Source organism: Pezoporus occidentalis, unplaced genomic scaffold (assembly GCF_034315485.1).
Source record: "Pezoporus occidentalis ecotype Australia unplaced genomic scaffold, CSIRO_AGI_Poc_V1 ctg305, whole genome shotgun sequence".
Taxonomy (NCBI): domain Eukaryota; kingdom Metazoa; phylum Chordata; class Aves; order Psittaciformes; family Psittacidae; genus Pezoporus; species Pezoporus occidentalis.
The window spans coordinates 8,565-137,943 of record NW_026914997.1 but is presented as its reverse complement, the minus strand read 5'-3'; the positions used below and the strand labels follow the sequence as shown (position 1 = coordinate 137,943).

At 42.6% G+C, this 129,379-nt stretch overlaps 4 protein-coding genes across 18 annotated transcripts; all 4 read left to right on the top strand.

Moving 5' to 3' along the window:
• Window positions 1-12,218: 12,218 nt before the first annotated feature.
• Window positions 12,219-23,267, top strand: LOC134168253 (C-terminal-binding protein 2). 2 transcript variants are annotated; one of them, XM_062627724.1, is made up of 9 exons: window positions 12,220-12,471; window positions 13,130-13,284; window positions 13,375-13,519; window positions 15,842-16,048; window positions 16,659-16,873; window positions 17,684-17,814; window positions 17,962-18,089; window positions 18,616-18,736; window positions 19,792-23,267. In XM_062627724.1, the coding sequence occupies exons 1-9, from the start codon at window positions 12,423-12,425 to the stop codon at window positions 19,961-19,963; spliced, it is 1,323 nt and encodes a 440-aa protein (XP_062483708.1). In that variant the 5' UTR covers window positions 12,220-12,422; the 3' UTR covers window positions 19,964-23,267. The 2 variants fall into 2 exon arrangements, with proteins under 2 accessions (XP_062483709.1, XP_062483708.1); XM_062627725.1 differs by lacking the exons at window positions 13,130-13,284; window positions 13,375-13,519 and having other exon boundaries at window positions 12,219-12,471.
• Window positions 23,268-24,312: 1,045 nt separating this feature from the next.
• KDM3B (lysine demethylase 3B) lies at window positions 24,313-80,936 on the top strand. 6 transcript variants are annotated; one of them, XM_062627733.1, is made up of 25 exons: window positions 24,438-24,585; window positions 34,076-34,210; window positions 38,845-39,012; window positions 42,187-42,300; window positions 42,669-42,774; window positions 43,965-44,089; window positions 45,497-45,565; window positions 46,461-47,039; window positions 49,532-50,864; window positions 51,136-51,337; window positions 52,683-52,897; window positions 53,969-54,121; window positions 56,323-56,430; window positions 57,879-58,006; window positions 58,659-58,938; window positions 59,898-60,154; window positions 63,569-63,835; window positions 69,823-69,994; window positions 73,068-73,158; window positions 73,246-73,376; window positions 76,395-76,514; window positions 77,007-77,146; window positions 77,493-77,669; window positions 78,271-78,405; window positions 79,589-80,936. In XM_062627733.1, the coding sequence occupies exons 3-25, from the start codon at window positions 38,968-38,970 to the stop codon at window positions 79,667-79,669; spliced, it is 5,028 nt and encodes a 1,675-aa protein (XP_062483717.1). In that variant the 5' UTR covers window positions 24,438-24,585; window positions 34,076-34,210; window positions 38,845-38,967; the 3' UTR covers window positions 79,670-80,936. The 6 variants fall into 6 exon arrangements, 5 of the variants coding, with proteins under 5 accessions (XP_062483719.1, XP_062483714.1, XP_062483715.1 ...); XM_062627730.1 differs by lacking the exon at window positions 34,076-34,210 and having other exon boundaries at window positions 24,318-24,585; XM_062627731.1 differs by lacking the exon at window positions 34,076-34,210 and having other exon boundaries at window positions 24,319-24,585; window positions 49,532-50,774.
• A 4,289-nt stretch (window positions 80,937-85,225) lies between these two features.
• Window positions 85,226-120,671, top strand: REEP2 (receptor accessory protein 2). Of its 9 annotated transcripts, none has more exons than XR_009966468.1 (10): window positions 85,239-85,387; window positions 85,650-85,722; window positions 91,488-91,564; window positions 92,743-92,811; window positions 93,016-93,136; window positions 93,693-93,806; window positions 94,175-94,322; window positions 95,065-95,222; window positions 98,799-101,965; window positions 102,715-108,370. XR_009966468.1 is itself a non-coding variant. In XM_062627741.1 (9 exons), the coding sequence occupies exons 1-9, from the start codon at window positions 85,356-85,358 to the stop codon at window positions 97,171-97,173; spliced, it is 849 nt and encodes a 282-aa protein (XP_062483725.1). In that variant the 5' UTR covers window positions 85,238-85,355; the 3' UTR covers window positions 97,174-98,055. The 9 variants fall into 9 exon arrangements, 7 of the variants coding, with proteins under 7 accessions (XP_062483729.1, XP_062483730.1, XP_062483725.1 ...); XR_009966469.1 differs by lacking the exon at window positions 102,715-108,370 and having other exon boundaries at window positions 98,799-99,466; window positions 99,502-102,567; XM_062627741.1 differs by lacking the exons at window positions 98,799-101,965; window positions 102,715-108,370 and adding an exon at window positions 97,117-98,055 and having other exon boundaries at window positions 85,238-85,387.
• A 3,006-nt stretch (window positions 120,672-123,677) lies between these two features.
• On the top strand, window positions 123,678-126,704 carry EGR1 (early growth response 1). Its single transcript, XM_062627722.1, has 2 exons — window positions 123,678-124,125; window positions 124,429-126,704. The coding sequence occupies exons 1-2, from the start codon at window positions 123,891-123,893 to the stop codon at window positions 125,718-125,720; spliced, it is 1,527 nt and encodes a 508-aa protein (XP_062483706.1). The 5' UTR covers window positions 123,678-123,890; the 3' UTR covers window positions 125,721-126,704.
• The last annotated feature ends 2,675 nt before the right edge of the window (window positions 126,705-129,379 follow it).

Sequence of the window (129,379 nt, the reverse complement as noted above, 5' to 3'; positions counted from 1 at the left end):
AGTGCTGCTTTGGTCCGCAGGAGGGATGAGCGAGCTTTGTTCGGCTTCTTCCTCCGAGCTTTGTTGTGGAGGGTCTTATTTCGGCACCTTACCTGTGCTGGCTCTGTCTTGGCTGAGGATGGCATTTCTAAGAGCCTGCCCGGCATTCAGGCAACCGTGCTTTTTGAACAGATCCTTCTCTTTAGTTTATATCCTACAGTCAAATTGGCCAGCACAAGAATTAAGTAGAAGTCCAACATGCGCACATCAAACATTAGTATATGAAAACGAGAGAAACCTTTTGTAGGTCGACTGTTTGCACACATAGAGAGACCTACCCCATCTGCTTGAAAAGCCCAAGAGAAAGGGTAATAACTGTGCAAACACAGTAAGCATTCACAGTCCAGTTCAGGGATGCCCTCCTCATCTTGGGGTTTGAACAAGATTAGTCCTGCTTCCTTCAGGGAGCTGCTGAGAGAATTCTTCTGAAAGTGGTCAAGTTGTCCCCAAACAGTGGGAGCTCTTACTTCATGCTTGAGGAGTGAAAAAGTGTTCTCACCATACCTTGAAGTTTAACCAAAGTCTGGTATTTGGAGGAGCTTAAAGAAAATGGTGGATGGGATGGAGCGTTTTTGACTTTGTAGTTATCTGCTTGCAGTTATCATTTAGGAGGAGGAAACAGGGTAGTTAGGCTGAAGAAAGAGTAGAGGTTTTCTTGTAATGCCCACATGTAAAAACAAGAAGTGGCTTGTTCCTGTGAACTTCTCTATGTTTTTATCAGAAATTACAAGATTAAATGAGTAGATCAGAAAAGTTTTTAATCCTGATCCAAGTTATAAATGTGGTACAGTCAAGATCTGTTTGGATTATTACTATGGCTAGAGTGTTAATTACAGTAGTGTGCAAGTTGTGAGGAATAAGAGGCAGAAGAAGAGATGCTGCCTCCAGTGTCATGGATTTGTAGACTTGCTTTGAGACTGTAGGAGGATCTTCTCTATGCAGTTTGAGTGACTGTTAGAAGGGAAGGAGACTGGCCACTGCCATTTATACTCCAGGCTGCCCGGCAGTAAACCCAAGCAGAATGATCCAGTGCACAGCAGTGGGAGATGAGAGCTGCCCAGGCATGCCGATGACACCAAGATGTGTGGTTCGGTTGATAGCCTGGAGGGAAGGAATGCCATCCAGAGGGACCTCGACCTCGACACGCTTGTGAGGTGGGCTGATGCCAACCTCATGAAGTTTAACCATGCCAAGTGCAAGGTCCTACAGCTGGGTCGGAGCAATCCCAGGCACAGCTACACGTTGGGCAGAGAAGAGATTCAGAGCAGCCCTGCGGAGAAGGACTTGGGGGTGTTGTCTGATGAGAAAATGAACATGAGCTGGCAGTGTGCGCTCGCAGCCCAGAAAGCAACCGTATCCTGGGCTGAATCAAAAGGAGCGTGACCAGCAGGGCGAAGGAGGTGATCCTGCCCCTCTACTCTGCTCTTGTGAGACCTCACCTGGAGCATTGTGTGCAGTTCTGGTGTCCTCAACATAAAAAGGACATGGAACTGTTGGAACAAGTCCAGAGGAGGCCACGAGGATGATCAGGGGACTGGAGCACCTCCTGTATGAAGACAGGCTGAGGAAGTTGGGGCTGTTCAGCCTGGAGAAGAGAAGGCTGCGTGGAGACCTCATGGCAGCCTTCCAGTATCTGAAGGGGGCCTATAGGGATGCTGGGGAGGGACTCTTCATTAGGGACTGTAGTGATAGGACAAGGGGTAACGGGTTAAAACTGAAACAGGGGAAGTTTAGGTTGGATATAAGGAGGAAATTCTTTCCTGTTAGGGTGGTGAGGCATTGGAATAGGTTGCCCAGGGAGGTTGTGAATGCTCCATCCCTGGCAGTGTTCGAGACCAGGTTGGACGAGGCCTTGGGTGATATGATTTAGAGTAAGGTGTCCCTACCCATGGCAGGGGGGTTGGAACTAGATGATCTTAAGGTCCTTTCCAACCCTAACTATTCTATGATTCTATGATTACCACATTACTGGTAGTACACAAAGCTTATGGGATGTGGTACTGACTTTCTTGGTACAGGAGATGATAGCCAGAGAAGGGGAAGCTCTGCTAGAGCTGACTGTAGCTGACATGTGTAGCTTCTTGAGAATGTTAACATAAAGGGCTGTCTGTCAGGTCATGACTGTCAGCCTGTAATCTTTCAGTCCCTTCTATTTTGCTGGTTTTATACTTCTAAGCAAAGGCAAATTTCAGTAAACTCAGTGAACTTACAGCCAACATCTCACAGGAGAAGAGCTTGAAGAAGGGAAGGTGGTGTGTTTGCCTTGAGAAAGAGAAGAATATAAACAACTGATTTAAACATCAAGCTCTAGGAAAATTCTGGGATGCATAACCAATCTGTTAGCATGTGGAAAATAATAGGCTTGCTGTTTGTCTCCCAGGTGGATTTGTCAAGGACCAATACAATTTCTTCTACAATAGGGTAACAACTTTTGTGGGGGAGGAAAGAAAAAGAAGAGATCGTGTGTACTGGGGATCTTTAAGAACAGCTTTAGACAAGTTGGTCCAGCTTGGTACAAGAGAATAGTTTGAGGGATCTTTCAAATTCATTTCCAGATTCGTTTTCTGATTCTGTGATTATAAATCTTCACCCAAAGCCCACTGAAATGGTTCATTAGCTCAGCTTTGGATTATGCTCTGCAGCAAACATAAAAGGAAAGGGAAGATTCTTCCTTCCATGTTAAAGCTGAATGCTGTAGCAGTGCTTTCAGGGTGCCTTGCCAAGTGGCCAAGTAGTGGAACCCTGATGTAGTGTCTGGTGAAGGGTTGGCCAGGTCCCTACTCTTTACTAGTCAGCAGAGCCTGTGAGGGCAGTGCAATGGTTCCTTTTTTGATTTTTGCATGCTTATATATGTGTCTTTCCTGGGACCCATGACATACAAGGTTATTTGGTTGTTTCTCCCTCCCCACACACATGCAGAGCAGCACTGTAACCTCATTATAGGTCTCAGAGAATTGGGTAATTACCAGTCTCTCACGACCAGAGCTTTCATCACTCTATTTGAAATTGTATAGGCCAGCTCTGACCTATGGGGGTCATCTACCAGTGTAATGTGTAATATCTCAGGAATCAGTTTCTCTAATTCTGTGCAAGGTCCAGGCCTTTGACCTTCTTAAACAGCTGCAGAAACAGTGATCAACTCTGATCTGATTTCCTCAGCTTTTAGCACCCGTTCCATGGTTTATGTTATCTTTGCTGCTCTTTGCTGGTTCATGTAGGTCCTGGTTGATTTGGGGTTAGTGATGTCAGCAGGTTCTGTGATGACAGACAACACCAAGTAGGGCAGGAGTGCTGATCTGCTGGGGGGTAGGAAGCTCTGCAGAGGGATCTGGCCAGGTTGGATCCATGGGCCAAGGCAAATTTTCTAAGGTTCAACCAGGCTCAGTGCCGGGTCCTGCACTTGGGCCCAACAACCCCCTGCAATGCTCCAGCCCTGGGGAAAGGCAACTGGAAAGCTGCTCATGGAAAAGGAGCTGGGGGTGCTGATTGATGGAGCTGAACATGAGCAGTTTGTGCCCAGGCAGCCAGGAAGGCCACCAGCATCCTGGCCTGGATCAGCACCAGTGTGACAGCAGGGACACGTCAGTGAATGTCCCACTGTACTGAGCACTGCTGAGGCCGCACCTTGAATCCTGTGTTCTGGGTCCCTCACTACAAGAGAGACATTGAGGTGCTGGAGCAGGGCCAGAGAAGGGCAGCAGAGCTGGTGCAGGGCCTGGAGCACAAGTGTGATGGGGAATGGCTGAGGGACCTGGGGGGTTCAAGTCTGGAGAAGAGAAGGCTCAGGGGACCTTATCATTCTCTACAACTTAGATCAGCCAAAGACAGCAACTGCTTTTGCAGCAGTCATGGGAACTCTTCCTACCAGTATGTTACAGACAATATGACCACTGTGGTTTCCTCACCACGCCACCTCCTCCCCTGGAATACTGCTGTACTTTACTTTCCATTTTTGTTTTACCATCTATGAGTCTGGTTTCTCTGGTCCTTGCAGTGCAGACTACAATCCCATCTGCCTCTACTGGGAAATACTAGCACCAAACCTCATGTTCTTGAAATTCATTGGAGCCATTACAGTTCATCTTCATATTGCTGTCAGGCTATAAAGGACTTAATTCAGTGCTTGAAAGTTTTTCCTCTAACATTAAGAACTCATTCAGCAGGCTTGGACACACGGCAGGCCATGTCTGTGTTATATCTTATCATAGGCTCTGTGTGAGGTGCACAGTCCAAACAAGAAATCTAGCCTGGAGAAGAGAAGGCTGCATGGAGACCTCATAGCAGCCTTCCAGTATCTGAAGGGGGGCTATAGGGATGCTGGGGAGGGACTCTTCATTAGGGACTGTAGTGATAGGACAAGGGGTAACGGGTTAAAACTTAAACAGGGGAAGTTTAGGTTGGATATAAGGAAGAAATTCTTTACTGTGAGGGTGGTGAGGCACTGGAATGGGTTGCCCAGGGAGGTTGTGAATGCTCCATCCCTGGCGGTGTTCAAGGCCAGGTTGGACAGAGCCTTGGGTGAGATGGTTTAGTGTGAGGTGTCCCTGCCCATTGCAGGGGGGTTGGAACTGGATGATCTTAAGGTCCTTTCCAACCCTAACTATTCTATGATTCTATGATTCAGTTACGCTGGTGCTGTTTCTTTATTAGTTGTTCCTCTCTTTGGTGGCAGGAAAATCCTTATGTGTTCTGCAGGAGGATAGTTTGTGTTTCCTCTTCTGTTCAATAGCAATGGACAGGCCTTTCCATTACGGGGGAGCCCTTTTCAACAAACTTTTAGTTTACCTTTACAGCACAAATTTTTAGTTTACCTCTGAAATGACTGTATATCACTGTATCAAATCAGGTAGCAGTTCCAGTGATGTGCTAGGCATTTCTTCTCTGCATCTGCCACAGCCATAGCTAGTAAAGAGTGGGTTTGACCAAGCAAGTATCTTGTTTGCAGTATTTGCTGAGTTGTACCTTATTTTGTGTAATACTAAACTTATGAGGATTATAGCACACTGCTGCTTTTTATCAGGATTTGGTCCCTACAACCCTTCTTGAGTCAAAACCAGAGCACTCTACTCTGCAGTGCAGGAGATACTGAGGCTCTGATAGCTGAGCCCTGGTCATTTGTAAGGGGTACTATCAAAGTACTACTGCAGGAGGCAGCACAGAGTGTGCAAACACTTCTCTACCTGGGCTAATATTTGTAGCGCCACACTCTGCTCTTTACAGGCCTAGAGACAGACAGCAGACACTCACAGCTCATATTAACACCTGTACATTACAGAAATATTAACCTAATGAAAACAGCCCAGCAGAAGTTAATGTCTATATTCATAGAAAACCAAATAAAAACTGCTTTCATTTCCTAGTGTGAGTGCTAGTGCCCTAAACTGCTCTGGCTGCTCATTGCCAGAGAAGGTTCAGGGATTTGACATCCACAGCAGTACCCATAGTTTTCTGCTTCATTACCTGTGGTATCTGGCCACTTCTGGCTCAGACAGTTTTATTCTTTTGTTCCTATGAATAAAGCATTCAAAACTGCTCTTGGATTTTAGCCTCAGTGTGGTTCACAGCAGGAAGATGAGACACACTTAGGTGTCTGTCTGGATACATACAAAGTCATACAGCCTAATGGATAGACTATATCTTTGCTGAGAATAACTGTCTGTACGTCATCCTACAGGAAAAAGGAACTAGGAAATTTACAGTGATAATAATTTAGGGTGGGCAGTTGACATGCTGGACACAGAGGGACTTTGAGAAATGAAAGAGCTGGTTTAACAGGCACCTTGTGAAGTTTGGGAAGGAGAGTGGAGTGTGTCTGTTTTGGCTGGGGAGTGAGTGGCTGAGGAGCAGCCTTACTGAAAGGACCTGGAAGTTGCATCGATACCACTATGCTCCGATCCTCAATAAGCCAACCCACACACCACACTGCATTGGGAAGAACACAACCAGAGACTGATGGACATTACTCCTGTCTACTTTGCAGGAGTGTGGCCACACCCGGACTGCTGTGCACAGTTCACTACCTCTGATATTCAAGAGGGATGTGGAGGGACTAGAGAGGGTCCAAGTGGAAGGTTACGACGCATGTGACCAACAAAGAGGTTGACAGAGCTGGGCGTGTTTGCTTGGCAAAGAGGAATTTCAGAGGCGGTCTGTTACCAGCCTATAGATAGTTGAAGGTGAGTTGCAAGGTGACAAACCCAAACTCATGTTGGCAATGGCAGGTGATATAAGAAGTGATGACAGCCACGGTTTCTAGGTTGGGTTGGTCAGGCTGGATACTTGTCGTGGTTTAAACCCAGTCAGGTAACTTGTTCACTCACTCCCCCCCCTTCTTTCCCTCCCCCTACTCCCAGAGGGACGGAGAGGAGAATTGAAAAGAATGCAACTCCCACGGGTTGAGATAAGAACAGTTTAGTAACTAAGGTATAACACAAATCGCTACTGCTACCACCAATAATAATAATGATAAAGGGAATAACAAGGGAAGAGAATACAACACCTCAGCACCAGCCAACCGATAACTCGTCCCCCAGGCCCAACCAAGCACCGACCCATACCTCCTCCAACCCTGCAGTCTCCCAGCCCTTCTGGCTAACTCCCAGTTACATCCTGGCCATGACGTGCTGTGGTATGGAATACCTCTTTGGTCAGTTTGGGTCAGGTGTCCTGTCTGCTTCCTCCCAACTTCCCCTCCTCCCTGGCAGAGCATGAGGCTCACAAAGTCCTTGGCCAAACCAAAACATTACTATCAGCTCTGTTCCCAGGCCGAAAATCAAAACACTGCACTGCACCAGCTACCAAGAAGGGGAAAAATGACTGCTACTGCTGAACCCAGGACAATACTATGAAAAACTTTTTTGCTAAAAAGTTGGTGCAGAGCTAGAATATCCAGAGATGTGCTGGTGTCTGTATCCAAACTTGCAGAAAAAAACCCAGCTGACTTGCTCTGGTGTTAGTAGTACCACCTAGCACACAGGTTTTGGATTACAGCCTCCTTTATGGTCCCTTCCTGCCAGCTAGTCGAGGCAATAATCAGCGTGCATGTGCTTGGATGACAGATTCGGAAGCAATCTGAGTCATGAGCAGCTTAGAAAAAAATTTATGTGTAACAGGAAAGCCAAAATACTTCTTCAAGGGAAGAGAGGAGGGGCCCCTTGGAGCAGCACTGATCTACTACCTTAAGTCTAAATCTTTTCAGAGACAGGAACATAGAAAAAGTAGGTAGTGTTAATAATACATTACACTAGACGTTGATTCAAAGACATTTAAGCAATGCACTATGAGTCCATTGTTCTCATCCTAGTATATCCATGATGCATATTGTCAGAGCAGCTACTTGTTCTCTACTTAGCTCAAGTGAGCTAAATCAGCACACAGGCCAGTGGATTGGGCAGTGCAGAATAGCCCAGGTCTTCAGATAGTAGCTGTTCACAAGACAGGTACTATATTGAACATGGTAACAAACAGAAAATTAGTGGAAACAAGAATAAGATTTTACTGTTCCTGGCAAGGAACTCAAATAGGTATGAGAGCAATCAAGTTACAGAATTATTTCCACTTGATTCAGCAGCAGCTGTACAGCTGCGTTCCACTGTGAGATCACTGGCTTTCCGTTAATGCAATCCATGAGATGGGACTCCAAGGCACATCAGGCATCAAAGATCAGAGGTCCCATCATGCTGCCACCTTCACTACCTTTCAGTGCTGCGGAGGGCAGAGTGAGAGGCAGGAGGCTCCAGCTGCTTTTAGTTGGTTTTTATTTTAATCACTCCTGTACATTTTCTCCTCTTTGCTTGTAAAAGAGATGGACACATGGAGGGCAGCAGCTCAGGGGCTGTTTACTTTACATCTTATCAGCAGCATTAGGTACTCTAGAGACTACCAGGAAAGACCCAGGTATGAGCCACTCCCACTTGGCAGGACTTTGGACCACAGCATAGAGCTGCTGTGCCCAGACAGATGAGGCTTTCTCTACCAGCTCTGCCCCTAGCAACAAGGTTTTCAAGATCTCCAATTTCTTTGTCTGTCCTCAGGAAAATGCTCTCTTTCCTCCTACCCCTCCTGTTCTTTTTTAAATGTCCAATACAGTACTTGCCCAAAGAGCTATGAGCAAGATGCAGTTGACAGTCCAGGAGCACACCTCGCTGCTCTCAAGAGACCTGTTAACTGGGAGTTTTATACAGAGGTATAAAACGTCAGTCAGCGTAAATGCAAAGGGAGACTCCATGTGCTCCAGAGCACAAAGGCTGTTGGTTAATGCGTGGAGGGTAGGGCTTGCCTCTCAGATTGTGCATGCAGGCCAAGCAGGTAAAGCTGCCCAATTATTTTTAGTAGTAGTATATAGAAACTGTTGTGGTGAGGGGTTTATTGTTTATTTTAACTAACTCATGCTGAAGGGAAGCTGCCAATAGCTGAGGCACCATCACAAGTTTGCATATGCACCTCTTTTACCCCAGTGATCTAGATAATTTGTAATAAAATGGAAGATGTTCCAGCTTGGCCCCAGGGCCCTGCTCAGTTGGTCATGGTTGGGGAGGCAGAACAGCTGGGAGCAAGACAGAGTACAGCATCATCTCTTCTTGATGCAGACACATGCACAGGGGCTACCACACCAGAGTCTGACACCATCCAGTGCCCTGGGGTTAAAAACAATCCCCTCATGCAGGCCTGGATGGGCTCAAAAGCTCAAGATACTCTGTGTGCCCCTGCAGTTCCCGTTCGTGCCGTCTCCCCAGGGAGAACTGTCCTAATGCCTTCTCCTAGGAGTGATGAGCTGGAAAAGCAGCTGCGGCCCCTGGCTGTGGCTGTGTTTCCTGTGGTGCTGCAGGAATGCTTCAGGAGTGAGTACTGCAAGAGTCAGCGCTGCAGAAACACAAGAATGCTTCGGGAACCCTGCAGGAACACTGTCAGAGTGCAGGAATGCTGCAGGAGCACTGCAGGAACACTGCCAGAGCACTGCAAGAGTGCTGCCGGAACGCTGCCGGAGCGCTGCAGGAACGCCGCAAGAGTGCTGGCACTGTGCACGAGCACTGCGGGAGTGCTGCACGAACGCCGCAAGAACGCTGCAGGAGCGCTGGCAGTGCGCGCGAGCGCTGCAGAGGCGCTGCAGGAGCGCCACCTGGCGGGTCCCGCCCTCGGGCCGTGCCAAGCCCCCCCGGGGGCACTCACAGCCGGGCATACCTCGAGCAGTGTCCGGCAAACGCTGCTGGGGCAACTCTTGTGTGTTTCGATCATCTCCAGAGGACGTGTAGGAAAGGTGACAGGCTTTTCCAAGCGACCATGATCATAAGGCTTTTTCGGCCTCAGGTGGGCTTTGTTAGGTAAGAGCTGATAAATTAGCATGGAGCCATCTTCTGAGAATCACAACCTTCAGGCATATGATTTCATAGGGCAGGAGAAAGCTAAAGCATATGTGGCTGGTAGAGTGCAACTCATTTTACTCCAGCACCTAACAATTCTAAGAGAAAAGCAAGACCTTCTTGTTTAACTCTACTATCATCACCCCCATTTCATGCCTTTTATAATTGCCAGGATCTCTGTTGTTGAATGTAAAGCAGAACATACAAGCTCATTGTGCATGGCGACTAACTCTGTTAGCATCACTATTTCCTTCCTTGATAATCTGCTTATTACATGAGACCTCAGAAACCATGACAAAGCATTGGAGTGGCAGAAAGCAGCAGAACAGAGTCCATCCTAGCCCTGGTCTCTCTCTGAAAACACCCATCCTCAGCTGCTTCATAGGCGGCCTTAAAAACATCCCAAAAGGAGAAGCTGAGCAACCTTCCCCTATAGAAAGCTCCCCTTGTCTGCTAGCTAGTGCTATATAAATGCATGTAAACCTATCAGATCTTCAGCCTTGCCATCCCCACCTAGAGTCTATATAGAGATAAGAGCAATACAATTACATTGAGCTACTACTCAAGAAAAAATTGTAACTGTAGTTTCAGGGCTGCAGCTTGGGAAGACCGTGGCTGACATGTCAATAAGCACTTAACAGCCATGCAAGAAAAGTTACTGTCCCCAGTTCTCACTGTTAAATCTTTATGGAAGCATAAAGACTTAACTTACTGGAGACTTATTTGCTGGGATACCTGATCCCTGGTGATGAGCTGAGAAATCATCATTTTAGGTATCCACCAGTTACCTGCATGCTTTGCTTTCTTACCACTGAATTAAAACAGGGAAGAAGGACCAGTGCTCAAACACTTTGGTCTGCTCTAGCTCTTTATTTTACCACTCAGAAGTGGCAACTAAGAACATTTACAATGTGTGGTACTGAAGAGAAAAATGGAGACTCCTGTCTTAAGTAGCAGGGGTGAGAACATCATACTACTAATGACATATACTGCCTTGCAGTCTTTAGGCAAAACAGCCCAAGAGCTGGCTTAGTCTTTAGTGAACAAAGATGACTCTTACCCTAAGCAGCTGTGGTAGTCTTATTTGTGGCTTTATTCTCAGCCAGTGTCTCACAGAGGCAGTGTCAAGATTTTTTAAACAGACCTCCTTTTAAACAGACAGAAGCCTCAGCAGAGCAAGGCAGGTTCCCTTTCTCCCTCTTTCACCATCACAGCCTAGCTGTCTTCAGGGAGCTGAACTTTGATCTGGAAGACATGACTCTTCCAAGCAGCTTCTGTTCTAGATACTGCTTTGGTGCTCACAGTTTTATGAGGTGAGTGACCTGGTCCTGCTTCCATCACTCCATAGTCCATGACTTGCTCTTGGTGCTCAATTTCAGCAGCTCTACTTTGAAGTCCCAATAGTGCATTGGACAGTAGCTCTGAGTTCACAAAGTTCCTGGTAACTGGAGGGAAAACACATAGTGTTGAGTGTCTACTATTGGAAGATGCTGGGCAGACAAAAGTAGATAGTTTATCCCAGGAGACAGTATGTTGGTGTTCTCAGTGTGGATGTAACTACCGTTTATCCATGCAGGCACCTACAGGTGGTAGACAGAAGCACAAACCTATGGGTTGAACAAATTAGGAGTCAGGCAGTCCATGAGTATCTTTAGCTAGATCAGCTCCCATGGAGAGCAAACAATCCCAGCTTTAGGTGAAAAAAATACCAGCTCTGCACAGATTATGTGGGAGGAAGGTTTGGGGAGTTTCACAGAACTAAAACTAAAAACTTAGTAAAATATGAAGAATAAACAGAGAAAAGCATTATGCAATTGTATAAAGTCCTTTTAAGCCCTCAATCTCAAAGAATACAACAGAGATTGCACAGATACAGAGAACAGCAGCAAGGCTGATCGAAGTATGAAATGGAAAAGCTGAATACACTGAAATTCTTCAGTCAAGACTGACTGAGGATCTGGCAGAGGTCTATAAACCCCGGAGTTCCTTGGAGAGCATGAAATGGAAAACTGTAGAGTCACTCAATACAACACTGCAGGCACTAAAAGAAAACAGGTGTCAGGTTCAGACCACATGAAATGCAATGAAGCTTGAGAAGTCCGTAACGAGGGAGTATGAATGCTGTAAATTTACAGAGATTTGCAAAGTAAAAAAAAAAACAACCCCAAAAAACAACAGATGGAAAACATTTCTAGAAGGCCCTGCCAAGGGCTATTACACACACGGATACCACAAGTTGCTAAATAATAATGAATTCTCTGGGGCAATACAAGTCCATGTTTGTCACCTTTTTATACGCTTCTTGTCTCTAAAGGCACAAAACACGCAGAGAAAAAGATGCCTCAAAACAAGCAGGCGAGGTGCCACGTATCCAGCACCCTCCAGTGGGGTCACTGCTGCAGCCCCGTTCTGCAGGGAGCCGCAAGGAGCCGTTACTTTCTCCCGTTCCCGTACGCGTTCTGGCGGTCCGTAACGATCCTCGGGGTCCCAGGCCACCGTGGTAGCCGGGGCTCTCTGCGCGCCCCGCACCCGCGCACCCCGAAGGCCTTGGTCGGGCTGCCCGAGAGCCGCACCGGCTGGGTGGGCCCCGGCGGGAAGGAGCGCGGGGCGGCCCAGGCCGCGCAGCCCCTCCCCGCGGGCGGTGGCACGGGCTCCGCGCAGGTCCCGCCCGGCGCTAGGACAGGGGGAGCGCGGGCGGCGGGGCCGTGCCCAGCGCAGCTCCGGGTTTCTTCGCGGCCCGGCACCGCCGTGACCGAGGCGTATGAGGGCGCGCCTGGACGCCCCTTCGCCGCAAGGGCCTGTGGGGCGGGCTGCCGCGGCGGACCGGAAGCGGAAGCGAGCGGCGCCCCAACCCGCGGTACCTCTGTGGCGGCTGGGCCGCGCGGCACGGGGCCGCGGCCCGGCTCTTCCGCTTCCTCCCGGGAGCCGGGGTAGGTCCGTCCGCGCTGGTGGCGGGGGCCGGCGGAGGCGAGCGGCGGGGTGTCCCTCCGCGGCGCTGAGCGGTGGCGCGGCCCGGCGCGGCCCATGGACCGGCACAAAGTGAAGCGGCAGCGGCTGGACAGGATTTGTGAAGGTGAGGCGGGGCGGGCGGCCTCCGGCTGCGGAGCGCCGCGTGGGGCCGCGCCCGGCGGCGGGGAGCAGCAACAGCCAGGGCAGAGCGCCCTTGTGCGGCTGGGCCGCGGGCCCGCAGCTGCTCTCCCCGCCGAGCGGCGCTGCGCGGCGGCCGCCTGTCCGGTCCTGCCGCCTGCGGGCACGCTTCCACCCGGCGCTTCCGCAGCACGCTGCCCGCGGCGGGGAACGCCGCGGCTGTCAGGGCCCGTGAGCGTATGGGTTCTTGTGCGCTGTTAAGCAGGAAACAGACTTTGTGTCTTGGCACGCTGGGGAGGGAAGGGGCTAGTTAACGGGCAGTAGGCCTGAAGCGGCTTTGTAACTACTTTTGAGAAGCTAGGATAGGGAGGCGTGTTTCTGAGCAGGCCAATTATCTCATGATTGATAAAACGCGGCTTATTTTTCTTTTTATAGTGGTGGCAGGGGTTTGGGTTTGTTTGGATTTGTTTGGGTTTTTTTCTTCTCTGGCTTAATGTCCCTGTTTGTTTACTGTTTCTTTTGCGTTGACTAATCCGTTCCGAAGTACTACAGAACTCGAACAGAACTAATGACTTGTTGGACTAGCAAATGAGACTCAGAATTCTTGTCTTTCATGTAATCACTCCTGCTGACTTTTTTAATAGGCATACGGCCTCCTATTGTGAATGGCCCAATGCCAACACGGCCACTGGTTGCACTCCTGGATGGACGAGATTGCACTGTGGAGATGCCCATCTTGAAGGATGTTGCTACAGTGGCATTTTGTGATGCTCAGTCAACTCAGGAAATCCATGAAAAGGTGGGCACAAAAATGTGCGAGCATTCAGACATAGAGCTCTGCCTCTTGGGCTAACTGAAGCAGACTGATTTGCCCTGGTTTTTGTTGTAGGTGCTGAATGAGGCAGTAGGAGCTCTGATGTATCACACCATTACCCTTTCTCGTCAGGATCTGGAGAAATTCAAAGCCCTCAGGGTCATTGTGCGCATTGGCAGTGGCTATGACAATGTTGACATCAAATCCGCTGCAGAATTAGGTATGATGACACCGTTAGAGCTCTGTTGTGATCAGAACTGAATGGGAACTGGAACACTGCACATGTTTTTCTGTTTTATAGCAGAGTACATTTTAGATTTTCTATGTAAAAAGATCTGAAGCTGCTTAATATCGGACATTTTTAGGAAGCTGACGATATCGAAGTTAGTAGGTGGCTTGAACAAAAGATTCTTAGTTCAGATTGCTCTGCTATAGGTGTCAGTGTCTCTCCTGTTGTTTGGGATTCAGAAACCTGAGTACAGCGTCCAGGTAACTTTTGGTGAGGCAGCTTTAGGTTGTTTGTGAGAAAAGAATTTGGCAAACTGACATCCAAAAGCAGCCTGCAAATACTGGTACAGGATAAACTCACTGTAAATACTTGATAAGTGAGTTTTCCTGTTACTTTTTTATATGCATGTAGGTTCTGATTCAGCGCTATTACTGATTCCTTTAGAGCCCTATGTATGTGAAGAGTCTGGATCAAGTGACCAAAGCTGCCAGACAGTGAGACTTTCAGACCTTGTAGTCCCCCAGGTGATGTAGGTCATCTAAGTACCCTGTTCCTTCTTATTTTGGGCTTGTGTAAGTGATTTGAAATCTTTCTTAATGTAATGAAGATTAGATTACGCTTAAATGCATGTAAAATTGATGTAGGTGTGACAAATTCTGGACTGTAAGAGCAGCTGAATTGCAAGTAAAAGAGGAGTGCTTATTTGTCTAGTGCTTGAATTAGGTCTTCTGGTCTGAATGATTCAACTGAAGGCTCAGGAGTTCCTGGCAAGGTCTCTGGTTCTCATCCAGCCATTACGTTTTTGGGCTGAGTTTGGAAACTGATCTACTCTTGGGCTTTTCCACTTTCCATATCTTTGATTCAAAGCCTTCCCCCACTCTACACTAATTAACTCAAAGAGAAACGAATGGGTAAAATTCTTTCACCGTCAAGACTGCTGCTTGCCAGTTTCGCTTTGGAGAGGTACTATGATGACCTTCAGGCATGGCCAGATTTCCTTTATCATGGACAACTAATGGTTATTTTCCTAGTTACCCAGGCCCTTTAATTCATTCTGAGGTAAGATACTGTTCCTTATGTGTTCTGAGTCTTCAAATCAGAACGAAGGGCTATTGTGTGTGCTTGCATTTCTTACATTTAGGCATAACATTGCATGTAAACACAAATTGGTGTCTAGTTGTGTAAGAGATGAATGCATGTGGCTTGTCTGAAGTTGACTGAGGTGGTAACCAGTGAGATTAAAAGAAGTTAGGTTTCCCTGTCTTCTCCTGTCTCTGAGTAGTCTATGTGGTATTACAGCGCAATTGCAAAGGGTTTTGTAGAGATTTCCCTAGTTCTCTTGGGAGAACATAGTCTGAATTTAGTCAAATGTCTCCTCTGTAAGGGGCTTACAAAAGAGTGATGCATTGCTGAATTTTTTGTGCCTTCAACCATTGCCTAGATGTTGTGCCTAGTTTTAGGATAGGTGGTAGACTTTTGAGGGGGAGAGTTTCCTTGGTTTGGCAAGTGGTGATGGCTGCATTTTGGAAGAGACCATTTTTAATCTAATTATTTTTATTTCCCAGCTGGATTGTTGACTGAAGGACAGCCACAACAGGGAAAGACCAGATTTTGCTACAGTGTTCCATCTTTCCCTTTTCTGACAGTATTTTGTGCTTCCAGGACTTTAACTCAGTTTGCATTTGTAATTTACCCAATAGTTCTAGCCATGGGTTTTATGGCCCCTTGTGGTTGTATGCTATTCTAGAGTGGGAGTGTTACATGTTGCCATTTTTGAGTATAATTTCAAATGGATTTAGAGAGGCTCCTGTGGCTTTTTTCTATGTTTAATGAATTAGTTACTTATTGTTGCTCCTGGGGAAGCTGATGCTTGCAGTGAGCATCTGGACTGTGAGGCACGGAAGAGCTCAACCATCTGTCTTAATTCTTCTTCAGTCTGCTGGTTAATCTGTTAGGACTCTCTCTGGAATGAGTGCATCTTTTTGGATGCAGATCTTATAAAAGTCAGTTTCTTGCATCACTAGTATGAACCAGTTTTCTTATTTCAGTCTGTTTTGTTTTTTGTTTTTTTTCTTCTTTTTGTGGTGAGTGTGTCAATGAAATGGACATTTATAAGGAAGGAATGCTATTTCCTTGGGGTTAAAAAGCTGGTGGTCATTTCTGTGTTCTGTGAATGAGTTTCTGAGATGAATCCTGTCTCTTTGCAGTGGTTCTGGAGCACTGAATTATCTTTCAGCACTTATGTCTGAAGAGCTCTATGCTGGTTTAGCATTGTGATGCTAAAAATCTTATATGACCTCTATGGCTTTGTAGGCATTGCAGTTTGCAACATCCCTTCCTCTTCAGTAGAGGAGACTGCTGACTCTACACTCTGCCACATCTTGAACCTCTATCGCCGTGTTACTTGGCTACATCAGGCTATGAGGGAAGGGAATCGAGCCTCAAGTGTAGAACAGATTCGAGAGGTGGCTGGTGGCGCTGTGCGTATCCGTGGGGAGACTTTGGGCATCATTGGACTAGGTAAGTGATGGGAATTGTTAGACTGAAAAGTGAACTGTGAAAGTTTCTGGGAATGTGAGAGTCACAGGCTGAAAACAAGTGACAATGTTACAGTATTGTGAAATGCACTGACTTGTAAGGAATACCAGTGCCCTGTTCTGTGGTATTGGCTATCTTCAAGAGTTAGGTATATGCCATGGGATTGGGGATTTCTTTTCTATTTTCAAATGGCTAGAAGAATTGGAATATTTAGACAGTTCTTCTTGGTGACTGTTTCCCTGAGTGCTAGGCCCTGTGACAAAGCCACCTGAAAGCTACCAGTTCTTTCCCCAGGTTCGTGTAATCAGATTATTATTGCTTCTGGCTAAGGGTCCAGATTTGTCTGGAAAAACAGAGCTCCTTCTAGGCTAAGCTCTGGCTATGTTGCATGGGGAAGGACTAGAATTAGCCATATGGGATCAGCACTGAATAACCTCCTCTGGATCCCTGTGGCAATCTGAGGGGTTTCCAGGGCTGCGTTACCTTTGGCCCTGACAGTAAAGTCCAGTGTAGGCTCCCAGTCTACCCCAGTATCTTGTCTATAAAGTTTGTTTTACCTTTCCTTGATGATTGTGGGTTTTCTTTTGTGAAGGCCGAGTTGGACAGGCAGTGGCTCTGCGAGCCAAGTCCTTTGGCTTCAACGTGATTTTCTATGATCCCTATCTGCCGGATGGAGTGGAGCGATCCTTGGGTTTACAGCGAGTAGGAACCCTGCAGGATCTACTAATGCACAGCGATTGCATCACATTGCACTGCAGCCTGAATGAACATAACCATCACCTCATCAATGACTTCACTATTAAACAGGTGCAGCAGGAGCTTGATTTCCCCCACAGAACACTGTGGAAATGAATGCAAACAGAAACTGCTGCTTTCACAGAGGCTGAGAGCATGTGAATCCTGCTGCCTCTGTCATGTGCCTCCTGCTGCTGCCTCTCGGAGGCTGGGAGTGTGTGGATCCGGGTGCTTGTGCTTTGTGCTGTATAGAATTTCACGTTAGGAGAAGAATAGGATTGGCTCTTCTTGCCCAGCAACTTCACCTATAAAAAATGCTTTAGGTGATTCAATAATTTCAGATTACCTTTAAATTGCATAATTGACTGGCTTTTAGAGCCAGATGTGCTGTGGCTGGGACTGTGTAAGTTTCTTTACACGGCTCTGCCAAAGCCTCTCTGCCCAAGCCCACTGCAAAATCAGTCTCGGGCTCTGCTCCACTAGTCTATGAATGTTTATCAGTGCTTTCATGTGAGACATCTGGATGCTGTAGTCCAGTTTTGTATGGTTCTGAGTTACCGGCTGGGCTTAAACCGTGACAAGCTGGATACTTGATTCATGTCCTCTTTCTTTTTTAATTTAGTAGGATGAATATGGAGTGCAGAATTTGAGAGTTCCACTTTTGCCCTTGTGATATTGTTTCTACATTTTTAAAGCAAATTTCTCAAGCATTGCTTGCAGGCATTTCCCTTGTGGTTAACTTTGCAGTGAGAGCACCCCTAGTTCATTCAGGCCTCATCTAATCACTGCAGGCTCCTGTTCATTTCCAGTAGACTTCAAAGATTCACCTAGCTTTCATGAAAAGCCTCATTCTCAAACTACTTAATATTTTTGTTCTTCCAGATGCGCCAGGGTTGCTTCTTAGTGAACACAGCCCGGGGAGGGCTGGTAGATGAGAAAGCCTTAGCACAAGCCTTGAAAGAGGGGAGAATCAGAGGAACAGCATTGGATGTGCACGAGTCTGAGCCTTTCAGGTAATGTTGCACCTGCATGCCTACTGCTAGCATGCGACTCACCTACACTGGATGACTCTTGCTTTTTGATATTCGAGTTACAGTGATACCCAAGAGTACAGATGGGTTATCTGTTTTTTTGTTTCCCTCCTCCCCTCTCCCATGCAGCTTTGCTCAGGGTCCCTTAAAAGATGCGCCTAATGTGATCTGCACCCCTCACACTGCCTGGTACAGTGAGCAGGCGTCCATTGAATCCAGAGAAGATGCAGCTAAAGAGATCCGCAGAGCTATTACAGGTAATGAGGAAGACTGTGTGCTCTGCAGCTGCTACTGCAGAGTGTTCTTTTGTTAGTTCACTGCAAGGCTTACACTCCTTGATCTGAAAACTTAGGCTCAGTAACTGGTATCTAAAACTGGCGTGTAAGTTGGTAATTGTCTTGTAACTAATGCTGGAGTGGCATTTTCCCTCCCTGGGAAAACCTTATACCTAGTACATCCTTTGCAATAATTCCTTTGACAGTTATACTGTACACCATTTTTCTGGAGCAGTACATACTGTCTCTTGGGGAAGGTGAGGCTTGGCAATTGCAGTTTGTGGCAGATAATTTCTGTAAGATCACAGAAGTGGGAAGGAAGGATCAATTCCTTGTATTCTCCAGAGACTAGCTGTTCAGAAGAATCTCTCCTGCCCAGTGTTACCCTGTGGAGATAGATGGAAAAAAACTTTGTGTTTCCTTTTTACTTTCCTTTCTAAATGCTTCAGGGGACTAGCCCTTTCCAATTGAGTCCTGGGTTTTTTTGTAATTCTTGGTACTCTTGCAGGTCACATACCTGATGCTTTGAGGAACTGTGTTAATAAGGAGTACTTGCTGCTAGCAGCTCAGTGGTCCAGTATTGATCCTGCAGCTGTCCACCCAGAACTCAATGGAGCTGCAGCTTACAGGTGAGATGTGTATTTAGGTTGTACAAGTTACCGCTTTCAAGCCTATCTCCTACTGAAATAGGCCAGAATCCCTCTTTTGGTTTGAGAACCCAAACTTGTAGCTGCAAGCTGTTTCTGTTTCTATATGCTCTGTATATGAACTCTTTCCAGAAACTTAACAGCAGCGCTTCTGAAGCTGTACTAGGATCTAACATTTACTTGGTCATATTTAGTTCCAGCTGCATACTGGTTTGTTTTTCCAAATCCTTGCAAGACCTGCCCAAGAGATCTCCTTATATAAGAAAGCCTGTTTGGTACCAGAAAAAGAGGTCTGGATCTTGAAGATTAGAAGTTGTGTGTATCATTAGAGTTGTATAAACAAAGCACACTTCTCAATTCTAGCTCATATATGGAGTATTAAAGAGTCATTGTCTGGTGGATTTGGGCAGTGGCCTAAATAAGAGTATATTTCAGTTTATTTGTCTTACAGACCTGCCAGGTGATTCTGGGCAGGTTGCTTCCCTTCTGTTTTTCTTCCACCTGCAAAGTAAGACATACATTCTCTTCCCTTCTCTGAGACATACAGAGGTTCAAATATATTTCTGGAGAAAGCATAGGGAGGCAGAATGGGAAGTAATGGAAGAATGGTTCATTAGCAATTAATGACTATTACTGTCCTATTTCTCATCTCACCTGTAGCTGTTTTTATTAGTTCGGTTCCTTACTTTTTCTGTCTTGGAGTCCAGTGAAGGATAACTGGCAGCTTGTGCTCCTCCAGCTGATGGAGAGGGAATTTCTAGCCCTTCAGAGTACCTTCACACAACACCTTATGCTGTTTTCCACTGGAGATAAACTTTGTACCAGTTTTTAAATGCTGAATACATGACCCATCTATGAACGGGTGTCATTAGGATACAACTGCTACTCTTCAGCTCTGGAGACTTCTCCTGTGTTCTGTCACAGAGCATTTCTGTTAGAAAGATGGGTTTGTATCCAGCAGGCGCCTGAGGGCATAGCTCCCTGCCCCTTGAATAACTGTTGGGCAAGCTTGTAATTTCTGTTTCTGTTGGTTTTAGGTTTCCTCCAGGAGTAGTGGGAGTAGCCACCCCTGCACTGCCAGAACCGCCAGCAGTGGAAGGGATTGTAGCTCACGGGATCCCTCCTGTTTCCCACCCTGCACCGCGTACCCCTTCCCCAGGAGAGACAAGCAAACTGGATGCAGACAGAGAGATTCCTGCTGACCAATAGCAGCATCTTTCCTTTCATCTCACAGCAGATAAAAGTAGGAAAGCATCTCTTCCTAGGACCTTCTTTAACACCCTACAGAGACTGTTTCCTGTTCATGCAGGACAGGAGAATGCATTTCATTACTGGCAAACTTTAGCTCTTGCCTTTATTTTTAACCCGTTAGTTTTAAACCCTCAATCTTTCCCCTTCCCTGGGGCAGGACAGCAGTGACCTTGCCTCCTGTTGGAAACACTTAGTTTAACAAATGAATTTTCCCATGTATCTACCCCGGTTGTCTGTGACAGGGAACTGTCCTTGTGGGGTCAAACACTGAAGTGGAGCTGTCTGATCAGGAGTGGCCCTCAAGGTTCCCAACACCAGACTTCAGTGCACACCTTTCAGTTGTGACTTGTAGCTTACATTTAATTTGGTTGAACCTCTCAAGTGTAGCCATGGGGAGTACAAAGAAAATACTAGTGAATTGGAGAAGTTGTGACTACTGTCTTTATTATGCCCTTGGTAGAATGCAGCCTAGGCTCAGCTGTATGTGTTACTTTGCTTGTTTTAATTAAGGTTTCCTGTGAGAACAGGCATTGCTCATTGTTGACCATACAAAGTTCAGTCTATGCAGTACTACGCCTGAGGTTAAAAGTAACAGTCTCAAAGCCAGCCCTGTAAATAATTTGGAAGGGCTCAAACTGTCATCAGATATATTGTGGTGACCACTGTGTTTGTGAGGCTTCAGAGTAGTTCACCCTGGAGTCTGTCTCACTCAGAGAAGAGTTAGAGAATCCAGAAGTGGGAAAAACTTGCCCTGGGAGACAGCAGGTAGCAGTAACTTGCAACTGCAGTTGCTTGTTCCTCGCACACAGGTACCTCACAGTCTGACGGTGGTGGTTAGCCACAAGGTATCAAGGTATCTCTTATGTTAGAATTCTAAGCTTTGTGCTACAGTTTGGTTGTGGGTTGTTTTGGTTTTTTTTTCCATAACTGCATCAACTAGAAGTAACATAGCACCGGTTCCTGTGCTGATGGAGAAGGCAGCTTTCACTGGTTGAGCAAATTACGCCAGCTCTCCCACAATACACTGCATCTCCAACAGTGGGCAGGGCAGGACAGTGGTGTTTTGGTTGGGGTTTTTGTTTTTTTTTTTCTTTCTTTTTTACACGAGTAAGCTTTGGGATACTAAAGGAGAAAGAACCCTCTTAGCTTGTCACTGGAAGCCAAGGCAGGATTGTTGCTCTCAAGAATTTTCCCATTTTCCAAATAATCAAGTATGAATCACTTCTTTGAGGGGGATGGAGCAAAATGGGTTCCACAGGAGAAGATTATCCTTAATTCCACATCTTCCTTTAATTTTACCTTGTTACACTTTAGCTACAGCCTTTCCATGCACAACATGTAACAACTCACAATTGATTTGTTCATGTTGTGTGGGCCTACTGAAGTCGGTGCTATGTGGGAGGCATCCCCCCTGTGTGGGTTGGTCTGCCTCCCTGTTGTGTGTCTGTGACTGGAAGCTGAGCAGCTGGGAATAGACTGGAAATAGAGTTTGAGGTGTGGACACGATCCTCTCGTTGGGCTGTTTGGGAAGCTGAGGGAAGCTTTCACAGTCACTAAGTTTTCAGGGTTTTGATTTTTTTTTTTTCCTGGTTTTAAATTTTTCTCCAACTGCCTTCATATAATGTCTTGCTACTGATGCAGTGAAGTGATTAATTCCTTTCCCCTCCAACCGTTCACACCTCACAATTCAAGAAAGGAAAACGAAGAAGTAAACTTCAGGTGTTTTCTTACAGATTTTACACTTTAACTGTTTAGCATTAGTGAGATGGTATTAGTTCTCTAGTGCTGAGTGTCTTTTTTGATAAGGTGTTTGTCTTGGTGAAGGTTCTTCACTTCTGTGTTTTCATGGATGATGCTGATTCTACTTAAAATTCATATACCTCCTTGGCAGCTCAGGTTTAGCAGATGAGACTGGGACTGGTGGAAAATAACCAGCAGCACCTTCTTGAGTTCTCTAACCTCTAAGAAATCTAAGTTTTACATGCTAGTAGCTCAGAAAGCTGTTCTGCCAGGCAGATGGGGAATAGTTTTCAGGGCCTGAGAGCTCATCCTCTGTGTATTACCACAATCTGTCAGCAACTGCTCTTTCATTAATCGCTGCTGAAAATTCCTGCCCTGCTTAGAGGTTCAGGTCTGAGATTATTCTGTGGTAAGGGGCTTCTAGTTACGAGCTTTGTGACTACAGAGAATCGGAGTACATTGACCGTGTCTCTTCTAGAGCACAGTGCAAGATAGATTTATTTTTTTTTTTTAAGAGGCAGCAATTTATTTCTTTTTTTCTCTTCTTCTCTTAACTTCAAATTTCTCTATAGACCAATCAACTGAGCAGAGGAAGAGTGGAAAGATCTCATCTAAGGGACATCTGAGTTTCTCAGTTCTCACTTTTGGTGCCTAGACATACTGGTGGCTAGTAATTCCCTAGTGGGAATTGATTGATGTAATATTTCCAGCTATGGGTACTATGGAATTGAAGGTGGCAGCACTGATAGTGGCTCTGCTCTAGCCAACACTCTGTAAGCTTGTGCTTGTATATGAAGGCAATTTCCCCCCTGATTAAAGCTGCAGCAGAAAATACTGAGGTAAAAACAAACAGAACCCTTATCATGACCTCAAAGAAGGACAAGGGCTCTCTTTGTGTGTCTAGGATTACTTTGCTTATACAGCATTTGTCCCTCTACCTATAGACTGAATCTGTTATTACCAGACAAAGGTTATTCTGAACAGATAGCACACACAAAGAAAGGATTTCCAGTACTTAGGTACTCTGTGGTCTTCTCCATCCCCCGAGTGCCCGGTCCAGTGTCCACGCTCTCATGTGTGACACTTGGATTTGCAGCTTCCTTCCCAAGCTGTTGCAGGTTAGAGAAGTGGAAGGACTGATGTTTAATTTGTTTGTTTTAATGCCTTCCTTCAGAACTAGTGCAGAGCTTTAATCCCAAAGAACAGAAGTCTGCCACGGTGAGGCAGGAGTGTCCTAGCTGCACTAATCTGCTTACAGGAGGTGCTCACACTGTCCTAAGGTACTTTCTGTTTTGTCAAGGTCACTGCTGCTGACCTGCTTTTTTATAGAGGATTCAGAGTTTCAGAAATATATTTTTGTAGACAATGACTAAACTGTGAAATATTGAAATAAAGCATGTAAACTAAACCTTCCGGCACTGTCCTCTGTACAGCTGTTTTTCTCACTTCAGTTCTCTCCTGCCTTGTTAGAAAATGTTTGATTACTTCTTGGATATATTTTAATAAAGTTCTCTAAAGAACATGACTGCTGTCTATGGAAGGGGTGGCCTTACCTACAGAAAGTCTTTTGAGCTGCCCTTGATGCAGGTCTTAGTATCTTATCTGTGTGACACATCAGGACTAAAATCACACTGTAAAGAGTAGAGATGATGAGATGAAATCATGAGATGCACTGTGAGGACAGGCGCATGGTACAAATCGGTATTTGGTGCTACCTTGCCCATTTCCCAGTGAATTTTGCATCCCCCTAACCAGGAATTAACACAGATAAAATGTTGTCATCTACTTAAAACTGCCTGGTACAATCTCTTTGAATAAACGAAAGTGAAAGAAAGCAACTTGCCTTTGCTGCTGTTAATTCAGTGTCACGTGTGGCACTTCCAGAGCATACCTTGTCCTGGTATGGAAGATAGCATCTGCTCCCGATTCCAGTGTCTGTCAGTGCTATTGTGTCTTCACAGTGCAAGTAGAGAGATGTAAAGTTGTGTGTCATTTCTCTAAGTGTTGGATCCTGAAGGATTCTGTGGTTGCCCAAGTACGCCAAAAAGGGTTGGCTTTAGGGCATTGTGCTGTTCTACATGAGAACTGTTCACATGTATCAGCTCACCACGACAGCCACATACCATTAGCAAAACAATTCTGTATCTTAATCGCCTCCTAAATAAACGCCTTTTCAAACTCTGCCTCACCGACAAGCGAAGCCCCGGACCTGTGAGGCACTGCTGTCACTCTGGGCCGGCAGCAGCTCCTCCTGCCAGCCCGCACCTGGAGCTGCCGAGCGGGGTTTTGTCTGCGTTCACCTCCGTAACAACTCCTGGGGTAATTCCGGAGCCTGAGCTCGCCGTTACGAGCGTTCCTGCGCCTGCGGCGGCTCCTCGGGGCCCGGCCCGCCCGGCTCCCTCAGCTGCGCCACTCTTCCGGTTCCCCTGCGCTGCCGCCGCGCCCGGCACCGCCTTCGGAGAGCAGGACCTCAGCGCGCTCCGGGCGGGGTGGCGCGGGGCATTGTGGGGCAGAGGAGGGGAGGGGGGAGAAGTGCGGCGCGGTGCATGCCGGGAACGGGGCGGGCGGCGCTCGGAGGCCAAGTGCGGGGCAGGCGCTTCCTCGGTGTCTCGGTGCGGCGGCGACTCAACGGCGGAGGAGGTTCCAGCCCGTTGGGGATGGCGGACGCGGCGGCCTCCCCCGTGGGGAAGCGGCTCCTGCTGCTGCTGGCGGCGGGGCCCGGCGAGGGCGAGGCGGTGGGGCCGGAGCCGGGCCCGGGGCCGGGGCCTGCGCTGCCCTCCCGGGCCTGGCGGAGCGGCACGGTGCGGGCCATGAGCGGAGCCGTGCCCCAGGACCTGGCGGTGAGACCCCGGCGGTGGGGGCGGGGGGTGTTGGGACTGGGACGACGGGCAGCAGCAGGCGGGGCGCTGCGGGTCGGGCCGCCCGCGTGGGCCGCGGCCTCCCGCCGCCGTGCAGGGCTGCGGGCGAGGCGCCGGGGCCGCGGGGCGCCGCCTCTTGTGTGCGGGTCGTGGCAGCGCCGTGCTGGCTCTCCGCGGTCGCCCCGGACTCCCCGCTGGGCCTGCCGCGACGCGCTGCGGGCTGAGGGGCGGCGGGGCCGGTCTGCGGCGGGCGCGGTGGCGGATCGGTCCTGAAGCTGCCGGGACACGGGTCTGCTTGGGGCGGAGCGGACCCAGTGGCTTCGGGTGCGGTGGTTGGAGGTAATCGACGTGTGAAACTCGTGCCTGGGAGGTTTCTGCGTTTTGGTGCTGATCCATCTGTATGTAACTTTTGAGCGTTGGAGTTTATTTTTCCTCAGTAAGATGCTGAGTTTTCTCGAGCAGCCCAAGTGATGCTCTTGTTTGAAGGTGTACTTTTGAGTGGGGATCATCAGTTTCATTCTGTCTCAGATTTTGTTTTCAGCTGTAAGAATTCGTGCTTCATATAATGTGTTTAAACAGTCTTTAGCACTTACTTGTTTTGCTTCTAGTTGTCCTGAGTTCAGGACAAGATAACAGCACAAGTATAGCTCAGTGAGATGCATGTGTGGAGATCTTAAAAAGAGCTCTTCAAAAATGCCTGAGCTATGTATCTCTTTGTGTATGCCAATTCTGCAGATATTTGCTGTGAGCAATGGTATGCTTCAGAGACCTGGTGGTATGCTGCTGAGAACTGTGATTGTTAAATAGACCCACGGGGGGGAAGGCATGAAGTTCTGTGTTTGTGAAGAGTCTTGTTAGTTCTCTTTTTGATGACCTTTATTAAACATTTGTTGTTACTACTGTAAGTTCTTTGGGTTTCTTTGCAGAGTTCCAATTTTGAGAAGTTGCCTTGACTTCTGCAGTGATGCTGATTTCTTTGGCCTTGTCTTAGTACTTCAACTGTGCCATCAGTGGGAAGGGGTGTGCTGGATTTAGTTTGGTGAAGCCAGGTGCCCTGGCACCCCGTGTCTGCAGTTGGGAGCTGTGGTGATGCACTCTAGCTGCTCCATTTTTTGTTTAAGGAGGGGAAAGAAAACCTTAACATGCAGAAAGGGGGTCTTCAAAGGAAAATGGGGCAAGTGTTTGAGACGAGAAACGTCAAAATGTGTTGTCTCTGTTCTGGAGAGCTACTTTTGTAGCAGACTGCATTTGACAAGTGTATTGTCAGCACTCTTGCATTCTGGAGTAATCCATCCCAAATCTGAGTATGATGTAGGGAATTTTTGGTGTGTTGGTTTTATGCTCTTTTGCTGGAAGAATTGGTGGGGTGTTTTCCTTTTTTTTTTTTTTTTTTCTCCAGTGAATCTGTTCAATTAAAGGTAAGAGTTTGTTTCCTTGTCAGTCATTGTTGACCAACCTTTTAGACTACCCTAGGAAGGTAAAAATCAACTAAATAATGTCTCCTACTGCTGCTGTTAAAGGCAGAAAACTAGGGTGGGTGGATGTTGTTAAGACCAGTAGGCATATCTTTAATGCCTTTTGCTGTAAAAGAGATGTTTATGAACAAGCAGCATGTTGAACATACTTTATTTGCAAAGCAAGTAGAAAAGTATATTAAAAATATATAAAAATATATATAAAATACAGGGTTTTGGAAAAGCAAGTAAAATGCAGCTCTTCAAGGGAAAAAAGTTCATCGAATGAGAGCTGACTGCAAAAGTAGTTGATGTACATTCCCTCTGCTTTGCAATACTTTGTAGAGTAAGCACAAAGTGTTTTATACTTAAGTACAAAACACTATAAATTCTTGTTGTGCCAGAAGGTTTTTTCTGATAGCCTTCCTGTGTGTGATAGACATCCACACTGAAAAATTTTCATTCATATGGTGAGCAATGTCTTCTGTGACTCCACTTACACTCTTCTTGGGTTGGGGCTCAACAGGGTCATGAGGGATTCTGTAACTGTTTATACTACTGAAATGCAAGGAGTGGGGATGATGTGTGAGTGGATGGAATACCTCTTTGGTTTTAGCTTATGTAAGTATAAGTTTACATGATTTATTAAAAACGCAGTTTTGGCATTTTTTGCAGTGTCATTGCAGTTAGAGGTAACTCAGTGTGACTTGTAAAATTCTCTGAAAGGGTCTTGGCAGATCTGAAATGGTTATGAAGTTATAGATGAGGACTGGAGTGGAGACTCAAGCTGAGGAACATTCCCAGTCTTATGCCATCACTGGTGTCCATGTGTCATGCCCGCTGAATAGCGAGGGGCAGGGCAGATGGTGGCTGTGGAGGGAATGGTAGGACTGATCTCAGTAGTGGCTTTATCAGGGCTGACAATGGGATTGGGACTGTTCCCCCAAAATACAGGTAATGGAGAAGGAACAGTAACAACTTTGCAGAGCTGTTCTTATGCAACACAGATTCTGTTTGTACTGGGTACCTTCTCAACTGTGCTGTCTCCTGTCTTTCTGTTAACCAAGACACTCAAAGTCCCTGTCACTTCATTTTTTTTCCCCCCTTTTCCTTATTTGAGGGTACTTGTTGTAATTTCTTGACACATGATAGCAATTACAGTACATGGTCAAGAGGTTTAGTTGAACTGCCTTACTCCTGAGGGTTATGGAAGTGCCCACTTTGGATGTTCGCTGTGCATATGTAGTGTTTATGTGGCGCTTCTGATATTCCAGAAGCGTCACACTATTGAACACATGCTGTGCTAATCTGCACATGTGCAGTAATTTTAATACATATTAAACCTATTGGACTTGTTTGGGGAAGTCTGGGTAGAAATATGGAAGCTCTAGATTGAGAAGGTAAGCTTCTAGGAGAGCTGCTGCCTCTAATACAGCAAGTATTAGTAAATGAGTATTTTACTTTCGTGTCAGTGAAAGAGTATCTGTACTGGACAAGGTCAAAGGCCCACCCAGTCCACCCCTTTGCCTTGCCCAGTCTTGCACTGGTGAGATGTGGAGATCCCTGTGCATCTGTTGAGGGAATCAAAGTTGTTGAGTGCTGCCAGGTGAGTTTTTTGAAATGATGTTTAGCTGTAAAGTCATGCACAGCATGACTGCTCTATATTTGCCAGCAAAGGGATATAAAATAAGTTTTTGCTCATCTGATAGTGGATGCTCTGTAGAGCTCACTGACCTTGGATTGACTTTGGAGGGTTGGCCTCTTCCTCCTTTGCGGTGTTTGTTGCAGCAGAATCAAAGATTTCAGATTCACTGGTTCAGTCTTGGTGAACCAGGGTTATTTGGCTTTGAAAATTGCTGCTAAAATAGACTTACTGTTTAAAATCGATATTCAAGGAATCTCTTTCTAGAGTTAACCCATCTTTATATTTAATTGTAATTGCATCTACAAGTTTTATTTATACTGATATAAGTGATAGGAAAAATTGTAGTGTTAAATTCTTAGCAATATTCAGATCCAGCTTTTGCAAGTGAAAGCTGGGAAGTTACTGTGCACTGGCAAAGTCTGCAGGGAGCTCCTTGTGTTTGCATTTGTGGATCAACCTTTCTGCCTTTGAAGAAGTACCAATTACAGGCAGAAGAGATTCAGACATTTCATCAAAATTACTTGTTTTGACCTTTGTGAGTATTGTTTTGTAGTGTTGAAATGTAACAGCCAAAACAAGGAGAAAAGGCTAGGAAACTATGCTTTGGCAAGACCTTAGTTTTTTTCTCCCATCATTGTCAAAACACAGCAGTTTGGCAGTCTGTTTTCATGGGTGGACAATGTTGACATGGTATGACCAGGGCTTGCATTTTACCAAATGAAATGCCATAAGCTGGGGAAGCAGAAACCATGTTTTATGATCTGATCAGTGAATATATGGTCACCTCATTTAGCTGTAATTTTAGTGATGGATACAGAAAGCAGTAGACTCTGTAAGAGCTGCGCAAATAGAGTAAAATTCAGCAATTGAAAACTAGTACATATAATCATAATGTAGGTGCCTGCCAACACATTTGTTGGTATGTTTTTCTCTAAGGTGTTGTATGTGTTACACTTCAGATAAACCCAAAAGGCTGAATGGTACATTTGTATGGGGTAGTTCAGTATGGTGACAAGGGGTTTGAGCTACAGGTGGGCCCCTGGGAGTCCATTTCATCATTCAAATGGCTGCAGACAGTCAGGTTTCTGTAATATCCATACTAAGATGATTTCTCGGTTTTCAGTGGCAGTATCAGTGGAGCTACTTAGAAGTTTGAAATGCATCGTTTATTGATGCCTCTTGGTGTGACTGCAGGGCACTGCCTGATGCAGGAATTCTGTCGGATATGTGCTAGCAGTTGCATACTCTTTTCTGTCAGGTTTCAAGTGTACTGATTATTTCATAGCAGGTAAAAACACATGGACTTGTTGTATATGGAGAAACTTCTACTTGAAATGCAGATGATTATGGGAAAGTGGGAGTTTTGTCTTGAGTTATTACTGTGTTAATCTCTGATGGCATTCCATTTCCTAAACACTTTGGATGAAAAGGGGAGGCCAGTGTTCTAATCAAGCAACTGCTTCAAGAAGTCTGTTCTGTAGTTTCAACTTCATAAGACACAAGGCTTGCTTTTTCTTCCCCCCCCGTAGGAAAACAACTTTTTACATATTCCTTAGACAAGCTCTGTGGGTCTCTGGCCTGCATAAGGGACTGTTAGATTTGAGGCAGGAATGTGTGTAAAGAAATCTGATACATTTTATGCCAGTTTTATCAGTGACATTATTAATATCTTGAAATAATAATTCTACTGCTCCAATACTTGCCATTTTAAAACTAATAATTTTCCATCCTGCTTTTATCATTGCTCTTAGATGCTTGTAAATTCCGGACGCCTTCATTTTCAGTGCAGTGCCATTTGGATACTCAAGTTCAGGTTAGATGCAGTACGGAAAAGTCCTTCATATCATACGTAAGCTATGTAGTTAAAACTTTCTTTCACTTTTAACTCCTTCCATTTATTGACATTCTTGTTTTCTGCAGCTCCCTACCTCATTCCTCACCTGAAATTTATTCTGATATTTGGCAAACCACTGGTGTTGTTTGAATAGACTAATAGTTACCAGTTTTTTTCCTTCCTTAGTTTCAAATTCAGGTGTTGTATTTGCCAATTATGCAAGCACCAATTTTAAATCATTTGAAAGTCTGGCTATCAAACCTGCAGTTCAAGATGTTGCTTTTTCTTCCTCATCTTTTTCTTGCTGATAATTGGGTTGTAGAATCCTTGGAATTAGGAATAGCTTTCTTTGTTTTCTAGTTGGTTTGTTTTGTGAAACAGCAGATACCATCATCTCTGCAGGTGCAGAAAGAAACAGTATTCAAAAAATTGTCTTGCTATTATTTCACTGAAGTCGGTTTTTATGATACTTTGATTGGGATGCAGGCAGACATTAGGTAAAGAGGTATTTTAGATGGATTGAGGCCAAACTAGATTGCTGTCACATTCGTACCTGTGGTAATTAAGGTTGTGGGCTGGCTTTGTGTTGCAGAGGCATTGACAGGGCTGCTCATAGATGGTTCTGAGCATTGCTCATTTTTGTTACAACAGGAGAGTGGCAGTTGCAGTGTGCTCTAAAATGACTCAAGTGACACTTGTGCAAAACGGGGTAGGCCCTTCCCAAAGATGATGCTTCTTCCCTTGCATGTTGTAGCTTGTGTGTAGATTCCAGCACTGATTTTTAGCTGTGGTACTCACATTTGTGATACTCCTTGACATCTTCCTCCATGTGTGTGACCAGTGTGAGGGTCAGTAATGATGCTCAAGCTGGGACTGCTCTAATGTTGAAAGAAATGAGATACTGACAGAGTGCTGTGCAAGATTCTCTTGTTTTGGCACTTTGTCGTTCTTTTCCTACCTACTTAACCTGACTCATCTAAATACATGTCTTTTTGAGCCACATAAAGAGGTATTGAAGACCAGTATTTTCAGGAATGGTTTTCTCTACTATTTTTTGCTGAAATATAGTGTGGTGTTTGTTTTGTTTTGGTTTTGTTTTTTTTTTTTGGTGGAGTTTTGTTTTGTTTTACGTTAATAAACTGGGTCCTGCTTGGAACTGCCTGGGGTTTTAGGATGATTACAGAATTTAGCTACGCTGGTGTTTTGTGTTTGCTCCTGATACCCGCTATAATTCTGTTACTTATTAATCTTGAAATGTTTCTTTTTTGCCCTTTGTTAAACAAAAGTAAAAATACCCAAAGAAAACAGAAAACCCCACAACCCAACAATAAAAAAACAACGTGAAACTTTATCATCTTTGTTGTGTCAAATGAGCAATGTAAATAAACTCATATTTTTTAGATATGCTGTATTTCTGTACTTTAAATTTTACTGTAGGGCTTGCTGTATGTTACTGTGGTGTCAGAGCATTGTTCAGGCTTCAGATGTAATAATCATAATGCCAGGCAAGATATTTAAAATTCTAGGAAGCTCATTGTTTCAGTAGTTGTTTGAAATGGCTGTACAAATAGTTACTAATGCACTGGCCCCAACAACTTAATTCGGTTTGCCATGTCATACTGTCTTCTGTCACTTTTTGCTCATAGAAGTAGCCACCTTTGAATAACAGTAACAACACATGTCGTCCCCCCCCCCCTTCTCTCTGTGTTATCATTCCATTCTCTTATATGAAACCATCATCAAGTCTACCAGTGCCATTCCTGACAAGTTTCTGGATCCTCTCTTTTCCTTCTCTGCTAATAGAGGTTTTTACAGTGTTGCTGCATAGTCTCCTCATTGCTTCTGGTTTTGCAATTCTCATCCAAGCAAATTTTCTTACCCAGATATTTCTAGTTGAATTGTAATCCCAATATTGTCTTATCTCTGTAGTAGACAGATCAAATGGGATTCACTGTCTTTTCTGGCAGGCCTTTCATGAAGAATATATTATTAATTTCCCCTTTCAGTCTCATGTTTTCTTGATAAAGCAACCTAATTTGACCACTCCAAAGTTTCAGCTTCTTAGACCTTTAGTCATTCTTGTGTGCTTTCTTCTGCTGCCTCCTGTTGTTCTGACCCAAACTGCTCATAAGTATCTTAGCAGCGAAGCTAAGTAGAGAGACAGTTGCTTCAGGTGTACATAGACATTTATGTACATGTCTGTCCTCTTTTTTAAGCAGGTAGCTGAATGTATACCACCTCATGACCCATTGTACCTGCTTGCTTTTATTTTTCTATAAAACTGATGCTTGTCCTGTCACTGGTGGTTTCTGCCTTTGTTTAGCACCTTGTGCTTATTTGCATGATTGTATTGTGCTCTGATCTGAGGCAATTTCTCAAAGTTGTCAAGGTAATTTGAGTTCTGCCTTCAAGCGTGCTTGCAGAGCTTCCCAGCATATGATCTTTCTGGGGAACTTGGCAGTCCCGGTGTTGGTTACAATGTTTAATGACTGTTCTCAATCAGTTTATTTTCTGGAACATATTCCTATGAAGGCCCTCAGTCAAATGAATGTTTTATCAGAGAATTGTTGATTTTTTGCGCTCAGTGTGTAGGCTGTCTTTTCCTGGTGTGAAATGTTATACAGAAGTGTTCCAAGGTATAAATTAAAGGTGTGAGACCTGTATTTCTCTATTTGGAAGAGATGGTAATCTTTTTTTCAAGCAGAGAATGACAGGGCCTTAAAGTATCTAATCCATATCTACCCATGGATGTTTGTAGGTAACTTTTAAACGGGAAGGTTACTGCTCTTTCTTTGTAGCAGTGGATTAGCAAAGCTTTGTCATATTTTTTGTGGAAAGCTTCAGTAGTAGTATTGTAGCAGCTGAAGAATATAAAACCTGTAATAAAAAAACCCCCACAACCCAAAACTGTTCTTCACTGGCAAAGGCTCTGACCACACCACTCAATTCTTGGAAGGAAGACGCAGGCACTGTGAGAATGAAGACCCTAGGCCCACTGTAGGAGAGGATCTGGTTCAAGACTGTCGTAAAGACCTGAACGTATACAAGTCCATGGGACCTGATGAAATCCATCCACAGGTCCTGAAGGAGCTGGTGAATGAAGTTGCTAAGCGACTGGCCATCATATTTGAAAAATCATGGCAGTCAGGTGAAGTTCCTGACGACTGGAAAAAGGGAAATATAACCCCCATTTCCAAGAAGGGGAAAATGGATGACCCGGGGAATTACTGACCAGTCAGTCTCACCTCTGTGCCTGGCAAAATCTTGGAGCAGATTCTCCTGGAAGGCATGCTAAGGCACATGAAAAACAACAAGGTGCTTGGTGACAGCCAGCAGGGCTTCACTAAGGGGAAATCCTGCCTGACCAATTTGGTGGCCTTCTATGATGGGGCTACAGAACTGATGGACAGGGGTAGAGCAGTTGATGTCATCTACCTGGACTTGTGCAAAGCGTTTGACACTGTCCCACACGACATCCTTGTCTCTAAATTGGAGAGACATCAATTTGATGGATGGACCACTCGGTGGATAAAGAACGAGTGGTGTCCCTCAGGGGTTGGTGTTGGGACCGGTCTTGTTCTCCATCTTTGTCGGTGACATGGACAGTGGGATTGATGCACCCTCAGCAAGTTTGCCAGTGACACCAAGCTGTGTGGCTCGGTTGATATGCTGGAGGGAAGGAATGCAATATTCGTAGCCATTTATTAGTGGTCACTACCCTTAATGTAATGACTTTAGCAGAGTTACCATTTCTGTAGCTGCTGATGGTTTAATACTATTTATGCCCTCTAGGATTTTTCCTGTCAAAGGTGGTTTAGATTGTTTTGCTTAATAATCAGTATGTGCTATGAGCATAGGAAAGTGCCAAGGAAATATAAAAACAGGGTATATGTTCTAATTTTAATAATATATTTAATGTCTTCACTAAATATATAGTGACTTAATCAGTATCAGCCTTTAAGCATAATTGTTCTAATAACTGTGGTTTCTTGGTTATGTGATGAAATCTACTTTTTATCTGCCTTGATACAAATTATTTTGGAGGAGGACTTTTCTCCTTAGTTTCTTTTTCTAATTTTCTTGGTTTGGGAATCAGCTGCAATGAAGCACCTAGTGTGTTTGTGTGTCTGTATATACTTCAGATTGGATTTTTTTGCCTTTGCTTGTAGGAAATAGTTTGAAGCATGATTACTGGATTGGAAGGTAAAAGTTTTCTAAGCACTGATGTATCTTTGTTTCATGTAATGAATTCCAAAGTAATACCTTGACTGCATTAGAAAACTACAGTAGGTTTAGTTTTCTTTTTTAATCCCATTTAATGATGGTTCTAGCTGAATGAGACCTCAGATGTCTCCCAAGGTCAGTCTCAGTGTCTACCCTTCCGTTCCTTCCTCTTTCACATGTTGATAATGTAGTTGTTTTTGCGTCATGAGTAAGAAGTCATGAACCACCTTGTTACCTAGTTTTACTTGATAGTCTGCAACAGACTCCTACTAGTGCCTCCTTTCTGGGCATAAGTACTATTATTCCAATTTACAGATGGGGAAACTCAGCCAGTGAGACTAAATGGCTTGACCAAGGTCATGCAGGAAGCCTCTGATGCAGCAGGGAATTGAACCTGGGTCTTTGGCTACTCTCTAGCAACTGATGGACCATCCTTCCTTTCAAAACTAGGTAAAATTTAAGACCATTTTAAGGGATATTTTTGAACTTGGATTTTTTGCCATCTTCTGCTTTTTGTAATGTATAAAAAAAATGTAAAGATTTTGTTTTTCATAGATGGCATCTACATTAGACCTTTGTACAAATTCTAATGCGATAAGCTGCAATACTTTTTCCTATTATAAAGCATGTTTAGAACCTGTGTATCACATGATGAAAAAGACCAATATGTCTATTTTACCTACATTATGGTCTTCCTGTTGTTGCTGCTTTTACAGTGGAACTGATGTTGGAAAACTCTAGAGGATATTCCATTTGAACCAGACCATAGTTCTCAATAGTGTGTTAAGGCCTGAATTTTAGCATAGTGGCTAAATAAGAATGTGTTTTCTGGAAAAAGCACTTTAGACTTTGTAGATCAGGTAAAGCAGCTCTGCTTTGTAGTATTGCTTTTTATTGGGAGAATTACAGGGCTGTTCTGTGTTGGGGAAAAAAAAAAGTGTTGTAGATTTAAACAAACCTAAAAGCCAAACATAAAAATCTTTTCTTGTTCATAAACAGATGTTGCTTAGAGAAAGTGTTTTTTCCCTGTAGGAGAACTTGGGAAATCTTTCAGGTACATTTTTGTCTAAGCAGCATCTTTTTCTTTTTTTTTTTTTTAATATGATACAGTCATATCTGCACTAATTCAATGTCTAGTTACTATCACCAGTACCACTGTTTAGAACCATTAGTATTAACAAAGCACCATTGCTGTTCTTATCAATGACTCATCTAAACTGATTGTGAGCAGAGTTAGGAGAGTCAGCAGAAGATACTGTTTGTAGATGTGACCATATGAATTGTGGGGCCATTGGTACATTTGAGAGGTAATATATTCTGCTGTAGCCAGGGTTTTAGCACATAGACGTTGCCCTTTTGACTCAGAACTGCGCAATTTCCAAATTAAGATGAAACACCCTCCACCCCCTGGAAATTCTCAGTCATAATGCAGCCACTTTCCTTAAGGCTTTGGGGTTTTCAGCAAAGGTAGACTGTTCCTGTTTACCACTTTAAATATCAGAAGACAATATGTCTAGTCACTCTCAAGCATGTCTAATCTGCCCATACTTTCCTTGCTTTAGGTATCTCTTTCACAACTCTCTTAGTTTTTTTCTCATAGAATTTAAGCATACTGGGCATCAGTTCACAAATATGCTGTAGTTATTTTCTGTAGTAATACAAATTAGTATATGCACAAAGATGTGGTGTGCTGTGCAAGTCAGCCTCTGCTTCTTGCGTGCCCAGTACACAAGGTGATTTTTATTGCACGTTCTGGAAACAGAAACTGAGAACATAGCTGTTATTAATGAGGGTTTCATGCTTTTTGTTGCTGTGTGATCTGTTGGAAACTACTGACAATACTGACAGTATCGTGTGGTGCTGCATGGATCTGGAGCAGCTGCCTTGCATATGTGTGTAAGAATAGTCTGTTGGGTATTGACTTAGAATTAGTAACACCTGTTGTAAAGGTTGGAAGTCAGAATTTTGCAGGACTCCATTGCTTCTGTTGATGATACCAAGATGGAACAAAACAGAATATTGAACGTAAAGTGTGTAAAACAAACTTGCCATGACTTCTCTGTTCTGCAGGGAGGGAGATGATCTTAGAATGGTAATGTAAGTCTTTTCTCTCCTTTTCCCTCAGTTCATGGGTCTGGGGTTTTAGAAAGGAAAACTGTGAAGTCTATTTTCTGAGTTACATGATGGAATAGAGTAGTTCAGTTGAAAGGGACCTACAACAGTCATCTAGTCCAACTGCCTGACCACTTTAGGGCTGTCCAAAAGTTAAACTAAATTGTTGAGGGCACTGTCCAAATGCCTTTTAAACATTGCCAGGACTTGTTTTGCCCTCTTGGTTGCCAGGGTACACTGCTGGCTTGTACTGAGCTTCTTGCCAACCAGCCCCCCAGGTGCCTTTCTGCAGGTTGCTCTCTGGCCACTCATCTCCTAATTTATACTTCTGTCCAGTGTTGCTCCATCCCTAGTGCAGAATCCAGCATTTGTTCTCATTATATTTCATGGTATTAATGATTGCGCAGTGCAGGATCCCTGTGCAAGGTCTCTTCTCACTTGAGAGAGTCAGCAGCACCTGCCAGTTTGATACCATCGGCAAACTTTCTAATGGTGCATTCAACTCCTGCATCCAGATCATTGATAAAAATCTTGACCAGCACTGGCCCTAGCACTGAGCCCTAAGGAACACTGCTGGTGACTGGTTGTCACCCACATGTAGCCCCATTCACTACAACCCTCTGAGCCTTGCCAATGAGACAGTTCTTCACGCAGCACACTGTGAACCTGCTTATCTTGCAGTTGGACAACTTGTCCAGAAGGATGCCATGAGGGACGAAACCTAAAGCATTATTAAAATCCAGAAAAACTGTATCCACCACCTTCCCTTCATACACTGGGGGGGTGGTCTGGTAGAAGGAGATGAAATTTGTTAAACAGGACTTTACCTTTGTGAACCCATGTTGATGGTGCCTGATGATTGCATTGTCCTTCAAGTGCCCTGTGTGATTTTCATAGCTTTTCCAGGTGGCTAGATAGCAGGTCTGTAGTTCCTGGCTCTGCCTTCATGCCTTTCTTGTATATTGGAATAATGCTGACCAGCTTCCAGTAAGTGAGGATCTCCCCAGACTCCCAAGAGTCTGGTGGGTGATTGAGAGAGGTCCTGCTGTAATGTCCCCTAGATGTAACATCCTAGATGTAACATCCCCTAGATTAGAGATGGCATTGCTACTGCTTTGTATATGATGGGTACACGGTATTTGTCAGAATATTTTGTGAGCCCCTTAAACCTGGAACACTCATCTTAAAATTCATCACTGGCCATTTCTTGTAGTATTTTTTAAATAGGAAGTAATTTGTTAAATTTGTATCTAAAAGTAGAACTCTTCCACTTCATCAATTTAGAATGATTCATGGAAATGTGAGATGTCTTATAGGTTAAAACTGGAAGAAGTTTTGTTATAGTCTTATTTCTTGTGTGTGTCAAGGTGAATTGACTTAAGTCTTGTCTGAAGGAGTAAACTAAAAAAAACCCTAATAGCTGTCCTTATTTATCTGGGATAGGTGGTAAGCTTCCCTTTGTTGCTTGCTTGAATTTGCCTCTCTTTAGCGATCCTTGCCAACTGGTTTAAGGGGACGTGCTAGTGAGAGGTCCTCTCTGTGTAGCAGCTTATAAAATCTCCCCTAATTTTCACCAAATTCTTCATTATGTTGCAAAAAAAGACATATATTCCAAAGTCAGCATTATTCTAATAATTCTTTTTGACAACCTTTTTTCATGTAACTGCACAGTAAGAGGATCATAACAAGATGATACTGATACTGATACACTGATACTGTACATATAAACAGCTCCATTTTGTTATTCATACCTGGTAGTCCTCCCTTTATGTCACGTGCTACTGCCAAGAAAGCTACAGGCCCACTGAAACAGAAAAAGTGTTCAGTCAAATTTCCACTGTATTGCTGAAGCTTGTTGAATGGAAGGGAGGATATCTTGAAAGGTCCATTCTTCTTTCTCTGTAGGGCAGTGTAAGCAGTAATTGAGTTCAAGAATTCATTGGGAGAGTTGCTTCATATTCTCTCCCTCTGCCCTTGGAGTTTGAGCTTTTGAGTCTGGTGTGTGAAAGAGGAGTGTATGAATGGTCTCTAATACCTCTTTTAATAGGAATTACTGGTAAAGCAAAGAGAGAGCTGGCTTTGGTTAGTGCCCTGTTATCCCTAGTGATCTTGTAATGATTCCAAAACTCTGATTTGACTCTCAGAGCTTAACGTGTTTCTTAACTGATCAGAAATTTCTTGCTGTTTACCTGACATATTTGATTACATTTGTGTAGTTCTGTAGGTGAAAGATTGGAATGCAACTGCTTTAATACTTACTAGCTCTAGTTGTCAGGATGTGGAATGAGATTTGTAGTCAGCATTCCTGGTCCTAGCATTCTTACCATGTAATTTCATAGGGCTTTAACATTTGTCCTTTGTGACAGAAAAAATGAGGATGATATCTCAGAGTAGTGATTTAGACTTGCAGTGTGAGTTGTATTGTCACGTTTGTAGATAAGGTAATGAAAAATCTAGTGAGTAGGTATTTCTGAATAACCTCATGTCATCCCAAATATTTGCATTTGGTTCAGTGAGTTTAATAGTGTACAAGGCAACATAAACTTTCCAGGCTGAAGCATTTAATTCTGTGAATGTCGGTTAACTATGCTGATACAGGTCCTGTGTTGAAATAAGAGTATCTAAATTCTCTACGGTACCCCAATGTGAAAAGGCTTGCATTGAGGCATCAGCTGTATTTTGGGATGAACAGTTTTCACATATTTAATTTTGTAGGGGAAAATGCGGCATGTTTGGGATAAATAATTTTTCATAGGTCAGTAATTACTGTGAATTTGATTCCTGTTTCTTTTTTCATGATTGGTAGTTATGTAGATGGGATGCTCTCAGTATTACCATTACAATACTTATACTGGTTCCTCTGACTAAAGCTGCTGTCTCCTCATCCATAAGGATTGTAGGTTCTATTTGGTGTCTGAAAAGAGCTGAAATGCCTTCTAATATTTATTTATTTATTTTTATTTTTTGATCAGATCTTTGTGGAATTTGATGGCTGTAACTGGAAGCAACATGCCTGGGTGAAAGTCCATGCTGAAGAAGTTATAGTGCTGTTGCTGGAAGGATCATTGGTTTGGGCTCCTCGAAATGATCCAGTTATGCTTCAGGGGACTCGTGTCTCACTGGCACAGTGGCCTGCACTAGTGAGTATTTGGCCAAAACCTCTCATATCTTCACTCTACTGTGAAACACACGGTTGGATATTGTGCAGAGCACCAGTTTGGAGATAGCAAAAATTGCTTGGGGATTGATTTTTTTTTTTATTTTTTTTTTTAAATGGTAAATAGAGCAGTTGACTGAGAATTATAGTGTCTTCAGAAAGGCATATGTGAGGCAGCATGCTTCCAGTTCCTGCCCCAGGAGTTGAAAGCTGTTACCTCACAGAAATGAGATACTGTTTACCAGTGGGTCTCTGAAGAAATGTGCTACGTATCTGAAAATACTGTTTTTTTCCCTATTTTAGGCTTTTCTGAATTGTGAGATATTTTCACAATCCAGAAAAAAAAAAAAAAGTGTTTTGATTTCTATGGTCTCTCCAGAGCTCTGTATGGTAAAGGTTGCTGCGTAATTCTAACAGGCATTCCTTCAAGGCATTTTTAGGAGGTGAATAGACTGTGGGCTTTGTCTGACCCAGAAGTTTGCCACTCCTCATCTAAACTGAAAAAGATTATTGAAGTGTTATTGTCAGCATTAACTAACTTAATATGCAAAATTTTCTCCTGGTTCTTGAGGTGGTTATCCATGTTGTTGCTTACATGGCAGTTGTAAGTCATGATGCTTGAGAACGAAACCAGTCTGTTTTAGCTGGCATATCTGAGTACACCCATTCTGGAGACATCCTGGTGAGTGGTGTGTAGTGAAGGGCATTTCTTATCTGAGGACACCCATTCTGGAAACATCCTGGTGAGTGGTGTGTAGTGAAGGGCATTTCTTACATCCTTCTTTTTTCTCATAGTATCTTCTGAAGAGGAAATATTAGATGTGAGAATCCTACCTTTGTTTTCATGCTGTCTTATTTTTATTATTTTGCCCTTTTGCTTCTTTTCTTCTGCAGTCCTTGGACTGCTTAGGATCTGACTCTACTTTTTAATACTACACTTTGTGCATGGACACATTAAAATGTTTTTTCTAGTCAAGGACTTTGTGGCTTGGTGGAATTTGAATTTAATGTTTTAAATGGACACTTGGGCTCAAAGCAACAAGCTCAGCCCTGCATCTTTCTCTGAAGGTTTCTTTATTGCATTTGTCATAAGGCAGAAGAAAACCAAGTCTTTACAGCAGAGAATCTGTACACAGTGCTTGTTCCATAGGTGGAGTTTCCTTTCGGTGTATTTACAACTTGTTTCTGAGATGGAAGTCCAGTTTAATTTTACCTGGGGAAACTGTGTTTATACAGGATCAGTTTATTTCAGATGATTCCCAAGTATCTGTATCTGAGTGACCAGCAGGTTGAAGGAGGTGATCCTGCCCCTCTACTCTGCTCTTATGAGACCTCACCTGGAGCATGGTGTGCAATTCTGGTGTCCTCAACATAAAAAGGACATGGAACTGTTGGAACAAGTCCAGAGAAGGGCCATGAGGATGATGAGGGGACTGGAGCACCTCCCGTATGAAGACAGGCTGAGAAAGTTGGGGCTGCTCAGCCTGGAGAAGAGAAGGCTGCGTGGAGACCTCATGGCAGCCTTCCAGTATCTGAAGGGGGGCTATAGGGATGCTGGGGAGGGACTCTTCATTAGGGACTGTAGTGACAGGACAAGGGGTAACGGGTTAAAACTGAAACAGGGGAAGTTTAGGTTGGATTTAAGGAAGAAATTTTTTCCTGTTAGGGTGGTGAGGCACTGGAATGGGTTGCCCAGGGAGGTTGTGAATGCTCCATCCCTGGCAGTGTTCAAGACCAGTTTGGACGAGGCCTTGGGTGATACGATTTAGCGTAAGGTGTCCCTGCCCATTGCAGGGGGGTTGGAACTAGATGATCTTAAGGTCCTTTCCAACCCTAACAATTCTATGATTCTATGATTTGGGGGTGTTAACCATAGTCCACACATTAATTGTGTGATGAGTTGTGTCAGAACCTGTTAGAAGACTGTTAGAACCAAATATGGGTCCACTATGATCCCAGAATATTTCCACTGTAACTCAAGCTAGATCTGTGGACTTGCTGAAGAAATGTTTCTATCCCCTGTGCTCTGGATAGCCCTGTGAGCACTCAAGCTTCTCAAGAGTTCACTAGGTACTAGAGGCCTACCCACATAACTGCATGGGGGTATAGACTGGGGTTAGCCAGAGGACCAGAGCAGGTATGTATAGACAACTCTGGGAAGCCAACTCCTTAGCATTACAAAGTTTGGGGTGTGGACTCAAGTGTGGTGGTGGTTTTGCATGGGTTTTTATGGTAGACTGGAGTGTGGTGGTGGTGATTTTGCATGGGTTTTATGGTAGTGTGGTTTTGTTGTGGTGGTGGTGGTTGGTTGGTTGGATTTTGTTCTTTTGAGATCTGTCACGAATGTATGTTCATCCTTACTTCTCTCTTGCTTGTAGTCCTGTTCACTTTTATTTAGGAAATAATTGCATAAACTGAGAAAATACATTCGTGCTGTTATGTACCGGAGAATGGAGTGTGAACAAACTTGATGAGAGCTGTTAAGGGGAAAATGTTGTGACTACTTGTGTGTTAAAATCAGTTAAGTGTGAGTGTGAGACAGATAACACTTTTCAGAGACCCCGGTGGTTGACAACTTTCTCTTCCATCACCAAGTTACGTTATAAGTTTATCACTATGATTTGACTAGCTGTTTTGTGATTTGTCCTGCAGCTTGAATACCATTAGTACACCTGTTAGGAACTTTAGATTTGCACAAAGCATGAGCCAAAACAAAAGCTCCCCTTTAATAGTATGCCTGTAAATTACTTACACCTGACTTCTGTACAGGAATAAAACCGCTCCTTTCAGGGGGTTGTACACCAAAAATGTAGGGTAGTTTGAACCATTATCCAAAGCTTGTTAGGTTTTTTATTTTGGGGGGTTTGGGGCGGTTTGGGGTTTTCTAACCTGAGCATCAGAAGGTACCTCTGAAAAAAACAATACCATGGAAGGTATTTTCAGTTACGCTTTAATTTCTAATGAAGAAGTGGAGCCAATTTTATATAATTCCTTCTTGTGATGTGCCACATTTGCAAGAAAAGTCAGATAAGTGGTGCAAGTTGAGAAATGAAACTTACTCCTTGTCATACTTAAATAGCATGTGAAAATAGCTATTGTTGACCTGCATGTGTGCTTAGTCATTTTTATAACCTTTGATTTTTGTTGTCCATCACAGACCTTCACTCCTCTAGTAGATAAGCTGGGCTTAGGCTCTGTGGTGCCAGTAGAGTTTCTTCTGGACAGACATTTACGTTTCCTATCTGATGCCAGTGGATTACGGTTGTTTCAGGTATTTGAACTGTATTCAGTTAAAGTGCAAATTTAACTTTGCTGTGCTTGTCAGATAAACTTATTTTTTTCCCCTGCTTTTCCAGATGTTTATACTAACCTCCATCTGCATTTGAAAAGTTCTAGTTCCTCTCTGTATTGGTCAGTGGGAGAGCTAGCTGTCAAGCGCAGTGTAACTGATAATTGCAATGAAAGTTTTGCAACAGCTTTTGCATAGCTAGTGCTTTTTTTCCTCCAAGCATGTTCAGCTGTGCTTTCCTTAGTTTTCCTTTTTTGTTTGTCACTTTCTGAGAGCTGTCCATTAAAAACTAATGAGTCTGCTGCCTTAAAAGACTATACTTTTATGTTAAAACCGTTTGTTCTTGGCAGATGGGAACAGAGAGCCAAAATCGGATTCTGCAGGAGCAGTCTTCACTAAGAGAATCTGTCAATGCATTGATCAGTGACCAGAAGCTTCAGGAGATATTTAGTAGAGGTGAGACTGTGTTTTTCTATCTCAGAGCTACTTTGTTGTGGAACGGTTAGGCCATGCTGGAATTTGTGAAGGAGAATTAGTAATAGAACTTGTTACTGCTTGATTTGGAAGGTCAATTTTCCATATTGTTTTGAAAGTTCTTTACAAAGAAACATTATTTTGTGACAGATACAGGTGCTCAGTATAGATTTAATAACTTAACTGTTGTCCGGATTTTGTATTGGGTTTAAGCCTGATTGTAGCTTTTTTCAGATTGGGGTCTTCAAGTGCTAAAATGATTTTCTATCCAGAGTTTGCGTTCATGGGGCCAGGTGGCCACCCTAGAGATAGGTCACTGTATTACACTGGGAGGACGATGTAATCCTTAATGGGGATTTAGTGCCTTTTGGTTAAATGTTTGCTGATGAAAATACTATGAGGTCAGTACTTCTTACATGAGTAAGGAGCTTCAGAATTTTCCAGTTTGGAGCCTTCTTCTGAAGTGCCTGGTTCTAGTTGCATCAGATACAGGCTTTTTGATTGTGTGGATTTTGATGACCTAATGTCAGTAAAGGTGTTTTTGTCTGGACTTAGGGTAGGAGGAAAGGTCTGCATGCTGATGTGGAGAGTGACGGCAGGGTCAGAGGAAGCCTTTCTGTATATAATCTGTTACCTGTGTCAGAGAACAAAGACTGGTTGGTGTATAGACATTGGGTATTTGTGCAATTATATTAAATTTTTCAAAGTTACAAATGATGTGTTTCTGTTCTGAACTGCATGCAGTTTATACTGGGATTTCATGCATATGAACTGAGTTGGAATGTTGTGACTGTCCACTGGATTGATGTTTCATAATTACTGACTTGTAGTTTAGAAAGCAAAGGGGTTAGTTAGCAGGGAGCCCGTGTCTGCTTTGCTTTTGTCAAAGGAGTGAGTTTATTTTGCTGCTTTTTTGTTGCCTTTTTTTTTTTTTTAACTTGTAAACTGTATTTTGTCTTTAGCTTTGAGTGTTCACTGATACTTTACAATAGAATGCTTGGCTTTTGCAGGATTTGCAGCAGAAGCCCTAGTGTTTTAATTTCTTTCCACCTGAAAGATGACTTTTCAAGCTCTAATTGTGTGTACAGAACTTTTTTTTTGATTGTATGACTTCTAACTAAATGACACAAAACTTGTCTGGAAAATTCACTTAGAGTCCTTCTTTTTTCCAGGTCCTTACAGTGTCCAAGGCCAAAGAGTTAAGGTTTATCAACCAGAGGATGAAAATAGCTGGCTCTGTGGTGTTGTGAGCCATCAAGACCCAATAACTCGTCTTATGGAGGTGTCTTTGACTGAGGTAAAAACATGAAGCAGTGCTTTGGTGTTTCTGAAATACCAGACTTCAGTAGCTCAAGCAGAATGACAGCGTCACAAAACTTACACTTTGGCTCTTTGTTATTTGTTTTAAAATATGAGTAATTATCCATGTTGCTACTCACAGAATTATTTTTCTTCTGTTATGGTGACTTTCCACAATAAATGATGATGCACAGCCCACTGCTATACAAGAAGATGCAAGAATTTCTTTAGAAATGAGCACTATATGAAAAAATATCAAAAGTGGCTTTCTGTATGGGAGAGAGTGCTGATGTACAGAGCTGCCTTCTGGCTCTGTTATGCTGTGGTCTTCTTGTGCCTTCTCTCAGTTTCTGTCTGGTAGGCTGTACAAGTGGTTTGAAACAAGTTTAGCATAGAAGGTGAAATCTTAGTCTAAATAAAAGTGATTGGTGTATTTTAGCTTAAGCTGTTTACTTTTGTCCTATTCCTATCAGTAAACCTAGTAAGAAAATCTGTACAGTGCTAGAGTTAACTGGTTTGTATTGTGTGCTGTGTGGTGTGACAGGTAGTTCAGTCCTACCAGCAGCCTGCTCCCAATGGCTCCTTTTTTCAGGAGCATCTAGGAAGAAGTCTGTGGTGCTGTGTGTAAATTACTATAGCAGTAACACTCTTCTCAGTTTTTTTTTTTTTGGGTCCCATGCCTATGCCACCTACCCTCATAGCCTTTGCCTTGTGCAGTAAAATATATGTGCAGAATGAGTGCACTGAACATGTCCAGTAAGTCCTATGTATACGTGCAGTACTCCTGCACTCTTGGATCTATTGCTGTTGCACAGGAAAAAGGTTTACCATGTACCATAAACGAGTGCAGTGCTTTGGAGAGGCACTGAAATTGTGGAGGATGTGATTTCAGCAGATACGTGCCAGGAAGCACCCAACTTAATGCGCGTATACCCTGAAATAAAAAGGTAACCTCCAAATGCAATTGCTTAGATAAGGTATTCATTGCTCCTTTTGGGGAGAAGCTGATAAAGATAACTATCATAAATTGATGTGCTTCCAGTAGCCTTTTCTACATCTATCAGTGTATGTGCAGGAGGCTAGAACAATACTAAATCAGACTTAAGAAGAGGTGTGTTTAATGCAATGAATGCATTAGAGATGCTCAGTAGAACAAATTTACAAGGAAAAAGTAGTAGGGATGAAGTCTGAAAGATGTTTAAATAGGGAAGGAGCAAAAGGATAGAAGATAAACTGGAAGCCTGTATTATTACTAAGGAAGTGTGACAGAAATAAAAGACAAATGCTGCAAAGTAGCCCTGTGTTTAAGGTCTCTTGTGTTGATACTATATATTCTGAATTAAAAACTAACCTCCTCTTTTTTTTTCCTACTACCTTCTCAATATCAATCTGCATGAAAATTAAGAGTGGTGAAGTTAAGTCAGTGGATCCTCGACTGATTCATGTGGTGATGGATAATACTTCTCCAAGTGAGGTATGGCAGCAGTTCAGGTCTTGTATTTACAGTGTGAAACTTCATAAAAATTTAGATAGAAAACATGGAAGAAACTGAAAACTGATGCTGTGTTCACTGTGGGCTTTTGATAATGCCATTGGCAAAGGAGAATTTTAATGACCACTCTGAGGTTCTTTAAAGGTTTCCTCAAACAGTCTTTTTGTTCAGGCCTGTTTTACTAATTTCAACCATGGATCCTGGGGGGGGCAGTGGTTGTTTTAATAATCATGGCTCCATTTTAAGAGGAAGTGCTCTGATAAAAGGTGTATCTATGCTCTCTGCCTTTTTCTAATGGGATCACTCTGCTTCTTCACAGGCTGTTTTTTAAAATTACCATCTGGCTTCTCTGAAGCAGGCTTGTGTGCTTGTGACAAGCATTTCATTGCTTCAGTTGAGAGGTTCCATGATGATCTTTGAATCTCTGTTTTTAACCTAGGCTAAGGGGCAAGCTATCTCCTGTAGTTAAATATTGTAGGTTTTTGGTAGTGGACAGAAGGTGTGCACTTCAGAAGAACTATGGGGATTGCACTTGTAGAAAAAATTACGTGCAGATAGCTTTCATGTGTTAGCAAGAACTGTGTTGGAGGATGGCCATGTTGCATGTTTCCCAAAATCTGCCATGATGTGGTACATGCTACAGCAAAGCAGCTCAGCTACAAATCTCATTGTGAAGATCCTCTTTTAGTACAAAAAAGACAAGACTGCATTTATGCTTGTGTTCTATGATCACATGGTATCTTTCCTTAGATGTCTCAATTTGTGATTAAGTGTTCCTAAGCTTAAGAGCAGTGTAATGTATTCTAATGGAAAAATGTTCTTTGAGTAGGTATCCTTATTGTTCTGTTTAGCGATTGCATGATGTTGTCTATTATAGGGAGGGGGCCTAAAAGCAGCTAAATCATCTAAAGGGAAAAAGAAGAAAGAAAGTCTGGAGGGAAAGGATGGACGGAGGAGGAAAAATGCCTCAGATTCTGGGTGTGATCCTGCAACAAAGAAGCTAAAGGAGAGGGGTGAGGTGGATAGCAATGGTAGTGATGGAGGTGAGGCAAGCAGAGGTCCTTGGAAAGGAGGCTCCAGTAGCGAAACAGGACTGGATCCAAGGGCCAAGCAGTTGCCTTCATTCATTCCGCAGATTAATCGCAATATTCGCTTTGCCACTTACACCAAAGAGAATGGCCGAACACTAGTAGTCCAGGATGAGCCAGTTGGTGGTGACACACCATTGCCCTTCACTCCATTTTCCTCTGTGGCTGGACAAGCTTTGCTAGCTGGATCTGGATGTAAAGAGGCAGGAAAATCACTGGAACAAGTTGGCCAAGGCACGGTGACTTCTGCAACTGCAGTTACTACAGCTGCTTTGACGCCAACAACTGTGAGAATCTCTGATACCAGTTTGCCACCTGTTACTGGGCAGGAGAAACTGAAAACAGGCCGATCACAAGCCCAGGGAGAGGTGAGTAGCTCATGATCCATCATATTCAAGAAAGACATATATATCTGCAACAGGTGTTCTGCAGCACATTCCTGTTACAAAATGTGTCCGTGGAATTGAGAAAACTACTTTTCTCTGGTGAATCCCTTCCCTCCCAAAGGAAACTTGTTACCTGATGTAAGAAAGAGCTCAAAATTAACATTTTTGATGGCGTTGTAAGAGACAACTTTTTAGCACTCTTATTCAACGTTAATATGAGAAATGCAGCCTTAAAGTCACTTTAATCACTGTTGTGTCATGTGGAAAATAACCTACACCTGCATAGTATCTCTTGCCTTCATAAAAATAAATATGGATGAGAACGTTCACCAAGTTGAATGTTTAAGTTACTTTAACAAAACAAAAGAGCACCTCAAAACCAGAAAAACAATGTGACTACATTTAGAGGACCTTTTACAGGTGTCTAACTTGTCTGTTGCAGCTATGATATCTCTGTAGTAGAAAATGTGCCGGTCTCATCGTATACTATCTTTGGAAACAAAGAAATAGTTAAAACATTTGAGATTGGTACCATTAGAATAAATGTTAATAAAGAACTCAGTCTGGAAGCAGCTTGAAGACTTTTTAGTTACGTGTTTGTATTTAGGGGAAGAAGTGAGAAAGTAGAAGGGAAACACTGTTAAAAACAAACTAGAAGACTTTTTAAGTAACCAAATGAAGCCTTCATCAAAACAAAAGAAAACCAAAACCTCACCTCAGTAAGTATAGCAAAAGTGAAGTAACCTGTAGTCTACTGTATAAAAAAAGTTAAGAAAAATGGGAGGTATATTAGGGAGTCCAAGGTGGTTGCCACAGGGTCGAATGGATTTCATTCTTGTCTTTTGTATTAGCTAATGGAATGGGGGGAAAGCTGAGATGTTTACTTTGGGATAAGGATTCCTAGATGGTAAGGTGTAACAGAGAAACGGAATTGTAGAATACTGGAGTGTTACCTAATGACATTGTTATACTGTAGCCTGCTCTCCTCCATCCCACCACCCCCTGCGAAAAGAAAAATAAAAGGAGGGAAACAAGTTCAGACTTAGGAGCAACTACAAATGGTGCAGGTAAACAGTCAAAATTGTATCTGTCATCAGTGGTAATAAGGGAGAACTTGAGTTGTACTGAGAAATTTTGGTACTGCATCTTCCCTCCCTCTCCACAACCCCAAATCATTTGGTTTACATCATTATTAAATAATCTGGCTTCAGAATTTGCAGGCAGATCACTAATCCATTTCCAACTGTATTTTCCTCTAGGGAACCTGACATAAATCAGTAAGAGTGTTGTAGATAGTTCACGCGTGTTGCTGCTTTAGACTGTCCACTTCATCTTGGTGGTTTTGTCCTCGAAATCACTTCATAAGCTTACACTTTTAAAAACTGTTAGAACTCAGTTTGTGAAAATCTCTTTGATTCTAAAAAGAGATACCTGAAATTCGAATATCTGGAAGAACTGTCATGGGGGACATGAATAGGTTATTCAAGTTGTTACAGCTGGAGGTTGATACCAAGGAACAAGCTAAACATTAGTTTGTGGTGTAGTAGGTGTGCAGTAACCCTAATTACCAGTAGGATGTGTTGCACAGAGGCTGTGGTTGTATTTAACGTGGCCTTGGAATAGTGTATTAATCATGAAAAGGTTTCTACATGGAAACTCAAAGAAAAGGGATAGAACCAATGACTTAGTTGCAGAATATAATCAGTTACAGTAGGACTGGGAGGATTGGAAAATCTGAGTAAGTATAAATTGAGAAGAGAGCAAGTAAATATTCCATATCACAGTTATGAGTCTACTAAAAATCTGACAACTTTCCAGTATTTGAAGGTCATAAAAATTAAGCTTGTTGTGCCTAACCTCTACTGAGTAATCCCTGGAAGGCAACACGTCATAGGCGTCTATCTACCTGTTGGTAAATGCAGCTTGCTGTGACCAGAAACAGTTTGTTCACTAACTGCTTCTTTGTGGAATTAACTTCACAAACTAATTATTTCAGGGGTGCTGGTTAAGTAGGAGAAGCTTATCAGGATGATTTTAGGTGAGAGTAAAAGATGAGTTTCAGTTAAAAACAGTCTCAATTTTTAATTGAAGTTTCAGTTAAAGTTTCGATTAAAATTCCCTGCTTGCTAATTTGAATGAAAACACTCAGTAGTTTAAATAACTTTTCTGTGAATTAGTTGACCTTGTCTTGTGTTTCACTTTCATTCTAAAGCATGGTAAGACATTAAGTGTTCATTTTCTCTGTATGCCTTAGATATGTAGTGGACACTGTTAGCTCATTATTTTCAATAGCTTGTGGGTAGGAACAGTTAGGCTAGCAGAATCCTTAAAGAAGTTTCTTCACTGTAAATAATTCTGCTAGAAGTTTCTGTTCCAAGTGGATAAGCAAAATGCTAATTGTACAGGTAGATGAACCAAAGTATTGCTGAATCAAGCAAGAATCGTTTAAGAGGCTAATGCTTATTTTGTTTCAGAATTCCCAGAATTCACTTCTGGCTTCTGGATTTGGAATCTCGCTCCCAAGTGCTTCTCAGTCCTTGATTTTTGGGGGTGGAAGGAGCCAATCAAATGGAGTGGTGACTACGGAAAGCAAGCCTTCTGGATTTCCTTTTGGCTCTAGTACTGGACAAGAGGCTCAGAAAGATTCTGATCTATCCAAGAACTTGTTTTTTCAGTGCATGTCCCAAAATCTACCTTCCAGTAACTACTTTACGGTCATTTCGGAGAGCTTGACTGAAGATGCCTCTAGTCGGGACTCATTCAAGCAGTGTACAGAGAGTGTGGGTGCTGGCATCTGTAAAGGCAAAAGTCTTTCAGTGGACACGAAACCAGGAGCCCAGTCTGGTGGTTCTGTGGAGCGGAAGCTGCCTGTGGAGTCTATGCCTACGCTTACTCCAGCCTTTTCACGAAGTGTGTTGAATACTCGTCCCCCAGATAGTCACGAAAACCTATTTTTGCAGCCCCCAAAGCTATCAAGAGAGGAACCCTCAAACCCTTTCCTGGCATTTGCTGAGAAAGCAGAACTTAGTCCTTTCAGTGGCTTTGCATCTTCATCTCAGACAGGGGTTTCTATTCCCTCTACACCTGTGGGTCACAAGGCCACTTCTGGCTGGCTGGAATCACTCACCTCTGCAGACTCCTCCCTATCTAAGAAGAAGACCTTGTTTATAACAACTGACTCTTCAAAGATGATCTCCAGTACTCCCGGTTCAACAGTTGCTGCTGGTGTTCAGAGCCCTTCCACTATAGGGAATGGCTGTTCCAGCTCACCAACCAGTAACTTGACACAGCCTATTGAGATGCCCACACTTTCTTCCAGCCCAACAGAAGAAAAACCAGCTGTTGGGCCTGGCCAGCAGGACAATCCTCTTCTGAAAACCTTTTCTAATGTGTTTGGCAGACACCCACCTGGCTTTTTCTCTTTGCAGGCAGAATTTCCACAGGAGAGCAAAGCCCCTTTTGAAGCTGTGAAAAGGTTCTCTCTAGATGAGCGAAGCTTGACGTCCAAACAGGACTCAGACTCCAGTACCAATAGTGATCTGTCAGATCTGAGTGATTCTGAAGACCAGCTGCAGGCCAAGGCTTGTATGAAGGGAATCCCTGACCACTTGATGGCAAAGCTAGGCCCCAATGCAGAGCGCAATGCTGAATTGCTGCTGGGGAAAGGAAAAGGGAAGCAAGCCCCAAAGGGCCGTCCCCGCACAGCTCCCCTAAAAGGTGATGACTTGAATTCAGGGTGTCTTGAAGCACAAGGAGGTGGGATGCTGGGATATCTCCTGTGTGATGAACTATGTGAACTATCCACAAGTATAAACCTCATTTATGCTCAGTAGGCAGCACACAGGATGTTTACAAGGCTAAAGCTTAAGGCTTCTTTAATGTGAATGAACATGTTCACTTCGAGAAATGTTTAAGCATTTGTCAGGACAAAAGAACAGTATGCTGCAGACTTGAACAGTCTTACTGGTTTTGCATGCATATGATCATACAGGTTTCTGAAAATACGTTTATTTGGGCCAGTATCCTTTTGCTGTTGCAGTTATCTAATGAATTTTTACTTCTACTTTGCCTCAACCAGTTGGTCAGTCTGTGCTGAAAGATATGAGCAAGGTGAGAAAGCTGAAACAGTCAGGTGAGCCTTTTCTTCAGGATGGCTCTTGCATCAATGTGGCTCCGCACCTGCACAAGTGCCGGGAGTGCCGTCTGGAGCGGTACCGCAAATTCAAGGAGCAAGAGCAAGACGACTCAACTGTGGCATGTCGCTTCTTCCATTTTCGGAGGTGCTCAAATCTTTCCTTCCTTCAAATGTAGTCTGTGTGCAGGCTTGGACTGTGCCCAAGCACAAAGTAAATATGTTTTACTTATTTAATATGCTTGGGTACAATAATGAAGATTTTGAATGTCTTGCAGTTCCCTGTATCACCTGCCTGTAATTCCCTCACTGGGGTGGTAAGAGTTGCTGTTGGGAGATACAGGTATATGGTACTGAGCCTCCAGGTCCACCCTCAGGAAATTGAATTTGCTTTATTGGGTAGAATTTACTGCTGGGTAGCAGTTTGTGTGGAACAACTGTTGTCTCCCTCTTTCATAGAGAGTTTAGAACAAAGATAGAATTTTACAAGTTCACAGGTAACGAAACATTCTAGTATGAGGCTAATGTTTGACTAGGTTCTGTTGAGAACAGAACTGATTTTTAGGGGTAGAGTACCGCCTGTATTTTTTCTGTCTTCTGTACCTGTCTTACAGTTCTTTAACCTCTCATGCTTTTCTTCATCTTTCTTAACTGCCTATTCTAGCAAGTGCTAGGTGTCTTTTTCCGAAAAGGTGTTTGTTCACTTTCTGACATGTAAAGAGTGAAGTAAATTTTTTAGTGTGTGCCACCCATGCAGTAAGGATTATAGCTGCTTTTCTTCCCAAACTTGTTAAAAATTAATCTAGCTTTGAGGTTAAAGACAAGATTGGTTTTGCTCAAAAATAAAGTTACCTTTAATATTGGCATGAGACATTCAGGGTTCTATAACTTACACCTTCTGTTGTTGCACCTTTTACCACACAAAGACAAGGAGGGTGAACAGCTACTGGTAAAACAGCTGTGACTTGCCTCTGTGGAGAGCAGTGGCAAGAATAGTAGTAGTACAGTAAGGATTTTTATGTCTTGTAATGTGGACTGTTAGAACAGTTGCCAAGTGCTAGCGGCCCTAGCCAGAACTGAAATATTGGTTTCCCCAAAAGTGGGAAACAACTTTCTCCTGAGTAGAATGAGAACCATGCACAATTTTACAAGCAGCATCATTCAGGAGCACAAATAAATTGAATTTTGTCATCTCTTTCTGTCAATAATATAGAGAAAAGTGACTTACTAAACTGTAGCCATTTTCTACGTGTGGAATTTCCCACCAATGCTTGCTGGGCCCTGGAGATTCATTCTAGTGGTTTTGCGGATGTTGCCTTTGTGTACCTTATTCTCTGTTATTTGGATTTGCATAATAATTGTACTGGCAGATTATACCACCTAGTTCAAGCCCTTTTCTCCCTTTCTGGGTTAATGTTCTGACATAGATAGCATTATAAGTTAGTTAAAGGTGGTTGAGCAGCTTCTCGATTACTCCGTCCTGTTTTCTGCAGGCTGATATTTACCCGGAAAGGTATTCTACGAGTAGAGGGTTTCTTGAACCCACAACAGAGTGACCCTGATGCCATGAGCCTGTGGATTCCTTCTTCCTCCCCTGCAGAGGGGATCGATCTGGAAACTTCCAAATATATCCTGGCCAATGTTGGGGACCAGTTCTGCCAGCTGGTTATGTCAGAGAAGGAGGCAATGATGATGGTGGAGCCACATCGTAAGCTGGGCTTTTGACGTGTTTTTTGTCCATCTTCTCTGTGTAATATGCGTACAATGCAGTGGAATAGAGTTGAAAGTGTAATAAAATTTTTTTGTTAAAATGCTTCTCTTTTTCTTTCAAAGAGAAGGTTATATTCACCTTTTTTTTGGGGGGGGGGGGTGTGTGTAATTGTGGGACCAGCATTTAGGATTTTTCTTTTGGATCAGTGCTAACCAGGAAGCTAACATTAACTTTCCCAGACATCCTTAAATTATTTTTCAATAAATCAGGAGTTGGCTGGCCCATGCTTCTAAGAAAATAGAAATAAGTTCAGAATGCTTATCATACTGACCAGCTATGCTTTAATGAGCAGCTTTTCTTACGTATTCCTATCCTGTTATGTTCTAGGGTCATCACAGAAAAGCTCAGGGTTTTCTAGGGTTTGAGCAGTACCTGCGTTCACCCTGCAAGGACTCAGCTGAGCAACTGGTTGCCAGCATTGCCAGTACAAGGGGAAGTAGGTTTAGAAAAAATTTTCCAAAGGTGTCTAGTACAGCCTATTGCATGGGGTAGTTCTGGCTGTCTGATTTTTCCCATTAGCTTCTGGAATGTACAAGGCCAGGCATTTGGAGAGGGCTTCCCCTTCCTCAGTGAATGTGTCAGTTTAGAATCTGCAGAGTTGACAGGCTTCCAATTAGTAAAGTTAACTATGCATTCTTCATAGTTTTATAAGTTCACATTATCTGTTCCTAAAAACTAGCAGAAGTTTTATATTTTTGCTCTACGTTCTGTAAGTGCTCCTTGAAATTCAGCTACTGCAGATTTCTGTGAGGTGCTTCATTTCTTTGTAGCATGTATGTTTTGGGACTTGACCTTACCTGCTCTTAGAAATGAGTGCTTTAATACTGTCGGAAGACTAGCAACTCAAAGAATGTGTCTCTGGATGTACAAAGTATGTGTTCCTATACTCTGCCCTCAATTCACGTTTCTGTGAATTGTTTCTTTATCAATGTTACTGCGATATTCTCAAATTAGGCAGAAGAAATGAAAAATGTCAGCAGTAATTCCTACTGTTCCTTCTCTTTATAGAGAAAGTGGCATGGAAACGAGCAGTACGTGGCGTGAGGGAAATGTGTGATGTATGTGAGACAACACTCTTCAACATCCATTGGGTTTGTCGCAAATGTGGTTTTGGGGTCTGCTTGGACTGTTACCGGCTGAGGAAGAGCCGTCCACGTAGTGGTAGGTGCTGGGCTTTTTTTCCCCCCACTGTAGTCTTTAAACTGGCTGGCTTTCAGTGGGGATAGTTTCTGGGAAGTTGCTGGAGGTCTTGTGGCAGAGTAAGTGAGTGACTTTGGTGCTGCTGTTCCATTCTTTAGATACTTGTGTTTTATCTGTTTGATTAGAATTTGGTTATTAAAATAACAACATCAGCAGGCATAGTCTGTCTGCTGAGGCTACCGTATAGTTCTGACTTTTCCTCAGAGAGTATAAAGGAAAAAATTAAGTAATACCTTAACAGATTGGAACCATTGCAAGATGAAGTAGTAAGCAAACATTGCAGAGAATTCCTTTCTATAGCAAGGAGTTAGAAAGTTTTTTTTGATTCCTTGGTGCACTAGGGTTTATAATTCAGGAAAAAGCTCAGTAAGTTCAATTTCTAACAAAGATAGGTGCACTGTTTACAAAAGTGAGTACCTGGTTGTTTTTTTTTGTGGGGGTGTTTTGTTTTGGTTTGTTTTTTTTTATTGTATTGAGACTGCTTTGGTAGCATGCACACTGGCAATGGGCAGTCAAGTGTAAGGCTATTAGTGACAGTTACTTTATTATATGGAGCAGATGTACAAAATATTGGATGTTAATAAGCGTGAGTACTGCTGTCTATTCATTATGATAAAGGTGCCAGAGACCATTAAATGAATTATGAAGTCACCTGTTTTTAAATCGCTGTTGTGGGTTAACCCCAGCAGGCAGCTGAGCACCATGGAGCCACTTGCTCACTCCCATAGCACTGGGACTGGGAAAGAGGAAAGGAAGAATAAAAGCAGGAAACTTGTGGGTCAAGATAAAAATTTTTTAATAAGCAAAGGAGGAATAGAAAAAGAAAACAAAACAAAGGAAGCGATGCAAAGGCAATCACTCACCACATCCCAGGGGCAGGCCATTTCCCAGCAGTTTCCCAAGCAAAACATGGCTAGCCCCCTCAAACTCTGCCTCCGCTCTTTGTTGCCGAGTGTGACTTGTATGGCATGGAACATCCCTTTGCTGAGTTTGGATCCCCTGCCTGGTGGTGTTCCATTCCAACCTGTTGTGCATCCTCAATTTGTTTGCTGCTGGGGTGGGGCAGGGGAAGTGGGTAGAGAGAGAAGGAGAAGACCTGGACACTGCAAAGGCTGTTCAGCAATAGCTACAACATTAGGGTGTTATCAGCATGGTTTTGATCATAAGTCTAAAACAGCACTGCAAGAGCTGCTATGAATAAAATTAACTCCATCCCAGCCAGACCCAGTATAATAATGAAGTCTATGAAATTATTGCCAGAATATACCAGAAAAGAGCATAACAGTCTTATTATGTGGTTAACCAGGGTACAGTGGATATAGCTGAAAGTCAGTAGAATAGGGTTTCTTGTGTTGTAATTATGTTTTATTAATCAAGTCTGAAATTTTAGAATGGACCAAAATGTAGAGCCAAGGCATTACTTAAATACAATTGCATGCTTTGAGGCTTCTGAACATTGAACTGTAGAAACAACCTACACAGACACCAAGTCTAAAGGACCCTGAAATGAAGTTTTGTGATCCTTCTCATATTCTCACACTCATCCTTCCACCTCGCCTTCTTTTTAAAGGAAGAGAATGGCATGCATTTTATGCAGCTACGTATTTGTAAACCAGACTTGGTGTAAAATCTGAAGAATTATAAATCTGTCAGGCTACTTTTCAAACTACTGATTTTCTACTTTCTAGCTTTGTAAGTAAATAGGCTGACGAGAGCTTAGTTTTCTCTTCCTGGAATAGATCTTCAGATACTTTCTTTGTTGAAAAAGCTTGAGAGATGATGACAAGAAAAGATAGAATTACTCTGTACCTTAGGAAAGTATAATGAGAGCAAAAGTATGATATTTAAAAATTGAGGCTGGAAGTCAAGGTTTTTAGCTGACTGAAATAAGCAACTAGAGATGAAGAAAAAATGACTGTGGTAGTTTTATAATCCGAAGAGGCAAAGAAGTTGCTGTAGATCCTGGTTTCATGGCCTGTATTTTATAGTTTATTTCTGAGATAAACAGGTTAATCTCTGCACTGTACAGAATAAAAATAAAAATAAAAAAAAACAAAAAACAAAAAAAGGGAACAAACCCCAATATTGATGCAGAAATACTCTGGTAAATTTTTAGTGAATTCTGTACAAAATTTTACTTTTTTTATGTGTCTTTATTCTAGAGACAGAGGAGATTGGTGACGAGGAAGTCTTTGCGTGGCTGAAATGTGCAAAGGGTCAGTCTCATGAACCAGAGAATCTTATGCCTACACAGATCATTCCTGGTACAGGTAATGCTTGAAACCTGAAAGAAAAAAATTCCAAATCTTGTCTCAAGCAAAAGTGGAAAAACTACTAAGATGGTTGGTGTTGAGGCTGATACCTTTCCTACCATGGGTTCAGAGGAGTCTTCCACTTGTGACAGTGGAAGGATTGAAGGGACGATAAATTAAGTCAGATCAAGCTGTGAATTTAAAGTGAACACCCTGCTGATGCTGGCTGTGACTTCTTGTGCTCAGCTGGTTTTAATTTTATCAGAAAATTTGGTTAACTTGCAAGAATTTTTATTTTTTATTCGGGGAGAGAAGTAAATTGTCAGTGCTGACCATTTACTTGACAGTTTGCATAACTGGTCCTGAAAATTATCGAATCACAGACTGGTTTTGATTGGAAGGGACCTTAAACTTCATTCAGTTCCAGCCCCCTGCCATGGGCAGTGACATCTTCCACTAGAGCAGCTTGTTCCCAGCCCTGTCCAACCAGGCCATGATGGGGCAGCCACAGCTTCTGTGGGCACCTTCCTCTGGCCAGTGCCTCACCACCCTCATTGTAAAAAAAAAAAAAAAAAAAAAAAAAAAAATAATAATATGGAAAAAATCTTCCTTGTGACCACTCTAAACCTACTCTTGGTTTAAGACCACTGCCTCTTTCTGTCACTACAGGTCCTGGTAAAAAGTGTCTCTCTGTCTCTTTTATGATCCCCCTTTACATACTGAAAGACCACAGTATGATCTCCAGGTCAAACCACGCCAGCTGTCTCAGCTTTTCTTGACAGGAGAGGTGCTCCAGCCCTCTCGTAATTTCTGTAGATCTGCTCTAGACCTGCTTGAACAGGTCCATGTCTGTCTTGTACTTGGCATCCTGAGCTGGACAAATGTAGGACTGCAGGTGGGATGGGGTGAAGTGGGATAGACTAGAGAGGAAAAATCGCTTCCCTTGACCTTCTGGCCATGCTTCTTTTGATGCAGCCTAGGGAACAACACTGCTTTCTGGGCTGTAAGCACACACTGCCAGCTCCCATCCAACTTCTTACCCACCAGTACCCCCAGGTCTGCAGGGCTGGTCTCAATCCATTCATCCCCCCAGTCTATATTGATACTGAGGATTGTCCCAACCCAGGTGTGGGACCTGGCCTAGCTGAGACTATAGTCTCTGGTTCAAAGTTGCCTCATTGCTCTTATCATTGGACCCTCTATAGAATAATAGGAGCAGATGATAATCTGTAGGATTTGCCAGGCTTGACAGCCTCTCAGTGACATTGCTAAGCTGGTGTTAGCACAGTTATACAGGCTATCCAGAGACAAGTGTCTTGTTGTAGCATGTGATCTTAAAGATACTTAGCAGTAATACTGGGGAAAGAAAAAACCCCAAACCATTCATCTGAATATATCTTATAGTTAAGGCCTTGGTTTTAGATTTCTGTACATGTGATACTGAAGACTTTTAACTTTATTCCCAGCACTTTACAATATTGGAGACATGGTTCATGCAGCGCGAGGCAAATGGGGTATTAAAGCCAATTGTCCATGTATTAACCGGCAGAACAAATCCGTGTTGAGACCGGCTGTCACTAATGGAATATCACAGGTATGTAATATGAGCCTGAAATGCCTTGTTTGACATTTACATTTTTAAGATGTATTAAAATGTTAGATCCTTTAGAATAATCCATTGTGAAACACAAACTTTTAATTTCTCCATACGTGTTCTGAGTGGTTTAGCTTAGCAAAAATCTTCTGGGGTATTTTTTGGAGATGTGTGCTGCAACATTATTTATCAAGTGGATATTTGGGCTAATGCTCTTATGTAGAAGTTGGGTAAGAAGCCATTCATGTTAATGCTGTATCTTAAACCAAACCACTAAGTAGCTTGCAATGTATGCATTTATTTTGTTATGGTTCCTGAATTTTGAATTTTGTGCTGAATCTCCAGCAGTTCTGTTACTGTTCACACCAGAAGTTATCCTATAAAAAAAGAAATCAGAAAGCCCAGTCTTACGTTAAAAGATAACTGAAAGATGGCATGGTAAGAATTCATGCAACAAGGTCTAATGTACTTGGAGAAGAAGCTCCTGTACTCTGATGCAGTGTAAGCATAAACGAATTCTACTGTGTGCTTAAAGCAAATGATCAAATAAAATCAACAAACAAAATCCACTGCATTAGATGACTAAAATATCTCCCAAGTTGAACTACTCCCTTTATTCAACATTTAGCAGTTGTTTATATCTTTGTTTTAGCTTCCGACTGTAAATCCTAGTGCATCAGTCTCTGGAAATGAGAACACCTTTTCCACTGGAGCAGGGACAACAGGAGTGGGGCAACTAGAAACTGACACCGTTCCAAAATCTGAAGCAACTGATAATAGGATAGAAGAATCTGCAAAAGCAGAGACATTACCAAACAGTAACACTGGTGAAATAAAGACTAACAGACCGCTTTGTCCAGAAACAGCTCCATCGTCAGCCTTACACTGGCTTGCTGATCTAGCAACGCAAAAAGCAAAAGAAGAAACAAAAGGTGAGCAGAAGACATACCCTCTGGTGTTGGAATTAGAAGATACTGTTCGGTTGCTATTGTTTGTGAGAGTGCTTAGCCCTAAATAGAAAAGAACAAGATGATATTTTTCTCCCTTTGCCTCTTAGAACCAGTTTCTTTTACAGGTTTAGGAGTACTCAAAGCTGGAAAGAAGATGATACAGCTGAAGATAAACATACTGTCTTGTCACTCCTGGTTTATTTCAGTGCCAGTTTTTGTATTTATTTTCTAAGTAATAAGCAGCTGGTATGTGATGTAATCAATTTCAGATGCAACTTTGTCGCTTCATTGAAGTAAAGTTGTTTTGTGTGCTGTGTGAAGAGTGCATTTCCAAAGAATTAAGAGTCCAATTGGAGGCTCAGAATGAAAGCTTAGATTTTTTTTTTTTTTTTTTAATACTCGGTAGTTTCAGTGTGATTCTCAGTATGAAATAAGTGTTTACAAAATACACCTCCCAGTTGTCAAGCGGTAGCACAACTAACACAGGATTTATTCCTGTCCATGTGTCTAGCAGGAACTACTTTATATGTCAGTATTAAATGTTCATGACTCTCTCTCTAGTTTTTTAGGGCTTAGTCACTAATAATTTTGACCACAGTTAAAATATTTCATATTTCATATTGAAACATTAGTTCAGAAAGTCAAGGAAATGTTTATTTGATTGAGTCTATTACCGAGTTGTGGTTTGTTGTGTATCAGAGGCACTCGCATCCACTGTGCTATTCAAAACATGAACAGCACATGAAGGGTAAAATTTATCTGAAGTATATGATGACTGTGAATCATTTTGAGATGCCTCATTCACTGTTACAATGATAATTTACCTTTTCCGCAAGTTTCTATCAATACCCTATTTAATGCAAGAGCAAATAACTCCAGAGAACTTTTTAGTCATTTGAACTTTGACCTTTTTTTTGCTGATGTTGCTATTTACCTTGCAGAATCAGGATCACTGAGGTCAGTGCTTAACAAAGAATCCCATTCACCCTTTGGATTGGATTCCTTCAACTCCACTACAAAGGCTTCCCCACTAACTCCAAAGCTGTTTAATAGCCTCTTGTTGGGCCCTGTGACATCTAGCAATAAAGCCGAAGGCTCCAGCCTCAGAGATCTGCTGCACACAGGGCCAGGAAAGCTTCCTCAGGTCCCATTAGACACAGGAGTCCCCTTTCCTCCAGTCTTTTCTGCAGCTTCTACGGCAAGTAATTTTGTATTCCTTTGATATCTGTTCTGTGGAAGATTTCGTGATGATCTAAATGTTTTTATAGTATCTTATTTTTAAATGTTAAAACAATGCAATGTCTCACCAAACTGACCACCCTACAAAGACACAGCAAATTTTGATGCGAATTGTTAGTGGTTTGGTTTACTACTGCTGTGGAGAAGCTATTCCTTGCAAGAGACCAAAAAAGTGAGTTATATGTAGTCTTTAAATTGTTTAACTGATAATCAGCATCCCTATAAAAGCTCGCTTTAAATTCCACATCTTTAAAAATGTTGCAAGAGCATGCCACAGAAAAAGACAAAAATCTGTGAGCAAACCAGTTTGGTAAAAACACTTGTATGTACTTGAAAGGCATTTAAGATAGAAATCAAATTTAAAGTGTAGTTGCTATTTCTGGGTTCTTATCCTGGGTACTTTGATTATCTTTAGTCTATTCTGGAGGAAATAACCTTAAAAAAGCCCTGAACAAATCAATGATTATTGAAATCCATCCCTGGCAGTGTTCAAGACCAGGTCGGACGAGGCCTTGGGTGATACGATTTAGCGTAAGGTGTCCCTGCCCGCGGCAGGGGGTTTGGAACTAGATGATCTTAAGGTCCTTTCCAACCCTAACGATTCTATGATTCGAAATGGGTAAAAGAATTTTGTTTGAGAAGAATAGATTCTGTGGAATTTATCAAGGCGTAGCTCTTCCTGGAGAATACTTTCCACAAGCACTTCAACAGGCAGAAAGAGGAAAATGATGAAATGGCTTGTCTCATAGCAGAGTTTTTGGTTGTTTTTTTTCCTCTGTGTCAGACTGGAAGGATGGAACCTTAATAACAGTTCAGAGAATCCTGGAATCCCAGGTTGGAAGGGACCTCGAGGATTATCTGGTCCAACCTTCCTTGGCAAAGCAGGACTTAGACTAGAAGTCCTAGCCTTCTGTCCAGCTGAATCTTAACAGTGCCCAGTGTTGGAGAGTCCACCAATTCCTGGGGAGATTGTTCTGGTGGCTGATAGTTCTCATTGTGAAAAATGTTCTTGTGTCCAGTCAGAATCTCCCCAGGAGTAACTTCTTCGCTCATCACGCCTCATCTTTCCCATGTGAATACTAAAGAAGGAGTGCCTGTCTTCTTTGTAGCCACCCTTTAAATACTGAAATGTGTTCCTGTTGTTTGATTTTGGTAGAGGGAACTGTACAGGAAAATACGTGACTGCTAAAGGAAAGTGAATCCAATACCACTTCCACCCCTTCTCATCACTGAGTTCAGGCAAAGAAATTGTGATCACTTGTTTAATAGCAAGTTACTCCTTCAAGGCTTGAAGGGCCTGTCTCAACTTGTATCCTTGTCCCACCAACTCCATGTGTTCTCTTACCACACTGAACCAGATCTGTTGTGTAACATCTCTTTTCACTTTCTTGACTTCTGGTCTTCACAGACTAATTTAGATTTGAAAGAACTTGAGGGTAATTCTGGTGCAGCCCCCTGCTTGAATGCCTAGATGCTTTATGTAGAATGAACATAACATACCTGAGAAGCAACAGTTGTGTTGGTCAAATTGAGAGGAATAGTAGATGGCTGCTTATGAAAAGTATCATCTTGATGTTTCTGGAGCACTGACATTCTGCTGTGAAGAGTAGTTAGCGTTGACTGTAATTATTAAACTGGATATTATCTATGGCCTCCATAGAATCAGTATAGAGGTACATTTTTAAGACCATTGTAAGCAGATGATTTTATGATCTAGTCTTACTTGGAAACAGCTAAAACCCCAAGCAGCAGTACAGGCTGGGGTCTAACTGGCAGGAATGTAGCCCTTTTGAGATGAGCCTAGAGGACAGCAAGCTGAACATGAGCCAACATTCTGTCTGTGGGCAATGCCTGTGAAGGCAAATGGTCCTGGGCTGCATACAGCTGGAGCACATCAAGGAATGTGATTATTCCACTTGACACTTGTTAGGCCACACGTGGGACACTGTTTCCAGTTTTGCTTTCCCCAGTTGAAGAATGACACTGAAAAAAATGGAAGGGGTCCAGTGGAGGGCCATGAAGAATGTTTACAACATTGCAGAGCTACACATGAAGAAAAGTTGAAGAAACTGATTTTCTTCATCTTAGAGAAAAGAATGCTTTGGGGTTCTGATTGATCTTCTATCTAAAACGTAGTTGTAGAGATCATGGAGGTACTCCTTTCACAAGGATGTGTGGTAACAAGGCAAGAGGCTGTAGACACAGGTTGTTTCAGGGGAAATTCTATCCAGATATAAGAAAAAAATTCTCACTTTACATTCAAATATTGGAATAGACTACCCAGAGAAGTGACGTAATCTCCTTCTTTGAGATGTTAGGTTTGGGTTCACCCAGGTAACTTAACCTGATGTCAGCAGACAGTTACACCAAATGATCTGTGTGTCTTCCTTCTGGCCTGGAATGAATATCTTCAGTTATGAATAGTGTTATGTTTAAATTCATAGCTCTGCATATGGTTAATTTTCTGCCTATTGATCTTTATTTTTAAAGAAGATGGCAAAATTGTTCCAGTATTAGTTCTTCACTATTTCCGTTCACTCAGCTTCCAGCCCCTGTTGTTTTTGTGTTTTTTTTTTTTTATGTGTGGGTTTGGTTTGGGGTGTGGGGGTTTGTTTCGTTTGGGTTTTTGGGTGTGGTTTTTTTGGTGTTATTTTGTTCATTTGTTTTTGTTGGTTTGTTTGGTTTTTTTGAGGGGTGTTTGTTTTTTTTGGCTAAAGTAAGAAGCTCTTTGCTGCCAGAAATCTATCACACCCTTACCCCTCCCATAGATGTCTTGTGAATAATGATCATGTTAGTGTTTATCTTCTGTTCAATATATGAAGTGTATTTAGTGTCTTAAGTATCTTGCTATAAGGCATGAGTCTTCTACTTTTTTTTTAAGTTAAGAACACGATTTAAGATTGTGTCATTAACCTCTTCTGAATTTTAAACGTCCCTTGAGGAGTTTTAAGTGTCCTTTGAGGAGCATGTATGCCAGAATAAGAGAGGCTGTCTACTAATGTTTCTGTTAACATTGCACATAGAGGAAGCACTTTCTCCTCTCTGTCAGTGGTTATTTAATGTTTGCATATGCAGCAACTTATCTGTGCCAGAGTTGAATTCACTTTCTTAGAACTTAAGTTTTCAATTCCATGATTGTTCCCTTAATATTTTTTCTAAGCACCCTGTAGCAGGTTGTTTTAAGTTTTACTGTTACAAAGTAGGGCCATAGCTGTTTCAGTTCTTACATGCCTATCTCCGAGCTGATTTGATTACTGTTAGATGTTTTTTTGATAGCAAGATGTCCATGACTAAAATCTGAATGACAGCAGATATGTGTCAGCATGCAATACTGTTTTAAGACTAAACTTACCTCTCAATTTACACCTTCTAGGGGGCCAAAGGTAAAGCCAGCCTGCCTAACTTCTTAGACCATATCATTGCTTCTGTGGTGGAAAATAAGAAGACATCTGATGCTGCAAAACGAGCTAGTAATTTAGCTGACACACAGAGAGAGGTGAAGGAAATGGTAATGGGCTTAAATGTGCTGGATCCACACACTTCCCACTCTTGGCTGTGTGATGGTAGACTCCTTTGCCTTCATGATCCTAGCAACAAAAACAACTGGAAGATCTTCAGGGAGTGCTGGAAACAAGGCCAGGTGGGTGATGGCATCCAACTCTTACTGCTTATAAATACCCTGTTATAAATTTTAACCTGTACCTTGGTTATTGACAACTCCATTCAAACTTTGGCTACTTGCTCTTGAGTGAATATGATGAAGATTTTGACTGCAGCACTGTAAACAGGAGTCAGCAGCCCTGTCCACTCCATGCTTTACTGACTCGAGCCCGTGTGCTCTTGCCCAGTGAGTTTTTCTCAGCTTGCCAGTATGAGGGTGTTTACTGTGACAGCCTTTTTGTTTCTGATATGGCTTGTGCTGAACCTGCTCTATTACAGCCCAGTAGCAAATCCACTATGCTTTCCTGTATGATCCTAGTATCTACCCCATACTTGATGCTTTATAGCCTGAGGGGAAGGTACAGCTTCCAGCTGCAGCATGTACAAGAATAAAAGTGCTATATGTAGTAATTTCTGCGAAATTTTGAGTGTGCTTGATGCCGTTTCTCATCCTGAGCCTACAGTGTGTGTGAACCCAAGTATTATTTTGAACTCAGCATTTCATGTATTGAGCACTCCTCTGGATTGTCTGAGGAGTCATCAGCTGGTTAGGCTTTCGGTCAAGAGACTGGACCTTAGACCTTCTGCCAGCATCATCACTTTTTCAGATTTCAGTATGTAGTGCTACAGTTTAGGTTTCTCCTGAAAGGTCTGGTCAGACAAGCTGAATCTCAGCCATATCTCTAATAGAATATGATGTCCATTCAGTCAAACTCTGTTCTTGGCACTTGCTTCTGTGGCTACCTCTGATGCCATTACCTTCACTAAATTGAGATCGTTGGTGCTAAACAGTTAACATCCTATTTGCTGGAGCAAGTTCTTTGTTGGCTCTTCTGTTGTTATGCTAATGTTCTTGGTGATCACATGTAGTTATTTGTGGTTGTGGACTGCTGAGCTGTGGTGGAAGAACTGATCAGGCTGCATGGTTCTGTTTTGGCACTCAGTCCATTCCTGCCAGAAGCAAATTACTTCTCAATTAAGTTTAGCATGTCCTGTGGAACTGTGTGTTCTTTGGGTCCCCTGGGCACAAGCATAAGTAGCATGTAGCCATAAGAACTGCAGAAAGGACCATGGCACCATCAACCACAGAATTAATGGTTTCTTTATCTGACTGCCCTAGCCAGCTCCTAATAGGTGGAAGAGGCTACTGTGCAGCACACCCTTGATTCTCAACACTAAGTTGAAAAACTTAGCTCAGTGCTGGCATTGCTGTTTTCCCCTGATGCAGTGGTGACATAAGATTTTTGCAGTGCATAAAGGTCTCTTCTCTTCTTTTTTTTATTCTTTTTTTTTTATTTTTTTTCCCCCTCTCTCCTGGCTTCCCCTTCCACCCCTTCTTTTTAAAAAAAGCCAGTTGCATATTTTTGGTTTATAAAGGATTTCAAGTCATTCTTTTGTGGTGCGGTCGTGTAAGTCATCTGCCTGACTTAGCAAAGAGCTCCTTAGTTTCTTTTCAGCATACTCTGATAATTTTCTCTACCTTCTCTATCGGCAAATAGTCATGTCTCTGAGGAGGATCCTAAATCTCTTGGTCATACTTAAAAATGACATGCTTATCTGTTTCTCTGCAGATGAGGCTGGTTAATCACTGTGTGCAAGTTGCTGCACATGGGTTTGGGGTTCTTGTCCATTAAAGAATCCTGAGAGGCTACTTGTGGAGTCCAGAGATGAGATTACCAATCTACTGTCAGATGTGTAGCTTGCAGTGTGCATTGCCTTCCAAGTTGTTGCACACTTGGAGTCTCTGGCTACAACTGTCATGCTCATGTACTGTTTTGGCCCTCTATTTTAGGCTTCACCCCAAGATATGCTATTGATGCTTTTGGATGACATTATCATTCAGAGGACCCCTTGTATAGGAGCAGACTATTTTCTCCCTGTAGTCTGAGAGCAGATATGGCAAGAAATGTCTGCCAACCAAGTCTTGCAACCTTAGCTGTGTTCTCACTTAGAGAGAACACTTTCTTCCATGAGAAATTCTCTGCTTAATAGCTGGAAGGGTCCTACTAGGTTAAGTAGTTTGGGTTTTGTTGTTGTTTTTTTTTTCCCTTATGTTCAATGGGTTGAGTAAATACAGCAGGGATCAAAATTTGTCATTATTTTCTTGGACTGAAGAATAATTTATCTGTTAGCCTTAATGTCTACCTGGCAGCAGTTTCTGTCCCTCCTGTGAAAGGTACTGTTATTTTATTCCTCATCCATAATCCTAGGTTTTTGTAGAATATGATTAAAACCTTTCCATTGCCTGAATGTTACAGTTCCTGCTGGGATCAAGGAATATATTTAAACTTGGGATCAGTGTGTCTTGCTTTGTGATATTGGGGAGGTTTGCTGCTTCTCAGGGCCTTACCATGGGACATAGTGGAAAGACTGCCAAAGCTTGTCTGTCCCTCAGATGTTTATCCTCTGCTGCTGTTCCATATTGGCATGAACGATAGTACCAGACCAGTACCTGAATAGTATCCAGAATGACTGTATGGCTCTGGGAGAAATGGTCATGGAGCCCAGGTGGTTTTCTTAATCCTGGCAGTGAGTAGGTAGAAGGGGTTGGCCAGTCCTGCATGCCAACCATTGTTTGTGCACATAGTTTCAACAACAGGGATTTTTGGAACCTCTCTGGGGGTTGAGGCCTGCATGGAGGAGATGGGTATTTTAGCTAACAGGCTGTCCAGCATGATTAGGAGAGCTGTAAGTCAGGAACAATAACGGAGAGAGAGTATGACCAGTGATTGAGACAGTAATTAGTTGATTGGGTTGACAAGCAAGCAGCGTGAATGTGAGATATCTCATACTCAAGAAAACAGGGATGAAAGATCTCCACCTCAAGCATATGCACAATAAGTAAGGAACTGTGTACATCACAGCATTATGAGGAAAGGTCTTTTCATGTTTCTTGGAAATCAGCATGACTAGGTGTCTTTCTGAAGTGCCTGCACACTAATGCATGCAATACAAGGAACAAACAGGAGGAATTAGTGTACATTTGCACAGCCATGGTCTTGCCAATATGATTGAGAAGTGGGGTGGCTTGTGCAACTGTAGTCTGGCAAGAGATACATAGAGGTTTTTCAAGAAAGATGGTTCAGGTATGACAGGCTGGGACAATGAGGAGGAAGCACTGCTGTTTATGTGAGAGAGCAGATGGAATGCATGAAGCTGTAGGAGCAGATGTAGGAGGTGGCCATGAGCTAAGAACAAGAAGGGCAGCAGTATTAGGAAGAACATTGTCACTATGTCAGGGGAAGTGATCCTTCCTCCCCTGCCTACTTGATACTGTGGGATGCCACACCTGGAGTAATGTGTCCAGTTCTGTCTAAGAAAGACAAGGACTTAATGGAGAAAGTCCAGTGAAGGGCCACAAAGATGATTAAGGGACTGGAGCATCTTTCATATGAAGAGAGGCTGGGAGAATGTTCAACCTGGAGAAGAGAAGTCTCAGGAGAGTGTGGGGAGGAAATCATATCAATGCGTATAAATACCTGATGAGAGGAAATGAGAAAGAGGGAGCAGTGCCGACTGACACTTGCATGACATGTCTTGCATTCCAGCTGCTCCCTCACATAAATGGCAGTGCTCCCTCCTCGCCTTCCTCGCCTGTCATACCTGAACTATCATTCCTGAACAGCCTGTACATATCCCTTGCCAGACTACAAGAGGCAACTGGCACAAACTAAAACCTGGGAAGTTCAACATAAACACAAAGAAAACACTAGTGTGTGGGTGTTCTCTTCCAACTTAAATGTTTCTGTGGTTCTGTGGAAGCTTTCTGCCTTTTTTTACCTGAAATTGACAGGACTACAGTAACAACCCCTTCTTGTCCTCTTAAATCTCACTCTTCTGGAGGTGAGCTTTCATTGCTGCCTTTTAGAATTTAAGGGCTATGTTGTGTTGCATTTGAAAACCAAGGCTATTTCTGTTATCCCCAAAGTTGCGGGTTTTCCTCCATTCATTTTTGAATGAGTAGTTTGTCCTCGCTTAGAGACTAAAATGGGTAGTAGTCCTGTTAAAGGCCATTGGGCAATGCAGATGAAGCAGTGGATAGTTACTGCAGTGTTTTTAAACAACACAACTTTCAAGTTGTTCATCTATAGCTCTGTAGGTAATCTTTGCCTAATTTGCTGATACTACTAGAATGTCTAGGGGCATCTGTGCTCACGGTTGTACTGAGCTATTCATATAAATGAAGCCAAGATACACCTTCAGGTCATTGTTAATGTATAGGGCACAGCTTGCATTAATATTTGAACATAAGTAGCAGTTCCTAACCTTAGAATTCTTTACATGGCATAGTCCATGTGCGAGTTCATACTCTTCCTTTTCTCTCAAGTCTTGTAACTCTAGAGATTACAGGGTGACAGGAACTGACCAAGGTCTTGGCAAGTGTTGGGAAGATTGTCTGGTATACCTTTTCATAGTATTGTTAGTTTAGCAAATGCCTTGAGCATTAGGGGGGAGAGGCCACTCAAATCGTGGTGTGTAATATAGATATACTTGGTTAGCCTAAACATCTTAAAATGCTGTTTGCTGAGTAAACAGCCACTTTTTTGCTACTTGGCTTTGTCCTAGGGAATTAATGATGATCCATGATTATACATAAAGAAAGAGTGAAATTGTTTAAAAAAGTCCTATCAGAGTAAGAAAATTTCACATGAGAAGGCTTTTCTACAAATGCTGTTTCTAGTGGTAGTTGCATTTGTGCATAAAAAGGAGAGGTAGCAGGACTCGACACCCAGTGTACTTACACAGGTGGATTGTGCTGGCTGCTAGATCCCTGCCCAGCTGCTCTCTCTCTTTTCCCTTCTCAACAGGACAGGGGGAGAAAATGAGGTGGAAACATTTGTGTGTTGAGATGAGGACAGGGGGATCACTTAGTGATTGCTGTCACAGGCAAAACAGATTCAACTTGTGAGAAAATAATTTAATTTATTGCCAATTTAAAATACAGTAGGATGGTGGGGAGCAAAGACAAAGCTAAAAGTGCCCTACCCCAGCCACATCTCCTTCTTCTTTCATCCCTGACTCTTCTACCCACTCTCCCCCTCAGAGCGGCACTGGGAGGATGAACAGTAATGGGCTTGTGATCACTTCACCTCTGCTGCTCCTTCCTCCTCATACTTTTACCCTGCTACAGTGTGGAGTCCTTCCATCATCCTTCATGAACTGCTCAAGCATCGATCCTCTCTATGGGCTGCAATCTTTCAGGAGCAGACTGTTCCAGTGTGGGTCCCTAATGGGCCCCAGTTTCTGCCAGAAAACTTGCTCCTGCATGGGCTTCTCTCTTAAGGGCTGCAGCTCCTACCAGAAGCCTGCTCCAGTGTGGGCTGTCCGTGGGCAGCAGCTTGTTTGGGGGCATCTCCTTCTGCTGCAGTGTGGGGTCCTCCATGGGCTGCAGTGGATATCTGCTCCACCAGGATCCTCCACAGGCTGCAGTGGGGCAGCCTGCTTTCCCAATGGTCTCCTCCACAGGCTGCCCCTTCCTCTCCTCCTTCAGTGACCTGGGTGTCTGCAGGGTTGTTTCAGTTCCTTCCCCCAGTAGCTGCAGAGCATTTTTTACCCTTTCCTATTATCACAGCAGTGCTATCAGTGTCAGTTATGGGCTGAGCTTTGGCCAGCAATGGGGCTGTTGGAGCCAGGTGAAACCATCTATGTCCAGCCATGAGGAGCTCCCAGCCTCATCTCACAAAGCCCACTTCTGCTGCCAGCACCTTGCTGTGTAGACCCAATACGCTTGCCTTAAAGCTTGTAAGTCTAATACAGTACCCCTTCTAAGGCAACTGCACATGGCCTAGAGCTGCAGTTTGCTTTGACTCTGGTTATTTGTTTGTTGCACAAAATCCAAATATAGATGGAAATAGATTTCTGGCGTCTTCTGTATGATGGTAGCCAGGAGTCTCAGGTCTTAAAGTTTGGCTGCATGTGTAAGAAATTTGGTTATGGTGGAGTAAGCATTCATCTTTGTATTCTCAGCCCGTGCTGGTATCTGGTGTCCATAAGAAGTTGAAGTCAGAGCTTTGGAAACCAGAAGCTTTCAGCCTGGAATTTGGAGATCAAGATGTAGATTTGGTGAACTGCAGGAACTGTGCCATAATTTCAGACGTGAAAGTGCGTGACTTCTGGGATGGCTTTGAGATAATACCTAGTAAGTAATACCTATGACTGACTAGTTTAACTGAGTAGTCTGTCTTACTACCAGCTTCTTTTCCACTCCTCCTTTTCCACCTATTTTCTTAAAAAATAAAAAATAACAACAAAATCCAAATATCTGTTAGTGTCATCCAAAGAAGCAATTGCTCCTTAGGTGTAGCACGCTCTAGATGATACTTTATTGGTGAAGATTAGGGCAGGGCTGCCCAAGAAAACTACTTCTCTACTATAGTGTGTTGATGTTTGGTACTTTCATGTGTCTAAAGATGATCAACTTAATGGGAAACTACTTTTTATTTTGGTGGGTTTTTTTTGTTGTTTTTTTTTTGTTTTTTTTTCTTTTACTTTGTGAAATTAGTCACCAGGTACCATTACTTAGATAATAATTTGACTACCCTTACTCCTTCCAACCTCAACTTTTATTGTAAAACTAAAGGGAACCTGCAGACCTAAAACAGACTGAAGCTTTTGGTGCTAAAACTCAGACTTGGTGGAATTCATCAACTAAGTAAACTTGACATTGAATATTATTTTGCAGTAGATCATGTATGAGTACAAACACAAGTGTATATGTACTATAAATAGCAATGCTGTATGTGTATCTCACGTGATAACACATTACTTAATGCTTGAGCAGTTCTTCAAGAAAACCTGTCAGGTATGGATGTGGAAGCTAACCAGTTAAAATTCCTGGGGATATAACTGTTCAGATTAAAGAGGTTCTGAAAAGGAGTTCTCTATTTTAGATTGTATATACCTACATCAGAGTGGGTTTATATTTACAGATGTTAGAGTTGTAATGGTTCATTGCAATGTTGCTGATTTTAGTGTTGTGAATAAAGTGTTCTGTATTTATTGCTTGTGCACATAGCGCATAGCAGGTGACTTGAGAGAGTGTTTGTTCATAGCAAACGAAGTGATAGGTTTGTAGAACAAGAATATTCCCTTCCCTAGTAATTTTTCAATAAAGGAGCTCTCAACTTTGTGTTTTCATGTGATTCCAAGTCCAGAGTCTTACTTTTTGTACTGTTAAATTTCATACTGTTTCCATTATTGCTGAGAAATAAATGGCCTAGAAGGAGCTATCGGGCTGGTCTTTCTGTGTGTTAATGGTAATTGTGAAAATTCACAAACTCTTTACTGTTGTGCTAGGGTCATTCATGAAAATAGTAAATTTGTATGTATTTGAGAAATGTTATTTGCTGTTTGTCTCCAGACAGGTGATGCTCCTTGCAACAAAATTAGTTGCTGTGTTTCATTTAGACAATATTATTTCCATACTTCATATGAGAAGTGTTAGTGATCTAGGTTGGAAACCTGATCACTTTCGCTGGTTTCTTTTAAATACTTTTTATTTAGTGTTTTTCAGCCATGTGCAGTCCTCAGTTTTGAGGAGCATTATCTGCTACTAGTCCGGAAATTTCACAAACTTAATATATATGAAAACTTTTTCAATTATATAATGACGCTGGCTTCTCTGCATTTACATGAGTTTGAGATTTCTCAAATATGTGACTGGTTCCCATACACTCACATTAAGTTATTGAACAGGTGTAGAACAGCCACTGAATTTGGAGGTGGTATGGAGATAATCCCTTAATTATTCTATATAATATTTTAGTTTTAATCTTGTGCTGTTTACTTTCAATATCTTTGGGTTCTAAGTGGACTTCTAGCAGGTGTTTTTGTTTTGAGCCTTAGACCTGCTTTTCTTTGCTAATGAGATGTTTTCTGGACTTTGATTTTGTGTGATTTGTCAGATCCGTTTGTTTTCTTCCATGTAGCTTTTTACTCTGTCCTTTCTGAATAACCTTCCTTCAAGTTTCTTCTCCATGTTTGGAACAAAGATCCTTAATGAGGTCAAAATCTTGACTACAGGAAGTTCTGAAACAGCTTTAAATTCAAGTCTAAATTCTATCTAAAATCCATAGCTCATCAAAATTTGTTTTGTTTAAATCAGTCAATTTGGTTTGCATATCTGCAGTTCTTAATTCCTTTTAAGTTCAATAAAATAATATATTGCAGACTAAGGCTGTCTTTTGTAGCCTGTTGATGTATAACACAGATGTGGGTCACAGGTCTCCAAGTCCTAGTTTCTTAGATATGCTTTCTCTTTTTGTGCTGTGAGCAGCTCTGCTAGGTCTAGGTAAGATCAGTTGCTTTTTGTTTGGCTGACAATCCTTGGTAAAGTAGTAATTAATGAAAGATATTACTTTCTGGGGAAGGGGGGATTGAAGGTGTCAGACTGCAGTCAGTACACCCCATTTTCCAACTGATGGCTTCATGTAGAGTTGTGAAGAATGTGGTAAAGAGTGAACTTTGTTTCTCTCAGAATGTTATGCTGAACTTTCTAGGCTGTTCCACGTACCAATTCCACATACACTCTCTTAGCCATTACTAACATCTGAGGCAAACCAGCAGTTGATGTGCTCAGTGCTGTCGTATCGTACATCCACTGTTGCATATGTAATCTCATCTTTCTGTGCTACTAGCTTTCTCTGTGACCAGTCAGGACTCACGTTCTACTCTTGAAGTGAAGAATAAATGTTTGAGTGCTAATTTGCGTGCCTCCAGCAAAAAAGAATTGAAAAAACTAAAGGCTTTCTCATTAGCTGCCCACAGTGTAGCTTTTTTGAGTGTAGCGTACTGTAGTTTCTTGCTTTATACTGAGATTACGGTTGATTTCAGAGCATGAAACAGTAACTAATTTTACGGAAGTGCCACTCCTCTTGAAATGAAAGATAAAACTCCTTTAGAGTTTGGTAAAAGTGGTAAGGTAGAATGTGTTGGAAAGGCTTGTTTTCAAAGCTGAATAAAACCTATTCTAAAACTTAGAAGCTGTGCAAGATCTGTTAAATTTTTACTGTAGCTACTTATATATATATATAAAAAACGTTGTTAAACTGTTGTTCAGTTGTACTATCATAATGTTTGGAAGCCCAAAGAAAAATCAAGATTGATTTTGCTGCAATGTGAGAGGTGTTGGTACAGTAGACTTAGTGCTTAAACAAGGCAATGGGCTTGGTAAAAAGATACTACATGAAGAAATCTTAATTTGTTTCTTGCAGAACGGCTACGGTCAGAGGATGGTCAACCAATGGTACTAAAGTTAAAGGACTGGCCTCCAGGGGAGGACTTCAGAGATATGATGCCTACAAGGTAAGAAAACATTAGTATCAATACCTGCAGAGCTGCTGTAGGCAATGTAGGAGGAAAACATGCCTATGTTCTCTTTTTGCTTTCTAGGTTTGAGGACTTGATGGAAAACCTTCCCCTTCCTGAATATACCAAGAGGGATGGCAGACTTAATTTGGCTTCTAGGCTACCAAGCTACTTTGTCCGTCCTGACTTGGGTCCCAAAATGTACAATGCTTATGGTATGTGAGAATAGTTCTGTAGATGTTAATTTTTTGTGTCTCTTAGGGCATGTACAAGGCTGTGGCATTAATCAGAACTTGGTGCTTATTCTAGAGCATGCTGTCATTATTTTTTTTTAATTGGTCCTGTGATAGATTGCTGTGCTAGTCCTCTCTGTCAGATGTGCTCTTTTTTGCCTTGTGGTTTCCAATAGATGTGCATATGGTAAGTTTGTAAACTACAGGGTTTAAGGAGAAACTAATATATTTTAACATAAATTGATACACATAAGATGAAAATTAGCTGGCTTCTGGGCACTTCAGTCTGTGTGTTCACATTTCTGACCAGGGCTGTAATTTTTTTAATCCATGTCTAGCAACACAGACCACAGCATGCAAGAAAAACTCTCCCCGTGTTCAGCTACCTGAGTTGGATAGTCTTGTCTTAAGACTATAATTATATAGTAGGTAAATAGCATACAAATGGAGGAAACTTTTGTCTGAACACATACCCTGCATGTGGCTGTGAAGCATTAAACTTTCAACTGATTGTTAATGTAGCAGAGTGTAGAGGATATATTAACAATTAATATCAACTTGAATTACTTCAGTTCTGAATGTATGGTCTTTGAGGTCACAGTCAAAAGCAGGTTTTGGAGACTTTTAAAAGAAATTATTGTTAAAGTTCCAGGAGATTGATTTGGAAGAACATACTTTTGCAACTTTGGGGTAAGATAAAATTTAAAGTAGTTGCTCTTTGTATATACTGAAAAATATCAAATGATAAAGAGTTGTAGCCATCTTGCAAGGCAGTTATGTGGTAGCAAACTTACCCTAATGTAACTTCCATAGTACTCTTAAAATATTGATGAGGCAGGGTTGCAGGGTTTTGTAAGGTTTTGCATTCCAATTATTGATATATCTACACTAACAGCTCGCCTCAGCTCTTTAAAGCTTTTGCAGTTCTGAGGAAGCGTTTGTGGAGTTATTTTGGGGGTGTTTAGCAGTATGACATCACAAATAAAAGTTAAAAAAATAGGAGGTTGTGAATTTAGGCAGATTTTGCTTATTCAGTATGTAGTAACAGTGTTTGATGTTTTGGTTTATGTATTACTTGACGTGTAAGTTGAGTGAGAAGGCTGTACACCAAGTGGCTTATAATGTAATTGAAGAATATACAGGAGTGTTGCAAGGTGCAAGGTATCAGTCATGGCTAACTTGGCTGTGTTTTGCTAGTTGCTGGCAGTGGAAGGAGTAGTTGCATTTTGTTGATTTTTTTTTTTTTTTTTTTTTTTTTTTTTGCACAGAATGTAACTCTTTACTGCTTCATCCTTCTTAGATGTATAGGTCTTGGTCCAAAGAGAAAAAGTATTACACTTTGTTTACTTTCAAGTTAAAAGAAACACTTAGCTAGGTCTGTCTTCAAAAACAGTTTTTTGTATCATTTTGCTCTTAGCTGCTTTACAGAGAAAATAAAGGGTGGACCTAGACATAAAACCAGCAATTCTGTCTGTGTTGAATAAGAGTAACTTTTCTAGCGTATTATATGTATTTTGGTTGTAATTATAGCTTTGTTTTCTGAGTATGGGATGGAAAAAAGCTCTCAATAGTGAGGTAGTGTCTTTCATGTGCTTGGCATTTTCAGGCAATAAGATACAAAAATTGTGGCTGAAGCTTGGTTCTTAAAGTGGTATTCAGTTACCTAAACAAAAGGACTGTTTACAGAAATAAACAGTGAAGAACTCTTGTTCCCTTCAACAGGCTTTGTGTGTAAAGGACCCTTAAATACTGATCAATTTTTATATATAAATACATAAACTGTTTAACATAAGACCTACCACTGATGTTGTATTTGTATTTCCCAGCATACTCTGTGTGACTTACACCACTAGCAAATAATTAAGGAATGACACTTCTTTAATTATATCCTGCTGCATCTGGCAAAGCATATTTTTGACTGGGAGGTTATAAGGGTCATTACTTGTGTGAATTTGTCTGGCCTGTTTTTTCTACGCATATATTATGTTTATCCATGTTTGCATTTCAGTTGTGCTTTCTTAAAGTTCATGTTTAAACAGACTGGCTAAATTAGCTACTGTTTCTGGTTGGTTGTGGTGGGTACTGTACAGTAAGTTGAGTTCCTGTCCCCAGAAGCTTGTATTTTAAATAGGAAAGAGGTAAATACAATGGAGATCTTAAAACATAACCAGAAGTCTTCTGGTCATAATCACATTCTTATGTGTTGATACGAAGATTTTTTCTATTTTAATTTTTTTCCCCATGTTACATGCTAGAGGAGATGGTAAAGTAAAAAGAGAGAGCTATTAAAGGGTCAGATGAGAAGGTGAAAGAATTAAGCAGTAAACATTTGAAATCTTTCTTGGTTGTTTATAACCACTTGAGAGGTGTAAAATCATTCAATGTATAAAGGTACAAGCATTTGAGAGTCTGCAGCTGTTTTTCCATAGTTTCCATCTGAATTGTTAATGATGAATTGGACAGTAAGTGCTGTAAATTCAACTGATCCTATGGATTTTATAGCTGAGTATGAGAAAATAACCTGCTGGAGGTTTATACTTACAGCAGTCTAGTGACTTGCTGCATGCAGTATGATGCTAATGCCACTTAAAGCAATTGGGGTTTCTCTTGTACTTCCAAGCAAAGCAAAGTGGTGCCAAAGAATGCCTACTAACTTTGTGTTATGAAAGCTATGAGTCACTACTGCAGACTGTATAAATGACCCTCAGAGAGACAAAATGGTAAAGTACAAGTTCAGGCTTTGTTTTGCAAATGCTTTTCTCATGGCTTGGGTGAGCTACATTTGCTACTTCTGTTTCCTGCAAAATTAAAATACTAGTTATCAGTAAACTTTTTACTTAAGCCACACATGACATGAACATAACTACTTTAGGTGCCCTTTGACATTGGTTTCTGCTCTTACTGCTGTCTAAAGTTAGCATTCTAGAAAGATCTTAAAGCCAGGTTATATTTCTGTAAGAGCTTAAATAGAATTTGATTTTATTTTACACTCTATTATAGGCTTAATTACTGCAGAAGACAGACGAGTTGGTACCACAAACCTGCACTTGGATGTGTCTGATGCTGTTAATGTCATGGTATACGTTGGGATTCCCATTGGGGAAGGGACCCATGATGATGGTAATGTTTGAGGAAAGCTGTTTTCTGTCTGTTAAAAATTAGTTGTGTGTGAGAGAAAGCAGACTGTACCTTTTATCGTTTAAGTTTGTCATATCTATGATGTAGAATACAAATATACAAGGCATTTTGCTACGACTGCAGCACATATTTAAAGGTGCAGTAATGCTTCATTGGTTTCCAACTCTGGACACAGCAGAATTTTGCTAGAAATTAGGTATCTCCCTGAAGAAAGGAGGAAGACTCTTTTATTTGAATAGCTGCAGTTAGTTCAGTTTGAATTCATGACTACGCTTTTTGATTAGCTATGAATTGATACATTTCCTGAATTTTGTTAAGAAAAAGCTTGATATGCTTAGAAAGGGCACCGTATGATGCAGCAGTTGCAGTAGCATTGTGACTGGATTTAGTGGCTCAAAATATTCTTTCCTCTTCTGTATGTCAGAAATCAGAAGCTTTGTAATCATATCTCTTTAATGTGGATTCCTCTTTCAGAGGTTCTGAAAACAATTGATGAGGGAGATGCTGATGATGTAACAAAGCAGCGAATCCATGAAGGAAGAGAGAAACCCGGGGCATTGTGGCATATCTATGCTGCCAAGGATGCTGAAAAGATACGGGAGCTTCTCCGGAAGGTATGTCAATTACAGAGGAGGCTTGAGCTGACAGGATCCCTTGACTAGCTTGCTTACAACAGCTGAATAATACAAATTGCTATCAACGTCAAATGCATAGATATTCTAATGCTGTCTTTGAGGACATTAATAGTTACTACATTCCCAAGTTCTCAGCCTGGTCTAGAATCTTCATACTAATGCACATGTTGCTAGTTAAGACGCAAATGAACTTAAGGAAAGTAGTGTCCTGTCTTGAAATAGTTTGTTTGTTATGTTTTTTGGTACAGAGCTTCTTGTGAGCCAGCAATGTCAAGGTGCTCTGTCATGGTTTCCCTCCCACCCCCACCCCATATCTTGGCCCTAGGTCGGAGAAGAACAAGGCCAAGAAAACCCCCCAGATCATGACCCCATTCATGACCAAAGTTGGTACTTGGACCAGACCTTACGCAAGCGACTCTATGATGAGTATGGTGTACAGGGCTGGGCAATAGTGCAGTTCCTTGGAGACGCTGTATTCATTCCTGCAGGTGCTCCCCATCAGGTCAGTATGCCAGCTTTAGGACATTTGACAAATAGAATTTAATTTGAGGCATAGCAGACCTGTGACTTAAAAAGAACTGTTAGACAATACAGCTGACTTAGGTTCCTTTTTCTATGTATGCAGTTCTTACAGGAACTATTTTAATTGGATTTCAGTAATTATATTAGTAAAAATTCTTTAGATACCTGAGTTATGTGTGCAGTATTGTGATGGAATAAAAAAAAACCACAAGAAAACAAAGTAGGGTGAATGGTGGTAAAACATTTCTGTGTAGTGAAACTTCAGCCAAGGGAACAGAATTCCAAAAAATGTGGAGAACAGCAGAGAACTTGTTTTAGGGAACATTGGTGTATGTGGGAGAATAGGGACCATGTGAGAGATGTCATGTATTTTGTTCTGGTTTTACTATTCAACACAGTTCTGTGTGAGATCAGATAGGCTTCAGTTCTTGTTTCTGACAAGTAAATGTGGAAGAATCTAAGTGGTAGTAGGGTTTGGGATTTGGTTTGGCTTGGGGGGGGGGGCAGGGGGAGGGAAGGAGGGGTTTTTATGGTTCATTCAATCGTGATGTATCGATCATGTGATCTGGATATTTTTTTAGGTCCATAATTTGTACAGCTGCATTAAAGTGGCAGAAGATTTTGTATCTCCAGAACATGTGAAGCACTGCTTCCGTCTGACCCAGGAGTTCAGGCACCTGTCTAATACTCATACAAACCATGAGGATAAACTGCAGGTAACAATTTTATGACAGTGTCACTAAATATCTCCTGTGTTCTGCCAGCTTTGTTCCGTACTAGAAACATGTGGCTAGTGATATAAGAAAAAGTAGCAACTTTCTGTAACTTTGGAGGTTCTCATTTAATAAGTATTAAAAAAACTAATAAATGCATCAATGTCTACAGCGTTACATAAACAAAAACAAGTAAAGCTTTTGGATTTCCAGAGAACATTTCCCCCTGTTGGACTAACACATGTGTCAGCATGAACAAGTCTTTAAATGGCAGATCCTGAATGACCGAGAAGTGTGCTTATTTTGAAGAGAGATGTTTATTTGACCTGGTATTTGTCTCTCTATTGCCTAAAGAAAAACTGCTCTGAAAGCAAAGGTTTGATTATTTAAATTATGGATATGGTTTAGTGGTGGACTTGGCAGTGTGAGGTTTATGGTTGAATTCGATGATCATAAAGGAAGGTCTCTTCAAACATTACTGATTCTGATTCCCAAATGGGAAAATTATATGTGTTTTGGTTTGAAGAAGTGTGACTGCTTAAATAATTGTGCACAGAACATATTATGCACTGAAGCAGTACATTGTGTATAAGACGGTAAGCTGTACAGAGAGAAGACCAGGGCAGACATTTTTGCATTTTGCCTGTGTATGCTTCTGAAGAATTAGTAGAATTAGGTTGCTGGGAGTACTAGAGATTTTTCACCTTGTCTTTCTGAAAGATGCACAAATTACAAACATTTCTAGCCTCCATGCAAAGACAACGGAATGATTTGTTGCATCATTTTAATTTATAGGGTTAAAACATTGTTTTCTTGCTCCTTTGGGGTTTGAGTCATGTGAATCTGAGTGATTTGGATCACAAGGACTTTTCAAAATAAACTCTTATGTGTGACTTCATAGTGTACTTCCTCCTTGCTCTCATAAAAGAGAGACTTGGAAATCATGTGAGTAAATGTATGTTGCTGAATAATCAGAAAATGATTTGTTAATATCAGTGCAGTTGTGTAAAATACTTGCTGTCTGTGACAGCTAAATTTGTGCTGTTAATATCCTGAAGCAGTGATAGTATATACTTTGAATATTCTTCCTAACTCCTACAGATTCAGCTGTCCGAGTTGATTGTGGATATATGAGTCTCTCCTTGTTACTCTGTAGATATGGATTTTTTTTTCTTTCCTGTTACAGGTGAAGAACATTATCTACCATGCAGTGAAAGATGCTGTTGGCACACTGAAAGCTCATGAATCCAAGCTAGCTAGATCATAGGAATTTCTAATTCCAAATGCCCTGTGAACTAAGCCTTTTGCTCACAGTACATACAGGGACTGCACATGACTGCCTCTGCAGGTGCAGGGGCTTCTCACCAAGAGCTGGTGTGGTCAGAATTACACACACTCTTCAGGCACCGTTTTGTACGCTGCCTCAACACTCAAGGTCTAATGGAAGGTTGCACTATTACATGCAGAATTCCAGATTCTAGTGAAAGGTGCCATGTCCCTTTCCTGTGGCCTTTTGCAAATTGGAAGAACATGGAAACCACTTGGTGCATATTATGGTTAGAAATGGTATAAAGAGTGTGGATGGTTTTTTTTTTCCTCATGCCTAGTTAGACTCCACAAAGTTATTAGAAGAAATGTGCTGGAGGTGGGTTGTCCTACTGCAGACGTAGTTGATAACTGCTGAAGGAGTGTGACCAACAGTAGCCCAACTGCAGAAATTTAAGCAATCTTCCCATGTGAGATACAGGCCAAGGAAAAGAATAAAATTATTCTCTGCACTCCCCTTCTTGTAGCCATTTCTCTGTACACTGTAGAGGTGCAGAAATAAAGGGAGAACCCACTTTTTTTTTCCCCATGAGACTCCAGAAATAAAGAGAATTGTGTATTTAGTGAAAAACTAGGTTTGTAGTGAAACAGTTAATATTTCATGAAAGTAGATATTTTTAGTATTTTTAAAGTACCACACTGTTCCTGGATTTTTAAGGAAAGGCGCGTTACATTTAGTCTTCCTTACAATAAAATCAAGAACTGATTTTTAGAAACCAGTCCAAAATAGCACAAAACCAGCCAAAGGAGAGCGGATAGAAATCGACACCCCACCTCCCTTGCCCATATTCCTCACCCATCCTCCCCCCTCTCCCTATGCCACTTTGCTTCCTCAGAATGAGAAGTAAGAAGGAGTATAAACTCTGTTCTCATGTGGAGATGTTGTACATCTCTCCCTGCACTGGTGACTGCAGGCAATAGTTCACCCAATACCAGTGCTAACTGAAAACATCTATCCTTTCCAAAGTGAAGGAGAAGTTAACTTTCAGTGTCAACTTTGTCCAGAACTATTTTAAGTAAAATGTTCCTGCTTGATAGAACTGTATTCAGAATTTACTAATGTCAGCATTGATGCAACGGATTTCATTGTCCGGGTACACGGAGAAATGTATCTACCTTATATCCAGCTGTACTGTAGTGCCACCCGCAGGCCTGTTAATATGTTCACGGTTATTTCATTTTTTAAAAAATAAAGTCATTTACTGTAACAGCCTGAGCAGTTTCTTTCAGACTTGTACCCTCATCGTCCTGCTTTGAGTTTGTGTCAGCCTCTGCTAGTGCCAGCTGCCTGTTAACTTCTTGCCCTGTGTCTGACCAGAAGGCTTGAGTGTTCTACACCTTGTGGCCCACATATATGCTGAGAGCATACCAAGGTACCTGTGAAGTTTGGTTCTCTGAGGTAGTTTGGGTGGAGGATCTATCTTGTCATCTCTTGTGCTGTGCTCCCCACCTCTCACTGTCTTCCTAACAGGCTGGGGTTCAGAGCTGCCCTCTCTACTGGAGATACAGATGGGGTCGTAAAGGTTCCCTGGTTTCTGACCTTGGAGTTGTGATGGCAGCAGCAGTTCTGGTCACTGATGTGGCATGCTGTCAGCTTCTCAGGTTGGTTACTGGGTGCAGGTAGTTCACACCCAGACTTTTGCTGCTTTCATACCCTTGCAGCTGTTCTGTGAATACAGGCTAATTCAAGCCTGTAGGCCTGAAGGAAAGGGTTATCCCAGACCCATGAACCATTCAACTTCACAAGCATTTCTTGTGCAGTTCTGTTGTGCTCTGTGCATACAACCCATTCTGAATGGTTAATTACAGCTGAGATTATTTGTGTGTGTGTATATATATCAGGAATTAGAATTTGGTAAAGACAAAAAAGACAAAAGACCTGGCTATGCATAATGCAATAGCTTCAGTAACTTCCAGTGGAGTGATCTACACTGAGTTCTGCATCTCATGCTGAACCTTTGGTTTGAGCATATCAAACATTGTTTCTGTCCCTTGAATTTCCTCTTTCATTAGTCGGAATAGAATTAACCTAAAGCAATATTCATCCAAAATCAGAGGAATGATTTGCACAAAAATTAGACACTAAAGAAATTTGTAGCAATCCAGATTTTAGACCAGATGAGGACAGGAAGAATCTGTAAACTGATCTGGCAAACAAGTTCTTGTACCTTACATTTTAAAACTTTCATTCTTTATCTGGATTGTATGCATTGGGAGACAGAGTACCACAACTTTTTTTGATATTGATTAAAAACGTAACAATGTAGTCTGCAAGGGTAGTCTGCCAGGGTTAATTTTACAACACTTATATCTCTTGTCTGTTTGTAAACTATGCTGAGGCAACTGAACCAGGCAATGTAAACATGAGAAAAAATAGGTACTTAATACATCAAAGGCTGTGATCCATTTCTCTGAAAGATTCCAAGACAGCCTCTTGTAGAACCTGAGGATGTGAAGTCAGAATTGGAGCAGAGGAGTTAGATGCGAAGCAGTAAGTTGAATTTACCTGCAATACAAATAAGAAGGAAGTTACCAGGCACAGATACTCTTTAAAGTTATTGCTCCTATGTACATACAGTGTCTTTCTCCTTCCTCATTTCTGGCAGCCCTTTGATAGTTCTCTAAGCTTCTACAGTTGAGGTATTGGTTGAGCTGTATGACACATGCTAGTGGCTTATCATTCATCTTGTAAGCATTGCTTTGGTGGAAAAGCAGTGAGACTACACAGTGTGTGAGTGAAGTACCGTGTGGAAGCACCAGTGAACAGTGCATTTACCGATTCTGGTTACTGGTAACTAATCTGGTGGTCATCCTCAGTGTTTTCCCAAGCTCATTTCCTGCCTATCTGGGATGCACCAGCCTGCTTGTGGCCACTTCTCAATGTAACTCAGAATTTGACATCAGCCCACAGCTTCTTTTCCTCTTCATTGGTAGAGTCTTTAAGTTCCCTATTCTCAACCTTGAAAAAGAGCTGCAAGCTCCCACTAGGCATTTGAAAAATAGCCAGGCAGAACTCTTACTTCTCTCTCTTGTCTCCCTCAGCCTTACAAGAGTTTTTGTTACCTCTCTACTTCTATATAGGCTAATACAAAACCGGTAGAGTTTCAAAAGCTGGATGTAACAAGATACAGCTGCTTCCCCTAGGAAGGTCGCTTCTAACTTAAAACAGCTTTCAATCAGAAAGCATAACAGGTAAATAAGGGAAAAGTTCTCAGAAGAATTTCCAGTTCTAAGGTCCCTCAATGTCAGTTTATACTATCAGCTCGCACTTTTGTGTTTTCCTTACACCTTCCAGCATTTGATACTCCTCCATTTCAAACTGCACCTTTAAGCTTCAGAGAGGGTTCCCACTGTGTTCTTCCAATTCATCTTTCTTCATGAGACCCTTATTTATTCTGCTAAACTTGACCAGAGACACTTTGTATTCTTCAGCCCTAATTGCTGTTCCTGTGCATTACAGCAGCATCTGCCTGAACCAGTTTCAGCAGGATCTCAGATCTGACCTGGCATTGTTTTAAATGTAGCTTTGCTTAAGCTGCTCTACTCAAGGAATGGTTCATTTGATTCCCATGCCTTATTGTTTAGGCCATAGTAGATTGATAGGTCTTTGGTCACCTATTTTAATCATTTGTAAAACACAAATTTGTCATGAGTTATTTCAGCAACAGCACACCTTCAGGAAAAATATACAGCCTTAATTTGAAAACAATCGATGAGCTGTTTTCCTGGGTAGGTCTTAAGGTCTTAATTACACAGCAGTATACAGTATTACTGATAGCTTCATATAAGGAATACTGCTAATCATTCTATTTCAATTTGACCTGCAGCTGGCTTTTGTTCCAAAAATAGCCCTTCAGTACCAGTAGTACTTCCTTGTGGGAAAGTAAGTTAATGAACTAATTTCTTACTATTCTTTATGGAAAGAAATTGAGCTGCTTATTGCTAATTGAATTGCTAGCTTAAAATATAGTTCCTGAGGTTGCCCTAAAGCTCAGTGTGCCATGTAGCAATGAGCTGCCATGTCAGACATTCCCAAGACCACCTGCTTTACTAATGTTCATATTCTGTTGTTCATAACACAGTTTATTTATAATGCACTGTAAGTCTTCCTACTGCTCCTGAACAGTTTAAAAGGTAAGGCACAGTTTGTTTAGGTGCCACTTACCCATGGTGCAGTTATTTAGCCCTCTCACACTCTTAACACATTTTACTCGCCAGGTGTCTGAATTTTCTTTCTTCTGTTTGCATCTTTCACTCACCTGAGTATGAACCCATTACTTAAGTAAGAGCTGTTGCCATGGGATTCTCTGATATGAAACTGGTGCAGTTAGACTTATTTTGGTGAAGGTTATGCATGTTGGAGTTACTTGGAGGTAAGAGCGGATTCCTTTTATTCTGTTTGTAAGTCAGTTGCACCATCAGTGGTGTAAATTGTACAGCCCCTTTAGCAATCATTTTGTGGCCATTCATATCCAGAAGCAGACTATGACAAAATGTTCTTTGTCACTGTGTGTACAGACATTTGTTTTTTCAACTCTTACATGTAATGGAGAGTTGCTAATACTTTGTATTTTTCATCATTGCTCGTTATACTAAAGTTCATGCACTCATTAGAAGATTCTTCCTTAAGCAGCTCATTGCTTTTGCTCTTACTCTTTGTTTGGTCTCTTTTCATACAGGCTATTTGGCAAGTGATGAGACTTTGCCATAGTGCCTTCCTTCAGGGTTGGGTTGGGTTTTTTTTGTTAGCAGAAGAGCTACGATAGCAGCAAATAATTTTTTTTTTTAATTAAAAACCAGCTTACATAATGGTCAACATCATCAGGAATCTGTGTACAGGGCTTGCTCCATCAGCTGTAATGCACATACAGGCTACGGGGGGGAGGGGGGGGAGGCAGAAGGGGCCCATTCATTAGCTGTGGCACTGCCTGTCGACGGGGATTCTGGCGGAGTTGAAATGTAACAATTTCTGGTCTTTTGGTATGCTAAAGCATGCACATTCCCGCCCCACAACAAGGGGGTTTCACGCTCCTTTCCCCGTTCAGCCTTGTCTGTGTAGTTAAGTAATCTCTGGTCTCTGTTGAGCTTTCCAAGAGCACCGGATGATCATGGAAACTACGAAGCCTTCATCCCTCCGCTTTGACAACGAGTTAGTTTTGTTTTACGTCCGGCTTTGCGTGGAAGCCGTGGGCCTTTAAAATGCTTTTAAGCTTAACTGCTGATGCCTTGAATTGCCCAGAGGAGGCGCCTTTACAGAAGATGGCTTCTCCCATCCTGGTCTCTATTGCTCTATCTCCGAGCCACCCCGGGTCTTAGTTCGGCGCTTTCCCCTCGGTAACTCTCTCACGCTGTGCATACTGCTGCTGCCACCGTGCCGGGAGCTCCGATCGCTGCCCTCCCCGGGCCTGCTGCCGGGGCTCGGCCACCGCCGCTCGCGCTCCCCACGGCCCCGCCTGCGCGGGGGGGCAGCCGAGCGCCGGGGGCTCCGCAGAGGCGCGGGGCGGGATGCGGGATGCGGGAAGCGTTCGCCCTCCGCGGTGCCGGCTCCGCCCCTTCAGGCACCCAGGGCGGGGCTGCGCCTGCTGCAGGACCCTGCCCTTCAGGAGCCGCTTCCCGCCGCCGCCGCCATGGTCTCCTGGATCATCTCTCGTCTCGTGGTGTGAGTGCGGGCGGCCGCGGCCGGGGGTGTGCGGGGCGGCCGGGGGATGTATGGCGGTGCCGCTGCGGGGTCGACTGCGGGGCGGGCGGCTGCGGCGAGCCCGCGCGGGCTGCGCGGCCCAAGGGCGGTGTTGCGGAGGGGGCGAACGAGCCCCGCCTTGGGGGAGTCGCGGGGCACCCGCGTCCCGCCGGGAGTGGCCGGGGCCTTTTCCCGGTTGCGGCAGGTGGCGGTCGGGGTGCTGAGCGGTCTGTTCTTCTCGCAGGTTGATCTTCGGCACCCTCTACCCAGCGTACTCCTCCTACAAGGCCGTGAAGACGAAGAACGTGAAGGAATATGTGAGTTGGGGCTGGCCGCGCCGGCGCAGCGCCCTCCCGCCCCTCGCGGCGGCTCCGGGCTGTCCCCGGGGCTTCGGCCCCGCAGCGCGGCTGCGCGGGCAGCAGCCCCCGGCGCTCGGAGAAGTTGGCGGGGAAGGGCGCGTACGAAGGCGGGAGGAAACGGAGGAGATGTGTTTTTTTTCTCGCGGGATGCTGAGTGAGGAGGGAGCAGAGCGGGAGTGCTGCGCAGTGCATGCAGGTGGAGGTCCAGGGCACATTCTTTTTTCCCGTCTCGTCCGTACTCTGTGTCCCTTTACAGCTTTTTCAGTAGAACTTTCGTTGTCTTCCGAAAAGCTGAGTAATCCTGCTTGGTTTATGTCTCCCTGCCAGCCGTGCTTGTGATCAGTGTTCTCTGTTAGTCAACGCCTTATCTTCCTCCCGTTCTGGAATCGGTTTTACCCTGTCTGTCATTACAGTTACCGCGTTTAAAACACCAAATGCTTTTTAGGGATGTGATGTGTCATCTTCGTACATCTAAGTTGATCAGTGGAGATAAGAGCTGTTTGGTTTATGGGTGGGATGTGTTTCTGTTATCTAGAGCAAGAAGTAACCTGATGGAGAAGAAATGGTGAATAGCACATAGTTTGTCAGTATTACCTTGGTGTGCCATCTGAGACTTCTCATCCCTCTCAGTCTGATTGCTCCTTTAGAAATAACACGTCGGCTATAAACATTGCAGGATCCGTTTCTGTCTCATGGTGCTTCTGTCCTCTAGAATTGCCTAGACCTTTCCCATGTGCTGGCTTAAAATTCAGCCTACTGTTTTTTGAAGAAGATGCCAGCTGAGGTGAGAGTCTTGCTCATAGTGGACAGCTTTACAAACCACAACATCTGGCTGAAGTATTTTGGGGTTTGCTCTTGAGTTTTGAGGGCTTTTTATACCAGTTTCAGTAGAGAAGTCAAAATATGAATGTTCATGAGGTAACTGATACAGTTTTGAGTGAGTATTAGAGATACAGTCAGAAATATGAAGAGCCTTACTAAATGTTGAAATTATGAAATTAGAAACTGAAAAGAAAGTATAACAGAAACTATCTGGATAATTGCATGATCCTGTGACTTCATAGTTAACTTTGAAGTTATGTATGAAATAGTATTGTATACTGTATTCTTTGGCCTTCCTCTCCGCTCTCCTTCCTGTTGCCTGTAACCTTCATTTATTGCATGAAATGTGTATTTTTTTTTTTTTTACCCAGAATTTTATTCTGGCTCATGAGTGTCACGGAATGGTTGTGTTCCAGCCACGGAATCTGTGTTGACTTTAAGACAGACTCAGATTTCAGAATTTAAAATTGTTCTGTTGAGAACTTGAGGGGAAAAAAAAGAAATTTTTTTTTTTTTTTTTTGAAACTCCAGAGTTTGCTTGTTCTGGAGCTCAAAGACCTGGTAAATGTGGAGCCTTTGAACGTGTGGCTATTCTTTACAGCAAAAACTTGCATCTTTTCTGTGGATAGGTTAGCTGTGGAGGTACGTAAATGCTGTGTTTCCTTGCAGAATCTGATTTTCTTTTGGTAGATGTTATCTAAATTACTGTAAGACTTCTCTAATCTTATGGCAAAAAAGAAATAAGACACAGTACTTGAGTATCATAAAGTTATCTTAACAATAATATCAATTTATCATCTGGTTGTGAGCCCACTAGGGCTAATGTAGAAAAGTATGGCATTCATTTTAGGGTTCTGTTTAACATTCAGTTGAGACTGTTTTCCTGATGTACATAGTTCTGCTTTGCTACAGCAGAAAATTCTCTCTTGTTTTTAGTTTCAGTGAAAATACTGGAGTTGGCTCAAGGAAACGTATTTAAACTGCTAAATCTGATTTTATACTATAAATTATTTCTCTTTGAGAGGACTGTATCAGAAATAAGAATTTAGACATTGGACTGGTATTTGCCTAAGTCATTTATGGTTGGAGGGCTTCTTCCTTAACATAAGATGGGGGGAAAACTGATCTTATTTGGAAAACAGGACAGGAGGCTGTTCTGTTCAAACAATTCTTCATATGGAAAACTTGAATGATGTGCTCTGCATTTTCAGAGCCAGCTGTGTCTATGTAATACTATTTGCTTGTAGTGCTTAAGAACCAGTGTTGGTGGGGGAGAAAGATCCTACAGGTGTATCTGTGCTAGAGTGTATGGATTGAAGGTTGAGTTGATGCAGAACAAGCTACCACAAGCAGTCCATCAGTGGCATCAGAGTACAGTGCAGACTTTCTCTTTTCCCCAGCCATGATACAAATTTGAGAAATCCTTGAGCACCTGTGACAGATTGCTCCTAGTAGCTCAGAGTAGTTTAAAAGTAATTTCTTTCTTATGTGTCATCTTCACCTTTGGTCAAATCTACCTTCCAATTACGCTTATGCATTTACTGAATTTGTTTTTGTTCTTTGTGCAACTTGGGAGACTCTGGGCAGTTAGCTGAAATTGGTGGTCATCAGCTTGAGCAGTAAGATGTGACTCCTTTTAATGGACTGAAGAAAAACATGGCCTGGTTTGACCCTCAGTTTTTGAACATGTTTGTAATCTGTGACTTAAGAAACATCGTAAGATGTTCTTCTAGTTTCTGGTCATCTGCACATCAGGGACTTCTAGAGCTAGAAGTTGAATCCTTCTAGTTTATTTAAGAGCTATGTTTGGTTTCGTCTTTGACTGCAGGGCATAGGGTTAAGGATGGCAGGAGGAGACAGAGACCTTTGCCCAGTATCAAAGATGTGAACACAGAGTATTTAAATAGTAACAAAGCAGTGTTTTTTGTTCTTTTCTGTTCCTCTTCTGATACTTCTAGCATTCTGTTAGCAGAATGAAAATGTACAATGAGCACTGAGCTTACGGTTTCATCAGGCTGTCTACAGTGACCACTTCTGAGTGGCATGAGCTAATTTATGTTATCACAATAGTTTTCAGTTAAGAAAAAGCAGATAGTCTAAGTTCATTACTTGGTATTTAATGATATTTAGTGACAAAATGTCAACTGGAGATCCATCAGTATCCGTTTCTGAATTCTTGAATCAACTCATACCTAATCCTCTGTATAGGAAAGTATCTTCTGCACATTTTTTCATCTTACTGTTCACAACCTTTTCAAGAAGATGTGCAGCACAGATCTCAACACTGATTCATGTGTGATCCCACTGGTAACCTTCCTTGTTGTGAAGAATGGCAGTTTATTTTTACCCTCTCTTTCCTCTCTTTTAACCAGTTGTTAATCCTCAAGAGTCCCTTCATTTTTATCCTAGACAATTTAGCTTCTTTGAGTGTTTATTCAGGCCTGTCAGAAAGTTTGTAGAAACACGCCCTGCCTGTGAAGGAAGCACTGTATCAAGAGCCATGGAAACCTGCAAAGAATTTCGCTACATTTGGGAAATTAATTTTTTTTTCTGAAAAAAACCATATTCCTAATTATATAGAACCATAGAATAGTTAGGGTTGGAAAGGACCTTAAGATCATCTTGTTCCAACCCCCCTGCCATGGGTAGGGATACCTCACACTAAACCATGCCACCCAAGGCTCTGTCCAACCTGGCCTTGAACACTGCCAGGGATGGGGCACTCACAACCTCCCTGGGCAACCCATTCCAGTGCCTCACCACCCTAACAGGAAAGAATTCCCTCCTTATATCCAATCTAAACTTCCCCTGTTCAAGTTTTAACCCATTACCCCTTGTCCTGTCACTACAGTCCCTAATGAAGAGTCCCTCCCAGCATCCCTATAGCCCTCTTTCAGATACTGGAGGGCTGCTATGAGGTCTCCACGCAGCCTTCTCTTCTCCAGGCTGAACAGCCCCAACTTTCTCAGCCTGTCTTCATACAGGAGGTGCTCCAGCCCCTGATCATCCTCGTGGCCTCCTCTGGACTTGTTCCAGCAGTTCCGTGTCCTTTTTGTGTTGAGGACACCAGAACTGCACACAATGCTCTGAGTGAGGTCTCACAAGAGCAGAGTAGAGGGGCAGGATCACCTCCTTCGCCCTGCTGGTCATGGTCCTATTGATGCAGCCCAGGATACGGTTGCTTTCTGGGCTGCGAGCGCACACTGGAGCCGGCTCGTGTTCATTTTCTCATTGACCAACACCCCCCAAGTCCTTCTCTTCAGGGCTGCTCTGAATTTCTTCTTTGCCCAACCTGTAGCTGTGCCTGGGATTGCCCCGACCCAGGTATATGACCTTGCGCTCCTATAGTGCAAAATGATATGTGCTAATTGTTTTTATTACTGCCTTCATTTTGCCTAATATTGAAGTAAGATTTACTGGTATGTAGCTTCTCTGAAATCTCTCGCACATTGGGATCCCTATTTGCCACCTTTGCTTTATTATTCTTCACACACTTTTTCATACAAGAGCTGATTTATGTTGCTGAATTGAAGGGTTAAACATTTGTTTAATAGAGTTGCTTTAGAAGTTGAGTGAATGATGCCTGGTCCTGTTCAAACGGATGATACAAGGGCAAAACTAAAGGCAGGAGAGCACCATAAAGTACAAGTTTTGCTACTTTCTGTGGTGAAAAAATACATAATAAAGTGGAAATAATTTGGACTACTAATCACTATCTTCAGAACCATCCACTGTGTTAGAGGAGTTGGATGCAGTATAATTTTTGTGGGGTTTTTTGTTTGTTTTTTTTTTGGGTTTTGTTAAGGAAGTTTTGGAAGCTCTTTCAAGAACAGATCACCAAATTCCCCAACACAGACAAGTTTGGGGAGATAACTGCTTTTATAACTTCATTTGCTGTAACAAAGACTGTCACTAAACTGTTCATGTAATTTTAATACATGGATTAATGTGTGGCTTTAATATGTGGAATTTCTTTAATTCAGTTTGCTTTTTGTGTCTATTCTTGATGACACTAAAAGTGCTAAGTTGATTTTAGCAAAGGTGACCTCTTCTTTCCATTTATCTGCTACTTATTTTTATGTCTGAACAGCATAGAAAACTGGCAGTTTCCCACATAAGATATCGACTCTTTTACTATTAGGCATTTTTGGGTAGCAGTTTTTATAATTCAGCTGATTCAGAGACTTGCTACTAAAACAGGATGGGGGAGAGTGTGTGTGTTAATGGGGGATTATTTTATGTTTGCTTTGAAAGAAATATCTACTGCTTGGAAGAAAGGTGTGAGAAAGTAGGGAGATAGATGACAGGCATACAGATGTACCTTAACAGCACAAAGTAGACCTTAAACAGGAAGACGAGTTTGTGGCATGTTTTTTGCTTTCTTACCTCTCTTAACGAGCCTTTATTTAAAAAGAGCTCCTGTGATTTCTGGGCATAATGATTAAGGCAAATAATGCTTACTAATAAGAGCAAAGTCCTATATCTCTTGGTTTTGTGGTTTGGAAAATACAGGGCTACAGTTTAAACTTTTGTGTGTGTGTATGTATTTATTACAATAATCATGATACATGAAAGAATATAACTTCTTGAAGTGAACTGCTAGCTCTTTTTAGATAGCTTATTTGGGGCTTTTGCACAGTTGCTCATGGTACTGCAATAGGGTGTGCATTCATCAGTGTACCTGTATGCATTTATATAGTTAGAGCACATTAATACTACATGTTTTCCCAAACTATAATGTACCATTAAGTATGGACCCTCCTCCATTATTGATAATATATGCCCTTCTTGTTGTGGAATTCATCGTAATGTGTGGAGATGATGAGTCATTTTTACTGAGAAGACGTTTTGCCTTTTTCTGGATTCTGATGGATATGCATTGAGTGGTTGCTCTTTTGCAGGTGAAGTGGATGATGTACTGGATTGTGTTTGCCTTTTTTACCACTGCAGAAACACTTACAGACATTGTTCTTTCTTGGTGAGTTCCTTGGCAGTATGGGATGGGGGGGGGGGGGTGGTGGTGTTGCTTGTTTGATTGCTTTTTAAAGAAGGGAGGAGTAGTGTTAGGATGCTAAGAATAAACTCTCTTTAGGCATTTTCAGTCCCTCTGAAGAGTCTGCAGGTTTGCAGATACTGTGGGTAGTAGTTGCTGTCTTACCTTTCTTCTGTACTGGCAAACAGTTGGAATAAATGCGCAGCATCTGTAAGAGGATCTTCATAATATCAAACATTTTTGAGAGACTTAATTGGAACTGGTGAAGTTTGAGAAACGGAGGTATAAAAGATACTTAAAAACAAAAAAAAGATGGTAGAAGGAAGGGGCCTGTTTTGCTTTGCCAGGCCCTTGTATGGAGGAGCAGATCAAATGCACCTCTGTGCTCCGAGAGGTGTTTTCCATGATTAAATTCTCTTCTACTAGTGGGAGTGGGGTGGAGTTGTGGGAAGCAGGTTCTTAATCCTTGCAGTGCTGTGTTTTGTGCTTGGCAATATGGACGCCTCCAAAAATGACAAATCACTATTACATGTCTTCAACTGAACCTTCCGAACAGGCAGTCTTCAGTTTCTTCATTTGCTTTAGTGTTTGAGCTTTGCGTACATCTCTGACAGAATACTAGTCAAGAATTCTATCTCTTAAAGAAACATGAAATGGCTACACACCACACATGCCTCACAAAAACACTCATCAGTTTTGCCTCTTCCTGCATAAACTTTCAAAGGCAAAGATCTAAAAAGAACAAGAGCTTTGGCTTGTTCACATGCTTAAAATGGACTGCTAAAACCAGAAGTCTCTTACTACTAACAGAGAAAGAAAGTTTTTGTTCACTGGTTTCAGTCTTTGCTACTGTTTCTTCCCAGAAACTTTATTGGGTGAGGGTTAGAGATGAGATGTCCATGCTGCCAGCTCTTTTCTATTTACACTGATCCTCCTGTAGAGTGTTACCTGTGGAGTACCTACTGGAAGCTTCAGAAACTGAGCCATCAGCCTTAGCAGGAGCTTCAGATTTCTTTTTCTCCATTTGAAAAAAGGAGGTCATAGTTGAAAACTTTGGAAAATGAGATGTAAAGTAATGCAGTATTAATAGCCAGGGGATACTCTCTGAACAAACTTCAGAATGATGAGAGTAGCTATCAGATTGTAATTTGGTGTGTTTGCAGGGCTGAGAGATGCCCTGTTTATGGAGTTTTCATGGCTATGGATGAAAGACTAAGTGAGACTCGGAGCAGGTATGTTCTAGGATTCCAGAGGGTTCTGCTATTATGACCTGATATATTGATTCTTTTGTTTCTGAGCCGTTATATCTTGTCTTTGTTCTTTCTGCCTGTACTGCTTTCTGCCAGTTGTCTCCATCTGTCCCTGTGCTAATCTTGATACCAGTTCTCCATCTTTCTCTCTGTCTCGCTCTTCCTCCCCCCACCCCTTTCTCTCAGGTTTCCCTTTTATTTCGAGCTGAAAATCGCATTTGTCATTTGGCTGCTCTCCCCTTACACCAAGGGCTCCAGTGTCCTCTACAGGAAGTTTGTGCACCCAACGCTCTCCAATAAGGAGAAGGTACTCACTTGTTAGAAGATACTGACCTGTTTGGGATGTGACCGACTTTTGATTCAGTTATGCTGCAATAAAAACTGAAATGCAGGAATCGTGCTTGTGCTGACATTAATCGATGTAGAATGATTCTCTCTCTGACAGCAGTGGCATCCTGCAGCTTACTGAAAATTGTAACATAGCCAGTAGTTTGCCTAATGCTTAGAAAGCATGTTTGACTAACGCAGTGTCATGAGCCCTTATTGTCAGTAGTTAAGCTCTTCGAATTACAATATGAGCAGCATGTTCTGTAGTTACGCTGTTTTTTTCACATTGTCAGTTTAAGCAGCTCCTTTGTTTCGGTTGTTACAATTTGGAAATAGCATACTTTGAGGAAAAGTTGCATTTGCAAGCTTTCTGTAAGTAGCAGAGTAGCTTCAGTTATGTGATCAATGACAGCTGTTGATGGTAGTCTGGAAGAAAGTGTCCAGATGAGCTTTGGGGCTTTAAGGGTGATGGTGGGGGAACTTTGATTATGTTTGTAACAAGCAGCTAAATGCCATGTTCCACATTACCTTCCTAGGAAATCGATGAATACATTACTCAGGCTCGTGACAAGAGCTATGAAACCATGATGCGAGTTGGCAAGAGAGGGTTAAACCTTGCTGCCAATGCAGCAGTTACTGCAGCTGCAAAGGTAATACAACACCTTCTGTAACATTCAGGAATCCCCCAGAAGTTTAGTTTTGTGTGCCAGCAATTAGTAGTATGAGTTTGTTAGAGATGCTGGTACCTGTGGACACCAATCTACTTTTCCTTTCCTCCAGTTTGCCTTGTGATTAATTCCATCCTTTGCCTTAAGAAAAGTGAGGAAGAGTGGAATGGATTTTGCTTTAACCTCTTTTCTTTTGGTCTTGGGAGCATACTTTTCTTTTTCCCTTTTCTCTTTTCCCAGAGTACCCTACTGGGGAATAGGACACCTTTTCTCTTCTTCTGAATGATCCCATGTGAGATGATCTTGGTGAAGGTGAAGTTCCCTTGACCCTTACTATTTTGCCATCTTAGGGCCAGGGAGTTTTGTCTGAGAAGCTGCGAAGTTTCAGCATGCAGGATCTCACTCTTATCCGGGATGAAGATACTGTGCACCTGCGAAGCCGGGAGCCACAACTGCACTCATCTGGTGGGAGTCTTCTTGAAACCATTGAGGATTCAGGTACAGAACACTGTCCTGGGTTCAGGAGTAAAAGGATTTTTTTCTCCTTCTTAGTAGCTGGTGCAGTGCTGTGGTTTTGACTTTCAGCCTGGGAACAGCACTGGTAACACCGATGTTTTTAGTTGTTGCTAGGTGATGTTTACTCTCACCAAGGACTTTTCTTAGTCTCATGCTCTGCCAGGGAGGAGGGGAAGTCGGGAGGAAGCATGGACAGGACACTTGACCCAAACTAACCAAAGGGATATTCCACACCACAGCATGTCATGCCTACTGTATAAACGGGGGGAATTACCCAGAAGGCCAGATCACTGCTCGAATCAGGCTGGGTATTGGTCGGAGGGTGGCGAGCAGTTGTATTTTCTTCCCTTGTTATTTCCCTTACCATCATTATTATTATTGGTGGTAGCAGCAGTGGTTTTGTGTTATACCTTAGTTATTGGACTGCTCTTATCTCAACCTATGTGAGTTACATTCTTTCCATTCTCCTCCCCACCTCTCTGGGAGTGGGGGGAGGAAGGGGCAGGGAGTAAGCGAGTTGGTGGGCAGTTCTGAGTTACTGCCTGGGCTTAAACCATGACAAACATCCCTGCTAGGCCATCTACTAACACATCTCTACTTTTTGGATTATCCTTGTTCAGGATTGTTGACATCTCCCTTTCATGTGGTCCTTCGGGATGGCCCATTTTAGATTTTATGTGATTTTTCAAAAGTATTTGCTAAAACTTTCTCTCTTATTGCTTAGCTTCCTGTTACTCCTCAGGAGAGGAGAGCAGTGTGGCACAGAGGTCTAATGGAACCCCACTGGAGACTAGAACAGACCCATCAGATGAAGATGCAGGAGATAAACTTCCTAAACGTACCCAGAGTCTCAAAACTCCTAAGAAGATGATGAAAGCTGAGGTAAGCTGGTGGGTAAATTATTCCCAGTACATATGTTGATTTGTGAGGTTTGTTGGAAGGCTCATAGTCTCACTGCATTTAAAAGCTGTTTACATGCAAGGTCCTGCACCTGGGTCGGGGCAATCCCAGGCACAGCTACAGGTTGGGCAAAGAGATTCAGAGCAGCCCTGAAGAGAAGGACTTGGGGGTGTTGGTCGATGAGAAAATGAACACGAGCCGGCTCCAGTGTGCGCTCGCAGCCCAGAAAGCAACCGTATCCTGGGCTGCATCAAAAGGAGCGTTACCAGCAGGACGAAGGAGGTGATGCTGCCCCTCTACTCTGCTCTTGTGAGACCTCGCCTGGAGTATTGTGTGCAGTTCTGGTGTCCTCAACACAAAAAGGACATGGAACTGTTGGAACCAGTCCAGAGGAGGCCACGAGGATGATCAGGGGCTGGAGCACCTCCTGTATGAAGACAGGCTGAGAAAGTTGGGGCTGTTCAGCCTGGAGAAGAGAAGGCTGCATGGAGACCTCATAGCAGCCTTCCAGTATCTGAAGGGGGCCTATAGGGATGCTGGGAGGGACTCTTCATTAGGGACTGTAGTGACAGGACAAGGGGTAAGGGGTTAAAACTTGAACAGGGGAAGTTTAGATTGGATATAAGGAAGAAATTCTTTCCTGTTAGGGTGGTGAGGCACTGGAATGGGTTGCCCAGCGAGTGCGAGGTATCCCCCCCTATGGCAGAGGGGTTGGAACTTGGTGATCTTAAGGTCCTTTCCAACCCGAACTATTCTAGGATTCTAACTTTGTTGGACTCAGTCTTTGCTAGTTGAATCCTACATCAGAGGACTTGCTGTCTACTTGCTGTACTAGTCTCTAGCTTTTGTATTTTTATCATGCCTGTAAGCCTCTGTCATAAGCTAGGTCCTCGCTTCTCTTTCATTCAGGTTTGTGTTGAAGAGTGGGAGCATTAGATATTTTTAACATGTTTCGTTTACTGTCTCTTCTTTCCTGACTGTTACAGTCTGAATATATAATACTACTGTGACATTTATCCCTGGGACAGCTCTTTCTTCTCATCTAAAATACATTAGTTCTGTACCTAGAACTAATGTTCTAGAACTAATGTACCTAGAACTAATGTTAGGCCTTCCTGGACTTCTGCATATTAGATATGGGGAAAATGTAATTTCCCCCTCCTCAACACTCCCCACACCCATCCTGCTCCTTCCCCACCTTGAGGGTTTTGTCTAGAAGTTCGGGTAACTAGTCACTGTTGCCATCTCCTCTGTATGCCATGGCTTGATCCAGGATATTTACAGCCATTCAGATGGGGCATGAGTTGCCTGTATTCTTATTATTAAACAAACCATATAGGAAAATAAAGGCAACTGTGTACAAGAGTCATTTTAGCTTAACAGTCTTTTGAGGTGCTTCTTTCCAGGTTTTGACTCATACTTGAATGTTTCTTGTTGTTTGATTTGCACATGATAAAATGGTTGTCCCTTTTTGTGCAGTGTGATCTTGTTTGCTTGATTCAGCTCAGGCTCACATTGTTGAGCTTTTCAGGCTAAATATTGAATTATTTCGAGGAAAGTAATTGCTTAGAGCATCAATTTTAGTTGTACTGTTAACCTCATCTTACAATGTACAGGAAACTTTTGCGTATAAGTACTGTTTATAACAGAATCACAGAATAGCTGAGGTCGGAGGGGACCTTTGCAGATCATCTGGTCCTACCCCACTGCTCAAGCGAGGCTATCTAGAGCCTGTTTCCCAGGACCATGTTCAAATGGCTTTTGAATATCTTCAAAGATGAACATGTACACATAAAGATGCATTTAAAATCAGACTGAATCTTTTTTTAATGCCCAGGGCTTACTTCTGAGTTGACCCCTCTTCTTTCTTCTCTAGCATATTAGACTGTATGTGAAAACCAGAGCAACAACATTTGATTCTAAGCTTTCCTAGGGAGAAATTTTTAAAGTGAAATCATGGAAAGAGAGTAACGACTCTTCAGTGCTGTTTATTCTGAATACAGAAATTCCAGTAAAGCCCTTTTGCAGGCATATTGGGTCTTATGCTTGGTCTGTTTGGAGCTTTAGTTCAAATGTAGGAATTGTAGGAGACCTTGAACTGAGATGTCTGAAATTGCCCAGAAGGTCTGAATTCATTATAGATCATAAATGCCCTCTTCTTGCCAATATCTAGAATGAAAGACACTGGACTAAAGTGTGCAAACCAGTTTAAGATATTTCTACATCTTTCGGATAATTGTCTTTGGGATTGCAGTCAAGAAGCACAAAAGTTATAACAGTGAAGTGTTATATGAATGGTACCAGTTAGAAATATCACTATGTCTAATCTTTTGTCAAGACAGCTGACTTCAGTTTTATTATCATACTTGCCCAGCTTTAGAACGTCTTACTCTTCTGGTTGCTCTTTGACGGATATGCTCAGACTGATTTGGTTACTAAAAAAAACAAAATGAATGGTTAAATAGCTTTTCTGAAAAAAAACAGATGACATGAATTTTCATCTTTGACATCTTTATCAGCAACATGGGCAGTGGGATTGAGGGCACCCTGAGCAAGTTTGCCAATGACACCAACTTGTGAGGTGCAGTTCACATGCTGGAGGGACAGGATGCCATCCGGAGTGACCTGAACAGGCTGGAGAGGTGGGACAGTGTGAACCTCATGAAATTCAACAAGTGCAAGGTCCTGCACCTGGGTCAGGGCAGTCCCAGCACAAATACAGGCTTAGTGGAGAATGGATGGAGCAGTCCTGAGGAAGACTTTATCATGTTGATCAATGAGAAGCTCCCCATGACCCAGCTTCATCATGCACTTAAGCCCAGACCCCCACCCCCCCCCCGTGTGCTGGGCTGCATCCCCCGAGCGTGAGCAGCAGCTCAGGGAGGGGATTCTCCCCCTCTACTGTGCTCTGGTGGGACCCCCCTGCAGTCCTGATCCAGCTCTGGGGCAGCAGCACAAGAGGGATGTGGAGGTGTTGGAGTGAGGCCAGAGGAGGCCACAGAGCTGCTGCGAGGGCTGGAGCAGCTCTGCTCTGGAGCCAGGCTGAGAGAGCTGGGCTGGGGCAGCCTGGAGAAGAGAAGGCTCCTGAAGGGGAGACCTTAGAGCAGCTCCAGTGCCTAAAGGGGCTCCAGAAAATCTGGAGAGGGGCTTTGGACAAGGGCCCATAGGGATATGCCAAGGGGAATGGCTTTAACCTGCCAGAGGGGAGACTGAGATGAGCTCTTAGGCAGAAGCTCTTCCCTGTGAGGGTGCTGAGGCGCTGGAACAGGGTGCCCAGAGAAGCTGTGGCTACCCCATCCCTGGCAGTGTTCAAGGCCAGGTAGGACACAGGGGCTTGGAGCAAGCTGCTCCAGTGGAAGGTGTCCCTGCCTGTGGCAGGGGTTGGAGCTGGATGAACTTTAAGATCCCTTCCAACCCAAACCAGTCTGCGAGTCTATGAATAGGGTCATCATATTATAGTTGTTTTTGTCCTCTGTTTTCACTCTGCATTCTTGTATCTTTCTGTTAGACATTTAGGTGTTAAACTAACCCAAGATGCCTCTTTTTCTTTCTCCTCAGCTTCCAGTAAGAAGTGTCAAAGCCCGTCCCAAGAAGAAAGCTGCAGGCTCTCTTGCTTCTGTTGAGTCATCCTAAGACAGCCTTCCCTTCCCCAGCACCTCTCTCTGTCCTGGGATTTACCTGTCACTTTTGAGGGGAAATTTTCCAAAGGAAGGGAGCTGATATTCATGTACATAACAGATACTGCTTTGTAGAGCTCATTCTGAGGCAAGGGGGAGGCTGGGATTCAGAACATGCAGTAGAGGATACACATCCTCAGGAATTTTCTCATTTTCATCCCTCTGTTGGAGGGAATGTTGATATGTCTGTACATAGCCTGTTGCTTTGGAATTCTCACTGTATAAACCTAGTTGAGGAGAGTCTTTGCTGGGAGAACTGACTAGGGTTAGAGACATCCTTTGCACAGAAGCTGGAAAAATATTAGACGCTGGAGTTCCACAGGGGTGAGTGGCTTCCTAAAATGTCTTGTCTTGCTCTGGGTATTCTTCTGCAGCTGTGTGTTGTGAAGAAGTGCCCACAATGAATCATCCTCCTTAAGAATGGACTGAAACCAGTCATATCCATCCCCTTTGAGAAGGTGACTGAAATGATGTATGCTGAGTGCTTTTGAATCTAATGGACTGGCTCATGGGAGGAGTATGCTAGATACACATTACTAGTACTGTAAGGTGAAGAGATTGGTTTTAATTTTTTTCCTTGGAAGGTGAAGGGAGATAATTGAAAAACTGAGTAATGAAGAAAATGTGCTCTTAAATGCACCTGTGGTGAAGTAGATACTGTAACTGTAGTTACAGTAGTAACTGTAACAGTTAGCTATTGAAAAAGAAAGTTGGGCATTGGTAAGATTTCAGCTCTTTTTGAAGCTGCTTGAATTTTATTTCAGGTTCTGTTGTTCATTTTGATTCCTGTGATACCATCAGTGTGAGGCGAGTCTCGTGGTGGGAGAAGTTGGCAGGGAGACTGTTGCTTTGCCATTTAGTGGTTGAACTCCATGTCATCCTGATGCTTGTTACTTCAGACAGTTTTTTCGTTCTGGCAGATGACTGGGGAAAATCTCAGTGTCGTCTGCAGGCATGTTGAGAATTTCAGGAGCCCTTATCCTCTACTGGATTTAGGAAATCCAGTCATCAGGGTATGAGAACTAATAAATAGCTGATGTATGAATGTTGCTAATTTCAGGATTCCTTTTATGGGGGGTAAAAAGCAGGGAGTAAGGAACATTAGTGATTAATGAGTCCTCTTGCTTTATCCTACTGCAGCCCTTGAACAAGTTTTCTATGTTTCTTTGATAAACATGTGCCATGTTTATCAATGTCCTAAGACTTCAGCAGTATGTAACACCTGGGACAGAACTACACTGAATGTAGTATATATATATTGTGGGAGTTAAATTGCAGTGTTGCAGAGAAAATTTGTATCATGCCAAGCCATACTGGAGTCTAAGCTTTTGAACATTGTTAAGGGGAGATCCCCTGTACAACTGCCAACAGAGTCAGTGGGCATTTGAGATGAGTGGGGTTCCTGTTGAGATCTGTAATGGAAGAGCACCATTATAGACGTGGTTGTCTAAGACCGTCAAGTATTCATTCAATCTTTAGTGAAACTAGTTATCAGAGGAACCTGGCTCCTCCTTCCCTACTGAAGATCATTCTTGGCTCTAGACGCAGACATTTGTGTTTGCCCACATCTTTTGCTGTCACATTTCTTAAATTACAGCGGATTGTTTACAGAGCCCTGTAATTTGCTGTTGATGATGTATAGAAGCTCTTCTGCAAGTAATAGTACACAAGTATTTCTATCTTAAAGAATAGCCCTTCAACAGTTTGTGAAGTTGAAGATGAGGACTGAATTTTTTTCTTGTTTCCTGTTGTCCTGGTGGAAAATTGTTACAAATTTACTATTTTAAGAAAACAAGTTAGTTTTATTTGTAGCTTTAAATTTAAGTCTTGACAAAGCATGTCACAAACTTGCATCTTCACAGAAATACTTGTCCTAAATTACCCAGAAGGCAGGAGAAAACCCTTGGTGTGGCTTCAAGGTTTGAGTTTCACAAAGAAAAGAAAAAAAAGGCAAGTATTTTGTTTTTTTAGTTTGTTAGCAAACAGTGCATACATGTCTCACTAGTACATGCAAAGCATGTCCTGAAGCAGGAATTCTTTCTGTTTCCAGAGGAAAGTTCTTTCTCCATCTAAGGGATAAAAATCTTTACTGATTATGGGGAAGGTTCAGTTGCGAGGAATTGATGTCCTTGATTTTACTGTACTGAATAAAAGAGAACCGTTATTCTCTATATACTAAGTATCTGTATGACCACATTTCTGGATTACTTTTTTTTCCAACTAAAAATTTCCATAGCAAATCATTTGTGTAAATCATTGTGAGGGATTTGATTTGGAAGCCAAGGATTCATTAGTCTCCCCTTATGCTGATCCTTGTGCACTTTCCGTGTGCATGTGTTGTGATATCTCAGATGGCTCTGCTTTCATAAAGTGGCTTTCCAGAATGTTTTCTGGAATCTCTTCATTTGTAGTAACTGTTCCTTCTTTGAAGCACAAAAAGAATTTCTGAAGACTCAGTTTTGGCATTTGTGTTTACCTTTGTCTTCTTGAGCTAAGTATTTTTTACTTAGCATTGTTGCTTGATGTTATTAGCCTGTGGCTATGCGTCAGTCTTACTTGTGAGTTTTGTTGTACAAGGGAATTAAATGACTTCTGGTTGCAAGAGACAGTCTGAAGTAGAGTTAAGGACTGTTATCTAGTATGTGATACAGAGCTGATGATGTCAAGCAGCAGAACTTACCCAGAGCAAGCAAAATATCTTAGCATGGACACTGTTTTCTTCTTCCAGTAGAAATGTGACTGCTGGATTGTGCTCCACTTGACCAAAACCTCTGCACATCTGCCACCACCCATGTGACCTCTTAGTGAGTTGCTAGATACAGTTCTGCATTGGATGGCATATTTTTGTGTAGAAATTCCCTTGTTAATGAGAACACTGAATGTGCTGGTTTGATAAAATGCTTTTGTCAGCTGATACTCATTGTTTTCAGCAGAAAATGTTGGAATAGTTCAGCTGGAAATGTTTCTCTTCAGTATCATCTGTGACCTTCATTGTGCAATTAAGCAAATGGTTACATCTTCACCCAGCAGTAGAACCCACTGTGTTCAGTAAGTCTTCATACCCCCTTCCTAATATGCCTGGGCAGAGATTGAAAATCAGAGAGAAAATAATACCAAAAGTTGCAAGAGGGGTGGGGGTTGTATGTGTCAAATTTTGTGTGCCTAAAAATTGGCCTGAAATACCTGTACCATGAGATACAAAGTAAAGCCATGGCCACCTTTTGGAAAGAAATGTTGTACCTCCACACTTTATAATACTATGAATCAGGGTTCTGCTGTTGCAAGAGACAATAGTGAAATGTGGTTTCCCATCTGAGAAACCTAATGATTTCCTGCATAAAAGGGAACAGTGTTTACTTGCTTGGCAGTATCCTCCACAGTGAGTAAGAAATAGGAAGAGACTACTGTCAGGTTTTAAACCTTACACTTAAACTCAACATCTTAATTTCTTACTGTTCTTTATTGAGTTTCTGATTCTCCAGCCTGATGTTTCTGGGTCCAGGGTTCTGATTTCTTTTAAGCTAGTTTCCTTGGTAGGTAGAGGATGTATTAGAGGGATGCTGGTGTTCTTAAAATTGCAAAGCTTGTGCTGGGGAAGCTACACCTTCCCCCATTTTAGTGAATTGAGTTCCAATCATTGTTCCTTTGCAGTCTGGACTTTCTTCTTTTATACATCCCTCTTGAAAGTGTGACTCCCTCACAATATATGGCCAAGTCATTTTTGCCTTGAAAAGCAAGATTTCTAGAGAATCTTAACTTCCCAGAAATTGTTGTTTATTCTTTGCCATCTTAATCAGCGGGAAATACCGTGCCTTAGGAGGAAAGCTGGATAACTATGGAATACTCCACTGATTCTCTGATCTGCACATAGCATTGTATCAAGGAGGTTTGCATGTTACCTGTGAAGTGTCACTGTATGCTTGAGAGCAGATATTGAGTTGAGCTGAGTTCTCCTGTCTGTCTTCCAAACTTGCATATGACGCTGGAAAGTGTGGCTTATTGCCTAAGAGACAAATCTGGGGAGGGGGGAATATTGTTGCCCTTCTTTCTGATGGGGACACTGTACTGTCACATTACTCTGATACTTGCTGGGGAATTGCTGAATCACATCTCTCTCTAACTTGTCAGTAGTATAGCTTTTCTTGCCTTCGCCACTAAAAATTTGCAGTGTGCCACCTGGCTGAAATATCTTGTGCTGCTGCTTTCCGAGTTGCCTCTGAAGTCAGATACATGGAAAATCAGCAAAGTATTCTGAAGCTATATGAACTCATAGAATCTCGTAGAATCATAGTCAGTGGAGTTGGAAGGGACCTCTGGTGATCATCTAGTTCAACCTCCTGGCTTCTAGGACCAGTTGCCCAAGAGTTCCTGTGTGCTATTTGTGGTCTGGAGCTTACTGAGTTTAATATTTGAGAGGTGGGTTGTGCAGAAATGCGTATGCTGTATGGGAATGTGCATCAGTGTTATTCAGGAGAAAGGATTCCTTGTCCCTTTTAATCTGGAATTTGGCACTATTACTAGATGCAATCAACATAACTCGGTCTTACATTATTTACAGGTATTGTTAACAGGCCTGCGGGCTTAAGAAGAGATCTTAAGAAGTGTTCAGAGTAACTTGTGAGAACAACTGAACAGTAGACAGTAAGCCTTCATAGCAGCTAAGAGCCTGTCTTCTGTACAGTACAGAGTTGTCCAGGAAATGCTGCTGCTCTTCTGATCCTCGAGCAATACTTAGACTCTGTGCTCTATAGATCAGAGCCTGATTCCTCTCTTACAGCACCTCTCTTTCTGTCTTATCCTTTCTAAGCTGGGCTTGAGCAACATACGTTGAGATTCTTGAACCTTTCATCACTTCGGAGCAATAAAGTTTGAATTTAACCTCTGCAGGCAGCTGATCTACAGGGAGGACCAGATGAGTATCAGGTGTCTCGCATGACTTTGCAGTAGCTATGTTGAGGGAGCTCCAGAGGATATCTTCCATCTGGGCAATTACCCCTCCCCCCAAGCCTACAGTTTTGGATGAACTAAATGCTGGACTTTGCTGTGGTCATACACACAGCTGTCTGTAGAATCCCAAAATTAAGCCAGAACTGCCAGCACTTTATTTCTGATGAGAACTTAAAATAATGAGTTAAAAGAAACAGTGGCAAGTTGGTGGGTTTTTTTCTGCAGTTTTGCAGGAAAAATTTAGGTCTCTGCTGCTTTGCTGAAAACCTTGCTGAAAACCCTTGCAAGCAAACAGTGTTTTCATGCTGTCTTTCTCAGCTCCTGTCCTTTCATGACCCAGTTAAGTTTCCCATGTTTTCATGAAGCAAAGGACTACTTGCATTTTGCTGAGTGTGGAGACATGAAAAATCCTGTCTTGTAGAGCTGAAATTTAGCGTTTTCCCATTATTTAATCTTGTGACCTAGAATCGTGCAGTCACTTGTACAACAAGGCCTAAGGCTGGATTCCCAGATGGAATCTGAGGATCTCTTGCTGATAGCATAGTTTGATGTCATTCCCTTTTCTTGCAGTGGGTTCTGGCTGAAATATGTTTACTGCAGACCCTTTGGACAAGAGCGTTGTGTCTGTATTTAGCCATATGTTAGAAATAACATTTGTGGAAAAGCTGCAAAAATGAGTGAACTCTAGAGGAGCAACAGTTCAAGTCTTCTGTAATACATAGCTTGCCTGAGACTAGAAGATTTGTGGCAGCAGTAGAAATACATTGCTATACTGACTTATCAAAGGTGGGGAATTCAGTCATGTTCTTTGCAGCAGCTCAGGGAGGAGACTGAGCCTGCATGGCAAGCATGTAAGATTTTTACATAAAAGGGAACTAAGTTTTTATCATAAGTACTGCTTAGTAACTTACCAAAAAGCAAGCAAGTTGAACATTTTTGGTGACTTTATAAAATTAGGAGGTAAATGATTATGATCGTCAAACTGGTATTGAATACAAACCCTTTGTATTCATGCTGCTACCTTTTTGGGAAAGCACTGAGGTGATGGACTCCTCACTTTGACTCCTCTGTTAAATTATTTCTCAAATGTTCTGAATGCCATATAGAGATAAATGAAACTTTTACTTTGACAGGTGTCCATTAATTCATATCTAAATTCAGGCGTGCTGAGCTATGTATGAGACAGTGTGGGTTGAATGAAAGCCCAGTAAGAAAATGGAGAAGCTGAGACAGATCTAGCCCAGTAAAGATTACTTGAAGGACCTTCCTTTAAGTGCAGAAATTAGAGGCTGTGTAGCAATACTTGGTTTTGATTCAACATTTTCATGACAAAGTTTGTGTTAGCACAGTGCTGATCTAAAGGCCGTAAGGCAAGGGAAGGATTGTGAATTGCATGTTGTCCACCAGAGGGTATAACATACAGTCGTGGAAAAGAGAGCAGAGACTTTTCTGGTAACAGCTGACAGGTTGAATGTCAGTATTTCCTGTGTATGAGAGTGAAAGTCTTACCTGGGGGAGGGAGAGGGGGGAACATGACACTGATAAACTGGGGCTCTGATGAAGAAATACAGAGTAATACTGCAGTTAACCCCTGGCTAAGGCTGTTTAAACTTGCTGGGCTTTCTAATTGAGCCACTTTCCAGTGAGGCTTGCTGAGATTATGGTGTTACAGAATACCTGTCCTCAAATCTTTTTGTTGTCCACTCAAGCTATTTTCTAGCTCCTGGAAATATGGTAGTGCTTGTGACTTATCCCCCCCCCCCCCCCCCCCTTTTTTTTTGCGATTAGTCACTTTGAGTTTGTTTATTCAGTAGTGTTGCCATAATTTATACTCTGATTTTTTGTTTAGTATTTCCTTGTAAGAATGAGTAGTTTCTTTCAATTGGATCTGTATTCTGGCAAAATAGAAGCAATTTTAGTCTAAAAAATACGTGTCTGACAGTTATTATGATAATTTGTGACCATGGCAACAGAGAGTTGACATTCTGAAGGACAGGTTCATTCTTTGGTTGTTCGGGGTTTTTTTCAGTCACAATCTAATTACTGTTGCAAGCATTTCAGGGAAAACTCTGACTACCTTATTTCTTGACCGTACAAGTTCATAAAGGGACAAGGGATTTTGACATTATCTCACAACAGATTTTCATAGAACAGGTGATGGAGTATGGGCTAAATGAGCAGAATGAGGTGCATAAAAACTGGCTGAATGGCCAGGCCTGGAGGGTGGTAATCAGTCCCAGGGAGCCTAATTGGAGGTCGGCAGCTATCAGCATACCCCAGGGCTCAGCACTGCGTCCAGTCCTCTAACATCTTCACAGTGGTCTGGATGAGAGGGCAAGAGTGTACTCTCTAAGTCTGCTGATAATGCAGGACTGGGAGGAGTGGCTGATAGGCCAGAAGGTTGCACAGGAAGCAGCAAGAGGTATGTAGAGTATCTGACCTTGCATCTCAAAATAGATGGAAATCCTAATAGGAACCTAATTCGTTCTGCTTTTGAGAAAGAGGAGGTCTTTTATTTTCAGCGTCCTAAATGGAGGTTTACAAACTGAAGGAAGGTTCAGGACATACCAGAAGGTTGGAAAGAGAAATAGAATTTAGACTAGAACTGGGGATTCTTTATTGTCAGACTTCGTAAAACCAACCAAACAACCCACCAGCAACAATAAGTGATCTGTTTCTGTTCTGTTTTTTTTCCATCATACGATCAGTTAAATAACAGCAGTGCTTTCAGGCAGGTGCTAAATTTCAGCTACAAGTTGTGGATTGCCCTGACATATTTGAGATCCCAGCAGCACGTATTCCATTATAGGAATGCATTTTTAATAGTGATTTGAAGAGTTGTAAGAAATAGATATGTTACTGAGGGAAGTAGGAATGAGCCCTCATGACTGAGTCTCATAGTTAGTGAATGGCTGTCTCTGGCAGCATAGAGCTTTAATGTAAAGGCTGTCTACTATCAATACTTAATGTCAGTTTTATAAGGAAATGTGCTGGATATAAGTATAGCCAAAGCCAAATCACAGTATTTTCCAAGCTTCCTCTTTTCCTAGGCCCTAATGGGGAATCTAGCAACTGAATGGAAATTACAGCATTGCTCCTATCACTTGCTAATTTGGGGCAATGAATATCTTGAATTAAATAGAATCTAAAATGCATTTAAAAGCCGATTTTTGTAAAAGCCAGCTGTTGTGACCATTCTGTATTTGCTGCAGGATTATAGTAACTGATAGTGGAGCCACTGTGATGCTCAGAGTCTGTTACCTCAGAAAAGGAAAACCAGAAGAGGCCAGCCCAAACTTATCTGGTTCAGCTAGTCCAGTCTCTTGTCTGATACTGCTCAATCTGTTTGATGACCAGTGGGCAGTCTGGAATTACACACACTGGAAAAGCCTCTTCCTGACTATCACTTTTTTGCCCATGCTGTGAGGCATGGTGATGTTAAATGACTGGGTTACTAGGGTTGGTTTTTTTGAGGGGAAAAAGTTGTTCAACTTCTTCCACTAGTTTTTTGTAGTCATTAAAAGTTTGGTCACTTACTGCAGTATGACAACTTAAATGTAAAAAACCCTAAGTCATCCCAATCTTGTATTGAGCTTTGTTACCCATACTCTTTCTAGGTATCTTTTTACATTATCTTTTATGAAGACCATTAAAAAAAATCTTGTACTATCTCTTCAATATCTTGCTCATTTGCTCTCATTTAGTTTCTCCTACTTCAAAGGACCTGCTGTTTTTCTTCCATTTCTTCCCAGAGTATGATAGAAAAGGTGTTATCGATGCGGATGTGCTTTCATTCCACGGGGTGGCAGCTAATCTTCATTTCCTTTCTCAGTTATTTTGACATTTCTGCTGGAAGCATCTTTCCTGGCCAAGTTCCCCTTTGAGGCGTTAAGGGTCATAAACATGTAAATACAGCCCTTCTGTTGGGGTTAAAGAGTGTTTGGAAAAGCTTATTATATTGTGTCTGTTTAAGCTGTATCAACTTGATGAAGACTCTAGCAGCTGACAAGGCAAAGCATCATGCAAGGGCTATATTTTGAATATTACATATTGCTGCCATTTTATGTGGGTATCTTGCAAGTGGTGCTTTAGGCATAACTGAACACAAGCAGAGGTGGCACCTTCTAGATAGAAGTTACTTTGCTAGAAGCTTAGTTATTGATGTGGGTGGGGGAGAGAGGTTCTGGAAGTTAATTATTAACTTTTTAGTCCTGGTTTATTTTGGCAGGTAAATGTCTTGGATAATTTGAATTGAAATCTCCATGTGTCACTAGAACAAGCATACAAGTTTATGAGTATGGGCTTTTGTTCTTTGCTATCAAGTTTACATAATTTCCTCCCACCCCCTGCCCTAGTTTCTTATTATTGATGCCTGTAAATATTTTTCATTAAAAGGCTGCTGGTTTTTTATCTTCTCAAATTGTTATAGTTTAACTCCATGTCTGTCTTATGTGTTTAGTCTTCTGCCATTCTACCCTTCCATTGTTGAATAAAGATATGAAAATTCATAGAGTCCTGCTGTTTCTGCCGTGTGAAAATCAAGGCAGGTTAGGAGAATGTGGTTTGTCCTGGCTTTGTTTCTTCACTTAGATGGTGCCTCTCAGTTAAGTTGCATCCACTCCTGAAGCTGTTAACTGAGGACTTGAATTCATATTGCATTTGTTAAGTAGATTTTTTGCTCCTGCAGGTACAGATCACAGTAAAATCAAATACTATTACTTGTATGCATCTCAGAGTCCTGCATAAATTTCAACTGCAGACAACTTCTTGGGAGGACAGAGGGTGGGATGAATTTATATGTACAGAGTTAGAGTGGTGAATATCCATTTCTGGGTGGAAGTGCAGAAGCATGCATGGTTAGTCAGTACTACATAGCTACTACACCCAGGCATGAAATACTGCACTGGTGAGGAAATAATTGCAGTTTGCAGGGCAGGTAGCAAGAGCTCAGCTTGCTTACTGAAAGCCTTGTGGTGCAGGCAGCAGACAGAGGGTGTGTGAAATTACAAGGAAAAAAAATGGGCTGTGAGAAGAATTTTCTGTGGTTATCATCAACAGTTGATCCTCCACAGGCCCTGCTAAAGTTGGTAGTCAGGGCTAGCAGTTGTAGTGACTGGGATAAGAGAACACTCTCACAAGGTTCTACTGGCATCAAGTAGAAACTCGGTGGTTTGGGTAGTACTGAGGTCTCGAGCTGATGAACTGTGGTCTCTAGATTTTAACAACAGCGCTGATAGACTGAGTCTTTGGTTTTGATTGAATTGAAATCCTTTTTGACTTTAAAACTCAGCCTAGTCCCCACCCTCCTCCCACCACTACCCACCCCTTGCAAAGTGTAGTTTTCCTTTGGGACTCTTGTGTAGGTGGAGCCTTTCTCTTCCTCTCCCTCCTTGCTGTCAGTTTGTCCCACCAATGCTATGAATATCTTAACTCGTCAGCCTTCCGTCTCCATGGATGTCCTCAGGAAGGAGGCAGATTTGCTGCTGCTTCTATATGAGCAGCTCAGGGTTGAGATTCCCAACCCCAGCAGTCAGAAGCTGAAATGTTTATGTAGTAAATAGAAGGTATTTGACTATTTCTGGGAACGTGCAAAAAATACTATGTGGTTATTTTGCTGTCTGAGCCTAATATTTCATATCCCCACTTTTCCCAGAGGACAAGTGTATAATCCTATATTTGTTGTACACTCAAATATGGTACAACAGCACTTGACCTATGCAGAATTATTACAGGAGTAGTTAATGAGCTGCACAGGTTTGGACTTTGAGTTTGCCTGTTTGTTAGAACACTGGCAACTCTGGAATTTCAGCCTCTTCTCCTGGGCTAGCAGGCTCAAGTGTAAAGTACCACTAAATCTGTGAGTTGTAATCAGAGATGATTGGCAAGCAGTTTAGTCTGCCAGAACAGTGACAAGAGAGAATCCTTTTGGATCCCCGAGGTGATTTATCTGGTCAAGAGCATTTGTCCTGGTTTATGATGTTTACTCACTAGAGCTGTCATTATTTAATAATGTGGATAACCATGAGGCTTTGGAACCATTCTGCACATTCAGTAGGAGGTATGTGCACTTTCATCAGCCTAACTGCCCATGGAGTAAGAGTACAATTACCTATCCTGACCTGGCATGCTTTTTTATACCATTTGTGGGGGGCTGATTTGTGTTCTTCCTAGCATACGGAAACCATTAGAATTGTTTCTAAATAGTATTTGTCGTTTGGCTACATAAGACAAGGATCAAAATGGAAACAAGGATACAGAGCAATTAATTGTCTTGACTATGCTGTATTTGTTCTTCTGCCTTGGATTTGACATGTGAAGCCAGGTCTTATGTTCCTTCTAATGGGCTACGCTACAGGCAGCAATCAGTAAAAAACTACATTTCATTTTAGAGCTTCTTCGCTGTACCCGATACTACCGCTTATAGCCAGTAGACGGTATATCCATGATGTTCTGATTTTAGCCTTAAAAATGTGTATTGTTGCATTTCATATAACTGTGCCCAGCCGTTTGGATGCTTGTTATCTAATCTGTTTTGGTTTGCTTGTGTGTAATTTATTAAAAGGTTTTCTTGGCCAGTTTTTAGTGGGCAAAAACCATTTTGAGTGGGTACATGTAAAGAAAAGGATTGGAGAGTCTACAAGAGACGTTAAGGATTATTTAAGAATATATGTTTAAACCCTCCAGACGGCTCTTACATGCGTTTGTATAATAGCAAATTACTGGTGAAGGAAACCAAAATTTCCAGTTCCTTAGCACCAAAAAAATATCACTCTAAACTTCCAAGAAAGCTGGAACAGTAAAACCTCTGGTAATTATGGGCAGGTAGATGGAGCTTTTTAGTTAAAACTTCATTCTCTTAAGCAGTGTAAATTCTGTGGCACACAAATTAAATAACTGTGATTCTATGTATTAGAATTCTTTTCCTGATAGACAGTACAGGAGCAATGTGGTTCTGGTAGGAATGCAAACATGCTGTTGCTATGGAGCTTCTGCCACCATCATAGTAAAAGACACTGCAAATGCTACCATGCTCATCTTGCAGAAAAAAAAAAAATAAAAACCAGCAGTCATAGCTTTAATTGATTTTTACAGAATTCAGTAATAATATGTTCTAGCAGTGAAATAGGAGAAACAGTCCCACCAAAGACGTTTGGATTCTTTCCAGAGTGAGCTAACTCATGTGCCAGGATTTATGGCAGATTTCCATGCAACAAGAAAGCAAAAGCAAGAAGCGGGGAAAGAAGACCTTATCAATAAGCTTGCAGGTACAACAAAACAAGTGGCCAAGGAGAACATACATTGGTTGAATGAAGTCACCATACACAGATGTACTCATCTGTGGTAGAAGAAAACACCCATCCTGAAGAAGTGGCTATAAGGAAGATGTTAATTAGAACTATGAAACCTGAAAAAATCTGGCCTGTTTAAGACTACTCACTACAGAAGGAGGAAGAAGTAATTTGAGTACATTGTTTAGTTTAGATTATTCATTTAATTCTAACTTGACACTGCCATTCCTATTGTGCATGCATCTCACCCATGCATCGCAGATGGATTTGTGGGCATACAAGATGGTATTTTACTAACATTTTGCATACATAAAGCTTTAATGGTTCTCTTATAAAATACACTGTTTTGAATTTAGTGAATTTTGCCTGAACCCTTTTTTTTTGCAGAAGTGTTCAGTAATGAATGTAGACTCCTTGAAAGCAGAATGACTGACTCCCCACATGTGAGATTATGCAAATATAAATCAAATGCAGTGATTGTTTCTTGCTGCCATAATATGTATCGAATATTGATCCAATGATTTCTTCTCAATACATCTTGTTTTCTAGAGTTCTTTGAAGGTGATTAAAGACATTTCTTGGTAGATATTTACATAGTCCTTTGAGGTTGCGCTTTTTTCTTTTTTTTTTTTTAATTCACTTTTTGTTGTGACTTTCCTTTTAACCCTCTGATAGCCTGTGCCCCTGAAATCGAAAGGAATTTAACTGTTAATATTGTAGGTATCTTTGGTTTTCATATCTATGTTCAATAGCTTTTACAATGCATCTTAACCTGCATCATTAGTGGATTTAATATATGATTCACTAATGATTCTGTATCAAGTTTTAAAGTATTCTACTCAGTTCCTTTTCAACACTACTTCTGTTATCTTTGTAGGTCTTTCTCAAAATAATTGTTTCCTTGGAAAATTAAAAATCTGGATATATAATTAAATGTAGTAAAAGGTCTGGTAAAAGTTCTTAATAAAATTGCTTTCTTCCTTTCCTTCTGAAATTGCCTGTGAGGAAGCTTAAGGGATCTAATTTCCAGTCATATATAATATACATACAATGAACCTAATCCCAGCATTCCCAGAAATAGTGTTTTTTTTTCATATAGTGGGTGCTTACTTTGTGACTAAAAAAGCAATACTATGTCTTCCTTGGTGTCTTTGAATGTGCTGCTGGCCTCTCACACAGTAAATTATGCAAATTTGTTCTTACTGGCCTTACTGAATCCAGAGAGCTTTGACTTTCCCACTCCAGATAGTTTCATTATGTGTTTAAAATATATTTCCAAAGAAATAGCCGATGTGGGAAGAATGTTTGTGAGGTCTTTGACTGCTACTTACCAGGGGATCCCATGATTTCATTTGTCTTTGTTCCTGTTGTATTTTACTGTGACTCCAAGGACAGTTTGTAGCGGAATCACTTACAGGACACAGATTGGTACCTTCCTGTCTGTAGGCTTGTGGGGACAGTTGCTGGATTTTGAAAGGTATGACGAGGTATTAGTTTTCTTGAGATGGGTCTTTTCCATCAAATACTGTGTAATTTGAGGTGAGGCTAGTCTCTAAACTCTGCAGTGGTGTGAAAACCAAAATTAGTCTGTGGTTTTATACTTGTTTTGACACTTCCAGTTTGATCACGTTTGTTTTGCCAGTTGCTAGCCCTGTTCTAAACATGGCTCCTTCCTTGATCTCTTTCATGAAACTGTGACAAGCAAGGAAAAAAATTTCATCAGATTGACATTACAGAGATCTTAAGTGTGTGCTCTTTCAGCTTGAGTGTTGCTCACTATGCACCTTAAAATTTGGCAGTATTTTTTTCCTAACTGCAGAAAAAAAGGAATTAAACCTAGGAGATATATTTCACGCTGCTCGTGAAAATGCAGCTTTCTCTTTCTAGTGAGCTGCCTAATCCATTGTGCTGTGAAATTTCTATTCTTCCCTTTCTTACTGTGCACAAAGCAAACATTTTTAGTTGAGTTTGACAAGCTCATAAAAGGAAGCCATTTGGAAATGAGGAGGGCTAAAGTTTCGTAGAATTTCCAAGCTGCTCTGCACTGAATCATCAGTCCCAAGAGTACAGAGACGTTCCATAGAAATGTCACATAGTCCTTCTGCATATTGATGAGGAAGCGACAATGAGCTTTCAGTCAGGTTGATTTTAGAAGTCTCGCTCAGCTTGCAATAAAAACTTAGCATTTAGTAATAGAGCAGTTCAAGCAAACCCAAGATCCAAGGTAAGCATACAGTCCAGACTTGAGCTACTTTAGTCATGAGGTGGAGACAAACAAACGACGTATTTGTAGTGTGTTTTAGTTTTATTACAGTTGCACTTCTTTCCTCAGGTTTTACAAGCTAAACTTAGTAAAACCTGTAAAGTCTACCACTCTTCTAACAATTGTAAGACTTTTCCTGTCAGGGGATGGTGATTTTTAACTTGCTGTATATTTAAGCATTGGTTTATCTTTTACTATTCTAAAGTCATTTTTCCCTTCAAATTTTATTTGAAGCGGAACTTGTGCTTTATTTTGGAATTTTGACACTGATCAGCCTTGAGAAGTGAAAGGCAAATAGTACACATTCAGGAGCAATAACCTGCTGAGAGGCAGGGCAGGAGATTAGCTAGCTAAAATATCTGTAACATATATTTTAAAACTTAGCAGTAGGCAGTTACAGCCACATCATTTTGTATTGGAGACAGATGTTGCCTCTGTTCTTCTCTGAAGGTTACTCAAAGCAGTTAACAGATTAATTTAAGTCATGTGCTATCCAAGAGTAACGTGTTGCTATCTGAAGAGACAAGAAAGCTTACCTGAAAGCTTGTATGTTAATCCCTTTTGAATTAATTTCATTCAACCATACTGAATGTAAAGTGAAGCACATCTGATTAGCAATAAACAGCTTTTGAGAATACTTAATAAGTTAATTTTTTATAAAGCAAAATATTTGGAGAGTTAGGATATACTGGAATCACAAGTACTGATTGCATCTGAAAATGAGTGGTAGCATTTAAGACTGCTGCAGGTTCAAATCTAACTTAAAGCAGTTGTTCTTGAAAGCAGTTGCCCGGTTTGTTGGATGTGAGAAGTGCACCAGAGCTAATTGTCCAAGTGTTTACACTGCCAAGTACAACTATGCAAAGACAGGTATGCTTTAAAAATGTGCAAGAAAAACTGGAAAATAAATGTTCGTTAAATGGCACATATGATTAAATGTATGAACGTCTATAAATACATGAAACCATTGCAAAAGGTATCTTTCAGTCTTCCTGGAGGACACGAAAATGTTCCTGTTGCCCATGAATTTGTGGCATTATTTTTGTTAATTTTATTCTTGTACTCCATTCTTCTCTTTTATATAGATGAGCCGAATCTTGACTAGCAAAACTTTGTCAGACTAAAAATAACAGCAGTATAGAAAGAATTGAAAGGGCGAGGCAGGGCCTGACTGCTTCCCTGTCATAGGGGAGGAGAAATGTGCTGCATTTCCACAGTTTTAGTTGCTGAGTTTCAGTGCACTTCTGTATCCTGTAAACCCTGTAGTTTAAATATTTTTCTCACCGAGAAAGCTGACGTAGAACCTGCTGATTTAGTAGTAGTAGTATTTATTTTATATACGATTATAGTTCATTCTGTGAAGGGTTGTATTGGGGTAAACTTTTCAATCTAATGAAAGAAGGAAAATACTAGTACATGTATTGTGAAATACATCATATCCTAGCCTTATTTATGAAGGAAATTTGAGGGCCTACTCCAAATCTGACAAGCTTAATTGGATTACTGATATTATCCCTAACAAAACTGCTACAAGAAACCTGAGCTATCCTGTTCTGGACTTTTTTTTTTTTTTAAAGGGCTGCACTATTCCCTGCAATAGCAGAAATTTCTATTCCTGAGAAATAATTCCATATGCAAAAGTTGTTCCATCCTTCCCCATCTCCAGTGCATTAAACTGATTGAGTTGCCCTTCAGGAAAGCCACAAAAGCAGAAGCAAAGATACTGTGCTTCACAGACTGGAAAAATGTCATTTTTCTCACATTCTTCTCACGTGGAGTTGTGTAGTAGGGAAAACATTACAAGCAAATTAGTAGCACTCTTGCTGCTTTGGGGAGATTCTGAATCTTAGGTTCTTTCTTCACAGTAGGTCCCAAAGATTCGTTTTGAAACCATACAAAATACTGAAAAGATACGTTTGATTCCTCAGGAAAGGAGGATGAACATGAGACTAAGAAACGCTTGCCAAAGTAACATCTAATTGGTTAAAGTGAGGGGAAAAAGAAAAAGAGAATAGCATTGAGAGTTAGATTTTAGCTGCTAGCTGAGTGGCTGAGGAATCATTGACTGTCCTGTTCCTTTTCAGATGTTGCTCCCTGTGGTGTAGCAAATGCCACCTTCACTTACAACACTGCAAATGCAGAGAGAAACAGGCTGGAGGGATGCTTTGGGGTTGGGATGGCAATCTGTCTGCAGTGATACAGAGAAAATCTTGAATAGCTTTGGTAGAATTGCTCCATTACACCAAAACATTTCTAAGCAGAAGAAAATTATTGACCACTGTTTCTGGGTAGCAATAAAAGTTTGTAGAGATTTTTGATAAAAGTTTGTAGAGAAGCAAAAATGAAAGCTTTGAAGGAGATGAAACAGGAAGAGGCAAGTTGAAGCATGAAGATTGTTTATAAAAGATCTGAAGGCCAGAAGGAATGTCACTGATAACATTATCTGACCTACTAAATACAGGTGAACAGAGCACCTGAATAGCATTTGAACTAGTGCATACTTTTTTGAGAAACACTACATTTTGTTTTCTTAAAGCAAAGAAAAACGAATGTAGAAACGAGGGGGTTTGGCAATACGTAACTTATGTACAAGTACCGGAACTGCTTGTGAACAGCAAGCCAAACAGAATGCTACGTGTAGTGTAGTTGGAATAAGAGTTTCTTGTTAGCATGTCAGATATTAAGATACTGGCTTGAAATTTCTGTCATAATGGAACAGGATGGTTTTTTTGTTTCTTCCGAAGGCCCGTATATAAAAGTGATTGATTAAATTACCCTTTGGTCTGAAATACAGAGTTTCCATTTCCTGTTGTTCCTGTGGCAAACTTTAAACCCTTCCCAAAAAAGCTCAGGACACAACTGCTGAAGCACCTCGGATATGTGGTCCAGTCAACCTAGGTTTATCTCTCTGATAGTACTGAGAGAGTCAGCGGTAGATGACTGCAAAAAGTGTTAACTGTCTTTACCTAGTTAATGGTGTTTCTATTCAGTAGTTTTCAAGATTTATTTGGATTGTTACGAAGAAACAGTGATGGTTGGAGAGGGAAGAATCTCTCTTCAGAATAAATCCAGGTTGAAACATGTTGCTAACCAGATGTAGTACTCAATGTTTTCTGCATCTGCTGAATGTCTGTCTCTGGTATTTCATGACAGTTACATGCGTTAGGTACTGTGCAGAAATACTCCCTTTTGTTTTAAGGTGTTCTTACTCATACATTCTGAGATATTATATATTTACCCCCTTTTTAATACATATATATAGTTGTGTTGCATTTAATTGTTCTTTTTCTAGAAACAAGACTTGAACTTTTTGAGAACTTTTTTGTACTTTATTGAGCTTTGCCTTTGGAAAAAATGACAGATCAGGTCTCCTTAACCCATCTAATTCTTGGCTGAGGGCTTCCAATAGTGGATGCTGATAATACACAACAAAGCAAGCACAGAGTGATTTTTTTTTTTTTCTCTTGTCCGCACTGTCCAATATATTATCAAGTAATTCCTAAGCCAGAGGCCGCTTTTTCACATTATATTTAGTAGCCACCAATAGGTCCTTCATTAGTTAGTCCATTTTGTAATTGTTCGTCTTTATGGCCTCTACAGCATCATCCAGCATTAAGCTCCATTGTGCATTACTACCGAAAAGTACTTTTGCTTATTTGTTCTAGACTTGCTGCCTCATTGCTTCATTGTGCACATCCTTTCATTCTAAACTCACATCAAATTATCTTTGCTAGCCTCACCCTTTTTTTAAGGCTCCTTTTGAAGTCTAAGTGGCCTGAAGTGAGTAAAGAAAGATAGAAGAGGTTGTATAATGAATATGTATTATTTTTGTTATTTTTATTTTGTTATTTTTATTGTTATTTAAGCACTTTCTTAGAGTTAAAAAAAAAAAAATTATTCTTACTGAAGCTGAACATAAAGCGGGTATTTTCATGGAGGTGTTATTCCAGGATTTTAGATTCACAGCACCTGATGATTTTTATTGATGTGAGGAGAAAGGGGAAGGAATGTGTGGGTTGGTGTTTTTACAGTGGAAGAAGAGGAACACAGAGAGAAGGTCTAGCTCTGCTATGGGTGGGAAGTAGGTGCTTGCCTACTTTCTCTTCTTCCTGGAAGTCTACATTTGGCTGACTCTTATCTCTGACAGCATTTGGATCTCTAGATGCCTAAGGAGCCTGATGTTGGGCCTGAGACTGAGGAGTGCTTAATCACAGATGGGGTTCTCAGACATGGTGGTGAGTTAGCAATAAAACACAACACATAACTTGTAAATCCAGCTAGACGGGAGAATTATTTCCCCCAAGAATACTGGTGTCCTTGTACACCAGTACAGTCTTTCACTAGTCTGTGGCATTTCTTCACCCTCCTAACTATTTGTCTAACGTGTCTTGAGTTGCCACGAAGTCAGTTCAAAACATTACTTTCACTTTTCCCCTACCTGCGTTTACCAGTCAGAGAAAGCAGTGCTACTTAGCTTTGCCCAGGAATCCAAAACTATTGCATTGAGTATAAGCAGCTTTTGCAGCACCTGAGATTACAGTTTGCAACCAGTCAGTTTCTTCTCATAAACTGTCCGTGTTTGAGATGTAACAGAGCAACACAGCATCATTTCTTGGCTCAAACCCAAGGACTGTATGATTATTCTATCATAATATCCCTGCCATCTTTCCTGCTATACTGCTCCCTCAACAGCCCACATCTGTGGGAGGGATTGTATCTCAGTAATGCAAACCAGAGGTGGAGAAGGGAAATCATCTGAAGGATACCAGCTAACGTAAGGAATTGGCCCTTCCTGGCATACAGAAAAATATAGAAGACTCCAGACAAAATTCCCCTGGGTACAGAACACAGAACATCAGCTCAAGCAGCATCCCTGGCATTTAATAAGATCCAGCTCCTCAGACAGTAGTGAGATCCTTTGCTGACATCATCAGGTAGTTGTCATGGTTACAAAAGGACCAGCTGCTAAATACAAACTATCAGAAAGATAAAAAGATAAAAAAAATAAAATTCCATGTCCAAGCAGGAAAGACACAGTGTATTTGAGATGATTTGGAGATCAGAGAGAAATAAAGGGAATGGGGTCAGCAACTAGGGAATTAAGCAGGAAATAAAAGCAAGAGGAAAGCAATTAAAAAAGCAGATATCCAGAGGTGGGTGATCCAAGAGCAGACCCCCTGGGAACTTGACATGCTTATGTTTATAATTAATGAAAAGCTTTCAAAGAGAAATCTCAAAGCAATATTCCCTAGCAAAAGTCCCTTTTGGCTTATTCTCTTTGAGCTTTGCACATTATATACTAGGACAGAATGAACTGTGGAAGAGAAGGGTATGTTCTGATACTGAAGGATGGACTGAATTTTTGCCCCAGGATAATCCAGCTAGCAGCATAGGTGAAAAAGCTGAGTGTAAGACATGGAAAAGGAGATTTGCATACAGCGCTCCCAGCTGTGCACCATCTCCTGTTGACATTTTGGCCAAGATCCATTTGAAATCAGTGTTTTCCAAGATGTAGCCTCTATGTGCTGTACAGTTTTGAGGAGGTAAAGATTTAGATGGCCTTTTCTTTGTTAAGTTGATGAAAGCTAATTCAACCTTTTGTTCTGATTAATGCAAAGAGTATCTGAGATAATAAAGGGAGCCTTATAGCCTGACATTAATTAATATCATAGTGATTCCCTGTGCCAAGTGGGTTGGAATCTTCAGTCAATTCCTGCAGCAGGATGGAAAATCAAGTTTCCATGGATACTGAATCAGAAGCAGCACTGATACAGGAAATGCAAGCTTAGTTTCACTACAGCTTGCTTCCTAAGGAGGGGTCTTCTCTCTCCCCCACCCTCTATTTTTAAAGGAAAGGAAGCAAACGGACTTTAGAGGAATGTGGTATTCCATACCACAGCACGTCATGGCCGGCATATAAACCATACTTTAGAAGGGGATAAAGTTCCTGTGGTGCACATAAAGAATTTGCTGGGGAAGACAGTCTGGGTTATTTCTGCTTCAGGTAAAGGCACCCACTCATGGGATTGCTTTTGCTCAGGGACCCAGATATACTTTGTGGGTAATGTGGGAAGATAGGAAGTCTGATGTGTACAGGTAGTGGTTTGCTTTATATACCGGGCATGATGTGCTGTGGTATGGAATACCTCTTTAGTCAGTTTGGGTCAGGTGTCCTGTCTCTGCTTCCTCTCAGCTTCCCCTCCTCCCTGGCAGAGCATGAGGCTCACAAAGTCCTTGGTCAGAGTAAACATCACTGAGCAGCAACTGAAAACATCAGTGTTATCAGCGCTGTTCCCAGGCTGAAAGTCAAAACCACAGCACTGCACCAGCTAGTAAGAAGGAGAAAAATGACTGCTACTGCTCAACCCAGGACATAGAGAAAAGTAGTATAATAAATAAAAGCCTACCAATGCATTTCTGTTAGAAGAAAAAAGTTTCAGTGAGCTGAATGAACTCTGTGGCTGGAAAGTGACTTAGAAAGATACATTTAAATACACCAGTGCAGAAGACATCCTAATCATGGTATGGCTCCCTCATTAGCTGAAGCTTGTACATTACTGAGACAATGCAGAAAAGGCATAAAAGCCAAACAAATATGTTTGCTGTGAATTTGCAAAGAAGCAGGTTGAAGTTGTTCCTCAAAGAATGATGTAGTGCTTTCTGGACTATTAGAAGGTAGGAAAGATGATAGAAAACATCCATTATGACTAGGTATTTTTAAGCAAACTGTCACAGATAACTTGCATGCAAGAATCTTAAAACAGCTGGCTAACATATTTGCTGTTATGATGCATTCTAGAGCAAAATAGAGAAAAAGTGAACACGTAGGAAAACAATGAGTCTTTCAATAAATGTTATTAAGTGGGGAATTTTAATCTGTCAAATTGGCTGATGTCACTGCCACAGCCGTATTCATGTAGCTATATTATTAAAACTGTCTTAAGCACAGAAAAGAAATGCTGCTGAAAAAGATTATCTATGAACCAGAAAACAGAAAATAACACTACTATTGCAATAGCAAATAAAAAAAAAAAACAGTATTGTAGATTTATTTTTTTCACTGTTCTGCAGACTTGAAGCTGAGACTGGCGTTTTTCCAGTGGCTTGAGATGGATGGTTTATTCATGGAGCTTAATATCCCAATCTCTCCTATCTTTCCCTCACCCCACAGCATTATTTGTGACCTTGGAATAGCATTCCTCTCACTAAAATGTGTTGGGAGCCAACGAGTACATTTGATGGTGATGGACTTTCACAAGTGTTTATCCGTTAGGTAATCACAACCAAACTTACTAAACGCAAATAAAATTGTGACTGGGCCAGTGGTAAATTCTTACATTCCCATACTTTCACTAGAAGCACTAAGTGAAGTGTTAAAAATGTATTTAAATTCTGCCATTTTGGAAAGATTTTTATTTTTTTAATACCAGTCTATTTCAGCAGATTCTTTGGACATTCAAATACGCTTCCTAGAAAACAAAACACAGATATTATTCTAATAGCTAGAGGCTTCACTAACTACAAAAGCTTTCTTTCACAACTTCCAGTCTGACCACACCATCCCTAAAGCAAACAAAAGGTTGGCTGGATGAACTAAACACATCTTGATTTTTCAGTTGTAAAACTCTAACTTTTTCATGTAGTTCCTACAGACTTAATGTTGTATTCAGAAACAACTAACCAACAACAAAACTTAAAAACAAACAAAAACGCCACAGAACCTGAGTTTGGGAAACTAGCAGATAGAGGTCTCTCACTGCATGAATGACAACAGCAACTTTCTAGCTCAGTGTATGGGTTGTAAGTCATCCACTGCCCCTCCGGTACTTCACTGAATCCAGGAACATGTCCTGGCTTAACAGTGGAGGGGACATGTTGCAAGCAAGTCTAGAATATCAGGCCTAACCTATGTGGGGTGCGTGAGTGACATTTCTGGGAATCAGGCATTAACTGAAATAAAGTTCTTTCAGATCTTGATGGGAAAAAATAGGAGGGAAAAAAAGAAAGGAGGATACAATGGCTTCTGCAATGTCAGTAAGATGCTGAAGAGTTAAAGCAAACTGGCTTTTGTAGAAAAAGACAACTTCTGCTACTCTGCCCTTTCTAACAGGGCTCCAAACTGTGACAGGCTAGTGGAAATCAAACTGCAATCATCATGTATGGAACTTCTCAAACCCTGAAGAAGATATTTGAATTTACTAAAAAAAAAAGGGAAAGCACCAAATCAGATTTTCAAAACAGAGCCTTGGCCTAGTTTACATTTGTAAACCAGTATGATTTCCCTTCATAAATACCAAAGAACAGATGTATTACTTAATGGCAGCTAATATACAGGTTTCAGGTAAGTGGGAGCTTTCTATGTTTTTCCTGCAGGTGTTGTATGGCTACGACCTATAATCGATTTTAGGGTGGAAATGCATCCGTGTGGGAGGCACTGTACAGTGTTACTGACAAGGCACGACCCTAAATACAGCAACTCGGTTAAAACAGTAGGACAGAGGTTTAAATCTGCTCTAAAAGTGGGCAGAGAGAGCCCAGCCACTGCTCTCAAGTTACATAAATCACAAAGGTGGCAGAGCCTGGTACTGCGATTCGTATAACCAGATTCCCGCGGCGAACGGGGCCTGCCTGTCACCCGAGATGCGTACCCGACCGCGTGGCCTGGGGGCTGTGGGCAGCGCTGCGTGCCTCTGCTCCCGTGTGCGGCCGCCTGGGAGCTGGGCTGGCCGGGAGATCGCGCCGTACGCGGAGGAAAACTGCCCGTCGTTCACCGCTGCAGCGACGTCCGCGGCAGAGCACCGAGCCGGCCCACCGGCAAGCTCCGTGGCCGGGGCCGTGCGACACAGGGGCTTCGGGCCCGGGCCAACCGGCTCGCAGCCCCCAGCGCAGCCCGCACAGCGCTACCCGCGGCGACGCCGCAGCTCCTGCTGGGGGCACCGCCCACGGATCCCCGCGCAGTGCGGGGAACCCCTCGCCGCGACGGCCGCGCATGCGCACTGCGGCAGCACTGCGTCGCCGGTGCCGCCTGGGCAGGCGCCAGGGAAGCCCCGCGCCGCGGCGTGCCGGCAGCCGGGCCGCCCGGGCGGGGCGGGGCGGGGCGGTGGCCGTGTTCAGCGCGTATTTATAGCGGGGGGGATCCCGCCTGGCTGCGGGAGCGGTTTTCCGTGGCTCGGGACGGTGTGTGTGGCCTCGGGCGGAGAGCTGGGGCTCCCGGCCACTGCGGGCACAGCCACCGGTGCCGTGAAAAGCCCGTGTCTGCGGGGAGGACAGGCAGAAGCTGCAGCTGCGTCAAGGGACAACCCCAAGGGCTAGAGAGCAGAGCCCAGAGCGCGGTCACCTTCTGAAATCAATGGCGGCTGCGGCCGTGCGGTGCCCGGGTTCTGGTTTTAGTGATGCCCCGTACTCCGCCACGTCAGGCAGGTGCACAGAGCCTGGGTCTGCTTCGGCCCGGCGTTGCGGCAGAGTTCCTCCGCTTGCAGCGGGAGCGGGCGGAGCAGGGCGCTCCCGGCAGGCCTCCGGAGTCCTAGAGATTCCCCTTTCCCGGAAGCAGGCCTGGGCGCGCTGCCAGCGCCCACAAAACTCGTCCTCATCGAGGCTGCCGAGCGCGCGGCCTCCTGGAGACAGGGGAGGCGATAGTGCGAGCCACGGCAGTTGGGGGGGGGGGGGGGAAGCAGGAGCCTTGCCCACGAGACCGCGGTGGCGGCGCTGGGGTCTGCCCGGCGCTTCCCGTGCCGCTTGCCCAGGCAGTAACTAACTCTAACTAACCTCGCTCGCACTTCGGCCGGGGCGTCCGCGCGCTCTCGGGGCCCGGGGGTGGGCGCGCGTTCCGGCGCAACCTGGCTCCCGCTCCTGGGCTCCCCGCGCCGCACCCCCTCAACCGGGACCGGAATAGCCATATAAGGAGCGGGAAGCCTCCGCCGGAACCGGGACTTATAAGGTTGTTTCCTAATATGGAAAGTGCGGCAGAGGCTTCCGGCGGGCTGGCCGGGACGGATGGGGACCGGGGACCCCGGCGCCCCGGGGCCGGCAGCTCTGCGACGGTGCTGCCCACAGCGGAAAATAGGCCCGCAACGGGCGCAGGGCTCCAGGGTCGGGCCGGGCGGGACCCCACGGTCCGGCTTTCCCCGGTACCAAGCGCTGACACCGGGGGGGGGTCTTCCAGACCGCATCCATATTAGGGTTTCCTGCCTTCCATATATGGCCATGTACGTCAGGGCCGAGGCGGGCTGCAGCCGGTGGCACCCAATATATAGAAGCGGCTCCGGGGCGGGCGGGAGCCGAGCGCTTCTAGCGGGTAGAGCTGGGGAGACCCCCGGGCGGGCGGGCGGGGAGCAGAGCACTTGCAGCTGACAGCGCCGGGGCTACCGTGGCGCAGGGCACGCAGCAGGCGACGGCCGCCTCGCCACAGCCTGCCCGTCCACCGGGCCCTCGGCGGCAGCGCCACCACACGTCAGAGTCCGAACCCGGCGCCCTCATGGCCACGGCCAAGGCAGAGATGCAGCTCCTGCCCCCACTGCAGATCTCCGACCCCTTCGGCGCCTTCCCGCACTCGCCCCCCTCCATGGACACTCACTATCCCAAGCTGGAGGAGATGATGCTGCTCAGCGGCGGGGGTCCGCAGTTCCTTGCTCCCCCCGGGGCGCCCGAGAGCGCGGGTTTCGGCGCCGCCGGCGAGCCCGGGGAGCAGCACTTCGAGCACCTCGCGGCAGGTAAGCGCGCTGGCATCGCCCGGGCGGGCGGGCGGGAAGTCCCGGTCCGCTGCGGGGGCAGGGCGCTCGCGGGGGCTCCGCGTTGCATCGGCGCCTTCCTGGCGGCTGCGCGGGGGGATCCTCCGGGGTGCGTCAGTGGCTGCCTGCTGCTGGAGACCTGGCCGCGGCGCTGCAATACGTTGTGCTCAGTTTTTAAGGAGCCAGGAGCAAAGATCTGGGGCTGCGCTGTGTAGGGATGGCTCGCGAAGCACTGGCAGCAGCGGCAGTGGCTGCTGGAAGTAATCGCTGTGCCTCTCTTTTCAGACACTTTTCCCGAGATCTCCCTGAACGAGAAAACCCTGCCAGAAACCAGCTATCCCAACCAAACGACGAGACTGCCACCGATAACCTACACGGGGCGCTTCTCCCTAGAGCCAGCCCCCAACAGTAGCAACACCTTATGGCCAGAACCCCTCTTCAGCCTTGTCAGTGGGCTGGTGGGCATGGCTAATGCACCTCCCACCTCTACGCCTTCTTCATCATCACCATCTTCCTCACAGAGTCCCCCTCTGAGCTGTTCTGTCCAAGCTAGCGAGACTAGTCCAATTTATTCGGCTGCACCAACTTTTCCCAATTCCAGCGCTGACATTTTCCCTGAACCATCAACCCAGTCCTTTCCCAACCCCTCTGGAGCCCCCATCCAGTATCCACCTCCAGCTTATCCGACTGCTAAAACCAACTTTCAGGTACCAATGATCCCGGATTACCTGTTCCCTCAGCAACAGGGTGAGCTTAGTCTTGTTCCGACTGACCAGAAGCCCTTCCCAGCCCTTGAGACCAGAGCACAGCAGCCCTCCCTCACACCGCTGTCCACTATTAAGGCGTTTGCTACTCAGACTGGCTCCCAAGAGTTGAAGACCCTCAACACTAACTATCAGTCCCAGCTGATCAAACCCAGCAGAATGAGGAAATACCCAAACCGTCCCAGCAAGACCCCTCCTCATGAGCGACCCTATGCCTGCCCAGTGGAATCCTGTGACCGGAGATTCTCACGGTCTGATGAGTTAACGCGGCACATCCGCATCCACACTGGACAGAAACCTTTCCAGTGCCGCATTTGCATGCGGAACTTCAGCAGGAGCGACCACTTGACTACACACATCCGCACACACACAGGAGAGAAGCCATTTGCCTGTGACATTTGTGGCAGAAAGTTTGCCAGAAGTGATGAGAGGAAGAGACACACTAAAATTCACCTTAGGCAAAAGGACAAGAAAGTAGAAAAGGCAGCTCCGGTCTCAACTGCTTCCCCAGTTTCTGCCTACTCATCTTCTGTGACTACATCCTACCCCTCCTCCATCGCCACCACTTACCCATCGCCAGTGCGCACAGTGTATTCCTCCCCTGCTCCCTCTTCTTATCCATCCCCTGCACACACCACATTCCCATCACCTTCTATAGCAACCACTTACCCCTCTGGCACTGCTGCTTTTCAGACCCAAGTGGCCACCTCCTTCTCATCTCCAGGGGTCACCAACAATTTCAGCTCACAGGTGACCTCAGCACTTTCAGACATGACGTCAGCCTTTTCTCCAAGGACAATTGAGATTTGCTGAGATTACATTCTGGAACAGGAGAATTCACCTTTTCCACTGGTATTATCAGACATGAAGTCTCCAACTACTCCCTCAACACCACACATTGCAAGGCTATTTAATTTTTTTTTTTTAAATTTCAGCTGCCTGAAACAACAGCCGTTTTAAGTTTTCCACCTCTGTTGAATGACTTAATTTGCATGGACTGTGGATATAAGTTCAGTATCATTTTCCCTGTAAACAATAGTCTTTTATTAGGAAGAAAGGACTCAATTAAGTATGTAGCTGTTGTAAATTGTACATGTGCCCTGGTTTGCTTTCCTTTAGGTACTATTGATGTGAAAAATCTGCTTATCCATAATATATTATTTGGAGTTCACAGGGCCATATTTTGTAAATGTTAATTCTATTTCAGTGGCAATGCTGTAACAAGTTTCAAACTTCTTTGGGAACAGCACTTACTGTATTTGAGCATGTTAGAGTGATGCTATGTAAATATCTCCCAATGAGACACTCACATGTTGCAGTAGTTTTGGTTTTAAAATTACATGTCTTGGTGCCTTTTTGTGAAGCCTTGCTGACATCATGCATTTGTGTGAATGGATGCTTTGCATCTTGCCTTAAAGTGAAAGGTATGTTACTCAAAGAATGTAAGAGCAGGGAATGGGTGGGGAGGGGAGCACCAGAAAGCCCTGGGGTCAGAATGTAAGCAAAAAAACCACCCCACACCTCTCAAAGTCTATTTTTGCTACAAAAAATGTAAATTTATATATATATATATTCAGGAGTTGGAATGTTGTAGTTACCTACTGAGTAGGCAGCATTTTTTGTATGTTATGAACATGCAGTTCATTATTTTGTGGTTTATTTTTACTTTGTAATTGTGTTTGTTAAAATGAAAGTGATTGTTTGGCTTCTAAACACATTGAATGCGCTTTCTTGCCAATGGGATATTTGGTGTACAATACCCTTCAGAAAAAAATAAAAATAAAATAAAATATAAAATTGTGTGGACTTACACATTTTCTTTTAAGTTGCTACATAGGAGGACTGTGATGCAGCAGCCCTGACTCCTTGAGTAGCTGAGAAGTAACAAGTGCTGCTTGTCTCATGGGGAAATACCTACATAAAGAAAGGAGGGGAGACCAATCACTCTACGTCCTGTTGCTTACAAAGACATGGATGGAGCACAGATGTCCTTGCATTAGGTGCACTGCCTGCTCTTTTGAAGTGGGCACGATTCCTGTTTTCTGGCTTCTCAAGAAGCATGTGAGCTAATCTTAGGAAGAAAAACAATTCTCCCAGTGCTGAAAATGAGGTTTGAAAATTAGAATCTCAACTGTGTGTTCATAGGTAGTCAGAAATCTTACTGGATGGCAAGATAATAGAGCAGTTTCTAGGCTGGAAATACAATAAGCTCAGTCCAAGTGGCTGGTTGATAGAAAGTAGCCCTACTCAGCTGAGGACTATCGTAACTTCCTCCTTGAGACAACATAGGGTATATAAGTGCGTGGGCCTGATTGCCTTGAATACAGATGTTTCAGCATTTAGAGGAATGCCGTTCCTTATGTAGTGGCTTGAAATACATTTCAGGAGGCATGTGACCCCTCTGCAGATCGAATTCAGAGGAGTTTGCATCTACGAGAAATGGTAGTGCAGGTACAGAGGAGGGTTCTGGTGTCAGTCCTTTCAGGTGGGCTCTCTACAAATCACTAATGTTTAGAGTTGTGAGGAGCTGAGATGCAGATACATACTTGTGAGCACCTGGCACAGTGAAACTAGCAAGCAGTCTCTGTCAGACACAGTATCCCCTATTGCTTGCCAAAATCAACCCCACTCACTAGGAAGGGCAACCTGCAAAAGTCTGTGGGCTAGACCCTCTTCTTGGGGATGCAGCCCAACCCTGGCAAATGGCAGCGATTCTGGAAGATACCCAAGAGTGAAACTGTTGGTAAATCCCAGTCTGCTGTCTCTCAGGTAGGACTGTCCTCAGTGGGCTGCAACAAGCTGTGGGGAAAAGCTTGTGCTGCTTTGTCTCTGTGCTGGTTTGTGCCTGCAGTGCTGAGTAGTCCACAAGCTACTCGCAGTGACTTGGCCCTGGCCCTGCTGGGCTGTTTCAGAGGAAAGCAGTAGATCTTTTCATCCCAAGGGCTTCAGCCTCTGGCCAAGGCAGACTGACTGGGCAAGCCAAATACGTGGCTTCACACTGTCTGAGCCACGTCATAAGCCACAGAAATCCACTTATGGGAGACAAGACACTGAAGAAGGTCCTTCAAGTGTGATGCTTCAAAGAAAGAAGCAAATAACATTATGTAAAGCTAACCTTTTTTTTTTTTTTTTCCCCCCCCCTTACCTCTGGTTCTCAAAGCCAACAGCAAAATAAGCAATTTTAGACAGCCCAAGCCCATTCTGATCTGTGGGCACTGCTCTGTTTGGATGTTTATAATAGAACAGAACATACAGACTAGACTAGACCAGACTAGAATAGTTCAGTTGGATGGGACCTAGGGCCTACAATGCTCATCTAATCCAACTGCCTGACAACTTCAGGACTGATCAAAAGTTAAAGCATACTATTAAGGACATTGTACAGATATCTCAAACACTGACAGGCATGTGGTGTTGACCAACTCTCTAGGAAGCCTATTGCGTTTGACCACCCTGTCAGTAAAGAACATTTCTTAATTTCAAGCCTGAGCATCCACTGATGCAGCTCTGAACCATTCCCATGTGTCCTGTCACTGGATACCAGGGAGAAGAGATCAGCTCCCCCTCCTCTCCATTTCTCCTCCTCAGGAAGCTGTAGATGTTGCTTCTTTTCAAGCTAGTCTCTGCTGACTCCTGGTCTAGCCTTCTGGAATTGTGGTTGTGCTAAAAACTGACCAAGTGGCCTCTCAAGCAATGCCTGAAGGTGACTCAGGTTCTCCAGAGCACTTCGTACAGAAATTAGCAGTGATGGTAACTACCACACTTAGAGAAGCTGCAAAGAAGATAGAAGATAGGTGTTCTCTGATGCATGTGTACAAAGCGGACCAAGTCAGGCAGTGTTGAAGGGCTGTAAGGAATGAAGGCCAGAGCACCCTTTCTAGCAGCAGGGCATGTCTCTGACGTCTGGCTAGGCATCTCTGCCCTCAAGACTGGCCTGTGGATATCAAGGCAGCAGTGCAAAGGAGGTGACATGATCTGTGAAGCTTCTCTGACTCAAAGAAATGCTGGTCCTACTTGCTCCATGCTTTCTCCACTATGTGATGGTAAATCCTCTCAACTTGTGGAGGCCTCCAGAAATGTAGGGTTATTGTTGGCCCCATGTTAACTGTGACTCAAAAAGCTAGACAGCTGAGTAGTGCAAACCAGCTGTGCTCTGAGGGAAGGGCTCAGCGCTTGTGCACTGTAGCCTGTCTGTGATGGCCTGCAACCTGCCAAATGACACTTCCCATCAGCTGGGGAATCTGAATTGCATCTCACTGCAGGAAGCTCCCCATACCCTGGTACCTCTAGTTTGGGGAGGGGGTGGGGTGGGGGTGCTGCAGAAAAATTATGGACTCAGTCAGAGATCAATATGATCAGACCAAAGCCATTTATTATAGAGTATCAATCCTTTTTATACTGTTTCTCTGCCTCGGCTTACAATAGCTTGCTGTATTAGAATTGGATATATTTTCTTGTAATACACCACAACT

Coding starts and splice junctions, on each gene's coding strand:
- LOC134168253 (XM_062627724.1), top strand. CDS start 12,423: ATGGACCGGCACAAAGTGAAGCGGCAGCGGCTGGACAGGATTTGTGAA. Junction 13,520..15,841: donor CAAATCCGCTGCAGAATTAG/GTATGATGACAC, acceptor ATGGCTTTGTAG/GCATTGCAGTTTGCAACATC. Junction 18,090..18,615: donor GATCCGCAGAGCTATTACAG/GTAATGAGGAAG, acceptor GTACTCTTGCAG/GTCACATACCTGATGCTTTG.
- KDM3B (XM_062627730.1), top strand. CDS start 24,403: ATGGCGGACGCGGCGGCCTCCCCCGTGGGGAAGCGGCTCCTGCTGCTG. Junction 51,338..52,682: donor CGCTTCTTCCATTTTCGGAG/GTGCTCAAATCT, acceptor TGTTTTCTGCAG/GCTGATATTTACCCGGAAAG. Junction 60,155..63,568: donor TCTTTTCTGCAGCTTCTACG/GCAAGTAATTTT, acceptor TACACCTTCTAG/GGGGCCAAAGGTAAAGCCAG.
- REEP2 (XM_062627739.1), top strand. CDS start 85,356: ATGGTCTCCTGGATCATCTCTCGTCTCGTGGT. Junction 92,812..93,015: donor CTAAGTGAGACTCGGAGCAG/GTATGTTCTAGG, acceptor CCTTTCTCTCAG/GTTTCCCTTTTATTTCGAGC. Junction 94,323..95,064: donor TGAAACCATTGAGGATTCAG/GTACAGAACACT, acceptor CTTATTGCTTAG/CTTCCTGTTACTCCTCAGGA.
- EGR1 (XM_062627722.1), top strand. CDS start 123,891: ATGGCCACGGCCAAGGCAGAGATGCAGCTCCTGCCCCCACTGCAGATC. Junction 124,126..124,428: donor CTTCGAGCACCTCGCGGCAG/GTAAGCGCGCTG, acceptor CTCTCTTTTCAG/ACACTTTTCCCGAGATCTCC.